This window comes from Labrus mixtus, chromosome 2 (genome assembly GCF_963584025.1).
Source record: "Labrus mixtus chromosome 2, fLabMix1.1, whole genome shotgun sequence".
Lineage (NCBI taxonomy): Eukaryota > Metazoa > Chordata > Actinopteri > Labriformes > Labridae > Labrus > Labrus mixtus.
Window position 1 is genome coordinate 20,801,488 of NC_083613.1, and position 141,444 is coordinate 20,942,931.

General features: G+C 39.6%; 10 protein-coding genes and 2 non-coding genes across 17 annotated transcripts in view; 5 read left to right on the forward strand and 7 right to left on the reverse strand.

Moving 5' to 3' along the window:
- Window positions 1-22,181: 22,181 nt before the first annotated feature.
- gna12a (guanine nucleotide binding protein (G protein) alpha 12a) lies at window positions 22,182-45,529 on the forward strand. Its single transcript, XM_061055551.1, has 6 exons — window positions 22,182-23,001; window positions 29,164-29,382; window positions 38,975-39,025; window positions 39,123-39,323; window positions 39,636-39,842; window positions 42,880-45,529. Exons 1-6 carry the CDS (start codon window positions 22,684-22,686, stop codon window positions 43,039-43,041), a joined length of 1,158 nt encoding a protein of 385 aa, XP_060911534.1. The 5' UTR covers window positions 22,182-22,683; the 3' UTR covers window positions 43,042-45,529.
- A 4,801-nt stretch (window positions 45,530-50,330) lies between these two features.
- Window positions 50,331-63,295, reverse strand: ern2 (endoplasmic reticulum to nucleus signaling 2). Its single transcript, XM_061055563.1, has 24 exons — window positions 62,960-63,295; window positions 62,107-62,224; window positions 61,992-62,025; window positions 61,826-61,898; window positions 61,673-61,745; window positions 60,591-60,713; window positions 60,404-60,505; window positions 58,080-58,139; window positions 57,766-57,982; window positions 56,772-56,850; window positions 56,454-56,604; window positions 56,098-56,249; window positions 55,694-55,882; window positions 55,178-55,319; window positions 54,855-54,959; window positions 54,663-54,753; window positions 54,059-54,248; window positions 53,849-53,945; window positions 53,460-53,659; window positions 53,080-53,227; window positions 52,741-52,868; window positions 52,357-52,480; window positions 51,893-51,960; window positions 50,331-51,789 (listed from the first exon to the last, which is right to left on the reverse strand). The coding sequence occupies exons 1-24, from the start codon at window positions 63,050-63,052 to the stop codon at window positions 51,607-51,609; spliced, it is 2,940 nt and encodes a 979-aa protein (XP_060911546.1). The 5' UTR covers window positions 63,053-63,295; the 3' UTR covers window positions 50,331-51,606.
- A 749-nt stretch (window positions 63,296-64,044) lies between these two features.
- On the reverse strand, window positions 64,045-71,621 carry LOC132988280 (carbohydrate sulfotransferase 12-like). 3 transcript variants are annotated; one of them, XM_061055588.1, is made up of 6 exons: window positions 71,468-71,621; window positions 68,323-68,979; window positions 67,253-67,395; window positions 65,622-65,750; window positions 65,271-65,463; window positions 64,045-64,631 (listed from the first exon to the last, which is right to left on the reverse strand). In XM_061055588.1, the coding sequence occupies exons 2-6, from the start codon at window positions 68,863-68,865 to the stop codon at window positions 64,386-64,388; spliced, it is 1,254 nt and encodes a 417-aa protein (XP_060911571.1). In that variant the 5' UTR covers window positions 68,866-68,979; window positions 71,468-71,621; the 3' UTR covers window positions 64,045-64,385. The 3 variants fall into 3 exon arrangements, with proteins under 3 accessions (XP_060911571.1, XP_060911559.1, XP_060911579.1); XM_061055576.1 differs by having other exon boundaries at window positions 64,045-64,658; window positions 71,468-71,616; XM_061055596.1 differs by lacking the exon at window positions 65,622-65,750 and having other exon boundaries at window positions 64,045-64,658; window positions 71,468-71,619.
- Window positions 71,622-73,405: 1,784 nt separating this feature from the next.
- Window positions 73,406-81,865, reverse strand: eif3ba (eukaryotic translation initiation factor 3, subunit Ba). Its single transcript, XM_061055648.1, has 19 exons — window positions 81,638-81,865; window positions 79,843-80,035; window positions 79,616-79,735; window positions 79,465-79,522; window positions 79,213-79,341; window positions 78,951-79,108; window positions 78,393-78,524; window positions 78,216-78,282; window positions 78,084-78,130; window positions 77,783-77,993; window positions 77,626-77,698; window positions 77,409-77,531; window positions 77,224-77,302; window positions 76,889-77,027; window positions 76,656-76,781; window positions 75,650-75,727; window positions 75,317-75,425; window positions 75,100-75,212; window positions 73,406-73,947 (listed from the first exon to the last, which is right to left on the reverse strand). The coding sequence occupies exons 1-18, from the start codon at window positions 81,735-81,737 to the stop codon at window positions 75,112-75,114; spliced, it is 2,043 nt and encodes a 680-aa protein (XP_060911631.1). The 5' UTR covers window positions 81,738-81,865; the 3' UTR covers window positions 73,406-73,947; window positions 75,100-75,111.
- Window positions 75,783-75,872, reverse strand: LOC132955136 (small nucleolar RNA SNORD60). The gene has a single exon (XR_009665892.1). It is a non-coding gene; the product is annotated as a small nucleolar RNA SNORD60 (small nucleolar RNA).
- On the reverse strand, window positions 77,101-77,182 carry LOC132955146 (small nucleolar RNA SNORD60). The gene has a single exon (XR_009665895.1). It is a non-coding gene; the product is annotated as a small nucleolar RNA SNORD60 (small nucleolar RNA).
- A 130-nt stretch (window positions 81,866-81,995) lies between the features above and the next one.
- brat1 (BRCA1-associated ATM activator 1) lies at window positions 81,996-89,606 on the forward strand. 4 transcript variants are annotated; one of them, XM_061055610.1, is made up of 12 exons: window positions 81,996-82,370; window positions 82,630-82,778; window positions 82,874-83,021; window positions 83,140-83,596; window positions 84,277-84,399; window positions 84,553-84,644; window positions 84,744-84,847; window positions 84,949-85,135; window positions 85,490-85,563; window positions 86,054-86,138; window positions 86,261-86,544; window positions 87,577-89,606. In XM_061055610.1, the coding sequence occupies exons 1-12, from the start codon at window positions 82,247-82,249 to the stop codon at window positions 88,432-88,434; spliced, it is 2,685 nt and encodes an 894-aa protein (XP_060911593.1). In that variant the 5' UTR covers window positions 81,996-82,246; the 3' UTR covers window positions 88,435-89,606. The 4 variants fall into 4 exon arrangements, with proteins under 4 accessions (XP_060911593.1, XP_060911611.1, XP_060911603.1 ...); XM_061055628.1 differs by having other exon boundaries at window positions 84,747-84,847; XM_061055620.1 differs by having other exon boundaries at window positions 84,280-84,399.
- Window positions 89,607-91,144: 1,538 nt separating this feature from the next.
- LOC132954613 (GRB2-related adapter protein-like) lies at window positions 91,145-96,014 on the forward strand. The gene is made up of 5 exons (XM_061027222.1): window positions 91,145-91,389; window positions 91,508-91,605; window positions 92,092-92,211; window positions 94,949-95,249; window positions 95,336-96,014. Exons 1-5 carry the CDS (start codon window positions 91,312-91,314, stop codon window positions 95,513-95,515), a joined length of 777 nt encoding a protein of 258 aa, XP_060883205.1. The 5' UTR covers window positions 91,145-91,311; the 3' UTR covers window positions 95,516-96,014.
- Window positions 96,015-97,358: 1,344 nt separating this feature from the next.
- slc5a10 (solute carrier family 5 member 10) lies at window positions 97,359-120,630 on the reverse strand. The gene is made up of 15 exons (XM_061055886.1): window positions 120,109-120,630; window positions 119,967-120,038; window positions 118,156-118,260; window positions 117,473-117,532; window positions 116,958-117,062; window positions 116,733-116,838; window positions 116,544-116,624; window positions 116,252-116,457; window positions 113,165-113,300; window positions 103,187-103,294; window positions 102,938-103,088; window positions 102,634-102,802; window positions 99,381-99,596; window positions 98,195-98,288; window positions 97,359-97,993 (listed from the first exon to the last, which is right to left on the reverse strand). The coding sequence occupies exons 1-15, from the start codon at window positions 120,214-120,216 to the stop codon at window positions 97,800-97,802; spliced, it is 1,911 nt and encodes a 636-aa protein (XP_060911869.1). The 5' UTR covers window positions 120,217-120,630; the 3' UTR covers window positions 97,359-97,799.
- fam83gb (family with sequence similarity 83 member Gb) lies at window positions 104,173-115,363 on the forward strand. The gene is made up of 5 exons (XM_061055854.1): window positions 104,173-105,456; window positions 107,272-107,439; window positions 108,406-108,530; window positions 111,126-112,521; window positions 114,095-115,363. Exons 1-5 carry the CDS (start codon window positions 104,947-104,949, stop codon window positions 114,464-114,466), a joined length of 2,571 nt encoding a protein of 856 aa, XP_060911837.1. The 5' UTR covers window positions 104,173-104,946; the 3' UTR covers window positions 114,467-115,363.
- A 2,449-nt stretch (window positions 120,631-123,079) lies between the features above and the next one.
- chtf18 (CTF18, chromosome transmission fidelity factor 18 homolog (S. cerevisiae)) lies at window positions 123,080-139,490 on the forward strand. The gene is made up of 22 exons (XM_061055978.1): window positions 123,080-123,313; window positions 123,778-123,855; window positions 123,965-124,109; window positions 124,996-125,185; window positions 125,293-125,385; window positions 126,042-126,094; window positions 126,202-126,346; window positions 126,453-126,677; window positions 126,755-126,852; window positions 126,964-127,087; window positions 127,637-127,773; window positions 127,908-128,001; window positions 128,144-128,242; window positions 128,344-128,474; window positions 129,177-129,291; window positions 129,439-129,663; window positions 129,843-129,992; window positions 131,782-131,912; window positions 134,258-134,402; window positions 134,535-134,630; window positions 136,239-136,308; window positions 139,223-139,490. Exons 1-22 carry the CDS (start codon window positions 123,226-123,228, stop codon window positions 139,342-139,344), a joined length of 2,754 nt encoding a protein of 917 aa, XP_060911961.1. The 5' UTR covers window positions 123,080-123,225; the 3' UTR covers window positions 139,345-139,490.
- The window catches only part of gng13a (guanine nucleotide binding protein (G protein), gamma 13a), a 3,431-nt gene continuing 1,412 nt past the window's right edge, over window positions 139,426-141,444 (reverse strand). The window contains exons 2-3 of the mRNA XM_061055966.1: window positions 140,086-140,193; window positions 139,426-139,939 (exon numbers count right to left, since the gene is read on the reverse strand). Of these exons, the coding sequence (XP_060911949.1) occupies window positions 139,834-139,939; window positions 140,086-140,183 (204 nt within the window). The 5' untranslated portion in view covers window positions 140,184-140,193 and the 3' untranslated portion in view covers window positions 139,426-139,833. The remainder of the gene's footprint in view (window positions 139,940-140,085; window positions 140,194-141,444) is intronic.

Below are 141,444 nucleotides of genomic sequence, written 5' to 3' on the forward strand. Positions count from 1 at the left end.
AAATGAAACAACTTTTATACGCAAGGGGATGAGCCGGCCGTCCCGTCCATGTAAACACGATGTAGATAGGGCTCGGAAAAACATCACAGACAGCGGGACTCAGGTGTCACACTCATTGTAGACAGTCATGACTCACAGAGTTATTTTCAGAGGGTATATTTGATTTCTGAGTTTATTTATTATATTTGATTTGAGTTCATAAAAAAAGTTGAGTGTTTGTACTGTTTCAGCTTTTGGACTTAGAGTGTAACAGGTAGTCAATAGTTTGACCTTTTAGCCATCCAGCAGCTATGCAATCCACTTCAGAGACCTGAACTGGCTGTGTAGTGTGTACAGAGAATTTACAGAAGCAGAGAGCTTCAGAGGAAAGAGAGGGAGAGTTGACGAGAGGAAAAAGGGTGCCTGGCAACCCGTTCTTATCACCAACCCTGTCTCCTCAGACTGTGTCATCTCATTGACTCTCCACTAATAGCAGTGCCTCCATTCACTCTGCACATCAGCTCATTTGACCCTGAGTGGCACTCTGCAGTCACAACACTGCTGCAGTAATGATCTGCAATCACTGAAGAGTAACTTGACAAAACAAAAACAATGGGCAATAATCTATAATTGGAGTGGCTAAATGACATTTGATTAAAAGTTTGCATCTTAGTCTCTCCCACCCAAGATGCAAAGAGAGTAAATGAAGCCAAGGAGAGCTGGATCAAGGAAATATGCTCCTTAGATTTCCCTCCTCTGTCCTCAATCTTCTGTCCCTCAAGCACCTTTAGGGGCTTTGGAACACTCCTTAAAGGTCACATATTAAGGAAAATACACTTTACCTTGGTTTTGCTACACTAATATGTGACCCTACCCTGTCTACATTACCCCCAATTCTATCCTCTTTGTCTTTTACCTGCTCCACTTATCAGAAAATGTGTGCTCAAACAGACCATTTGGAGATTTTCCCTTCATGACATCACAAAGGGCAGTAACCCCTCCCCCAGGTGAATGACACACCCACAGCTAGGTGTTTGTTCTGCCCTGTAAATATGCCCATCGTAAATAATAGGGCATGGTGCAAGAGAGCCCAAGCTACATCCACTTCCAGAGAGGGGTGTGGTCAGACACAGCTCATTGTGAGCATTTAACATTTAAAGCTATATACACTGAAACAGCTGTTATGAGCAGGGCTGAAATAGAGGGGTTATAGGCATGATAAAATACAGGATCAGAGTGTATTTTGAGCAAGAAACTTCAAATACATGTTTTGGGGCGCTCTGAAAGACTTATTTAAAACTGGTTGAAGAGAAGATAACATGTGATCTTTAACATAACGGGTCCCGAACTAGGAGCAAGGAACGAGGAACGAGGAGACAAAAAGCTCAGCTTTTTTTTTTTTTTTCAGACCTCAGCTTCAGTCTCTGAGCTCTACATGTCACCATACATTACATTTCAGCAATGTCTATATATGTGTGTGTGTGTGTGTGTGTGTGTGTGTGTGTGTGTGTGCGCTTGCGTGCGTGAAAGTAATTTTTGCAGCAGAGCAAATATGAAATAAACATTTCACTTGCATTCTAAACTAAAAACATTTACGTGTTAAAGATTCCTCTCTGATTATGTTTGCATTTAACAGAAGACAGCCAACAATTTAAAAGAGATGTCACTCAAAATTACACACAAAATGTAGCATAAGAAATCTATAACAAAGAGACAGCACTTTCCTCTCACTGTAAGATACAGGTGTCCTTCATAGTGTTTCTCCAAAGAGTGTTTTTCCAAACAGGGTTTTTATTGATCAGATCAGATAGACAATTTAGAAAATGCAAATAGAGATACAGGTCACTCGAACACAATTCACCAGAGGAGTTTTTAAAGCATTTGTGATCGTGCAAACAGTCATCACAAATGTATATGTCTTCTGCTATGTAGACTGTCTGCATTTAAAAAAGATAATTAACTCTTCAAACTTGACTGCTTTTAAAAACTACTTTGAGGCTTAATATGAAATCCAAGATCAGAATCCTTAAACCATCTGACAGACTAAACATACTGCCAACTGTTTTGTTGTTGGTTATACACACATCACGCAGGTGCAGGGCATTTCAAAAACAGCAGCAACAAAAATACATGCAGGCACACTTGCTCAATACCAGATAAATTTAAAGATGTGTATACATACACTATAAATTTGCCAATATTTCTTTGAATAGGAAGAAAGCTTTATGATATTTAGCAAAAAAATATCTTAAAGGGTCCAGGATTAAGCATTTCTACAAGAAAGGGAAGTGAGCATTCAACAATGTATAGAAGGGAGGGTTGAGTTTTCTTGGGTTGGATACCCCAAAAACTTTAGCTCACCCTTTCTTGTTTCTCCAAAGTTGCCTTCCCTTGAGTGCCGGAAAATACTCATAAAAAGGTTTAAGCGCCTGTGAGGACTTTTAAACTGGTTATGAAACAGATTCTACACAACACTGATACATCTCCAAAAAAAAGTGAATGAGACAAATGGGAAGAAGATAGAGAATTGTTTTTTTATGCCTTTAACAGCTGCTGCCACCAGTAAGGAGGTGTGGGTGAGCACACCGAAGCACCCTCATTTTCCATTATATACAGCAAATGTTAACAAGGAGTGATACGTTGGACTGTTTAAAAAACGGTATTAGATGATGTATCAGAAAACACATCTTACACATGTTCGGGTTTCACAGCCTGGCTCTTACCCTGCGACTAGGTACTAAGTGAATTAGCAAATCATTTACAAGAAAATGATCAAAACTAACAAATCATGTAGATTGGAAGAATGTGTGAAGTCAGTCGTGTAAGGTGTTGGTGAGCGGACGTATGCTGTTTGGTGTTGTGCTGTAAAGCATAAGGCAAGGAAAACAAAAGCAAAGATGTGTGGTCAAAGGAGATCTCTCTCTCTCTCTCTCTATACTGCTGCCTTTGATTTAAGCGTGAGGCACACCGACCCAGGTGTGTCTCATCCTGCTGATTAGTCTGCAGCCCTGGAGACATCACAAGCGGAGTGTATAAGATGTATTGCTTGGTCCACAGTGAGGGGGAGAAGTTCCCCACAGGGGGGGGAAAAGTTCCACACAGGAGCTTTAATCATACGGATGTAATGTTCCATCAGTGAATATTGAAGATAGATAGATAGATGTTGCTGCAGGAGCTGGGGATCAAACCCCCAATCTTCAGGTTGAAAGTCAACTGACTCATAACCGCCCCAAGAGAAGAACAGAAACAAAGAGTTTTTAGCCTTAGATGTCTGATTTTAAACCACAGCTGCTCTATTACACCACTGTTAAAAGAAAAGATGAAACAGAGAAGTAGTGTCAAATATGGTCCCTGACTGTGCAGGTCTCTGCACTCAACTGTTTCGTACAACGTTATCGACCACTGTCTCTTGTGTTCATGACTGAACTGTAGCCGTGCAGCTCCATCATTCATCCAGTCAACTTTTCTGCTCAGTGTTGCCGTTGACACAGCAGACCTGTCCTGAGAAACTGACACCATTGATCCTGATACCATGTTCACTGGAGCAAAAAAAAGAAGGACCTTAGACCAACGTTAAGAGGACAGAGGGAATCTTTGATGATGGATGAGAGCTGTAAATACAGCAGGGGGAAACATTAACACGCAAATAAGAGCATCTGTCTGCTGGCTACTCACGTGAAAGCAGCACCGACAAACAAATTCCTGCACATACACAAACATGCCACAACAAGCAGAAGTAAACAAGGAAAGACACAAAGACAAATGTGATAATACACACACGCACATGTGCTCAGTAGAGGTAATGAGATGATTTATGAGAGCTCTTAAGCCCTGATCCAAAGCCTCCTTTACTTCCCTCTCCACTGGTCTCTCTGCTCAAGAGTATGTTTGCTTGTTTCTCTGTTTCCATCATTCCTCTTTTCATGTCTCCCTCTCTCCCCTCAGTGGTGTTGTGATTTGAGAGGGGGGGGGGGCTCAAAGCTGGTGTGTTGGTTGCATCTAATGAAAAGAGGAAATAAAGAGGCATAGAAACAGATTGACAGCTCTAGCTTTGTGTGTTTAAAATCAAAGGATAACTTTAGAAAGAGTACTTTATATCTATTTTTATTTTTTCTTTGCCTTGTTTTAGCAGGATATTGAATCTGAAAAACTGATTTAAGGTTTATAGTTCATCGCTTGCAAGAAGAACACATTATTTGATGAAGAGAGTGAGATTCTTTAATGATTAAATGGATAGGGAAGAATATTGTTTTTAAATATCTAATATGAAATTCAGATGAAACAATCCTAGTGGTTTAGAGGAGAGAATCGCTCTTTGTTTGAAGCGCTCTCAAATCATTAGACCTGTGACAAGGGTATCGCAATCAGACACTGCTTCATTTTAAGGGCTACCCAGACAAAAGAGGAGCTGGGAATCGTTCTTTTTTTTTTTTTTTACTACAAGTTGTCTTCAGAGAGAGGTCATTTTATAAGGAGGAGACCAGAAATGTCTCATTCTTGGGTTTTTCTGTGAAAAATGTTTGAGTACTTTCAAGACACATTTCTTGTCCTCCCCTCGCTGCCTCAAGAACTTCTCTGATAGCATATGATGTCCCCATTAATAAAAAAAAAGATTAACATTTGCCTTTCACCATGTTTACCGCAGTAAAGGTTGCAAAAAAAATAAGATAAGATCTTAACAACCCTTTTTTGCATACCTTGCTTTATTCATATCTGTGCTACTTTGTAAAGCACTTTGGTCGACTGTGGTTGTTTTTAAAGAGATAAACAAATAAAGTTGGATTGGATTGGATTGGATTAAAACAAATTCATTTTTAAATAAATATGGTTATATATTTGTATGTTTTAATGTCTCATGTTCAACACTTTGCGTCTTACGTCAGTGAAAATCGTATTTATGTGTTTATATATTTGACTTACTTATTTAATTATCACCACATCATTCTCCTCCACACCGAATTGTTCTGAAAGTAATTAATGACAAATTAGCATCTGAAGGATCTCAGTTTTATTCTCTTTTAAGAGACTCCATTTAAAATCGGAACCGGAGAAATGTATTCATCTTGTATAGAGTTGAACCCTGTCACTTATGTTGGCCTGGCAGTCATTATGGAGCTGTTAACACTGTTTAAGTATTATTTTTGGTCTTTAATATGAAATATTATTTAAACCCATACATACACACATACACGCACTTAAATGTTCAAATAAAAAGAGAGCTGGTAACTTCAAAAAGACAAAATTTGAAGGGATAATAAAAGGAGACAAGACACAGACACAAAGTTAAGGCTTCAATTATTAGACGGTTGATCACAGTAAGTAGATGGAATAATCCTTTCCTTTTTCACTGTTGACATAGTTGTGAACATGAAAGCCATTGCTCTCTCACTCACTCACACACACACACACACGCACACACACACGCGCACACACACACACAGAGGGGGAGAGAGAGAGAGAGAGAATGATGTTTTCTTGTTTTTCTTTTCTCGCCCTCTCATTTTGATGCTGTTTTATTCTGACTCATCAAGTATTCTGTCAGAAGTTGTCTTTGAAGACTTTTGCTCAGCAGCTGCTCTGTTGTCCTTGTTTTGTTGATATTTTTCTTTCTAAATGTTAATGCGATGCTCACGTGTTGTTTGAATGTGCATTAGAATGAGTGTTAGTGATTCCTCGGGGTGATGTTTACAAATGCAGCCTGAAGCTGCCTGACAACAGTCCTCATCATGATGTTCCAGCAGAAATTCAACTCATAGTTAGTAGAGATGTGTAATGGACGGTATAGATGATTTAAACAAATTGGATCTTTACTAAAAAATGTTTAGCCTTTTTATTTTTAGGACTCAAAAGAACATATATACATCTGAAGTCACCAGCTGTTTAAAAAAAAAGTTTTGCAAATTTGTGTGATTGAAAATGTGCTGACTTTAAAATAGTGTAATGAAGGCCTAAATAACCGAGAATTGTCTCAGACGGTAAATTTGGATAAAAGCGTCTGCCAAATACCTAACCATAACCATAACCAGCGGTGGCTGCACAACACTGCCATCTACTGGTTGTTCAGGGGAGGGTGTGTTCGCGTTCTAATTCGGGGGTATTTATTTGTGGATTGCAGTGTGCGGTAAGAATGTCTCAAAATGACGTCAAGCCCAAAAGCGAATCCACACACAAAGTCAAGCATATTTATTTTCAAATCTCGAAAATATATTTACAACTACAAGTTTATTTATACAAATTAGTTTATTTATTTGTATATTTGTATTTGTAAATTCATAAATGTATGCATATTTATACATATCATTTCTATATGTATAAATCTTTTTGAGACAATTCTATCTATAGGGAATTACATTAAAGATAATAAAAAAGCAACAATTCATTAGAGACCTGTATTGGCTATTGGCTAAATTCTTATTTTTAAGCAGAGAATTTGTAATGGTCCTAATTTTCTCAAACAGGGCATTCCAAATTAAATAGGAATTTATAGAACAGTTTAAAGGCCTGGATATAAAGAAGAACCCTGGTATTAGGCTTACTAATCAGGATTTAAACTAGTTAATATTTAGATAGTTATGAGAATCATTTAAATTATGTGTGGACACGTCTGGCTGAAAATATGTCTGAAGAGTCAGGATTATCTTCATCATAATAACAAGAGCGACCCAGTTTCAGGCTGGTATGAAATTATTTCAAAGAGTTAAACTGGGTTCAAGATCCACCTGATGATCCGACCTCAAGTTAATGTCAGACAATTGAGATAGGTGAAAGGAGGTTTTTTTTTTAAGGTTCCTTCCTTCAGTATGCAGTGATTTCAAGTTAGGAGTCAACAAGTGCCAGTTGCATAGTTAAGAAGTTTATTGCACTTTTAATATATAACAAGATGCATTCTGGGTGTTGCTCTCAAACATTATTCTGTCTCTCTCAGGTCTCATATGTTTGAAAGTTGCATCATCTGCGTCTAAGGTGTTCATGTGTGCGTGCAAGTTTGTGTTAGAATTAAGTAAGAAATATCCAGGATGGCGACAGGCACTAATAACAGACATGTGGGTCAGAGACGGGTGTGTTTTAATTGTTGCGGGTTACTTGGACAGCTGCATTGTGTGTGTTCAGTCATGCAGGAAAGCTAAAGCCTTTGCAGAGCAGACAGGGGAAAGAGGTCATACATGTGTTTCTATGTGGCACACGGGTCCACAAAAACATGCACATGAATACCTCAACCATGCACACAAAGGACGCTTTGAAAGTCTTATTTGTGTGAAAAATTAGGCTGTCAGAGCTGTAACTGATTTGTTCAGTTTCAAAATGAAAATGTCAGAGCAGATAATGAAAACAAATACTGTACAATGAATCCATACCAATAACTGCCCCATTACATGCAGTATTTAAAACACACACATTCGTGCGCTCACATACTGAATATCACACATCACAAATTAGTTCTTTGTTGTTTTTTTCTATGGTATCGTGTGTTTGTTGATTACAATACAATCCTATACTTTTAAATCATAACCTAGTCCACACTGGTTGGTGCCATTGGTATAATACAAGGGCGGGCGGATCAGCTGCAGCTTTCTCATGTAAACAAACTAACAGATGTTTATAGATCAGAACACTAATACATATTTTATATGTTGTTAAAATTCCAAAGTTAATTAAAAACCATCCAGAGATCGAGTCCAACATCTTAAGATCCAAAAGTTTAAGAAATCTTTCTGATCAATTATTTATGGTGTAATCATTCAAGGTGTTTGTGATTTGAATGATAAGTTTGATTTCTAATTGGCTACTGCAGCCTTCAATATATCATGTTGTTAATCATTTTGTGTGTTTGATGCCAGTGAAAGGTCTTTAAGTAAAATAGTTTTAACTGATCGGCCATTATTTGTGGGAACTCAACTCTCGAATGCAGGATTAAACCTCAAGACACAAGATTTATTTGACAAACAACTTTTGAAGTTGAAGTAGATGTGTGATCCATACTTACAGATGTTTCCTCAAATGGTTCATAAGATATCTAGGCAAGTATTTTACAAAAGCAATATGTCACAGTTAACATGTCAGAAGTTCTTTATTTTAACCTATCAGACAATTGTGATACGTGCGAAACAGAATCATGATCAGCATATTATTATATGTATATGAGTTTTGCCAAAAATATTTGAAAGTACACACAATGACCTTGATATGGATCAGCACAGTCTAATCAGCTGACCTTAAGTTAAAGTGGGTATAAGATGAAATAACATTTCCTCCTAGGCTTCCTGAGATATTGTGTTTACAAGAACCTGAAAATATGATGCCTCAGACCAAGGTTTGTCGCTGGTTTGCAGGCTGATGATAACTTCCTTAACAAGCAAGGAAATGCACAACATGTTTGTTTAACATCAGAGGTTCGCTGTGGAGTTTTCTTGTAAATAAACACATTTTCCTGTGAAAAAAACGGACTCCTTCCTAGAGGTCTAAAAAAAGAGAATAATGCAGTTTCTTCCTTATAAAAAATGTATGGATGAGAATTATTCATATCCATGATAAGAAGCTTGCAGTCTTCTGATTTCCTCAATAAGCTCAATAGAGAGTATCATGACGTGTAACCACCACATGTTGATGATATTTGTCCTTGAAGAAGGGTGAGTAACGTGGATTCTAAGCAGAGGACACATATTTGTGTGTTCCCCAGAAATCTAACAATGGTAACTAAACATTTTGTTTTCATTGTATATTTCTTAGGAACATATTTGGAGCTGGTCCTTATACCTCAAGACAATATAGGTTGGTCATTAGTACATTCTAAAGGGATCCATGTGACTGAAATGAAACACAACTATTAAGTTATTTTTTATTTATCTTATTGATTTTAAACTCCTATTTATTTTCCAACTGGATTGTAAAGTAGAACTCCCTGGTTACAGTTAGTAGAACAGAACTATGTACCATATTATCCACCCTGAACTCCTTCTAGAAATCAACTTCTACCATCATTTTAGAGCAACACTTGACCCCAATAGGCCACTTGTCAGGAAATATTATCTTAGTTCTGACTTTTTTGATCCATTGATTATGATCTATTTTCACTTTCCGTTTATAATGTTGATGGAGACCCCAACCCTAAAAGACAAACTACTGGGTTAAAACTAATTAGATTTCAACACACTCAACAAGCTCACTTATTCAATATCACACAAACATGCTCACATACAGCGTCTAATGACACAGTCATTTTCCAGGATTTGACAGATGAGGGTCTATACCTCTGCATCTGTGTGTTAGACATGGCCTACTGAGAAGACAAGATGATCACGTCAGCAGGATGGAGAGGGAGAGACTGCTGCAAGAGCCGGACTGTGGAGGAGAGTGAATTGTTTGTGCACATGTTTAAGTCTCTTGTTCTTTGGTGCAAAGCAGCTGTTTGCTCTTCTATTGAGAGGGAGGCTGAGGATTTGGAGTTGAGACATAAACGTGATGGAATTAACACCAAAAAAAAGGGTGGCAGGGAAGTGGGTACAGGGCTCTGTGTGGTGACTGATAGGCCCTGGATGAATGACACAGAGTTGTAATTAATAAACTCAAAGGACAATCAGGAGCCAGCATGTGTATGAACTTGGACATGCAGGCTTTGCTTTCTATACATATACACATAAGTTCACACACACACACGTTCACACAGACACGCGCACAGACACACACAATTTTACATTCCAAGTTGAGTACCAGAAGAAGCCGCGTGGCACGATTGAGGAGCTGAGAACAGGTATAAAGTGAGGGCCTAATGAAGATTTGAAATGGGGAAATCAATGAGAAATCGTTCTTTCTTCTTTAATACTAAGACTCTCTCGTCTCGTCTCCTCCTCTCCTCTGTGTTTGTCATGCACAACAAAAACAATATGTTATTTGAAATGGGATTCTTAGCTCTGTTTTTGCAGCACTTGTAGCGCTTTTCTTAATTTTCTAGGATCTTTTTTTTAATTATTAATCAAACCAGTCCAGGCCAAACTCATAAATACATTCTGCATGTGTATATGCTGTTTTTTTTTATAAACTAATAAACAAGTTGATTGACCATGTGTTTAAAAAAAGATACAACTAAGCTTGAGGTTGGGTTTGATTATAAAATATGATTGTTTTAAAGGTAATTCATGCAAGCCACAGCTGTTTTCAAAAATCCCCTGGTTTGCATATGTGTTTGAATTCATTGTTTGGCTCAAGCTTAGACAAAGGTTGTATGTAATTTACCTGCGGTAATTGGTTTCCCCAAATTTGTTATTACAAAAACACAACACTCACACAGATATACACGTCAATGTGCATAGCATACACAAAAATGATGAAACCATAGTGATATGATTTCAGACTGCTGTGGCAAAAACTCAACAAATGTACCTTACACTTTACATAGAGTTATACAACGCCATAAAGTCCACCGACAGAGGTGTGTATGTGTGTATGTGTAAGTACTTCAATGTCAGTGATGATCTGGGAGTGGAAAAGCTTAGTTAGAGAACTAATCAAACACAAGGACTCCCCCGCTGTGTCTCAAATACATTAATAACACACAAATAAATTTGAATAAATATTAACTGGAGGAGTGAAGGAAGAAAATGTGTGTGTGTGTGTGTGTGTATGTGTGTGTGTGTGTGTGTGTTTGTTTGTCTGAGAAGCCTGCCATTCAATCTCTGAGATGAGAATAAAAAAAGTAATTTGTCCATCTCACCTCATGTCTCCTCCTCCAGTTGTCTCCATGCCTCGCTCCAATGTTATCTTCTGCTGCAGCAACCTGTAGGTTAAAAAAACAACATTCTCAATTTTATGTTTAATCCAGGAAAATCTGATCGGTTTAGGGTTATTGACAGCCAGAGGACACTTTAGCGGATTTTGGTGTTATGGCTAGGTTAAACATTTCTCGGTGAAAGAGTAAAACTATGAAGCTTGGATAGACAACGTGTACATGTAGACAATAATTCAGTCACTTGTGTTGTGATTTCTGTCCAAGCATGGACAACAGAACCAAATAATTTCTCTTTGTAGAGTAGCCTACCGTTCAATATTTGTACATATATACATAATACACATAAATGGTAAAATGATAAATGGACTTGAGCTTGTATATCGCTTTTCTAGTCTTCTGACTAATCAAAGTGATTCTACACGGCAGGTCACACCTACCCTTTCACACACTGATGGCAGATCTATAGTTTTCATCAGTTTAAAAAAATTCCATTCATTCACAATCACAGGCAGCCGACGAAGCAGCAGGAGCATCTTGGGGTTAAGTGTCTTGCCCAAGTACAAATCTGACACGTCTGCAGGAGATGGGGAGTCCACCAACTCTACCACTGACCCACAGCTGCACAGTTTTCTCTTTTCAGGTTAATTTGTAGGTTTGTCGAGTTTAGTTAAAAAATCAGGAGATGTATCTCATGTTGACATTTTAAACCTTAATTTTCCCTGAAACAATGTATTAAACACAAGCATGGATTAACCACTGGGCCAATTGGTTGGTGCTGGGTTTGTTTTAAATGTTAATGTTGCTGTGCCTGTATAATGACAATAACAATGAGTCAGGAATGTGATTTCTATGTCACCTAAACATTTACAGTTGTTACCATTTAAAAGAAAGATGTACAGTATTTTTTTTTAATCACCAGGAAGTGTCTTTTCTCACTAATGTTCCCTCCATCTTCCAGTGTAGGTATTCTAACACTTAAAAATGTGTTTACCTTCAGTCATGTCCAACATGTTACGTGACCTAGTTTATTCCAGGCATAATCAATCAATCACATTTATCAATCACATTTATTTATAAAGCACATTTAAAAACAGCAACAGCTGACCAAAGTGCTGTACATGAAACAAGAGCAATACAGATTAAAAAACTAAAATAAAAATAACAAGGCAAAACTCTCACATAAATTTTTGCCTACACACATGCACACAGAATGCGAACAATATAATTGGACAATAATATTATAAGACATTTGAAAGAAGTATATTTGAAAGAAGTATAAGCAACCTAACTAGGGCTCAACGGCCAACGTGTAGAGGTGTGTTTTGAGGCGGGACTTAAAAGATTCCACAGAGGGGGCAGACCTCACTGAGGGAGGAAGGCTGTTCCACAAGCGAGGGGCCTTGACCCCAAAGGCTCGGTCACCTTGAAGTTTATAGTGTGAGTGAGGTACAGCTAGGAGGCCCATGTTAGAGGATCTGAGGGGCCTGGCCGTTGTGTAGGGGCTGAGGAGATCAGTAATATAATTCTGTAACGAATTGGAAGCCAGTGAAGACAGGCTAAAACAGGGCTGATATGCTCCCTTTTACGTGAGCCAGTAAGCAGCCTGGCTGCAGCATTTTGAACCAGTTGCAGACGTGATAGGGATGACTAGCTGATCCCCGAGTACAGGGAGTTACAGTAATCGAGACGGGACGAGATGAAAGCATGGATTATTATTTCTAAATCATGAAAGGAGAGGATAGGTTTAAGTTTTGAGATGGTTCTTAGCTGAAAGAAACTGGTTTTAACTACTGATTTGATCTGGTATTCAAATGTGAAGGCGGATTCAAATATTACTCCAAGGTTCTTAGCGTGTGGTTTGATGAGGGAGGAAAGATGACCTAAACTGCTTGGAGCCTGTTTTATGGCATCGGAGGGGCCAAAAAGAATCACTTCAGTTTTGTTCTCATCCAGCATTTGATGTCTTCCAGGCACTGTGTAAGAGAATTGAAGTCTGGCGCATGTAAATGGAGAAAAGAATAGGTCCTAGGATGGAGCCTTGAGGGACCCCGCAGGACAGATTGTCTGTAGAGGAAGAGTAATTGCCTATGTTCACTGAGAACGTTCTATTTTTTAAATAGGAGATGAACCAATTCAGGGCGGAGCCTCCAACACCAACCGTATGCTGAAGGCGATCAATTAGAGTGACGTGATCGACGGTATCAAAAGCGACACTCAAGTCCAATAAATCCAGGACAGCACAGTTTCCTGAATCGACTGTGAGGAGGAGATCATTATGGACTTTTAGTAAGGCGGACTCAGTACTGTGAGCTACCCTGAAACCTGACTGAAAGCTATCAAGTATATTATTTTGGTGAAGGTAGGGCAAAAGTTTGTGCAGAACAACCTTTTCTAGTATTTTAGAGAGGAAAGGTAGTTTTGAGATGGGTCGGTAATTACAAAGCAGTAAGGGGTCCAGATTTGGTTTCTTTAACAGAGGCTGCACCACAGCATGTTTAAGACAGGATGGGACTTTGCTGAATGCCAAGGAGCTGTTAACAATTGAGAGGATACTTGGCCCAATGGAGTCAAAGGCCTCCTTAACAAGACGAGTAGGAACTATGTCATGCGGGCAGGTTGTAGATTTCATGTTAAAAACAGTTTCTTTAAGTGAGGCTAGGGAGATGGGCTCAAACCAGTTCAACTGGGCGGAGTGAATAAGAGAGACAGAAACATGCATCGTTGGTACTTGAATGCTGTTTCGAATGCTTTCAACTTTACCAGTGAAGAACTTCAAGAAGTCGTCACGTTTACTTAACAGCACACCTTGGGTGATTCTGGTAGACGGACAGATGAGAGAGTTTATGGTACTAAAGATGACCTTAGGGTTATGGTAGTTCTTTGAAATAATGTCAGAGGAATGTTTTGCTCTAACGAGACCATTAGAATGACAAAGGACATTTCTAAAGTCTCAACAGAAATCAGATGAAACTGATGGAGATTTCAAACAAGAACTGTCTCTATATGTCTAGTCTTACAAAGAGGTCTCATCAATTCCTCAAAGTGGAAACACCTGTGTGATTCTGTGGCTGTGTAGGAGCATTAAAACAGCTCTGACTGAATCTCTGCTTTCAGTCTCTTTGTCGCCTTTCCCTCTCTTTTTAAAGGCAAAATAAGGTTTATCTTCCTTTTCTCAGGTTCCTGTTGTCACGGGCAACCCAGTGCCCTCTAAAGTAATACACACACGTGAGCACTAATGGTAAAACAGACACTCTTGAAGTAACATCAGGCCTGCTGTGAGGCCTGTGAAAATTTTAGCTTAGCATGACTAGCAACTAGTACTTTGTGTGACTGACTTCTGACAAAATGAGAATAATTCATTGACCAATAACTTAAAATTAAGAAGAAAACACACATGGATTTTTTTTTAATTAAAATTTTGTATTCATTGTTACACATAAAATATACATGTATCTTTGTCACCTGTTGCTCCACAGCCTTGCTGTCACTCTTTCTCAATACTGTCAAACGGAGTAGAACCCTGCCTGTGGCTTATATAGGGGTGTGCCAAGTGGAAGGTGCCATGTTTGGTAAAGGTGGAGGGGTGTTTAGGTGGTTGAGATGAAATATGTTATTAAAATGGCTGTTTAAGTATTTACTCAACTGAAATGTATTTTGATATGCGTTTAGCCTTATTGCAGATACTATGTGTTGTTTGTAGACCAGGTAATACTCTCCTGAGACTAAATTGATTTCCAACCCCTTTTGGTAGGTGCCAACTGCTATATAAGAGGAGGCTGGAGGCTCATGCAGGTGGTTGGATGTTGGCGAGTTTGAGGACAGTAATCAAAGCGTGTGCAGCACTACAAGGGCCCAGAGTGGTATTGTTTAAAGCTCAGTCTTTCCTTTTCATTGTCACTTTTTGTAATTGTTTTTTGGAAGTTTTATTTTTTTACCTTTTCCCTCCAGGCTTGTGCTGTACATGTGCTGCACTTGATTTTTCCACTGTAAATAAATTCACTTTGACTGCATTTTTGGATGATTTTCCTCATTTTTGGGTGTAAGCCACTATGCCATCCTTACACCTGTCTTTACAGTAAGCCAGTCAGCTACACCCAGTCTTTTCTTTTGCTTACTCGCTATCATCTTTCAACAAACAAATCCCTGAAGGGACACTTCATTTAACTAAAAGCTATGTTCCTCAGAGGACACTTGAAACCCACAAAACCAAATAACATTTGCTTTGTTCTCCTTTTTTTTTTTTTTGTCTTCCATATGATAAATCATTTGTGTCTTTTGAGGCAGTTCTCCCTTCACTCAGTTGCCGTATTGGCACAAACAAAAAATAGCATTGTAACAGCACAAAGCTCTAAGGGTGGCGGATGTTGAAACATAACGTTCACATGTTTGTGAAGAGTTAGCCAGCGCTTTCGCTCCTCTGTGAGAAAATGAACCTGTCAAAGTCTAGTTCTGATGTTTGGAATGATAGTTATTGTATCAACAAACATTCCATCACCACTGCACTTCCACAGACATGAATCTGCTTCTAACTAAACCATATTCACATCAATACATCTGCAGACGATACTTATTGTCATAGTCCACTTGTCAATTACTTCTCGAAGTCATCGATGATCCCCCACTCTACATTACAAACTACTTTAACCTCCACCCCCAGTTAGACATGACTTTGAAAGTGTTCTTGGGCTGGGTACAATTTTATTCATATGTTTTATAAATTGTGGACTGAATTTCTCCAGTGATAATTTGCTTTGAATGATAATAGGCTTTTTTCCTCTTTAAAAAGCTTTACATTTACTTTATTTTTTCCTATGTCTGTTCAACAATGTCAGTGTGGCAGCTAAAAGAACAAGTTTTAAACTGTCATACACGCCACAAGATTGCATCTTTAGCAACATGTTAATTTAACGGAATAGAAAGACGGAAATATTGTCACATCTCTTGATGCCTTTAGGGTGCAGCAATGATTTCAAGGGTTGTATTTAAATATTCAGTCATTTTTTTTGGCAGCTATTCTTCGGGCATTTAGCTGCTCTATAGCTGTGTTGTTTTTTGTCTAGATTATGTGATATATTTTAGTTTACTCTAATTTTGTAAAATATGCCATTGAGATACAAATAAAGGTGAGCATGTTTCTTATTGGTCATATGCTGCAAACACCCCTTTTATGAGAACCAAATGACGAGTAGATCTGGAAACACTCGTTTGATTTACCCAGATGATAACAATCCCCATATGACAACTTAGCCTGATTACTTTTGTAAGGCTCTAGCGAAGCTGGACACAAAGATGAGAGAGATTTGTTTTTTGAGCTAATTTCCTAGTGCAGGCCTCTGGTAAAATGGCCTTGGTGATGCCAAAAATGTGTCGATTAGTGAATCATAATAGGGAAACTGTGGGTGGAAAAAAAAATGTGCTTAAAAACACTTGAATGGTGGACCACCAGTAGAAGTGGCTCTTTCAAATTGTGTAATTTGGTTCATTGTTAATCCAAATAGTGTTGATGAAAGCAATTTTGAATATTTGTGTACAGTCTACAAATGATGGGGAAATCCACCAAAAAAATTAACCTTGCTGTAATAAACAATCATTTTCCTTTGATGTGAAAAATACCCGTCAAATTCCAACACAAAGAAAAGTTTCACATCCTCCACCGCGACTGCCACTCTGCGCCTCTGCCATTAAAGAGAGGAGAAGAGAAGCATGTAGCTATGACTGGAGTGTGGGCCTGTCAATCACCTCTAACAGTTGCATTTGGCATTTCAGTCAGGTACAAAAGGTGTGTTTGGTGCCAAAGTACTTCAAGTCAGACAGGCATTCAGACAGTGTGCCTGAATAACAATATTTTATCAGAGCAAAGCGGGAAAAAACAGGGACGAGGAAGAGGAGGGTGAACATAGCTACAGGACAAAGCTGCAGACATGTGTTATGAGCTATAAAAGAAACACAAGTACATCTTCAAGGTTCTCCATCTGTAGTGACTCATGCCTTTTTCACACACACACACACACACACACACACACAGAGATATAAAGTGAGGGCCACACACCACTCCACGTGCCCTTCCAGATTCATTAGCATTTAAATAACTGGTACAAACAAAAAACACAGCAATGCAATGATGCCATTACACAGATGCTTTTTGCAGTAGTGTTAAGAGGTGAGTGTAGAATATTAGCGTGTATAATCAGGCTGTGGTAGTGTTTATTTATGCATTGTGTGTGTGTATATACGTGTGTTTTCCAAGCCTGATGAAAAGGCTTTTAGGCTAATTACACAGGAAGAGCGTGTAGCTATCTGGATGTATTTTAATCTTGTTCTTATGTCTCTTTTTTTTTATCAGTCACAAATATTGTGTGCAGAGTGCAGACACACACATGAATGCTTCAATAGACTACACCAGCTGTCAGATCTTTAAAGTAGGGTCTCATTTTAATAAGATAACTTGTTCCACTTGCATGTGTATTTGCCGTCTTCTACAACACTAAACTCGAAGATTGAGTCAATAAAGAATAGGATGTTCTGAGCGTCACAAACACTGCTTCTTCTTGATTGCTTGCTTGCTTACATTGAATTTCATTCAACAGCCCTCATACTCTTTTTTTGTTGTTATTTATACTTATGAGTTACTAGGAGTAAAAAAATGAATAAAACTCTTTTAGGGGAGGCAGTAGCTTGGTTCTGTTTTTAAATCTGATCTAACAGCACCCTCTGTCTAGACAAAGTGAGAACTGCAACAGAACTTGATTGTTACTTTAGACTCTTGGTCTCTGTTTTAATTGGTGCAAAGTCAAATCAGGGTTATACCTTCAGTTTTAAAGGACTTTAAAAACTGTAAACTATGAACCCTGATTTTGAAAACAGGAAAAACAAAACAAAAAAAAAAACAAGAGGAATGAGTCCTCCAAATAAGATAAATAAAAAAGGAAGTGTTAAGAGGGAACAATATTGAACAAAGAAAGATTGAACAACTTGCTGGAGCTCTAATGATGTGAACTGAAAGACAGGAAAAGTGTACTATTAGCTGGATCAAACAACGGCCTTTACACTGTCATAAAGGCATGCACTAACTAATGTGTCAAATCAGGATTACAAAGCACTAAAACAGATATGCGGGTATTATCTCCCATTTTTTCTAAACAAAGTGTTGTTTTTTTAATGGAAAAGAAAATATGTAATGGTTGAAAGTTTGAGTTTTTGTAAACTCTGAATCAAGAACTGTATCATATTTCATTCTTTTGAATAAAGTTTATCTTAACAAAAGACTAGAAACATGCTAAAAGAAAACACCTGATGGAACATTTCACAGTTATTAATATTTGATTAAAAGGATAGTAATGTGATGATTGGGTATAAAAAGAGCATTGTAGTGAGGCAAAGGCTTTCTGATGTAAAAAGATTGGGATGGGGGTTTATAATTCTGTGAACGTCTGCTTGCTAACAGTGCAACAATTTATGAATTATGTGTTTTTTTATGAACAAGGCCAAAAACCAACATGGGTGGCCATGATCTCCACTGATGGCACTGCATTAAAAACAGACAATTCTGTAGTGGACATCACTTCAATGGCTCAGGAAAACATCCAAAAATCATTGTCTGTGAAAACAGTTCATGGCTGCATTGACAGATGCTAGCTAGCTGAATTATTGCACATGGCAAGGATAACCTGCACATTCGTGAAGTCACCAATCATGCTAAACCATATATGCAGGTCTAGCTTATTTTAGCAAAAAATGAAGCCAAACCACATCATGGATGTATTACAACAGCACGGCTCTGTAGTAAAAGTCCAGGTGATAAAGTAGCCTTCCTGCAGACCCAACTCCAAAGGTTGGACAGCCAAAATCCTACAATAAGCAAGAGTGGTAAAACTTCCACCCATCCATTATCTTTACCACTCATCCCATTGCGAGACACAGGAGTCTCCTCACCTCCCAAAAGGCTTACAAAGTGTAGTTAAAATTAAAATGATGCAACAAAATGATAAACTCTCTCAACTATTTTGAAATGTGTTGCTGGCATGAAATTCAAAATGGGCTAATTATTTTCAAAAAACAATGACATTCCTGTGACAGTGTGTAAAAAAAACAAGGAAGTGGACCCAATTGCAGTCTAACAAAAATATATATTCATTAAAAGGATCAAAACGGCAAACGAAGGCTTACTCTGTAAGTGTATAGATATAAAAACAAAAGGTTCAAAAGGGACCACACGAAGAGAAGTTTCTGAGAACCACTTGATGAACTGACACAAGAAGGCCTAAATAGACATGGGGTAATCAAAACCAGGTGTGGCACTGGCAAACAAGACAGGTGAAACTGATGAGGGCAATCAAAGTGGAGGGAAAACACACAAGGGCACGAGGTCAAACTAGTTTACGAAACACTGGAGAAAGAACTACAAAATAAAACAGGAAACACTGAACACCAAAGCAAACTATATAACAGTACAACAAACACAAGGGAAGGAAAAGACAAAACTAAACCAGAAAGTAAACCTGAATGTCTCAATACGGTCAATTCTTTAGATAGGCCTATATTTTTATGCCTTTATTTAAGAGACAGGATAGTGGATAGAGTCAGAAATCAGGGAGAGAGAGAGAGTGGGAAATGACATGCGGTAAAAGGAGCCACAGGCTGGATTTCAACCTGAAAACAGCAAACGAGGAGCACTGTAAAATGTGCTCGACAGCAACAAGACTAGAAAGAAACAAAAAGTCAGCACTCAAAAATGTCCTTTAGGTTTCTTTTAATCCGGGTAAGGCAGCAACAACAACAGCAACAGACACGTTTCGGCGCTTCATCAGCGTGGATTTGAACCTGGACTTCAGGGGCAACAGACTCTGTAAATGGGGCGCGCAAATTAACCACTATGCCGCTGGCGCCCAAATTCAGCAATTTTAATATAGTCCAGTGCAAACACACTAACATTTTGACACAGCAGGTGCCCTCCTCTGAGGAAGAGGAAGGAGTCGTTCTCTGAGGAAGAAACGTCAGTGTGTTTGTTTCATGTTAAAATTGCTGAATTAAACGTATCAGAAGTTTTCCTTCATGCTGTGATTCTATCGTTTACAATGTTCGTCAGCTGATTTGTTGCCTTTGTGCTATTTTCATTAAATAAGGGATTTTTTTTTAATGTTTTGAAAATAACCAATTTCAGGTTGAATTTACATTTTAAACAACATCCCAATTTGTACCATGTATTAATAGTTTAATTACCATCAGATCATCCTACTTCACTGATGGTGGTTGGTTGTGACTTTACAGTCTCTTATAAAGAAGAGAAAAGATTTATGATAAACTAGGTCAGTAAACAATCAAAGGTACAGGGGAGGTTGTATTCAACATATTCAGTCGCATTATTAAACCATTAAATCATAACTTTATTAATTTATAATATCTAATTCCTTAATTTTCAGGGATTGCATTCTCTCCTACATTGATGACATCTGTTTTTTTTCAGGCTTTTGGCCCAGCTGAGTAATATTTTAGATTATTTATTTCTTCACGTCTCTGGAAAAAGAAGGATTTGATATGAAACGACCCAGTAGAGATTATGTTTTGGTAGGAGAAAATGTGTCATATGGACAAGATGACGCCATGCCAATTCAAATGCTCCTAAATAGATTCTGCCTGGTGGACTCTTCTCCCCATCACGCCTCCTCACCTCCATGTCTGGCGCCTCTTCCGCCTCTTCCAGCTGGCTGTCCTCTGTAGGGACCACTTCCTTTGGCTCACAGTTTGTAACAGCAGACAGTTTGGTGGGGGGAAAAAAAGGAGTCTGCTGGAGCACTCAAAGTCTGCAGACCTTGCTGGCACGAGATGTGCAGTTTATTCTTGTACGCTGCAACAGCCTGGATCCAGCTGATGATTCGTTTCTCTGGCAGGGAGGCTGTCAGGCCGAGGGTCTACTGGTGCCTTTGCTTGGTGAGAATCTAAAGAGTTCCAGGGACACGGACTGCTTTTGTACAGACATGGACTTGTCAGGTTGTTTGACAGAGGAATAGAGAATGTGTGGAGACATGATAAAAAGTGATGATGAAAAGAAAACTTCAGGAACCAGCTTGCGGATTCATATAGTTCAAGCCTTTTTGTCACTATGTACTCTTTCTTAACCTTTTAATAATCCTGGTCCTGCTCTCCACTGATTTGATCTCATTCAGACCTGACAAGAACCACCCCAGTCTGAGGAACTATTGATTCCTAATACTCTTGTTGTTATACAATGTATAGATTGTTGATACACAATGATTTGCGTATGTAAAAGTGCAATAGGCCTATTTACATATATATACAGTATATACATATATATATAATTGGAATAAATATTGCATGATAAATGTAATGTATGATTTTTGTACAGGAAGTACTGGGGTATTTTATGCATGTCGCATGCTTCCATTTAACACAGTGATTATTTTTCTGTGGCGTTCAACTACACATTTAACTACACAAATTCTGGAAGATACCAAGTGTTTATTAGTGCAGAAGTGTTCAATGTTGTGAGTTTTGACGAAGTTTGTTATTAGTTGTATGAATAGGTCAGGGTTTACAAAGAGACAGTTTCCATCAAGTTCCTGCTGTTGTCAGAACCACATGCTGACATCTGATCACAGAGGCTGTACTAAGGGTCCATACCGTCTGTTATCGCCTACTATATTTGAGTTTATGGTTAGAATAAACACCTGGTTAGTCTGCACTTCTGCTCACACTCAAGCCTCCTGCATTGATGATCCACAGCATTATCTAGCTAGGTAACCTTATTACTATATTATCTTGAAGGCAATGTCTTAATCTAGGTTTGCCTACCTTGACATTTCAGTGTGTTTGTTATAGTGTAATCCAAAAACACAGTAAATAGGAGGCAGGGTGAATCTCAGGAGAAGTTTTTGACAGTTTTTACTCAACAAATGTGGAAAAAAGTAAAAGCTGAGGATGTTTTTAAGATAAGGGAAAAAAAAGTTCACTTAGTATTATTATGAAAAACAACAGTGAGAAGACATATTGGCTAAATTCTTTCCATATCTAAAAACAGAAAGTTAATGAAAATTAAATTTGACTAAGAAAATCTGTGCTATAGATATCCACATAAATCTGTTCTGTAGAGGTGCAGAGCTCAGAAATATATCAAGGTCCAGAGTATTTTTGAGTTGTGGTCGGATACATTTGTGTTTATTTGCTCAGAAGAACATAACTCTTTTAGTATTAAGTCTTTTATGAACTGTAGGCCACACGGAGACCCTCTATCTATTGAGCTTTTAATCTGTTACATCTCAAAACAGAATAACTTTTACTCAGTATTTTTGATAGGGTGTCTGTGTCTTTGGCAGCTTGGGGTTCACTATTAAAATACAATGTAAATTTTATGTTTGGGTCAGTTTTGCAGTAGTGTCACTTCCAGAGGTCACTTCCTTATGAATATGTCCGCGGGCGCCCCCTGACGATGATCCCCGGAAAAGCACCGGCGCCCTCCCGTCAGACCGTCCCTCCTCCGCCCGGAGAAGCTCCTCTCTCTCTCCGCTGCTCAAGTTCACAAACCCGCTGGCTGTGCATGGAGAGTTCAAATGGGCTGCACCACTGTTCGAGGCTTAATATAGTACCGTCCTTTTTTTTTTTACTTACTTTGGATTGTTAGACTTCTGCTAAAGTTAAAATCTTTCCTTTAAGGTCCGTGCGAAGACTAAAAAACGTTGAACTTTAAAACTTTTTGAACATTTCGCCTTTTGTTTCCTCTTCATCCAGACAGATATTTGTTGACGGCGCGGTCCAACCAAGATGGACTCGGGTTGTCTGCCCTTTTGGAGACTAGATAACGGCGTCCCTCATTAAACTAGATGTAGATTTGATCTAATTATCCGCTGTAAACGTGCTCTTTGTCAACTGGATGCAACTGGACTGGGTCTTTTCCACCCCAGAGGTCGCATCCTATAATGAACATTTTTCCACCGAAGTTTCGGTGAACTTTTTACCCACGACTCGCCATGTCGGGAGTGGTCCGCACCCTGAGCCGCTGCCTGCTCCCGGCTGAGGCCAGCCGTGACCCGGGCAGCAGCAAGGAGGGGAGCCGGGAGAGGGACGCGGCGCAGGAGCGGGAAGCTCGGAGAAGGAGCCGGGAGATAGACGCCATGCTCGCCAGGGAGAGGAGAGCTGTCCGCCGGCGGGTGAAGATCCTCCTGCTCGGGGCCGGAGAGAGCGGAAAGTCCACATTCCTCAAACAGATGCGCATCATTAACGGGCAGGAGTTTGATAAAAAAGCACTTCTGGATTTCCGGGACACCATCTATGAGAATATCCTGAAGGTAAGAACAAGGTTTGATGGAAATAAATAACCTACCATTAGGCATTCCCTTCAGACAAACTTCACAGCCATGCGTCCAAAGTTTACTTCCAGATTTGTAATTTGTGTTGTCCTCTCCTGTTTCCGGCTTTTTAATTAATTAATATAATATTTAAGCGGTTGGAAACTTCTCCTTACTATCTTATTTAAATTATCGTATTAAAAGACGTTTAAGACACTGACATTAAGTGACATGTTGACCTGAGAGAAATTAGTCAATTAATCAATTAGACTAGCCTATAGCCTACTTCTTGAGCTTCAACCAGAATCGATAGACGAAAAGTTAATTAGTAACAGAGAACGACCCCATCACCATTAAAGTTGTTTCTTATCAAATATTGCAAAGATTTACAAGTGTCAGCTTCTGTAGAGTATTGATGGTGCTTTTCTCAACCTTGAGTATTGGAAAACTGATATTTTGGGCTATACTCAGATTTTCAAGTGTTCGAGCCAACAAGACAAATCTGCTAGAACTATGGGAAATGGCAATTAGCATTTGTGACAAACAATTGTTGATTAATGGAGAAAACAACCAGCATACTAATCAAAAATGTGAAATACATTATTTGCTGCCCTTATTCTGACATGTATTAAATAGTTGAGGTGAACTCACTCATACTAACTCAAACACACAAAGAGGTTTGTTGACATAGTACATATTTTTACCCTGAAGTCTGGTGTGTGTGTGTGTGTGTGTGTGCGTCTATAGTGTGTGCGCGCGTCTATAGTGTGTGCGCAGTCCCTTTGTTTGCTGTCATGGCTGGGCCTCCTTCACCAGCTAACAATACCAGACTATTCCTGAGGGATGAGCACATCCGCCCTGAGTGCCACACAGCCCAGACAAGGATGATAAGAACTGCACTTCTGCACAGACAAGGCATTGGTGTACAATAGCCCCCCCCCCCCCATTCCAAAATACAGTGGGGTGCCTGTCTCGGGTCACATCCATCACGAACAGGAGCTCCCCCTTCAATACATGCATTTCATCACTACTTATCCCCCTGAAAAATACACAATGCATCATGTGCAGAAGGAAATAGGAGACGCCAAATTAGCAAGAAATCACACGATATGCTTGTAGTAAGAGATATCAAGAAGTGCACTTATTAGATGGATTTTAAGAAAAGTGTACCACATTCCTGGAAAGCCTTGTTCAACCCTCTTTTTTACACTACATACTGTATTACTAATAGAGTTGCAAGTCACAGTTGCAAAGATTAATTATTTAATTAATTTAATCCAAATATTTTATAGTCTGAAAAAATATTGTGAAAAATAATTTCAGCCTTTTTTGTTAAACTAATGGCCCAACCCTCCAAATAATTCAGTGTATTGTTATATTAAACATCATCACACAATGACGAAGAGATTATTTCTATCTCTTAAATTGATGGCTTTCTGGAAAACTTGATACTCCTTTGGGACATGAAATAGTCCTTTCTGAAAATAGCAATAACATGGCAATCTCTGTTTTCCAGGTCTCAATTTATATCTGGTATTTGTCTGGTTGAATGTTTCAGAATGTGTGAAATGTTAACTGAAAAAAATGAAGGAAAGCTTAGTTCTTGACTAAATGAAACCAGTGACGGACACACAATAAAAACTAAGAAATTGTCTTAACAGTTTAGGATAATTGTTTTGTTGAGTATTAAACCGTAGTCTTAATAAACATTTTCCCATTTTGTCATGTGGCTTAAAGGTTGTTGAAATCATTCTTCTTCACACTGTCTAACAGTGTTTAATATAATGTTACCCCTGACTTTACGTTTTGATGGATTACCCGGGTAATCACATATTTCAATTTATACACCAACAGCATAAAACCAAAAAGACGTTTAATTTTACAGTCACATAAGACAAAGATAAACAGCAAAACCTCACATTTTCAACAAAGAACCAGAGATAATATTTAGTTAATTTACGTGGAAAATGCCTAATCACAATTGTTCTGATGATGAGTTTTTCATCAACCCAGTCTTACAGTCTGTATCAGATATTTTCCACTAGAAGCTGCTGTATATTTTATGACTTTCCCACAGAGTAATATATGTTACAACAAGACTTTAATGTCTTTATGACTGTTCCATCCCATCAGATAAAAATACTTGAATACTTTGTATAACAACACCCGGCATGTTTGGTATCTTTGGAAACATCATATTGATCGAAGTCCACCTTTGCAGCACTAAAGTGACTCTAATGTGAGATTTCTTAAAATATATAGAATAAAAACAAACACAGGTGTGCATAAAGAAAATAGTGATGTGCTTTAATTTTCAAAGAAACACTGCAACGATGATTCAACAAGTCACGAGAGTAAATTGGAGTAAGTTGGATGTAGACTGAACAGCGCTATCTGGGATTTGGGATATTGTTGGAGGATTAAACTCACCCGCCAGGTGAAGGGAAATCCCTCTAACCGTCCTCTTTCATGGGAATTTAATAATTGGGGGAGAGAGCCAAGCAGGAAGGAAGCAGGGATGAATCCTGAAAGAACATACAGAATACAGATTATAAAAGTAAATAACACAGGTTGAGTTCAGGTGTGGTCCTGCTCTCTGAATCTCAGAAATTATACCTCCACTAACAGACACCTCTGCTCTACTCCTTGTGAAAGCTGGATTATTTATTTCTCAGGGTCAAAATTAAACTAATAAACTCATGTCAAGACTTGTACATCAAGTCGAGGTTTGATTGAAAACATTTTTTAATCTCCATTTCTCTGGTTGTCCTCCTTTGTCTCTCATTGAAGCTTTACAAAGTGTATGTGTTCTCAAACTAGGGGATAACCAAAAACACAGTTTGAACAGTTTGTCCTATACAAATAGTGCAATTTGCAGATTTCTTCAGACCCTGTATCCATCTGGTTTTAGTGTTAAGATTAAATAAACCCTCTTATTCCATGCTGTCAGTTTCATATACGCTACATTATCTATAAGCTTATACTGGCAAATTCAGCAGAGTTGGAACCTTTTAAAACAAAGATAAGGGCTTACATTTTCCAATTAAACATTTTCTGATTTCAACTCGTACTGTGGTGATTGAATATTACCCAAGAAACGAAATGCTCGTTGTAACAGAGCCAGGGAACGACCAACTTGTAAAATATTTCATTTGTTGTATTTTGAACGTTTTTTGCTGCATGTTCTGTCAAAAGATTGACAATGTTAATACAGGAATGGAGCTACTTCATTATGAACAATAATGGTTATTGAAACAGAACTGTTTTGTGTCCCTCACCATCTGCAATTGTGAAGACTGTCAGGGTAAAGACATCAGATTCTTATGTGTTTGTCGCCCCACATGGTCAGATACTACAGAGGGTCAGTGACACATGAGACAAATACCAAGAGCCAACATTTTGTCCATGACTCTTTACCATTTGACTAATATATTGTATTGCTTAAAAAGGACAGTAAACTCCTGCAGAAGTTCCCTGATAGGGACACATAGCTGTAGAAAAACCTCTTCTGTCCATGTCTCATCTGATTCTTCTTTAATAATAGTCCAAACTAATATTGTCTCTTTCTTGCGAACAATTTGGTGCACAACCCCATCTCTGAGAAATTAAGTTTGCCCTGTCCCTATAATTATGTCAAAGGGCTAGGGCTGGAGTTTAACACTATGGATATCCTCCTTCAGTGAGTGTCTGAAAATTTGCAACAATATCCCCATATTTAATCATGTACAAAACTGTGAGACAACGCAACATACAAACATGCTTTTTTTAGAAGCCTTAACAGCCAATGGGGCATCTGTCAAATGACAATGAAGCAGCCTACACCTAACTGTTGTTTCAAAGTTTTTTGAAGGACAGAAGAAGTCATCTCTGATTTGTTTATGGTCAAATGTGAGAGAAAATGTCGGCAGAGTGGGGGTATTACAGTTTCTGGGAAACATCCACGATATGCAGTCTGTGACATGTTCCAGTGACATTTCCAAAGGAGGGACTACTAACAACAATTTAAATACCTCAAATCCCACAGCTCGTTTGAAAAAATAGGCCCGAAGAATAACTAAGAGTTGATGGGAAAAAACATCAGTATCGGAATCTGCCCTGATTTTTTACAATCATTGGATCGCTACAGTCAACTAACCTATAAATAGACTAGTCGTTGTAGCTCTAACCAGCCGGGAACAAACAAACATACAAACATGCAGGCCTACGGAGAGAGATGGTTATGCAACAAATAGACAGAGTAGTAAAGAGATGAGGTTCAGGTTTGCTCTCAGACAGGAGAAATGTAGATGATTACATGAGTGCATGTGACTCAGAGCGTGCTCACTGTGACTCTCTGTTAGTTTGATTTGTTACTACACACATCATGCTGCAGTTCTCTCTGCATGTGTGTCTCTTTACGGCGGTTACATGTGTTTCTTTGTGTTCAGCATTAGTTTTGATTTGTCAGTCTTACTCATTCAAACTGCAAAAACAAAGATCAGGCAATTCTGACAAAAAGTCTCAAATGAGGGATCAGACACACTTAGTCATACCTAATCAGACTGAACACACACACACACACACACACACACACACACACACACACACACACACACACACACCAATCTGCCATAGGAGCTGTGTTAGTGAGAAATTATTCCTTCACATTTTGCTTTTATGTTTTTGTAATTGACTTTTCACACCCACACCGCCTGTTGCATCTGTCTTAAAACAGGGGATTCTCTCTTTGAGTTTCCTGTCTGAGATGTCTTCCAGATTTATTCCATGCTTCAGAGGATTTTTTTTTTTCCCGTCTTTGTAGAGACAGGGCTGAGCTCGGGTTGCAGCTGTTCCTGTTGTGGGTCTTTTTAAGCTCTCTGTATGTGATATTATTAAGCTATGCAAATAAACTTGAGTAGACTTGACTGTGACTCACTGAGACACACACACAGATATGCTCACATCCCTTTAACCTATAGTGACCTTTGAAACACTAAGAAGTTCTCTGTGCGTGTTTGCTGCTGAGGCCTCTGTTGTTTGGCTCAATAAATGAAGCAAACATGCTCTGATAATCAAGCAGACTTTGAACTTTAAGATGCTGTTTAACATTATTTACACAGGAGTAAAGTATTAGGCCAATAAGTTCAACAAGTGACAAATAGACTCAAAAATGTAGGTTTAGAATAGTGGCAATATGAAGCCACAAATAACAGAAAGAGCAAGATTTGTATTGTTATTCATATTCATTGTAACTTTTTTTTATCAGTATTGATGTCAGACTTTATTCCACATTTTAACTTTCATATGACATGTGTTTTATTTTGATCTGATGCTATCTTTTATGTATTCTTTATGTTTGAGATGCTCTAAACCAGTTGTCCCTGATGTGATGAATCTAGTTGTGTGACAAACTAAATATGCTGAAAAACAAATCATGGTATGCTGAACACGACAAGAGGGGAAAAAAAGATGCTTTTAAGGCTCCTGTAACCAAATGTGCTTTGGTCTGCATTGAATTTGGCGCCCGCTGTGAACAAAGTTGTACCTGTCTATCTTGTTCTTTACATATGTAAATAGTGTTTTCAGAGAAAAATATCGTATCCTGATTTCTTTGAACAGTCGAACTTATCAGTCACTGTGAATCTTTGCTGGGGAAAATAAAAAAACGCTTACCATGCAGCAGCATTAAAATGAAACGTATCGAAATGATCAGCCTTGTGTTAATGGTCTTGTTTGCCTTTTGTAGGTTGAGTAGAGGCATCAGTGTTATTTTCAGCCTGCTTTATAAGCAGATAAAAGCCCTTTTTAAAAAGTCTAATTAAATCAAAGCGACAGAAAAGGGGACCCAGATTTGAAACATTCAATATCTTTCTCTCCCTCGCTCTGTGTCGGTTAGTTTGATCACTCAGGAGGCGACCTCCTACAGAGATCACTCCACATGCTTCTTCTTAGTAAACCCACCAGCAAACACACATCTCAGAATGTGTTTGTGTACGCTTGCTAGACGCAGTGTTGACATTTTTCCAGGACTTAACACATGCAGTATACATTTCTTTTTTTTTTCTTCCTCTGTGTGGTCGCGGAATATTGCTGATGTTAGAAAGCAGCTGTTTTATCACTGCGCCACTTTCAGCCTTTGTGGGGGTTCTGAGTGTGCTTTTTTTTGTTTTGTTTTTCCTGCAGGGAATGCGTGTGCTAGTGGATGCACGGGACAAACTGGGCATCAGCTGGCAGAGCTGTGAGAACGAGAAGCAGGGCATGCTGGTGATGTCGTGGGAGGGGCGAGTGGGCGGCTCGGGGGTCGAGCCAAGTGAGTTTCAGCTGTACGTGATGGCACTGAACGCACTGTGGGCAGACACGGGCATACAGGAGGCGTACACAAGGCGCTCCGAGTTCCAACTGGTGAGTAAATTTGCCCCTTCACCAATAACTTTCCCAAATTTATGTGCCTTTAAGCAGAAAATATCTCAAGTTATTTTTCCTTCAAGTTTCACATTCAGATTTTTGGTTCATCTGGATTTAATTCTAAAGCTCTGTGTGATGGAAAGCTAGCCAGAACAACACACTTGGATGAGGATAACGTGGGTGGATGAATGACTGGGACATAAGAGGATTTTTTGGATAATCCAGTCTCATATACTCTGAGATGATATATAAGACTTTTTTAAATTTCATTTTAGCAGTAGCAAACCATCTCTAAAAAGTTCTTGAACTAGTCGTGGAGTGGTCTAAGGCAGTGGTTCCCAAAGCAGGGGTCGAGACCTTCTGGGGGGGTCAAGAGCTACCAAGAGGGGCTCACTAGATCAGTGGTTCTCAACTGGTCTAGTTTCAGGACCCACCACCATCTCCTTAATAAGAAATCACGACCAAAGTTTCAGATGTTTCTCAACCAATGAGAGTTGTTTTATGAAAACGTGTGCTGTTTTGTGACCTCAGATGGAACAAAACATATTACAGAACAAAGAAATGAAGCGAAACAAACATGTTTTAAAAGTGATTTTGAGACTATTTGACACTTTTTTTCCCCTCAGGCACACTTTGGCGACCCACTTAAAATGATTCCACGACCCACCAGTTGAGAACCACTGCACTAGATGCCTTCCTTGTGTGTCTGTTTATTAAGTTTTGTATGTCCACTCAGTGCTTAGGTCTACACATGGACATTACTTGTATTCTGCTTCAAGCCTTTCCTTACAATGAATTACTGTATAAAATAGTTGTATGGTTTTTAAGGGAGTTTTATTCTTTTGTGTCGTTCTAATGTGTTAACAGTGTTTGGATAGGCCTATGAGTGCTTGTGTGGGGCTATGCGCTACGTTATATGCCATAGCCACCTCCAGGGACAGTGGGGGTCCGCGATCTATGGCACCCTTAATTTGGGGGTCACATGCTAAAAAGTTTAGGTCTAAGGTATCTAATCACTCAACATTGATTGACACAAAATCCTTATAAAATCGATCTTCTAAGTGAGACTCTTCAGCTAAATCCTCCCAGGACTGTCCGCTTTCAAAGTCAGCCTGCTGTTTATTCACTGACCAGGAGTCATCATCGATCATAGATTACTCACAGGCTTCACAGACGATAGACAAAGAACATCAGAATGAGTGCCATTGTTGGCTAACACATTTTCCCATATCATTTCATACGGGGACAGTGTGTCAGTGTTTAGATAACTGCTTGTATCAATACGAATCAATACATGCAGGTTTAAACAGATACTTTCTGAAGTTACCCAGAAAAATGTCGACATCTAGATACTAAAAGCTCCTCTGAGAAGTTGTTTTAGCTAGTTTTGAAACATGTAAAAAATTAATAGTAATTACTTTTTAATTACCTACAAAAGATGGCAAGGCTCTCAGGGAGAAGACTGATTCTTTCTGTGCAGTTATTTTAAGTTCCTGCAAACCAAAGTCAGTGTAAGAGCACGCTGCTAAGACTGGTTTTCTTTTGCATTTTCCACTGAAAGATTCACACAGAGTGTTATTGTTGACTGTTAAAAGACAGCAGTATATGATTTTTGTTGTAAAACACTTTGAACACATGTACAGGACAAGATAAAAAGAAGTGCTTTGTCCAAAGGGGGGCACCAAAAAATGCCTCACTGGAGCTTTAACCTGCCTTGGCAGGTCTTAGATGTTAGATCATAGCGTCTCTATTCAGACCTGACATGTTAGGTCACTTAAACAGAAAGTGAACAAAAAAAATGTAGCAGCTAAACTATCCAAGTATCTGTTCATCCAGGCACACAAACAGATCCCCTTTTCTTTTCTCGCCAGTTGTCTAAGCAAATCATCCTCTCTACAAAGAGAGCCAAACAAATAGTATTTTTTATAGCAGCACTTTCTTGTGGTTTTATGAACAGCAGAGCAGCTTGAGAACCACTTCACATCACAAGCAACTCTACGAGAGTCTACAAATCTGCTGTGAAAGAGCAGACAGATTGTCAGCGACACTTAATGGTTGAACAGAATGTCATGAATAATCAGCAACCATAATGTCAACATGTTGAATGTCTCACTGCAGCTGGTTTTCTCATCAGGAGGGTTTGTGTTGGCCGAAGTAGTTTATTAGCTCTGTTTTGGATGTGAGAATGCAGATTGACTTTGTCTTCAGGGCTGTACGTTTGACCTCTGACCTCCTTGTTACACATTTATCAGTGACAAAACAATCTGGAGTCAGACAGAAGCCACTTTGGTCCCTCTCTCTCACTTAACATACTGTAAGTGTGTGTATGTTAGACATCAGCCCACAGCTCCAGGTCAGACTGCCTCATCTTATCTGGAGTCCCTATATGATAAAGCTACTATGGTACAGCTGCACAGGCTTTCAGACTTCTTTCAGGCTTAAAGGATTAAGCTGGTGATATTCTCTATTTGCCTTATTGTGAGCAAATTCCATTTTATACCAAAACCTACAATAAGTTAAAGAATGATCAGTGTATTCAGAGCCTGGTGAAGCTTATTTCTCTCTTCTCAAGAGCTCGATTGTTGTATAAAATCTTTTTTTTTTTCAAACACATCACTGAGCCTCCCTGTTCTACTGGCTGAAGTTGACCCAAGTATTTCAAAATGTGGAAGCGTTTGGATTGAATGTCGCACAACATGAGTAAAGCTGTTCCTGTGGTTCTGTTGTCCTTGCTCAATATCGTTTTTCTGGCACACTGAGGAAGACTTTTTCAGCAGATTTATATTCTCAACAATGTTTGTCAATTGACATTTTCGGCAGTATGCCCCAGGCGCCGACATCTAACTGAGTTGCTCTTTCACACGTCTGAGAAATATCTGATGGGAAGCTTAAAACGTACTGATGTTGTACTCCCTGAAACCTACACCTTTAAATATACAGTCCAGAAAGTTTTCTTCAGAAGTTGAAATCTGTGATCTTGTAGATTTTTCAGATAGGATCATTCTGTTCCAGATACCCCAAGATCAGGATTAAAGAATCTAGATTTGCAGTCTTTGAATAGGCCAGCATCTGTCGGTCAAAGTAATACATTTCATTAACACAGTATGTAATGTTACACAAATAGATTTTTTTATAATAACAAATTCTGTTATTTAAGGTCATGTACTTCCTGCTATGTATTATTTGTTTACCTGCCCATGGACAATAGATGCATATTAGCTACTAGCTAACTCTGGTGAATTTAAATTTAATTGCGCACTGCCCCTGTAAAAAATAAACAATAAATAAATAATAAATACATTTCTCATTGGGATAAAAAAAAAAGGTCAAAATACTTTTTTGTCAGCAGATGAGACTGACTTTGCTTCAACAGAGGGAAACAAAGTTTTGTATTCGCAAAGAGAGCCTGAAAGATGCTGGCATTACAGTTTCTGAGGAAGAAATGTAAAATGATTGTTTTTGCATCTAGTTTTTCTAATTCTAGTTATAAATATTTTATGTTTAATTATTTAATTTAGAATGGATATTGTTTTGGTATGGTCTGTGTTGCTTTACTATGCAAGCAGTGAATAGAAGAATGATTAAATATGTGTCATGTGTCCTACATGTCTCTACAGCCACCTTGAATCCACCCTTCCAGTGGGATCAGGATAATCCTGATTTTTTTTTTTAGCACCAAACCAATCCTAATCTCCATTTTAGAGTTTTGAAATACCCAAAATCAACATTTGATCTGGATTCTGGGCAGGATTGGATTACCAAATCCGTATCTCACTTTTGTAGGATCAGGATCTCATCTCTGCTTTTGAAATACCCAATTTTGAGATTTAATCCTATCCAGATCATTCTGATCCAGATTACATTATTTGAAAAACTGGGCCCAGGTCATAGGTAAAACTAAATTAGCTCCATAAGCATAGCACTTTTTCCTCGTCTATCTTCAATTTCTATAGTACACTATTCTCTTACCAAAACGTCTGTCATTAATTACTGCTTCAACAGTTTCATTGTACTAGTACAGTGACAATAAAGATATCTGAAGTGTACATTCTTAATAGACAGAGAGATGTTTAGTTACTTTGAAAACGGCAGCAGAGGCACATTGTTATTGTGTAAGCTAGCATCATTGCTTATTCAGAAGTTACTATCTTTGTTAACTTTTGATTAGATAGGCGCAAATGTAGCATCTTTCAGCACATTGTTTTGGTTGTGAAGCACTTAACTTTGGTTTCGCTTTGACCAGCAGGCTCTGAAGAAAAAACTAACTGTACAAAACACCAAACTGCAGACAGTTAGTGGTTAGAGTCGTGGAGCATATAGGGAATAAAGGCCAGATTTTCCAACATAAGGTGGTGGAGACTAAAAACAGAGCTAAAAGAACTTCAAGTTGTGCACAATCTGTGTATTCTTTTGTTTATGCAAAATGAACCTGCACTTGTGTCTTGATATGCAAGTTTTCTGTATACTGACAATCAAAAGTTCATCTGATATGAGTAAAACTAAGTTTTTAAATACAAGGATCCCTTTGCAGCTCTGTGGGTGGAAAAAGTCCCCAAATATGAACTATTTACTCTTTTGTTGCTCATGAAATTTAAAGTATACAGGCTGGTATGAAGGTTTTCTTGCCGTTAATAAATTCAGTTAGTAGAAACAGGCTTCAGGGAGAAATGGGATAACGTATTAGTGGGTTTTGTTTAACATTAGATTTGTTGACGAGAAAGAAGAAAAATATACAGTAACATCAGCCGTATCCTTTCAAAGGAAGAAAAAACAAAATGTCAACTGTGAAGTGAATGTGAGTTATATCTCCTCCTCCTCCTCCTCCTCCTCCTTCTCTCTCTCACTGCTCTCTGAGAGGTTTTCCGGGGATACCACTGTCAGCTTTTCCCAGGCACGGCTGGATCTGGGCCACAGGCTGACAAGGAGAGCCAGGAAAGATAGAAAGACATAAAAAAAAAAAAAAGAGAGAGAGAGGAGGGAGGGGGAGAGAGAGACAGAAGGAGATAGCTGAGAGAAATATAAACCAAAAGCCGATACATGCAAGAATTTTGTTTACTCGCAGGCTTCTCCGTGTTACCACCACACCCAGATAACACACAGTTTGATGTAGGATATACGCACACCAAAAAGACCTCCTCTGCTTTACGAAAACAGACTGTATGTCCTGCTGTGACAGCAAACTGCTGCTGTTGTCTCCAGCCACACATGCATCCTGATTAAAGGAGGTACAAGTTTACTGTAAAGGGAACTTTGAAGCCCCACAAAGACGTACAGAAGCTATAGATGCTAGACACACACACACACACACACACACACACACACACACACACACACACACACACACACACACACACACACACACACACACACACACACACACACACACACACACACACACACACACACTTCCCACATGTGGTCGACTAGATGAGCTTACCGCCTGGTAGTCTGCTGTATTGGCTATAGTGCATATATACAATATTTAATGTTCAGTGTTGAGTGAGTGGAAAAATCTTTTTCTGTAAATTCCTGTGTCTGGGTTTCGTTTTGTTTCCCTTTTTCACAGTTCTTCTTTGCTAGCTTCCTCTCAGTGTGTGGTACGATATATGTGTGTGAGTGTGTGTGTTATGGAACAAACATTGTTTCCAGAGCAACCAAATAGAAATATCATATGTACTGTATGTATAGAGCAACTTTCCTTTTTTTGTTACAAAGTTTAAAAAGTTGTTCAATAGATGACGGATGTTGTTACAATCATTTCTCGCAGTTTCGACATCACTGTTCCCACGGAAATGGTCGCTGAATTTTAATGCAGTGAATGCCTCATTACACAAAATGAGTGCAAACAGAATGGCTGAAAGATTGAGTCATAGTTTTGTAGTCATCTTTGATTTATTGTGTTTTCTCTTCAAAATACATTCAGTTGTCATTGATTTTCCTTTAATGATGTTAAAGATTTCTGCTGATATCCTGGCAATACAATGTTCATCAACACTGAATGATATGATGACCAAACCTGTGACAACACGCCTTATGTTTGAACCAATCAGAGTTAACCATCTGATGGTCCTGTGATACATTCAGTTTCCACTTTGAACATTTTAGGGGGAAATTTTGGATCATACGGATTTCTTGTCAAATTTAAGAAATAAATTGAGAGATTAGATTTAAATTGAAGTTTATAATCATAGATTACATCTTTGCTCTGAAGTTTAGATTTATTGATAAAAAAAAAAAAGAGGAAAGTTGATGGAAAATTATCGATTGAAGATTTGTTAACTCGTGGTTGATGCACAGTGACATCAGAAAACTTTCCTGAATGTTTTTTTTTTCTTCAATTTAACAACCAAGACTGTATATGCTGTTTTAAATGCATAACAATTTATTGCATCTTTCCTTGTGAATTTACTGTTTGAATGTTGGAATTTGGGATGGATAAAACAAGCACTGTGAATAATATTTCAACCTTTTTTTTTTTCACATTTTAAATACTTTTTATTGAGAACTGCAACAATTGTGGTAAACACAGTACACAAGAGGCAAACAAATACCTGTGGTGTCACACACACACACACACACACACACACACACACACACACACGCATACTCACAGACAAACACACTCACTGCAGAATGTTAGCTTACTCAGGTCTTTGCTGTGATAAAGCCCCTAATCTGCTCATACACGCCATGAATGGAGACATTCCTCCAGCCTTACTCAACCGAACACACACACACACACACACACACACACACAGCTATACTTAACCATTGTACTAGATAAAAATCTGAACAAGGGACTTAAGCTCATCCTTTGTGTAATAAAAAGGAAATGATTCTGATATCTAGTTTGATTTTGAAGCATCTGTTTGTTTGATTTAATGCTGATTTGCAGTTTTAGTGTCTGTGGGAATCATCTGTGTGTGTACATGTGTGAACTAGCATGTGTGTCTCTGTCTGTGTTTGCATATCCCTTCATCTATGGGAATTCCCCCTCTCCCTGCTTTTCCCTCCGTTCAGCCCCTCACCCTGTTCACGTCCAGCTCAGCCAATTAGAGACCTCGGCTTTGTGTTTCCTCCTGCGGCGAAACTGTAGGTCAGTGGTGGGGTCGCAGGGTCAAATCTCACCAGCACAAGGGTCTCGTTTCCTGGTTGTTGTGCGACATGTCAGGACTGAAGGAAATTTCATTTGCAACCACGTGAAAAGGGAGATTTCTCTGATTCTGTCGGATCACTCTGAAACAAACTGGAAATCTGCCAAGTTTGACAGGAGTTTTTTTTCTAGTGGGTTAAAAGGAATACTTCTATATTTTAGTTTAAATGTGTTTATGTTCGTTAATGGGACTCTCAAAATGACTTTGTAACTTTGTTCTGTCCAACTTGCTTATCCCTCCCTCCCCCATGTCTCTATCCTCTGTTTTCACACACACAGCTGTTTCCTGTTGTGTGCGTGTGTGCATGCGTGTTTTTGTGTATGTGTGTTTAAGACAGAGAGAGGAAGGGAGAGATTTACTTTTTTATTTCAAATATGAATAATCAGGAATCATGAGAATAAAGAAGTTAAGATTTTAGTTTTTCCTTTTTTACTTCACGTACACTTTACCCACAGGCAAACGTTCAGTGTAAGTCCTGTTGCTGTGATTTAAAATTGTGAACTCCTTTGCTGCTGGAAACTCCCACTGGTTTCCATTTATTTCTGAACAGTATGCAGTTAAATACCAAATTACAGCTCAACGCTAGCTTAGCATTGTCAAGAATGAAATCAGACTTGATGTTCACTGTGATGGATTACAGGCTTAGAAAGTCTGCTTATTGATATTCACAAATAAACAGAAAGAAAAGGAACTGGACTCAGGCCCTGAAACGAAAAGAGTCCCTGCCTCCTCCCACTGTTTTAGATGAACGTATGTGTAAAATGTATTGTTTACTATCTGTTAGGGGTTGACCGATTATCGGCTTGGCAGATTATCAGAGGCTGATATTCAGAATTTGGCCAATTATCATTTAAGCAGGTTTTTTTTTTTTTTTTACCAATCAACATTAACATTCATTTATTCAAAAGTGTGCTACTTTGGCTTCGCTGCAGGTGTGTATCTCCCTCTGGGTCTGTTTTCACTCACCACTCTGTCTAATGTCCCGCCCACAACACTTTCTGATTGGTGAAATGTCACACGTGTTACAGCCCATAAATAGCCCAAAATTGACGAAAACCAGAAGTTCATGACAAGAGCTTTAACTTTGTGTTGCTACAGATCAGCTCATTAAGTTTTATTAGCTAATGTAAGTTAGCAATAGTAGGATATAATACATTTTCTTTTTATTTGCAGTTAATGACATTTTTGATACATTAAACTGAATGACGGTGCATACATATCATCATCCAGTCAATAATAAAGCCTAAATTTACAGGAAAATACATTACAGAATCTAAACTTCATTGAAACATCAAAACTCTTTGACAAATTAATTCTGAAATGCTTCATTGGAAGCAACAATCAGGACACTTGTTGGGCTGGCCTTAGTTTGTTTTTAGCATCAGAACGGATTAAAACAAGTTACAGAGTGTGGTTCAGTCTAGGTCAGTGCACGCAGACGATCAGCAGATAAAATAATAAGACGTGAATAAGATGTGTAGCTTTTTGTGATTTTAGTAGATTTCCTTCTGATTAAGGTGCTGTCTGTCATTATTGTAAATATTATTGCAAACATATGACTGGAATCAATAATAAAATAAGCATGTCCTTGTTCCTGTCATTAATTGTAAAGCTGCATAAATAGTTTTGGAGTACTTGGCAAACACAGCAGAACAGTGACATATTATTACTTTATGAAGTTGTGATGGCAAACGTGCGAGCAATCAGCCCTAAACATTCAGCAGACACGGGAGAAACAATCAAAGTGGGTTTTCTGCCCACTTAATGAACACACTTGAATATATGCGGTGTTATTTTGGTTTCTCTTTAGTACACTTTAGTGAAGTGCTCCACTTTGTTTACCAACTGGCTGCATATTCTCTCTGCCTGCTAGAGACAGAAAGAAATGCTCAGTCATGGCTCATAACTCTCTGTGTGTTAAGAACTACAAGAGGCTCCTTTCACATAGACGTTTGATGTGTTGTTAAAATCTAAATATTGAAAAGTGCAGCTTAAATGTCTGTTTCCAGGTTCATGCCACTTTCTGTGTTGCTATGCAAAGATGTTGACAAGATGTGATTATGAAACAGGGACCTAGTTTAAAATACTGGACTGTTGATGAAGCCTGTCCGTATGATAGAGATTAAAAGGGGGAATTTATTTTCCAAGAAAACAAATGAGAAGATTAAATGTGTGGTTGGTCGCATGGTTTCTGTTCTTTCTAGCAGGTTTGAGAGAGAGTCCACATTGATGTTTTATTAAATCAATAACTGCAGCATGACAGAAACCATGACAATTGAATTAAGAAGAGATGAAATACAATAAATGAAATTGTTCCAATAATCAAATGAAGGGCTTTAATGTGATTATTTGGGGCTTTTAAGTTGGATTGATGTAAAAAAGAAATGACTCAGTTTCCCATGTGTAATGATTCTTATTCTTCTTTTTCCCTGCAGAGTGAGTCAGTGAAGTACTTCCTGGATAACTTGGATCTTATTGGTCAACCGGTGAGTCACAGTGATGAGTTCAATTTTGAGTCAACTTTATTTTTCTTCACCTCACAGTAAAAAAAAAAAACAATGTATCTCTCCTTCTTTTTTTCAGAACTATATTCCAAGCAAGCAGGACATTCTGTTTGCAAGAAAAGCCACTAAAGGCATCGTCGAGCACGACTTTGTCATCAAGAAGATTCCTTTCAAGATGGTGGACGTCGGAGGTCAGAGATCGCAGAGGCAGAAGTGGTTCCAGTGTTTCGACGGGATCACGTCGATACTCTTCATGGTTTCATCGTCCGAGTACGATCAGGTAAGCGCACCCAACATTTCTCATCATGTAAGGCTGTGATATTTAAAGGTTAGCCACACAGCCTGATCATTAATCACCTGACCTGCAGGGTTAGGAAATGCACCAAAAAGATCAGAGAGGGAGAACATCTGAGATTTACACAAAGCTCTCTTTGTGTTGTGGAAACTTGATTGTTCCCTCTGCCGTGGCTGCAGTTCAAATCGACAGTCATATGATGACGACTGAATCCATAATTGGTGCACAGATTAAAAACCTGGAACAAAAAAAAAAACTCCCCCAGAGACAATAGTTGTTGTTGTGTTTGTGTTCCAGGTCTTGATGGAGAATCGGGCGACAAACCGATTGGTGGAGAGCATGAACATCTTTGAAGCGATTGTCAACAACAGGCTCTTCCTTAACGTCTCCATCATCCTCTTCCTCAACAAAACAGACCTGCTGGTGGAAAAGATCCGCACGGTGGACATCCGCAAGAACTTCCCCGAGTTCAGAGGAGACCCCCGCAGGCTAGAGGACGTACAGGTACACATACACATTGAATGTTAACAACACTATCTGCATGAAGCAGCAGCTGTAAGATGTTTGGTCATAGTGTTTCCTGTCTGCTGTACATGAGCTAACTATGCTTTCTTGCACCAACCATTATCTATACCGCCTATCCCGCTCAGGGTCACAGGGGGCTGGAGCCCACCCCAGCTTTCATTGGGTGAGAGGCGGGTACACCCTGGACAGGTTGCCAGTCAATCACAGTGCTGATGTATAGAGACAATCAAACATTTACACTCACCCTCACATTTACAGGACATCTAGATTTGCTAATAAACCTAAGAAGCATGTCTTTGGACTGAGCACCAAGAGAGACGACATGCATGCACAGGGAGAGCGTTCACAAACTCCACACAGAAAGGCCCCTGTGCTTAAGGGATTCAAACCAGGAACCTGTACCGCAAGAGTGCAGTCCTGTTGCAGGTCAGGTCTGGCGATGAAAGAGCAGAGGGAGAGATCGCAAATCTTGCAGCTTATGTAGACTGCCATTTGGAAGGAGAGTGTTGTCAGGAGATTGTGGATAATGAGGCATGTCGAGTGTGATCAGTGCAGCTCGAGTTGACTGCCTGAACTAGCTCGCATGCGTCGCCTCATTAATTAAGAAATGGCAGCAAGTGTGTGTCGCAGTAGGTTGCTGCATCTGAAAATATAAATTAAAAAAATGAGTACAAAAGTGATCAAAAAAGAGTCATTTCATCCATGTTGATATATTTATTTCACTTTGTTTGTTCTTTTATCTTGTGCTGTTCTACTTTGTCACTTTCCCCTTTGTTGTAGTTTACTTCCCTCCGATGTTTCTTCTCCTGTGTGTGATTGTTTTCATCCGTCTAATCACTTTCACCTTCCCATTAGGTCGATCATTTCTGTCTCCGCCTCTTTATTTGACCAATCCCCTTCAACCCTCGCTCCTTGTGTGGAAGTTTCCTTGTGGCTCCACTTGAGCTTTCACCTGTTTCTCAATTGTTTTTCTTGAGTTTGTTTTGCTTTAGATTTCTTCTTCTTCTCTTCTCCCATACAAACGTAAACCTTTTGGTATTCCCTTCACATTATATTTCATTTAATACTTTTAAAGCATGTCTAAGGATCCTCTCTCTCTCTCTCTCCGATGACAAAACCATCAAAGTAATAATAACTTCATAATTTCTGCCGTAAGCGTCTCTTTGTGTGATAGAAATGTTTCTCATCTTGACATTTGGATATTGATAGAGCAGTAATGTTGTTATTATAGCAACATTCCTGATCTCTACTTTATTATAGCAGCAACAAATATTCTCTAAGGTCTTAAAAACATTAAACTGAAGTCAAAATGATCTTACAAAGGCGCATTATTGCAACATTTCAGAAAAAAAACTCTCCTTGCCCTAAATGCAGATCATATGACCATTAGCACACAGCAATACACTTACAGATTTAAAGAGGAATGATGCTGCTGGTTATTAGAATTGTTGCAAACTAAATGAAATTACAGCTTGCCTCTCACACAGACATGAAGTAGTTTCATCATTAAATGCTGACTTTGACTGTACAACAGCTCCAAACATAGATAACAAAGTCAATAATGTCTGTGTGTCTTTATCGCCGTTAAATAAACAACTGGAACTCAGAGTGACGTAAAAGAGGCAGGAAGAAACATGTCATGACCGATTAAAAGGAAGCAGATGTGGCTGCGTCATTTGAGAAATACTACAAACATGCAAAAACAATAATTCCGGAGTTGTCGTGAAAAAACAGCAGCTACTTTACTTTCAGGGTTACTGGCTGTTAACACTCAGCATTCACTGAGAAAGTCATTATCCAAAAGTGATATTAACTTTAGAGCAATTTAATAAACTGTAGCTCTACAGTCATAAATTGTTTTGATGCTGTGTCATATTTTATTACTAATTAAATCAATGATTATATTAACATCTATTAAACCAAATCAATCAATCTTTGTACAGAGCCGATTCATAACAAATGTTATGCCAGGTAATTTTACAGAGAACTCTTTGTTAAACTATTTATTTACAAACTAAAGCAGGTCATTTCAATACTTGGGATTCAAAGTTTAATCTAAAAGGTAAATAGATCTGCTGATATTTCTCAAAACATTTCACCTCTCATCCCTACACTGATGACTGAGATGCTGCAAAGACATTTCTTACAGGCTCTTTGTGAAGTGATTCCAAACGAAGCTTCCTGTTTGAAACCATTAAAGTTACAACATTTTAATGAGGGGAGAAAAGACCCTGCTGTGACAGCCTTTCCTTTCAATTCAAATGTGTCTAAACTTTTACAAAACATACATGTTTACATGCATAAAAAGGCTTACTATGCGACTTTCAGATGGAAAATAAAAGTTCTTTTTTAAGCTCCCCCTCCCCTCCTGTCTCCACACGACCCTCCTGTCCTGTTCTTTCTTAGGATGGAAAGTCTTTTAGTTCTCTTTCAGATGTCATCTTGTGAAGACACTCCATTATGATACTAATAGTCGCAGCTTCCCGTAGTGGGCAGGGATGTCTCACTTCCCCCATGGGGCGGCAGAGCTAATGGTTGGACAGGGAGGGGTTTACTCAACAAAAACAACAACAGTTAAATTAAGTTCTAAAACATAAACAAGCTAAAGGAATCGCCGTCCCATCCACCATGAGTACAGATCCGAGAGCAACAAATCCAGAGGGAGTGAATACACTTCCTTTTCAGGAAGTCAATTGCTAAATCAATATTCAGAATGTCACATGTCTTAAAGATGGAAATGTCTGTATATGAATTTTGAATTTGTATCTCTACTGTCAAGTCTATCACCCAACATCTGTGAGGTCATGCACATGTAAACAATCCGATTATGAACCTGGTCACCAGAGGTGGACTTTTTACCAGAAACAAACTGTCTAAGCGAACCAGGATTTGTCTAGTCACCCTCCCTGATAACAGCTGCTGGGTTCCTCCTGTTCAGGATGACTTCTAAGAAATCAGATAACTTTTCAAAAGCAGACTGTAACTCTCTGTGTCTCCGCTCTGCTCCACCATCCAGGCGTTCTTGGTGCAGTCGTTCAGCAGTAAGAGGAGAAACCGGGGGAAGCCACTGTTCCACCACTTCACCACCGCCATAGACACAGAAAATATCCGTTTTGTCTTCCATGCCGTCAAGGACACCATCCTGCAGGAAAACCTCAAAGATATCATGCTGCAGTGACCTTCACTCTGCAAACATCATTGAAACTGTGAAAAGATGCCATGGATGCAGGCCCGGAGGACTACAGATCAGGCCTGCTTTCATCTGACACTACAGCCCATGAGAGCATGTTAACACTGACCTGTGGATTTAACACGACTCTGATTCTGTGGAAACTGTGAGGGTCACTGTGGACGAGACCCTCCATCTAACCTGTATAAATGTGTGTGTGTGCTGAAAAGACAGTTACCTTTCTTCTTTTAGCTCTCAAGTATGTTTTCCTTCATACACAAGTTAGAAAATGCTTTTTTTTTTAAAAAGGAGAGAAAAGCACCGACAACACACAACCTTAGCACTGAAAGTGTGTTTTTTCTCAAATGTATATAGTTTTTTTTTTTTTAAATGACAACCGTGTCACTAAACGAAGTCAGACTGCTGCCGGTTAAAGCTCAAACTGCGTAAAGAGAAACAGGGAAGACAGAAAAAGGCAAAAAGAAAAAGGGCAGTTTAGAGCGAGTAGAAGAAGAATGCCTTATCTTGATGTACACGTGATGGAGGAGAGGGCTGAGGGTTTGGGCTCAGACTGGTCATATGCTGTGTTATGTGATAAGGTTGCACAAGTGTTCCTGTCAGTGAACTTCAACAGAGGAAAGAGATGACTCCCTCTTTTGGTTCACTGCATTCCTTCTTCTATCTTTACCTCTCCTCCTCTGCCGTCATACAAGAGATGAGCAGCTGCAGATAACAAGTCTTTATCCTACTTCTGTACTCTTCTGTCGGGCACAATAGACAGATTATTGGTCTCCTCCTTCTAAAGCAGAAACAGTCGACTCTATATTAAGAGACTCTAGTTGAAACACACACAGCTCCTGTTGTCCATCCACATGTCTTCTTCTGTTTCCCACCAGTCAAAGTACAAGAACAGCAATTACTTAACCTGAGACGTATAATAAATACCCCCTATACACAAAGAGTTCTGGGAACGCTACTTGTTTCTGTCCTTTTTGTGCACTAAATGTGAAGAGAACAGGACAGTACAGACAGGGTTGAACTGTAAACATCACTTTGTAAGATACAGCCAGCAGACATCTTGAACTTCTGTGGAAGTCAGGTTAGCACTGTGCTTAGAAGATTAGTGATTAAAAAAAAAAAATTATATACAAATGATACGCTTTTTATCTGCATTTCCTTAACAAATGTCTTTAACAGAGCCAGTTTACACTTGCATAGGGGGGTGTAGCAGCTAAAGTGTCTGATAATAGCCCCAGGAGTTGGTTGAGATCATTAGTTGATTGGTGTTAAAAGGCCATTATGGGTAAAAAGAAAAAAAAGGACAGAAACGCAAAATCGGAGCTGAAAAAATGAAAAAAAAACAATAAGCACTATTCTTCATTCATTATGTTTTTTTTCCCCCATACACCCCACCCTCCCTATTTATTGTTTTATTTCTGTACCAATAATGGCACTACCATGCTGTAATACAGACACATTGACCTCTAATTAGGAGCTGTTCACTTTCTCTTTCTCTTATGAGCTTATCTAATGGCAGAAACGTAATGCATTAAACGAGCAGACGTGGTAAAGATTGTGGATTTGTTGTTTCCAGCTAACATCAGAGGTAATCACTAGGCGTATGTTAGGATTGTGTTCACAGTTTGTTGCTCCACGGTGGCCAAAGTCACTTGAATAAGGTTTTAATTTGATCAATAGATTATTCATAACTGATGGTCCTTTGTAAAAAAAAAAAAAAAAAAATAACCACTAGTTGCAGCTATATTATTTCCTGGCACTGATTTATGATGGTGGTTAAATTGTTGACTAGATCTTTATTTTTCTGAGATGACCGGTTTAGTCCATATCCTCCCCCTTTTCCTCAATTCACCTCTTTCAGATGTTTTAAACGCAAATGTTGATTTCTTATTCCCAACATTTCACGATGTACATTCTGGTACGCAGCACAGGACACAGCTGGGCCACTCCCCCCCCCCCCCCCCACCACCACCCTGAAGATCCCCTTGAGGCTAATCATAAGCACTTCCACACTCCTTTTTATTCTTACTGTATAAACTGTGTCATTTGTAAGTATTTGTGTGTGTTTTACATTGTAACTAAAGTCCTTTCTGTTCATGTTTATACATATTGTACATAGAATACTGTAAGTATGTGACTGTCACTGTGTGTAATGTGGTAACCTTACAATACAAAACCACTCTGTCTAACAGTACCACTGTAACTGTAAAATTGCTGTAAAATTTGTCGTAAAACTAACCTACCTTTCCCACTCACACAAGTTGTTTTGTAAGTTCATTGCACTGGAGAGAAGACAACCAGAATAGGAAAAAATCTGGAGAACAAAGTTAAAGAAACCAACAGGCAGCAGGCTTTAATGGTCGCGCAGAATGGAGTCAGAAGATGAAAAGAGGGAGGTCTTCTGCTGTATTTTTTTTTTTGTTTGTTTCCCAGTGCCTTGGCTCTGTGCTCTGTGGTGAAATACACTGCCGTTTGCTGACATGCTGTTTCTTTATTTTCTCAGTGTGGGCGTCTGTGTGTGTTTGAGTGTATATACTGCAAAGTAAGGGGTCAAGATCTCCTGAGCTGCAAAGATTAGCAGCGAGGGGGAAGTCAAGAGAGACAGAATTTAAAAAATGAAGTTAGAGACATGGGGGGGGGGGGGAGAAACCCAAACATGTTTTTCTTATATCCGGGGGCAGTTTTATGAACACGAGAAGCCTTCTTACAAAACCAGCAAGCAGAGCTTCTTTGCTCCTGTATACTTATGTTAGACTGATGTGCAGCCTGAAGGCTAACCGTGGGCTTTAGTTACACATAATGTAATATGAGGCTCATCAGCTAGATGTATCAGACCACTGGGTATGAGAGCAGAGCTAAAGTCAGTCGATATCTCAGTTACCCAGCGGAGTCTGACCTTTGCTTTGGCTTTTAATCACAGCAGCTCAGATACATAGCAGACTGAGAGTCTCGGGAGAGAGGGAGGGATCCCAGAAACAACCAGAGCAGAGCTTTAACGTTGTTTTAGGAATCACTAGCTAACGTGGATTTATTTTCACAAGATGGATGCAGAATATCATTTATAGAGACACACTCTGCACAGATGCATGTGACAGACTGAAAAAAAAAAAAAAAGACAGAAATGACCCTGTGAATGTGTGGGCACAGGCAGGGGGAGGGACAGACAAAGGGAGGAAGAGGGAATACAAGAAAAAGTAAGAGGAGAGAGGGGGAGGAGGTCATGTTTCCTCTGTTGAGCCCACTTCCTGTCCTGATCCCAAAATGGAGAGACTGTAAGAACGACATCCCTCCCCCCCCCCCCCCCCCACACACACACACACACACACACACACACACACACACATCAGAGAAACCCAAACCCGCCTCCTGCGGTATGATACAAAGGAGATGAGAGGGAAAAGCAGGGAGCAGAAAAATATATCCCCAGTGGTCTCTGAAACATAAGGAAGCCTTGGTTTATAGAGGCAGAGAGGCGCAGGACATTTTGTCCTCAAGTTGTGTGTGTAGTGTTTGCCCTGCATGTGTGTGTGTGTGTGTCTTATCTTTATTTGAGGATCATTACCAAAACACCAGAGCTCAAAAGTTCATTTTAAACTCAGAGTACTAGCCTGATTTTTTTTTTTTTATCCTGAACTTGTGTAGTTAATATTTTACAAGTTAAATTATACGGACACTCAGCTTGAATTGAACTTAAAGACACATGAGCAGAACAACGTGTGATAGTCTATGCTAGTCTTTCTTGACGTGTTGTAAAAACTTCTCTTCATTGCAAAAATGTTTTATGAATTCAAAGATATGAAATCCCTTAGACTTAAATGCACACATAATACTTGTATAACACAAAATGCATATCAAATAGCTCTTTGTTTAACTCAAAATGTATACATCAAGTATAAAGATGTAAAACTTTTCATTTATGTCCAATAAAGCAGGACGGCTGACAGCATATATCAACAATATATGAATATGGGCACCACCTTACAAAAACTAAAAGACACTCCTTGTACAACACTGCTAGAAAATGTCAGCTGCTCTAGAACATCTTAGTGACCACAAAGAAGCAGTCATAGAAACTAACAAGTATTACCTCAGAAACAGAGAGTATTTACCAAATAGCCACCTTACATACATTGCATTACATACATTGCAAAACTACCAAAAACTCCATGGATAACTATACCGTACCTTAAAACTTGAAGCAACCCACCTGTACTTGAAAAATACCAGAAACACCTTTGCAGGCACATGGCACCTGTCTTACATTCAGCCTGCACGGAACAAGAAAGTATGCTATGTACCATTACAAAACACAACAACATGAAGATAAAATATCAAGTACTAAAGAGTGCATACAGATTCTGTCTGTCTGTTGCATTAACTGTGTTTGAAACATGCCCCTCCTAATGCAAATCACATCCAAACATCAGGGGGTTTTCACCTCTAAATTGTCACTAATAAATCTGAAGGAAGCCGATAGCTTGCTATAGCTTCATCTGACTGCATCAAAATGATGTGAAAGCATGGTCATTATATCCAGGCCTCCATCCAGTGGGTAAAATGTATGCACGCTCAGTGAGAAAGCACTGCTTGTTTACATTAGACCAGTAAGTTTGTCTTATTATTGCAACGAATTCCGACTTAGTGATGTGTTAATTGCGAGTACTCATGCTGTGATAATGATGAAATTGTGATTTACTGTGCAGACCTACCCCATAACACCCTTTGAAAACACCTAAGAATCTTAATTGGAATACCAAAGAAGCAGACACTATTTAAAGTCTAAAATGTTTTACCAAATAAGAAATCTGCTCAAAGATTTTAGGCCAGCCCCTCCAGAGTCTATATGAATCAGTTTACAATAAAAGCATGCTCAAGCTGGCAAACAACAGTGCCACTGAACATCTAACATACAGGGTTCCTCGCTTTAACATAGTCAGGCTGAAGCACTCTTTTGTTAACTAATGGATCCTAAAATAAAACGAGGAGCGCCATGCCAGATCAAATGTTTGTTGGAGGGAATTGAAATCCTGTGTTTGGTGTTTAAACTGTTCCGTGTGTTAGGCCGATATCTTTGTATCTTTGTCTTTCATCTTTCATGAACCACCTAAACAATCGTATCATATCACAGAATTACCCCCGGGGACACTCAGTGAAAACCACTATAATCTATATTTTAGTAGTCCTGTCGGTTATGCCTGCACTCCAGAACATCAGATAACCACCTAGCAGACACTTTGGAGCAACCAAAATGTGAAATCTCATGCAACACCTTTGCAGTCAACTGCCTAGCCGTACATTACCAACCAACAACATTTATATAGTACCTACTGCAGTATAAAGCAACCCCTTATTGTAACTAAATAGATTGGTTATGTATTATTAAAACGACATCATAGAAATAAAGGATTTTAGAAATATTGTAGGGGTAAGAAAACTTCTGTGGACATCAACTCAAGTATACATTGAGTTGTTTGTGAATGAGTGTGTGTGGGAGTTTGTATACAGCTGCATGTTAATGAGTAAATTTTGTCTCATGACTTTGGTTATGCTGACGTTTCCCTCAGGCTGTTTTGATTGGACCTACAACTGAACTCTGATATTTAATAATGAGACAAGTACTCCCTTGGTTTCTGACTTTACCCTCACACACCCACACACCCACACACATACACACACACACACACACCACACACAGACATTTGACTCATGCAGTGAGCTATAAACAACTATGGGTTCATTAGCAGATGATTTGGCCATGACACATCGCTGGACCCCAGGCCCTTCATGTCATTAAACCACTTCTGCTTTGGTTCACACATCTTATCTGCTCTGCAGGAAGTGTTTTATCTGTCAGAGCAGAGCCTTGTAAACAGATTTGTTTGTTTACCCGGGGAGATGAGCAAAACAGATAAACTCTTGCACATGGAATAGATGTGATGACTACAGGTTGATACAATCACAAATATTATTATAACAATTAAACTGCACATATTTAATTAATTAGCTTTATAAAGCTCTAAGCTAACTGGTACAATGCATCAAATGACTCAATATATTTTTAATACTGTAGATGGTCCCTTACGAATTAAATTAACTAATTACCTGTTTGTTCGTCTTTACTCTTATCCTTTATAAGAAAGCTAGTGTGGGGAAAGGGTGACAGCGAGATTAACTTGGCGAATGTCTCCCTGTGGTGGTACAAAATGAGTACTGCAACATTTTAATCTACTGTGAAGTTTAAGGCTGTCTAGCAGTTTAGGCACTCAGTTTGTTTATAATAAAAATAAACAGTATTTGACGGATAATCGGTTGTCTGTTGGACATTTCTCAAGCTCATGCAAGAATGGATCAACAACATTATCCTTTAACTCAACAGCTTTAAAACCAAATAGAAGCTGATGTCTGCAGAATTTGTTATATTATTATTTTCTATTGACACTTACCTTTGCATTCCTTTATATTTTTTCTGAAGAAATAAAATCCTTATGTCGATTATTAACTTATAGCAGCTTTTGTGAATCAATGAAATAAACAAAAGGCAAGGCATCAGTTAGTTGTGTTTAGTTTGTTCTCTTTGTTCCAGTCAGTGAATGAGAAAATTAAACTCTTTAAACATTGCATTAAGGGGGATAAAGGAGTTCTCTTTTAACATATACATATTTTAAAATGGCAGTATTAAATCTGCTGTTTTAATGTCAGGTATCATGTGGTGTTATTGTCTCAGAGGGCATCATTACTAATGCATCATTTACTCAGTAAATCAGAGGCAGAACACTGCTGTTATTCTTCCAGTTGTCGATTAGCACTAACAGCATGTTGTTTTCTTCTCCACTTGGTTTAAGAATCAAAACAACCAGCAGCAATTACTCACACTGCAGGAAGAGGGGAGACAACCAAACTACCAATCTCTAGAATTAAGACTTTTTTCAAATGTTATTATTAAAATAGAAAACACATATCAGAACTAAAACTTCAACATGTTTCTTGTTGCCATTAAGTGTGTGTTCAAATATACACTATGTGTGAAATGAAGACATTCTGTTCAAAAGAAAAGTGAGTTCATGCACAATGGGATCAGTCACATTGGACAGAAAAATAGTAGACTATTTTGAGGTAAGATTAGCCTTATAATTCTACACTCTTAATTTGCCTTAAAGTGGTCTAACAGTAAAATCATTTAAATATCGGTTTTCTTCAACATCAACCCGTGTTCTTATCTCAACTGGGAAATTAACATTTCCTTTTCTCAGTTGTGTTCATAAACTGACAACAAGACTTAATTAACTTCATTCTTTGGCACAACCAAAGCATCAATTTAATTTATTCATTCAAAAAAGTACAAAAGTTAAATTCTTCATCATTCATTCTACTGCAATCTATAAACAACCCTTCATCCAGTAGTTACAGGGATACATTTCAAATGGCTCTGAGCATTTAGTGGTATTTTGGGATGCCAAATAAAATCAAGCAATGCCAAAACGTAGGAGTTCTGAAATATATTTCGACCGTGTTATAAACAGGTCTTTAAAAAATGTATTCATTTAAACGTTACGGACCAAACCCTTTTCCCCATTGTTGCATTTGTGGAAAGCAAGTGTCAGTACAATCGTCAGTCAGTGTAGCTACATTACATAATGCAGTATCAGACACACACACAAACATTAAACTCATCAAAACAAAAAGCAAAGTACATTTTGTGGAGTCTTTGGCATTTTCCAGGAGTGGAGAAAAATACAGCAGTGACGAGGACATGGAAGAAATCAATTCTTACTAACCTGTAATTGTAACATTGTAACCTGTTAAACTTCTTTTTTTGATGTGCAGCCTTGCCAGCTGCATGTGTAACGGAAACACAAGATCTTCTTTAGATAAAACCTGCAGTAGTAACTTAACTTTGTGCTCCTCACACATGGGCTGTGATGCTTTTTATTTGCCCACTGTTTTACATTCGTTCCAAATGTTTATAACTTTATAAAATCAGTGTTACATTAAAGTAATTAAGGCTATTTCTTTTTAAGACCATAATGATTCATGTTACACCTCACTCTACTTATTTCCTGTCCATCTCTTACCTGATTTTATCATTTAATGAACTGGGTCAAAGAACAGGGAAAATGTGTCCAGTTTATCCCATTAAACTACTGCAACCAAGATTTAAAAAAATACTTTTAGTTGGTTTCTCTTCCTTTGAGGCAAAAGAAAAAAACTAAAACAGTACATTATAGGATTAGTATGAAGGATCATGGTGTGTATTTTGTTGGAGTAACATAAAAAGACATAATTTAAAAAAAGATTTTTTTTGTAAGTATGAAAAAAGTACAAATTGCCTTTCTGGAGCTTTGCACTTATTGTGCTTTGAATAAAACATATCCATAATAAAAGCTAAGGCGTTTAAAAACTTTTTCACAGCACTGTATTCCCCCCCCCCCCCCCCCCCCTGAAAACAGTTTGGGCTTTACAAAAGCAATCACAGGGCACTGTCAGGAAACACTTTAGCTCAGAAAAACAGTATATGAATGTACAGTGTATGTGTAGGAGTGCGGGGTCAAGCTAATGCTATTTGGAGTTGGGGGGCAGATAGTAGGGGTGAAACAGTCTCTCCTGGGCGCAAATGTGCAGGGCAGCATGTGTGTGCATCAGTAACCGTGGAAACCGAGAGGTGAAGTAGCTGATGAAGCCTTCAGGCAGCTCGCCGAGAGTCTCCTGCACCTCTGGGGGCAACTCATGGTAGTGGTGTTTCTGTAAAGGGCAATGTGAACACAGAAAAAGGTCAAAACATAATGATATTCCAAAGTGTGTCTACTTGAGCATCACATTTCAGTGTATAAGTATGCAAACTGACCTTATTCCTCATGGCTCTCAGCAGATCTCTGACTGAGTTTCCCTTATACGTCCTGAACCGCCTCAAGTCTTGAATGTACACAGACAAAAATGGATGAAAAAACATTGGTGGCCCAGTAGTTGCAATCAGTGTAGTTTTGTGATAGTGTAGCTGAGTTTCTACAAAATAACCCACTTTTAGTCCCCAGGGCTACTTTTTAAGGAAATCAAATTTTTTGTAAGCCAACTTTTTCCATTTCCACCAAGGTCTAATTACTGAGGCTGTTTAGGCAAATTAAATAGCTAATGTGTGAGGAATTCCTCTGAAACCACTCAGATATGTTCAGTGATGCATTTCATTTCAAAAAGTCCCCGTATGTTGTGGAACTACTACCCCATAGCAGAGACTCTAAAAATGGGTAAAACAAAGTCCTCATGTACCAAGTAGAGCCCCTGCAGAGGAACAATGGCTCTTTATGTTTGTACCTGTCTGAAGCGGCACAGAGATATGCATTCTCCAGTTAGTTCGAACCACTGATCTTCCAGCTGTCTCCAGTCTGATCACAATTGGACTATCTGCTGGTTCTTTCTCTATGCGGTCACTCACATCCTGCAAACACAGAGAAACGTAGATGATGATTGTTTCTGGTGCTTATCTAAACAGACTGTATTCAGAAAACCACACTACCCAATTATATGCTCAAAACATTTGAACACATTTCCTGCTCAATGAAGACACTCGAAAAGGGGAAAAGAACATTTCATTTGCATCTCTAACCAAGTTATAACTTTCTCAAATAGCAGTGACAAGAAGTATCCTAACAGAGGCAGTCTTACTGTATGTATTCTTGATTAAATGATATAACACACCTGGAAAAAGAGTAGCTGCTTCTCAGGGCTCCAGAAGAACGGATGTTTAAGCACACAGGCGGTGGAGGGGCGGGACTCGGCCTCAGGATGGATCATTTGCTCAATCAGATCCTGCGCTATGACGTCATCTGTATAGAGAAAGTAACAGCTTTGAGAATGAATTATACAGTTTAAGTTGTAGGCACATTTACACCATTATTAACGTCATTAATGTGATTTGCTTTGACTGAGCTCATGCTGGTCATGGCTAGGTCATTCAATGCAGGAAAGGGATGTAATGTTAAATTTACAAGCAACATCTTTCTATCTTTCAAACCCAAACAGATCTATTATTCTCACCATGTATATCCTCCATAAAATGTGAGAGTGAATATTCTCCTGACAGGATGTTGACCTGTCTTCTCAATGAATCACCAAAAGGGTGCTGCCCCCTGCTGACCACGAAGTAGAACACACAGCCTGCTGAGAAAACATCCACTGCTGCCGTCTGGACAGAGAAAACATACATCTTTACTTACGAGGTTTGAAACTAGTAGGTATTCTTCATAGTCCATGTGGCACAGCCTTGACAACTCAGGAGTGGGATTTAAAAAACATATGAACTCGCTTTAACATCTTTATATAGACTTTATTTATTGTAAAGAGTGGCAGTTTTAGCTTAATAAGTTACGAACATTGACAGAAAGACATTACTGTTATATTATATAAGTGCATCCTACCGGTTTGTTGCCAGGAGTATCCCGCAATACTTCAGGAGCTATCCACCCTTCTGTTCCTGGTATTCCTGAGCGCAAAGAGAAGCTGCAGCGACCATCTGGTATCTTCTTACAGAGTCCAAAATCAGAAATGAGAGCTCGGACCCGACCCAGCGCACTGGGACCAGAGAGGAGGATGTTTCTGGGCTTCAGGTCACGATGAACTAAATGAGGAGATGATTGAGAGAGAAAAGGGAACGAGGAGAAGGAGAAAAAATACCATTTTGTTTTGTTAGCTAATCTGATTTCAAGCAGTCAACTATTTCTTGGCAGTAAGTATTGAGAAACATTACATTTTTGTATGCACTTGTATGTGTACATGTTTATATTTGTATAAGCGTCTTATTTCATACCTATGTTAAGCGAGTGGAGATGTGAGAGGCCACACATGGTCTGTTCCAGCAGAGTTATAGGACTCAGCTCTCCAAAACGAGACGGATCCTCCACATACTGCAGAGGAAGACACATCAAATCATATCAGTTGTGTTGCAAAGGCATGACTTTTAAAACAACTTTCCAATATAGAAATACTAAGACGACTGAAAGGGCATTTCAGCACAGACCTGTTGCAGGGTTGCAGCACACAGTTCGATGGCAATGTAAGAGAAGAGGCGGTCTCTCTCCGTGCAGAAATATCGAATGACATTGGGGTGTGTGTCAGACTCTCTGAGGAGCTGCACCTCACGCTCCGCTACCTCAAAACACTCTGGCAGTATTCTCTTAACCGCGACATGACGTCCATCAAAGTTACCCCTGCAGGAACAAACACAGCGTCATCACATGCTACAACTGGAGGTTATTGATGAGAACATACAAGTAAAGCCATAGCTTTGGTCATTTACACCGTTATGCAGGTTCTGAACTAATCTCAAAGCTGTGTATGCCTTATATTGGTGTAATTGTATTTATAGTGCATGTTTTTCAATGCAATAAATATATATAAATATTTGATTCATTTAAAGTCACAGCTGAGTGAGTTTATTTTAACTCCAACACAGCAAATAAAATTGAGGCAGTAATAAACATACATCTCCCTCCACAGTTAGAAGTTGATTTTAAGATTTGCATAAAATGCTTGACACAAAAGTAAAGCTGTTTGTTTTGTTTTTTTTAAACTTAATGGCACAAAAAACACAAATCCACTAACCACAAAACCACATACAGTACCTGAAGACAAAAGTTCCTGCTGAGCCGTGTCCAAGCACTTCAGATGGAGTGAAGGAGATTTTACCCACATGCACCTCCTCACTGTTTCCTTCTGAGATACATAGACAAGAAGACATCAAGCAAGACATTCATTTATTTAAATAAATAGCAACATAAAAGAATAAAGTACAGAAAAATCATTTAGTTTCTTACCTTCTGTTGGTTTAAGCCCAGCTGTGCTATTTTTATTGACATCTGAAGTGCAGCTGCCGTGAGAGGGAGGACTCGGTGGAGGCTCAGCAGGAGCGGGCAGGGAGTCTGATTATAAAGATATACAGTTTCATGTGTCTTTTGCAAGCATTCCATAAAACTAAGGAAGGAATAATATTTGTTTGATTTTAGACATGTGAATAGTCTTGCGTTTCTCAAAAGCAGTGCATAGCTGCAATAATTGATGGTAATCCCTAAGGGGAACCCAGAGCCATTAAATACACACAATAGTTCACAGTAGAGAGCTTGTTTTGCCAGTTACTTACTGTTGGAAAGGTTTGTGTCGGTAGAAAGGGTTGTGTCTGAAGAAACCGAGGTCACTGTCTGAGTGTTTGTCTGCGTTTGCCTCAGACGAGACTCCAAGGCCTCCTCCAGCTGCCTTTGAGCTTTAAGCTGCTGTGCTGCTCGCTGGAGAAACAGAGACAGATCACACTTATGATGTAAGAAGACCCAGTTTGAGGGATCAGTATTGGGAATATTGATGAATAAAATAAAGTTCTCATTTAAGACAGATTTGGATTTTTTTTTTTTTTTTTTTAAATCCTCTTCTAAACTCTTTTATAGACATTGCTGCCAAGAATGTTCTATCTCTTCCTCTACTTCTAAATGCCAATATTCAGTAATATTTTTACCCCCATAACAACCCCATATGTCCTCTGTAGGCTCAAGCCGGGGGATGTCAACAGTATTGGAACTACAACAAAACATTATGCACAGACTACAAAAGAACACACACACACACACACACACACACACACACACACACACACACACACACTCACAACAGGGTAAGTGAGTGCAAAAGCCAGCCATCCTCCCAGCAGAAGCGTCAGAACAGCCAAAGTGAGACGATCCTGAGTTATAAAGACAGGCAGCACAGCTGCCGGTCTCTGCGCCTGCCGTGGTTTCTTCCCATCAACTCCTTCTCTGTTAGTATCAGTGTCATCATGGCCACCAGCATCAGTCTGGAACTGAAGGACACAATAACAATAACAGGATTAGTAACAATGGAAATGCAGTGATTATTCCATTAGTGATATTTTACAATTAAAGTTTAAATTGCTAGCAATATATGACATCAGTGCCTCAGGTTATCACTATGTTATCATAGCCTGATTAGTCGGGGTTGTAATATGACATTAATCCTGTGATTTACAGACTAGACACACACGTATCTGAGACTCACATAGCGCTCGTGGTAGTACGTGGCAGAGGAGATGGGAGAGGAAGGGGAGGCGGGTTGTCGAGGGGGGATGACTGCCTCACTAGAGCGCTGCAGGCCAGCTGGGAAATCCCTCAGCATGGTAGTGTGAGCCACCGGAGGGAGCTCGTGATGACCTAAACCACACAAAATACAGAAATATATCTAAAGATGTAAAAGTGTTTGTGTTTAAGTCAAAGATATACCAGTTCTGAGGATACTTGTATCGTATGCCATTTTACCAACCACTCAGCTTTTAGATAAGTTTAAGTTTTCATTCATGACATCCATTAAGGGCGGTATGGGAACTGTGTGTGTAGGCAGTATGAATAAGTGTGTACCTATGAACAGCCAGTGGTTTTTCCGGCTGTATGTGCTTCCTGGTGGATATCGCACATCGGTGGATGGTGTGATCTCACACTCCCCTCGCTCTCTGACAGTTACTCCAGAAGTGACAGGACCCTCAATTCCAGCCAGGGTTAGTCCCCGAGGCTGCAGCGGCAACACATATGGGTCACATAACAGCTATACTGTAATCCCCTGCATTCTTATCATTTTACTGTTTGATGCACTGCATTAACTATCACTGTGGAGTTAAACAGGAGATAGGATCAACACAGATGCAGGACATTTTCAGTACATTATGTATTTAAACTTACCACCAATGAGACCCCTTGGTGGACAAGGGAAGTGGAGGCATAGAGGTGAGAGTCCAATTTACCCACATAGAGGGTTGGTCTAAAAGATGAAAAAAAGATTTTTCGTTAAGTAATTAAGTGACAAGAACTAGCTGATTAGATTTTGGGACTTTCACATTAATATAGTGAAAGCAACTGTATAGCAATGAAATAAGGTTTAAATCCAATCAACATTTATCAAAACAGGAGTAAGACTAATTGAGATTTAAAATGTGTTGTCGGTGTAACTGTGCTGTCCAAGAAAGGCATCAGCGCCATCATACAAAATCACAGAAACAAATAAAAAAAAAAACATTCATAGCATTTAAAACATCCAGCCAGATGTGTATGCAGCCTATCATTTAGAATCATTTTAAATGTATGCAATGAAATCAAGTGAAAGTACAGTTAACTGTTAATACAAATACATTCTAAGTTTGTATAATGCTATTTTGTGCAGAATGTCTCTGATTGGTTCGAAGGTTCACGCTTGTTTTAACCTCAAGAACGTCCTGCCAACAGTCTATTAACTTCTTATTAAACTGCAGTACTACTTATAAGATGGTTTCTATACGGATTAGTACGGATACTCTGAAGAACTGCCGTCAATGTTGTGCTTTGCCTCTGTGCAATGCCTGTCAGCACCTGTGTGTCCAATCGGACTCAAAGCTGATCGTTTGCTCTTACTGATATTTTTCCCTTTTTTCTAAACCTTGCTTGTACGTCGCTTTGGATAAAAGCGTCTGCTAAGTGAATTGTAGAATTGTAGAATTGTAGTACTACTTCTTCATATTGTTGTATCAGTTAACTCTCAGTGGTAAAATGGACTTAACCACGTAACATACACATTTTTTTTTTTTAGCACAAATCACTTTTTGGTTTTCAGTGAGTGGATAAAAATGTTGTTAATGTAACCTGAGGTACCGTGGTGAAGAAAAAAAACAACAGACAAAGCAGCTACTTCAATTTCTCTTACATGAGCTGTGCCTGTGCACTGGCCTGCTCCTTCACAAACTGATAGCTCCACTTCAGTGTAGAGTGGGCGTCCTCCTGGTCGTTGGTAGAGGAGAAGGTGAGGAAGCGAAGAGTCTCCATGGCGAGGGACAGGTGGGGGGCATGTCTTAGTGAATCGCCGGAGTACAGGTAAACACCCACGACAGGTGAGCCATAGTTCTGACTCCACAAGACATCACCTGGAAATAATTGAGGTGAAAATATTATAATGAAGAGCTCAACATATAAAACACATAAAACACTCACACACAAAAAAAAACACACACCTCTCCCTACCTGACTCTCTGTCAACTGTCACAACCAAACCATCACCGCTCGACACAAGATGGGCCATCTCTGAAAGTGCAACAGGTAAGACAAGTCAGACGGTGTCATTTTCTTCATTTCTTGTAAGAGATTTTAGTAGACACAAAGTTCTTTCACATATTTCCCACTGTGAGTGAAGTTCATTTCATTACACTGCTCATTATAAACCAATTCATCTGGTTATGATGTAAAGTATCAAGCTAGAATGTACATCATGTTCCTACACAAATGTTGCTAAATCCTCTCTTTTTTTAAAGACCTATTTTGCACTTTAGGCGCCTTAATTGGTTAGAAGGGACAGTGGATAGAGTAAAAAGAGCACAAACTAACCACTCGGCAAGTAGAACCCCAGAAATCCTCTAATTTGAGTTTTAATATTTATACAATATATTTAAAAAAAATAAGTATCACATTAGATAATAAACTAAAATGAGTCTATCTAATATTAATCCTGAGAAATCCCTTAAAATCAGAATCAGGATCAGATCAAGTACATTAATACATACAGATAATTTGTCTCTGTATTTTAGTGCAAAAAAAGTAAACACAGAAGTGGAATAACTTACTCCACTGCTATACAGTCTTTACACGCTCACTCTCAGTACCATCATGCACAAACACAATATCTTCTTCCTATGCCGATGATACACAGCTAATATGTTTCACTTTCCACAGATAACCGTAGTCCCAAAAATGAAATGGTCAAATGCATTGGAGAAATTAGCTGTTGGATGTAACAACATTTTCTACAACTTAACATAAATAAAACTGTAATTCTTATTGTCGGCCGATATATACAAAGGCAAGAGCTCATATCCATTTCATCATCTTTTCCCCTTCAGCACAGTGAGCATGTCAAAAACCTGGCTGTCATCATTGATTCAGATCTTAACTTGACCAGAACTAGATAACAGCTATTACAAAGACAGCCTTCTATCATCTCAAGAACATTTCCAAACTCAGGTGCTTCATGACCCAATCGGACTCTGAGAAACTGGTCCATGCATTCATATCCAGCAGATTAGATTGATGTAATGCCCTCTATGCTGGACTTCCTAAAAATAATAATAATCAATAAACAAACTCCAACTCATCCAAAATGCAACAGCCAGAGTGCTAATGGGGACAAAGAAAATAGAACACATTACACCAATTCTGAAAAATCTTCATTGGCTTCCAGTTCAGTACAGAATCAAATTCAAAATATTACTTCTGGTCTACAAAGCATTTTATCTAATGGCACCTCATTATCTTTCTGACCTGCTCCCTGACTACAGCCCAATCAGATCCCTCAGATCAGCAGATATGGGTCTCGGCGATAGTGAATGTCCATTCCTGACATTTTAATTAAATCTTACAATGACTTTGTGTATTAATTGTGTATAAACTTGAAGGTAAAGATATTTTTTTAACTTTCTAAATTGTATACAAATTCTCCTCAAATGCACCTGAATACGTTGCAGTTATAATAACATGTTATTTGCTCCTTTTTTAAATGCTCTAAGATTTAAAAAAAAACAGGTTCTGCAAGGCTTTCATCGGTTCATGTTGTAATGCTGATTGCTAACCTGCCCTGCCAGTGTGTGTCTCTGTCAGTCTGTGTACACTGCCCTACAAAGGCAAAAGGCAGTAACTTAGTAAACTATTACTATAACTATTAGTAAAATAGTAGGTTGTATTTGCCTTAACTTCCAAAAGCCCTCGAGAAACCAAGGCAGAGTCCAGTAACTTCACTCATAAGGGTCTTTGCCTTTGTATTACAGCTGAAAGAATGCTCAAACTGAGTTAAGGTCTTCTGCCTTTGTTTTGCTGCCGATCAAAGTGAAGTTACTGTTTTACTGCAGTGGAGTTAAGGTGTTATGCCTTTGTTTTAATATCTGTCATCAAGCACTTAATTGTGCCATGATCACTAGATTTCATGTATATGTTATCATTATTATCATATACTGATTTAATATAGTGATCAGCAACCAAGGGAGCTAACAAATGGAAGTTACTGCCTTTTGCCCTGGCATGACCCCTTATTATTGTACAGGCAATGCAACGGCAGAGTACATTGACTTCCAAATAAGGGTCAAAGGTCATGTTTAAGATCAAGATTTTTATGCACATTAATAACCTGATTAAAAAGACAAAGAATTGCCACATTTCCAATATTCTGCCTGCAACTCATTTGGCTGGACAACAAAAAGACTTTAAAGTCATTTTTCTCAGTTCTACACTCTGGCGACTTAAGGTCTTTTGCCTTTGTAGGGCAGTACAGTGGTGTGTGTGTGTGTGTGAGAGAGACGTACTGTAATCTTGTTTCTCGTCATAAGGTGGAGCAGAGTAATCGTTGTACGTAGCATTCCATCGCAGCTCCTGTGTCTTAGTGTCAAACATGGTGATCATGTATTCTGAAAACAAGCAGATGCATGGGTTACAAGCAGCATGGGTTACAATATTTATGCGTGTGTGTGTGTGTGTGTTTAAGTGACATACCTGTGCGTCCAATGTAGAGCAGAGGAGTGTTGGGGCAGATGGATTCAGAGGCAGATGTGGTTAAACTGGTTTGCTTCTCACCTGTCTCAGGATCCACCACAAACCATACATCCTGCTTTTTACCTTGTGCACACAACACACACACACACACACACACACACACACACACACACACACACACACACACACACACACACACACACACACACACACACACACACACACACACACACACACACACACACACACACACACACACACACACACACACACACACACACACACACACACACACACACACACACACACACACACACACACACACACACACACACACACACACACACACACACACACACACACACACACACACACACACACACACACACACGCAATTACTATCCAATAGCAATAAGGTAATTTAAATATTGATGTCTTACGTTTCATTGCCCATCTCTCTTAATTCAATCTTAATGTTGGCTATCCACAGGTTTGCAAGAGTCAATGTGGTGACAAAAAGGACAACTATCAAAAAAGGTCAATGATGAAGTTCTTGTTGTAATAAGGAACAGCACCTCAGCTGATTGAAATTATTCTGTGTTCATAAGAGACAAGGTGTAACAAACACGTGCACTTTTTAAAAACATGCATACTAGCAGAGAGAAATAGGAACTTGTAGGTATAGCGAATTGTCCACACTACAATATTGATTTATCCCATGTAATAGTTTCAACACAATAATGAATCATCTTAATGCATATTGAACATTTTTGAAATACTATTCTGCAGGACTAAAAAAGGCATAGTTCCTATTTAAAAAAAAAAATTTAGTATGACAGAAGAGATTGAAAACCAAATACATACGTGTCAAAATGTAATTTCCAACAAAAAATTCTGTATTCACTAGGGACAGTGACAGATGGGTAACCGGGTTGGAGCTCAAGCCAGAATTACATGACAAAGTTATATCTTCTAATTGTATGCATACTGCATTTAAGCTACATACTCTGTAAACCAGCGGCAGTCATTCATATTGGTACAAGAAAAGGTAAGTTATTTGGATAACAGGGTCAGGGTCTCACCTGTATATAGTATACCGTCAGAGCTCCTGCAGGGTGCTGACTGGACAAGCTCTGGGATTGTGAAGGGCAGTTTCTACAGATGCATCCAAAAGCGGGGTCATTAAATGAAACAGACGTAAAAAGAGAGACACACAAATGCACCGTTCTTCTTACCATCAGGCCTTCCTTGTGCTTGCCGCCCAGGACATACAAGCTGCCATCGTTTGGGTCTGGAAGGAAACCTGGCCTAAAACATGTCAAATTGGCACTTTTTAGATTTCAATCGGTAACTATCTGATCCATGACACACTCTGTATGTGTATGCATGTTCATTACTTACTCTGTGAGGTAGACTGGTAACTGAATAATGGGGTCTGCAATAAATCAAAGGGCAATTTCGTGAGGAAAAAGTGAACATAGAATAAGGCACAATGTCGGCATTAATGTGTATGAACCTTCTCTTAGGGTCCACTTGATGTCTCCTGACTGTTTGGAGACCGCATGAAGATTACCATCCAGCGTGGAGACGAACAGGAGGGATTCTGGAAGAGTGACTGACCTTACCCCTTCAACCTGAAGGGTCACAAGAAAATGAGTTAGTGAACCTTTAGACCAGCTGTCTGACAGGGGACTTCACTCACAGTGTCATGTATCCTTGTACTTGACATAGTCTGACAACAGCATGTGGTTATGTGTGTGTGTGTGTGTGTGTGTGTGTGTGTGTGTGTGTGTGTGTGTGTGTGTGTGTGTGTGTGTGTGTGTGTGTGTGTGTGTGTGTGTGTGTGTGTGTGTGTGTGTGTGTGTGTGTGTCAGGTCTACCAGTTAAGTTTCTGCTCTGACTTCTATCGTCTTTCTCATGTAGCAGGATATCCTGACACCCCACCTCCTACCAACACCCACAGTGAGCTTGTCTATGTTTACTTGAGTTTGTTCACCGCTCCCATATTTACCCACTAACGGATGGCAACTGGAGGCACAGGACTTAACTGTGGTACAGGACAAGTACAGGACAGGTACAGGACAGGTACACCATGGCAAATATTGAGTCAAGACGTGCAGAGTGGATCGCGCACTCGCAAAGGCGTTTCAACATACGCGCGCACGGGCAGTATTAACTTTCTTCGGGCATTTTAGACTAAACGACCTATCATATCATGGTCACTTTGCTCGAGCCTGAAATAGACACAGAAGCGCAGTGAGATGCCAGGTGTGGACTCCCCCGCGCAATAAACAGCCAGAAACAAACAGCGTTAACAACAACAACAACAACAAGCAGACACATAAATTTACTTTACAAACTGAAGTTACCTGAAATAGTTTGCCACCCCAGGACAGCAGAAGAAGAAGACAAAGCAGCAGTCGCCTCTGGGGCCCCATGACCCTCAAAACTCTTTCTTTCATGGCTGTGAACAAACGCGAGGACTAAAGCTATTGAACTAACAACAGAGGGTGAACCCTCTCTCCATTTCCAGCAGCGGAAGTGTCCATTTGTCGGAGAGTTAGCGCCGGTCCTTTAACATCGTCCCAAATAACACTGAGCCGAGTTGACGCGTTATGGACCCATAATCACAGAAACACAACCTCTCTTCTCACTTGTCCATATTTCCGTGTTGGGACGGAACCGATGACGTCAGGTGCGATCTGTAAAGCAAATGGATGGGCGGGGCATCACCCTGACTGACAGGCAGGTGAGCCAATGAGGCGGTGAGTTTTGTCACATAAAGGGGAGGAGCTGTAGAAAAAGCTGGAACACGTGGAAAGAGACAGCAGGGCAGTTGTGAACACAACAAGAGCGACTTTTTTTGTGCGATGGAAAGTAGTGGATGGCGTCATTGTTTGTTCTCCACTGTCGCACACACGGTCACTTCATTGGTGGAAAGTACCCACACATCGCAGACTGCTCCTAGGTACCATATCTTGTTATAATTCTTTAACAGCTGTATGTAGGCTACAAGACAGTGAGAAATATTTGACTTGTATTCCACTTTTTTGTAACATTGCAATTTAAGATTTCAATAATTTTAATCTTTGTATTTATAATACATTTGGTCTACTTTACTATGTTGTACTAAGACACCTCTATTTAGTTTGCGTCAGATCTATTTTACCCCTTTAATATGATGTATACCTTAAAGTAGGTTTCTTTTATTTGTTTATTTTACTTATGATATAGTTGAAAGTATTTTTTACTTTAGATACTTGATACTTTTGATAAAGACTTTAGTACAAATGAATGAAAATGGAGGAAACACAAAGAACATACTATAAATAGAATGATAAGAATGAGATATAATTGGCCAACTTTTGATTGTGGTATTCCAAATACTTAAAAGTATAGATCCAAATACCTCTTCCCTTTACAAACCATCATATTAAAAAAAATAATTCTCTAGTCTTCCAAAAACTCTTTATTTTTCTGCAACATATTTCCCTTCAGAAATGTCAGCCAACTGTTGGCCTCTGTCTTTTCCCTATGACTTAAAAATATTTTTCAAAGTGCTTTTACATGGGGAAAACTCACTGGGGTCATGTAAGCAGGTGTGCTTTAGATATGTACTGACGAGAAAAATAAAAGAATACTGGCAGGCACTTCAGTCATTTGAGGTACGCACAAAACAAATAAAACAAACAGCATTATAGACCAGTCTTTAAAGGCATACACAGGCTGTGCACAGGTCGGTGAGGTGCGGGCTCTTCACACGGTGCAGTGCCCGGGCCTTTGGCTTGGTGGGGTCTACCGGTGGATCACACTGTCAGGTTTAGGATATCCAAACAGCTCAAAGTCTGGTTCATACAGTTTGTAGAGTTCTCTTTTCACTAAAGTGGGGATCTGCTTGAACCAGTCTCTCTCCCAGCTGGTTGCAGTACGGTTTCGGGCTCCTGAAGGGAAGTGTAACAGATGATCTACCTCTAAAAGCTTCAGTAGGTGCTCTGCGTCTGGTTCCAGGGTTTCCAGTCTTCCAATGAAATCATACTTCACCTGGCAAGGATGGCACAGACGGTACACCTGAATAACACAGACAGCAAGTATAGGAAGTTTTACAATTGTAAACTACATCAGTCTGTGCTCTATTCCTTCTTTGTTCTTCCACAAAATGTTAATGTTAAATGCTTTTCTCCAAAATATCTGTGTACAAATTAAGGAACAGACCAGTAGAAATATAATTGAATTGCATTTTTGTAAAAAAACAACTCCTGTAGTATATAGTATATGTCTTTTATGGGACATGTCACATTCACCTACACTATTAACCAAATACTAATATTTACTCATCCAGTCTATATGCATGCACACAAACACACTGGCTATGCCACTTGCAAGCAATTTTTGGTTCAGTCTCTTGGCCAAGGACACTTTGGCATGTTGACTGCAGGTATAATTGGATTATACCACCAACCTTCCAGTTCAGAGATGACTGACTCTATAACTGAACCACTGCTACCCCCAACAAGAAGAACATATAATGCTGGTAGAGTCTTTTAAAATAGAAAGGGAAGTGGCATATGACTTAAGTGAAAGTATGCCAACAGGGATCTCTTTAAATCCAATCATCTCCAACGTAAGGTCAACATGTTTTTAGTGTACATTTGAGTTCATGCAGCTGCGTGAGTCACATACCTGCCGCCAGTGTTCGTTAAAGATACCCTCTTTCTCTGTCTCTGGATCCAGTAGGTATGTGATGAACTGCTGAAATGTCGGTTTGATTCCCGCTGCAAATGCCTCAGCTGCTGTCTCTGGCAGACTACCAGACAAATTACCATAACGACGCAGCATGACCGAGCCAAACTGCCTGTAGAAGTCCTCGTTTGGCCTAAAACACACACACAGAAACACATGCCTTATTTATTCAAGAATGATAAGACTGCTTTTTTTCACAAACAGTAAAGCACATTCCCCAGCTCTTTATACAGGGAACACACTTAAACACTCACACACCAACTCTGTGTATTCATGCACTAAGACACACACCTTCCAAACTTGTTCCTAAAGGCTGAGATGAGTCGTACAAAGGGGTCTCGTACAAAAAGAAACTTGGTGTAGTGCTGGAGCTTGAGTGCCATCAGGTGGCGGGACAGAGAACCATAATGGCGCCAAAACCTGTAAAATACAAACAGCACCACGAAAGCAGGTCTTCTGTTATATTTTTTCAAAGTTTGCTGAAATCCAGCTGCTGTGTCTTTTTTTTCTGACGAGATACTGAACATGTGAAATAGAGCTGGATTGGTCCTTAAGAAGGAAAAAAATGGTCAGTGCTGATAGAAAAACATACACACAAACACAGACTGCTCCCGAGGGGTAGAGAAAGGTCTATCTGTGCTGCAGCACCAAAGCCCCGCCTGTCGTTTCCACTCTCCTCTTCCAAGAGTCAACACAGTAAAGAACTCCTTAACCACAGGGATAGTTCCTGCAGTTTCTAATGAATATTAAACTGGTATAAAAAAAACCTAAAAAAAATAAACTTGTAACTTAATATGATCATTTTTTTTTAACCATTTTAAACGTGGCAGAGACAAAAACAAAAGCTAGTTACAGGACTCAGACTTTTGACTGTGTTTAGAATAAAATCATTCTGGGATTGTTTTTTGTTTATCCTAAAATTCTTTCACCACAAGTTTTAGAAATAGAATATTAGGGAAAGAAGAAGACACTCCTGCTTTCATTACAAAGCAAAGTTGTCTTTTACTTCTGGCTGAACCCCCTGCTTTAATGGATGTTTTTTCTTTGTGGTCATTGTGGTAAAGAGGTTGGTTTGTTTGGACTTGATGGGATGCATTCTTCACTCTCTCTGGTTTCCATGCTCCGTGAGATGTTAAAAGTTTTTAAAGTGGGTGTTAGTTCCTCTGTGTAAGACATTGGTTTGTGATTTGGACTTTGGTAGCTGTTTTCTTTTTAAAAAAAAATGTTGAAAGCTAAACTTGAAGACTTAATTTATTGTTTTGCTCTAAAACACTCTTCAACAACTTCATATGGAGAAATTGTAAGTGAAATGTAGCCCAAATCTAGTATAATCAAATAATCTTATTAAACAGAAAAGAAGTATGGTAGACTGAATGGTTTTGAAGATGTAACACATGATACCTCTAAACAAGTCATAGAACTGAACAGTTGGATCTGTCATCTCCTATATCTTTAAAAACAGTGCAGAGCCATAATTGTTCTGTAGCCTTCAAGGTTGTGTTTTTTTTCTCTTGAAAGGATACCTAACCACACTACTATATGTTTTTTTATGAAACTCTGTTAGTTATGAAATTATCAAGACACCTTTACTTGATCAAATTACAGTATACCAACTTGTTTTAAATGCTTTTATATCATTACTTCTTGTGTCAGTAACGCACCAGTTGTTTCTAATTTCCTCCTTTGGTTGTTGACAATATTTAGCTCAGATCAATTTCCAGAGATGATTAAAGTCTCTTAAACTTTCTAAATAAGTAAAACAATGTTCTTTTAATTTATTATTTATTTGAATAAATGAGCTAATGTTAAACATACCGGTAAGTGTAATGAATATCTTAAAAATACAATCAATTTGTCTCTGAATGTGTCAATTAATATATATTTGGGTTTGGTGTGTTAGTGTGTTTTTTTGTGTGTCATACTTAGCAAAAGTGAGGTGGAGAGAGGAGTTGTGTACGAGGTCAGGAGGTACAGCCTCTGGGTCAGTGTAAGGTTTTCCTGAGGAGGGGGAGATCACAGACTGAGAGAGAACCACCATCACTCGCTTCCAGTTGGTGCACGCCACCTGAACCGAGAACAAAAATGAAAGTAGAGAAAAAAGGTGAGACGACAAGAGCGACTATAAACCTGTGGAGTTGCATATAGGCTAATTTCCAAATGCTGCAGTAAACTCTGATGTTCTTGTGTTCTATTTTCCCCATATAGAATAAAGTGACTCAGCACCACTGACTGTACAAAAAGAAGGGATGTAGTAACCATTAAATAATCCATTGGTTTGCGAACCCTACTTATAGCTGCCTTTTAATAATTTTGTTAAATAAATAATTTAATACATTCTACTTATAAACCACATACATTAGAATACTGCACTGTGACTTCTTCTCACATTTATCACTGTCTTATTATATTTTAGCTTCTGTTTTGTGTTTTTTGTTCTACTTTTACTTTTCATTTGATCTTCTTTTGGGGTTTTTATTGGTTCCTTTAAAAACGATTTCAATGCTCTATCATTGTGACTTGCCTTAAAGAATTGCCTTGTTGCTGAAATCTGCTGTATACATAAACCTTGCCTTACTTTGAAGCCTTGAAGCCACATTTTGGTCCTCACATCTTGTGTTTTTGGAGGCCATATTTGTCAAAAGGTTGGAAATGCCTTGACAGGCTGCTGTGGTTTCGTCCTGTCAATCACAGGTAGCTATACCCTTTAAGTATACCCGTTTTTTCTAACCCAGATTATACTCTTAAAGAGACAGTTATTTACAAAATGAATCACATACAGCACCAAAAGGACTTGAAAATAAAAGTACGCTCATTTTTCTCAGTGTCTTCTATACATCAGACTTTTTTCTAAAACAGGTGGAGTGGCCCCCTGTTGGCCATTGAAATGAGTGCAAGTTTAATGTGCTTCTGTATTGGCTTTTTTTAAATAAATAATATTACCACCCACAAGTTCACACAAATACAAACACACACACACACATGACAGCTGTACCTTGGGAACATAGCAGTAGATAATTTGGTGAGTGTCATCAACTATCAGGTGATCCAGCTCTCTGTTTGGGATCTGCTCAAATGCCCGAGTCCTACCAGGGAATTCCACTGCATCCTTTCCTGAGCACACGTCCATGATCCTCTGCTTCCTCGCCTCTTGTTCCCTTTCCTCCTCAGTAGCACTACTCGTTTCCTTCTCCTCATCCTCTCTTATTTCCTCCTTCACCCGTTCTTGTGTATTCTTCTCTTCATCATTTGCTTGTTCCTCAGCTTCTCCTCCTTTCTCCTCAGGGACCAGTGTTGTACTGGGAGCAGTAGTGTGGCTATTAAAGGCAGAACTGGTGTTTTCTCTGCTTGTAAACAAAGATCGTGGCTGGCCTGTAGTCGCCTGAGGGTCAGAGTCAGAGTGCAGGGACTCGTGTTTGGGGTCATGAAGCGGGTAGAGGTTGAAGCCCCCGACGTCATCCCAGTACACGATGATCAGCAGGATCATAAACAAAGACCCAAGGATGAACGCCACTCGAAGACCACGCCATGTTCCCATGGTTAGACTAAATCATGAGCCTTGACTGGTGAAGATAAGAGGAGGAGGAGGTTATCTCCGCTCCATGGTGGCTGTCTTTGGAGGGAGGAGACGCTTCCTGCTCGCCAGATGAAGCTGAAAGAAACAGGAAATGTGACTAAGACCCCTGTTCCCCTTTCAAAGCATTTCTAGAATATGATGATCAAGCAACTACAAAAAACGGTTACAAAATACAAGAACCGAATACCATAGAATGTAAAAATAAAGAAGCAGTGCAAAACCAGATGTAGAACATGAGGTCTTCTTCAATGACTTAGCGTCTAGACTACTGTAAGACTTTCTAAAAAGGCATAGAGGATTACAATCAGCGACTTACAGCTTTGTTATCCGGCATTTAAACATTATATGTGCTTCATAAATCAGTTATAAGCCACCATAAGAACACATTTGGAGAATAAAGTTTGTGAAAAATCCAATTGGGCTGGTCTATTCTTTCTGTGTTGTAATAATGTCGTCTTAAATGACATAAAAATAAATACTTTTGGGCCAGCGGGTAGGAACAGCAAAAGCCATCAAGTCTGCAGCAAACAAACGTTCATTCATTATTTATACGTTTCAGTCCATAACTGATGGTCTTACGGACAAAGCAAGGGTTATGCTGAAGAATGGTATGAAGGGTTTTTCTTCTTCATCAACATATCATTTCACAACTTATAAACCTTGAGAAAAGCCAAATAAATCGATCGCAATGAAAGTAACGGTTATGAGGTGTTTATAAAAAAATGTAGTACCAACATTTATACTTTCTCTGTCGATTGTGTTCTTTATTTACCCTCAGAGAGCTATAATAATATGTTACATTCTTTGAGCTGCGGAGTAACAACAGCAAGTTATGACTCTTAAATGTCTAGTATTTATTTGTCTGATATTCAATAAATATTCAACAATCAAACCAAAACTCTCTTAAGTGTCTGACTACCTCAAAGATATATTCTACTTCTATTATAAACAACTATTCAAACATTTGATCATGTGTGGCTTGTTATCTTTAACAGGCACTATGCTAATAAGAATAGTCCGGCTGTAATAACAGCTTCAACCCACACAAAAAATACTACCCCAATAAGGCTTATATACTGGCTGCTATTTAATGAGTTGTCATGTTACTAACAGAGACAACTCATTAAAATACATTAATATTTAATATTAACAACAGAGTTAATGTGGCAGGTGCTCTTTTCACTGAAAATGGGAATGCAAAATTAATCGGTGAGGGAAGGGGGGTGTTTATAAATGCCAGCACAGTGAATAAATCCATAAAGTATGAGGGAACACACTGGCAAGTGTGAGCTGGTATTCTGCTCAGAACTGAGCATCAATATTTCACTGGAGTAATTTGAACCCATTGTTTCCATAACTAATTCACGTTAAAATGTACAGCACTTTCACTTTTGCATTTATATTAACATGGTATTGCTACTTTTTACTCAAGATCTCAATACTTCCCCCTGAGATATGTCCAAGAGTGAAGGACATTCCGCTGATCTTGTTTTGGAAATGAGCAACCCGTTTTTGGCTTTATAAATATGAGCACATACTTTTAAAAGCGTGTCTTGAAAATGGTGTTTTCCAGTGTGAGTTGTCCCGGGGCGTGGGAACCTCAGGCTCGGGCCCGGGGCGCTCAGCTGTCACGGGGATGTGAACAAATGGGTCTGTGGGGGTGGGAGTTGTTTCAGACCCCAGTCTGTTAAGAGGGTGTACTCCACTTATTGTCTGTCCCATAAAACATCTGCTGTCGGGGGATATAGTGGGGGAAAAAATGACGGTTCTTCTAATAAAACAAAAAACACAGACAGAGGGAGCAAAGCCTGAAGCAGAAAAAAAGAAGCAACACTTCTATTGAGGGAGTAAATTACTGTTTTGACTGCGGTGTTTATTTCCACTAGGTTTTAAATCGTAACTCCACGTTGACTGGAGGGGCCTATTTTGAGGAACCTACACCCACTAACTCGCTCGTGTCTTGGCACGCGCAGTACACACACACACACACACACACACGTACACACAACCACTAGCAACATGGAAATACACGTAAAAATACTTTTTATACATTTGAATATATTTGGGGGTGACAGTAGGCTAACAAGTTGTAGTAATTCATTTGATAAAGGCATTGTGTTTATTAGTTATGGGAGACATAGACTGTTTTCGTTCGGTTAATAATCCTTTTTTTTTTTTTTTGCAGCTCTCTACTTCCCAATCTTCAGTAGGAAACTAAACTCCCCTACCTTAATTTATACAGTACACAGGTAGGTTACAATGTTTCCTTTCACCGGACAGTACCCCTCTCTCATGCAGACGGACACTACTCTCACTCCTCAACCATAGCACAGGACATAAACACAACTTATTTTCCTCCACTGTCTCCACTGCCCTTGTTCTCCACAACCCCTCATGCTTCTGTGAGCACTGTGGGGAAAAAAAACCAAAAAAAAAAAACCCGGTTCTGTTCCCTCGATGCCCTTCACACCGGGAGCATCACGGCGATGTTTAAGCCTGTCTGAACATGAATCTGTCTGACGAAAATGAAACAAAATGGCCCGAGTTTCATGTTTTATCTTACCCTGCAGATGAGCTCCATGGTGCCGGGCGGTCAGCCCTTTGTCGCCAACACGGTGACCCCGACTCTGTCTGTCCGTGAGACCAGTGATGATGGGACCGGGTGGGCACAACAGAAAATGTAGTGGTCTGCGCTCACGCTGAAGCCAAATCACGCGAGACCTGGGAAACCAGCCACAGACTCCTCCACACCTTCGGTTTTTTTTTTACAAACTCACAGACTTGGCCCGAATTGAAGCGATGAAAAAGACCCGCCTTTGTCATTGGTTCCCAAAATAAAGTCCTGGGATTCTGGCCGGCCCAGGAAGGAGCTGCCCCCTAATAAACACGACACTTTGCACATTTACATTTAATCTTTCATATTTAATTTATAACCATCTATGACTCTGTTTTTGCACATTTACATTCAATCTTCCTATTTAAGACTAGTAATGCTTAGTTAAATCCTGGTTGTATATATTCACATTCTTATTTTTGATATCTTTTAGTACTTATTTACTTTTTATATTATATTGTGTTTAGATTGCTAACATTGTGTTTTTTACTCATATTGTGTGTTGGATAACCTGCTGCTGTAACGCCACAATTTCCCAGTTTGGGATCAATAAAGTAATTCTATTCTATTCTATATTCTATTTACCATTAAACAAAAAAAATAAAAAAATTCAGGGACATCTGAGGACCCATTCCCATTCATAAGGAAAGAAGACATGTAGGCTTCAAATGAAATACTCGAGGTAGGTTGTACAATGTCAAAATTAAGAGAAACTACACTAGAAAACAAGATATGCTGAATTAAGCTAATGATAGCATATATTAAAGCATAAATTAGATCCATTGATTATTTTCAATATACCCAAATTTTTAAATTTTATAGGTCTATACATTTTATTTTTCATGGCAGAACCATGCAGAACTTGCTTTCCACATAGCACTGCCATTTCCCCAAGTTTTCCCACTGACACCCATAGTAGTGGTCACAGATTCAGTTTAGCTATGTATTTGACAACTTCAGGATACAATAATATAAATTACAAGTTTTCCCTGATCAAGTGTAACTGAACAGTTGACTAAATAATGAACAACATTCAAAGTATAAAAACAAAAATATAAACAACTAATAGTGGTGCTAGTAGGTTGTCAGAAACGCTGACATTTACCGGAGGGCTCAGGAGCTTTCTCTTAATAACATCTTTAAACCAATGGGAAAATGACAGGCTGACTGTCCTCTTTCTCCACATCAAAAGGTCTCAGCAGCTCACCAGAAGTAGCTAAAAGTAAGGACCACACTGATCGTGCAACCAAAAATAGTCAGAAATGTCAGTGACGGGTTTCTGGCCAGAAAATGTAATATCCTGAGCTGTAGGAGAAAGCTCATTTTATTTACTTGAGAGGTAACAAAATAATTATTTTAGAAGTCAGAATAACAAAAAGTTTGTTTTTTCTTAATTTAAGAACAGATGCAAAGTCCTCAGGTGTCTGTGCAAAGTCAACAAACTAATTACAATACCATTTATGTTTCTATAAAGTCAAGACTATAGCTGAATGTCTCATACTGTACCCAAATGAAAGTGTATTATACTTAATACAGGTTTGCTTTCTTAAGGTGCTTGAATGAGATCCTCTGTTGGGGGGATTTTGAGATACTAATATCTCATTAATCAAATAGAAAAGAGCAGCTTTTGCTTTAATTTCCATAAAGACTTTTCATGCAATTCTGAGATTTAATTATCTAATTTATTCAGAAAAACTGAGCTTTTTTATTTATTTATTAGTTTATACATTTTCTATTTAACACCAATATTTCTTTCGGCACCAATGAACACTGAACACTGAGTCTAGAGCAGTCATTATGTACTTGAGGTTGATTTCTCTGCAAGGGTTAAACAAAGACACATGAATCCCAATATATTAAAGAACCAGGACACAAACAGGTAGTATCGTGTTTGATGGTTTATTTAAAGTTATTCCCGCTGCATGCCCTCTCCCTGTGTGAAAGCGGAGTCGGAAAGGAGGAGGATACAGGCCACTATAGCGCCACATCAGCACAATTTTTAAGATGGTTACTTGTTTGGTTAGAAAACCTCCAACCCAGACTGGTATGGCACTCTGTGCTGCCCTAACTACCATGGTGACGTTTAAAACAACTCCCCGTAATAAGAAGGTCCAATAAGAGATTAGAGAGTGAGTATCTCCAATTCATGAATAGAAAAAGAAGGCAGTATTGTCATATGTTAACTTCCAGAGAGAAATAACAAAATGGGGCAGGTGATGGTGAAGAGACAAGTAGAGAATATTCAACACAAAGTATTATCTCTCGTTTCTTGATGTGGCTGCTGATCAGTAAGGCGGGCTTTGATGATGTCACTTAAGTTAAATGTTGAGGCTTTTGATTTTGAACCTCAAGATTCACAGGGTGGTCGTCGTCCTTCTCCTATCAATGAAGCACTTCTTCTCTCCTCCTTCCACACAAAATCGGATGGACTGTGTGATAGAAAAGTAGATTGAGGTCAGTGTCTAGACAGCGAATAATACACAAGCAGTAGTTGTCGATCTCAAAGGCTCAATTCATGATACAAGGATGATGCAGTAATGAAACATGATATCTCTCCCGTGAAGCCCAAAGATTTTGTTGGAGCACACAGAAGAATGCCTTCATTCATCAAAGTCTGCAGCTGCAAAAGGGATGAATTAATTGGTACCCAACAGTTGCAGCCAGTGTCCATTGAGTCAATATTCAATTAAAATGTTGACCTCATGTTCATGGTGTTATCTGAGGCGATGGGAACATTTCTACTGAAAGACATATCTGTATTGAAATCTGCTACAGCTCAGGGCACTGAGCAGCACATCCTAAAAAAAACACTCATCTCCCCTGTGGGACAGGAGGCTGCCATCATATGGGAACCATGTCAAAACAGTGGCACTTAAAACTAACTATCAGAGTGGTCAGATGCACATCGGAGTAAATATGTGAAAATGTTTGTGTTGGCTGGTGGAGATCATTTATCAGGATCAAACCACTGAATACAAACTACTCAGAGTTTAGAAATACATCGACTGTTATAAAGTCTTGGCCCTTGTTTAAACCTCAGTCAGCTTTCAGATCGACTGTTATATTTAGCATACAGATGTTATGAGATGGACTCTATGTTGGAAAAGAGAACCAGATATGGAATTTGTTTAGAAGTCTGTTACAGATAGCCTGGAAAGGCAACACTACAAAGCCTGATCGTGTGAAAGGTGTTATTATTCTATTTTATAAACAAATATGTTTTTAATTTTACTACCACAACCGGAATAAAAAATAACAAGAAATAGCTGTGTACCGCACTGACACGTATTAGTGTGTATTTCCATCAACTGGTTGCTGCTGCCTTTTTGTTGATATTAGGATTCATTTGCTTCAATTAACAAATCCTTCCACCAAAAACAGTAGTCCTTTTTTTGGTTGTTAAAAATACACTGCCAGACACCCTGACTCTAACACACAGTGGCACTAATCTCAACTGAACCAGCTCTCAGCACCAGCAATGTTTGGTTTCTTCAAGCTTGTCCAATCTAGTTACAGTAACACAGGCAGCTCTTGGATAGGGTCAGGGTGAAACTGTCAGCTTGTCTGTGCCTAAGTGTTACCTGCGTAGGGGACTACAGATCGCCAAGGGGAATGATTTCTTCGTTGATAAAAAACTCAATGGTCTCCTCCTCCCAGTCTTCCACATTGCTATCCAGTTCATCAGTGTCCACTCCTAGATGACACAAAGGAATGTCAGCATTTTATTTTTTTGAATCGGAGACAACAGCCATTAAGAGAGGAGAGCAATTGTTAAAGCATAGAGGAGAAAGTTCCCACCTGCTCTGAGCTCGAGGCGGAGGTCCTTCTGTTCCAGATAGGTCTGCTGCGCTGTCTCCCTGTAGCGACGGTAGTCTTCCATCATGGATCTGCGCTTATCCACCAGCTCCTACTCAAACAAACATTAAACATTTAGCTTCCAGTCACTAATTGATGGGACTGCCAATATGCAACCATGTGTAATGTATTTTACTAAAACATTTAAAGGGGCTCAAAAAGGGATCAGTTCAAAACTGTCTCTATTATTAAATTATAGTCAAACTCTACATATTAAAAAGGTGAGACGGGAATGTAAACAGCCTGGGTCAGTTTAAAACAACAAAACAAACAAACCTTGGAAGCCTTGGACTGGCTCAGACGATCCTTCTGCTCAAAGATCTTTGAGTACTTCTTCAGATCCTTCTTGATCAGCTGCAAGACACAGAGGGACATGAATGATGAATGTACACTCCACAGCATGAAGTATGAGCCTCAGATCAGATTTAGAATCAAGGGCTGCAGTGCAGCTCTCATACAAGGTGTCAGAAAAGTTATTTAGTTTTTGTCGCCATTGGCTCCAGGTACACAAAAACCTCTTTTCCACTGCATGGCACAGCTTAGAACCGTAGTTTAACTCCATTTACCTAAATGGACTTGAGCTTATATAGCGCTTTTCTAGTCTTCCGACTACTCAAAGCGCTTTTACACCCCATGTCACACCCACCTCATACCCTTTCACACACTGATGTAGTATCATCCATCAGAAGTAACTAATCCCATTCATACACTGCCACCAAAGCAGTGAGAGCAATTCAGGGTTAAGTGTCTTGCCCACTCTACCAACTGAGCCACAGCCTCTTAGAAAGATGTCTACTGTTTTTTTTTGTCCTCGTTTGTCATGGATCTTTTCTTCAAGGAAGAGTCCAGGATGGGTGCAATACGATCATAGCATAGTGTAGGACTAGAATCAAAGCTGGAGGGGGAAGTCACATTACACAGACCCCTCACATTTTGTATAGCCAAGCTAACACCAATTAAAAAGTTTTTTTTATTTTGTAATTCACTCGACTTAGAATTTTTAAGTTGTAAAACCTGCAAAACCACATTGCTGTAAATTGAGGAGTGCAGACATGTCTCTGTTTCTGAAGACAATATCACAGTACTCTGATGTTGTGGTGCTGTGATGATCAGCTTAAATGAAAGATAAAAGCTGCCCTTATTGAGGAGGTTTATGTGCATTAGAACAAAGTCACTAAAATAACTTTGTACTAGAAGTGTGTTGGGTTGAACTGAACTGTACCACACAGTGGAAACAAGACTATACACTACTGTATAGAGACATAGATTAAAAAAATGGAACCTTGATTGCGTCTGAGCTGAGCAGGGTGGGAGGTCTGGGTCTCCAGAGCAACTGACAGAACCGGTCCTTGTTGTTCTTCTGAAGAAGACGGCCCTGGAATGTCCACAGCCAGTACGCATTGTCCACCTAGACACAAACATGAAAAGGTGAAAAAATTCAGTATGTATTCTCACCAATCCACAAAGATTTCATTTTTGCAAATAAGAAAACATAGGGTATGAATCAGCACTTACCTTGTGGCTCCACCAGGAGACAGAGGTGACGACGTAGCGACCGGTCGGGTCCCACTCCACGTCAGACGCCATGTAGTGCTCGGCTATGTTCATCATGGTGCAGTCTGACGTGTCCACAAATGCAAGAGCTCCATTCATGCTGTGCACACACAACAAAACAGAGGTTGAACACACAAAGACTGAAACACAAATGCATACTAAAAGAACACTGTGAGCCTCAGAACTGAGTTAGAATCAGGAGCTTAGCTCTCATACGAGGTGTCAGAAAAGTTATTTGGTTCGTCATCAGGGGCTTCTTGCGTACACAAACACACACAAACACAGATTTAACTGACCTCCTGAGTCCAGCAAGCACCAAAAACTGTCCCTGTGGGCTCCAGAAGATGCTGTTGGCCTGCTGCTTGTCAAACATTTCTGGAGAAAAAGGAAAAGGGTCACATTCAGTTAGTCTTTATGGAGTGTCTTAAATGTTAGACACATGGCCAATAGGACAATTAATGCATCTGCTCAATCCACTCACTTATGAGCTCGATCTTGCCGTTGTTTTTGACATGATAGAAGGAGACACTGATTCTGGGAGGTTCTCCGTGCAGAACAGCAAACTTGCTGCCATTTGGTTCCCATGCAAATGCAATTATGCCCTCTGGAAAATAGAAAATCAAAAAGATTAAATCAATGTTTACCTATTAACATTAAGAAACCAATGAGTAACATCGTGTTGTTTATTATATTCTTACCCTTCATCTCCACCACATCAACAGGAACCTGCTTCTCTCTCATGCGGAAGATTTCAAAGTTGGTGACCACACCCTGGAAACAGAAAGAAAAGTTTACCATTTGTTTTACATCAGAGAGGTCTAAGCTTTTAACCCTCCATTTGTTCTGCTTGTGTACCTGTGTTCCTTTAGGAGTCCTGTCCACCTTCACACATAGGTAATCTCCGTTTCTCTGCCAGTGCAGTTTGCAGTCGACCACGTTGAAGAGGTTGCGGACACGGATCTCCTGACGGGAAGGCATCTGCATCAGAGTCACTCTGGCTGGGATGTCTTTGTCTTCAGGCACCCAGAATGCTATGATGTTGTCCCCAGGAGACCAGGAGAAGTCCCTGCACATAACCACACAGGCTGTTGTTAATATCTCCATAAAGAACTGTTTACATTGAAAGCATTTCATTCAAACAATCAAGGACACTTACTTGATCCCGGTAATCTTGAGACTCTTTTTGTCTAGCAGGCCCATGGACTGAGAAGAGGAGAAACATGGCTTTAGTGTCACTTCCACAATCTACATAAATACAGCCAATGTGTTTTCTTGCAAGTCAACTCACTGGGGTCTCATAGATGCTCAGAGTGTCTGTGGTCATCCTGGCAAAGAATTTCCCATCATGACTCCACCTGAGAACAAAAATAGCTCATTATTATATATCCAATCTCTGCAGGAGTACGCTTGTGAAGATTTGAAGAATAGAGGAAAAAAACCAAGGACAAAAGCAAAGAGTACTGACTTGAAAATGGGCCAGTGTGCAGAGCTCTCGCAATGGAAACCTCTCTTCTTCTGCCCAGTCAGAATGTCCCAGATGATGATGGCCTGAGGGTCCTCTTTGGTGTCCATCAGAGGACTGAAGGTCACCACGTACCTGGAGGGATCATTGGCACAGGAGGAGCGTCAGAGAGCTCAGATACTGTGTAATCTCACATGCTTAATGTAAGAAAGAGTCAAGTCAAATAATGTGTCTTGTCTTTTGTTTCTACAGATGTTGTAAAATTGATTACATAAATGTATCACATGGGGCTCGTATTGACAGAAAAATCATTGTTAAAAGCTTCAGAAGGGATCCACAAATTAATCTCCTAGACAGATATAATCACAACAACTAATATATTCTTTAGTTATATTACATTGATTGTCTTTCTTGTTTTAAATAAATACACACAAATACAAGTGAATGCTGAGCCCAGTTAAAACCACTGGTACAAGTTTCTGTTCATTAGGAAATCATGTGCTACGTTTCAAAAGTGCAACAATTTATATCACTCAGTAAAATCACTCAAGTGATGATTACCTTTCACATGGTGAGAAGTCAATGAGGGAAACCCCCTGATGACTGAACCTCTGAATCTGCTTGAACTTCTCGCCGCCCCACAATGCAATGCCCCGTTGATGGAAGGTGGCCAGGTAAGTGCCTTTAGGAGACCAGCGCACATATGTCTCTGTCCAGCGCTACATCCAAGAAACAGAATTTGTTCGTTTACAAGCTGACTGCAACCAAATAATTACATTAAATGCAACATCAAAAGTGCTTTTCAAAGTGGTCCACTACTTACTGCTCTCTCTTCACTTATGACTGGGTCCTTTGCATCGTTATTGAAAATGGCAGTCCTTTCTCCGGCTTCGTAAATCACACTGTATTGGTCGCGACAATCTTGGTCCTCAATCCAGTGACGCATGTTACCCTGAACAGACAAAAAATTCAGGGTAAGAGGGGTTGGCGGTACATAGAGGGTAACCCCAACTTACAAACCTTCTAAAGTGTAAACACTTTGATTTATTATTAACAACAACAAAAGCACACTCACAAAGTCTTTGAAAGGCTGCTTCTCTGGAGTTTCCCACTCATCACTGATGTTCATGTACCTTGGGAAGTTAGCACAAAAAATTAATCTACTTGATTCACAGTATTTTTTTTGTTACCTTTTCTGCATTTATTAATAAAAGCTACACACTTACTTGTCAAAGTCAGTGAAGAGATTGACCCTGAACGTATGCTGTTTGTCCAGTTTGTATCCATCTGCGTTCTTTACTGCCTCAAGGGCCTGAGTAGGTCCACCATACTCCAAGAAGATATACCTGTGTGAGAAATGAGTCACAGATGAGTCTTTTTCAACATTCAATTCCAAGTTAACTCCATATGCTGGCATTACAAAGAAAGACAGTAAAATAAGAAAAACACAAACCCTTTGGTCAAGCCATCAGCCTCTGGATAGAACTCAGTGGTGATTTTGCCAAATTTGGAGAAAATCTTGTGTATGACGTTCTTGAGTTTCTCCAAACGCTCCGGGCCGACCTGAGGGACGTTGTCAACCACAACCACAGAGTCGATGCCATCAGCTTCCTGAGGCTTGTCTTTCAGGATGTCACCAAGGAGCTCTGAAGAGAGAGGAGAGAGATGGAAATACAGCATTAATCAGTAATTCAAAGAGGACCACTGGCCTTCTTGTGATCGTTGTTGAAAGTACCAGCAGAATATTATGTAAGATTTTTTTTAAAGGGTTTAAAGGACTGGTAGAATAAGACAGACATGAAACATGGGGACAGAAAGAAAAGGCTTCATGCAACAAAGGTCCTCAGCTACACCTAATCAGGGGTGTTGCAAGATTATTGTACGAGATTAAACTAATTCAACAGGAAGTCTAACCAAAGTAAATCATCATTTATCTAAAGCCTGTGATAAAATGTGCATTACTAAGAATACAGTAAAGACTTTTTTAAACATCTGACGAATGCACACACATCTGTGCCAGTGTGTTAAAACTTGTACAAGATAATGGTCTAGATTAGTGTTGATCCAATGAATTATGTGTCTGTAGTAACATTGATTCAAGTTGGCGGTCTAATGTACAAGTATTACCTATTTCCGTCATTCATTTACATGAATCCCTGCATTCTGTTTCCCACGGCAGTCCTATAAAAACGACTTAACATTATTAGATAAAGGGGGATTTTCTTTGTATGGTTAAAAAAGATCATGTTTATTGAGAGTCTTGATCAGCAATCTTCATCTCCTCTTATGTTTTAAAATGGTAATTTATTATCTTACTTAGACTATTTATGTTTCAAATTTACTTTTTATTAATATTATAGTTTTGGGTTTTTTGATCCTTTAACCACTTGTTTCTATTTCTTTTGTTTCTATTTCTGCTCTTACCTTCTTATTGCTGTTATCTTTTTAATTTATTTTTTTCCAGCTCTTTTAGTTTCTTACATCTTTTTAAATCTTTGGTTCCTCTTGGTCTCAGCTCGTGTTGTTGGGTTCTTGTGTTGCCTGGGTTCTTATCATGGTTCTTGTGATGGTCGGGTTATATATGTCTGTTGGGTATCGTGCACTTTCGGTTCTTTTCTGTTGAATTGTATTTAATTATTTTGCATATGTTATATTCTTGCTGTTGTTAATGTTCTTCTGTGTTTGGTTTAGTTTGCTTTGTTCTTGTTTGTCAAAGCACTTTGTAAACCTGTGTTTTTAAAAAGGTGCTCTATAAATAAAGTTATTATTATTATTGAGGGGAATCATGGAACATACTCCCCTTAACCCTGTGCCAATACACTTACCACTTAAATAAAAGCCTATTTTACCAGCTGATTCATGAAAACCTGACACTGCAAATGTGATAGTATTAGTCTTGTTTCCTGTTTTCTCTCAACACAGGTACAACTAGAAGAGGCTTTAGTCCGTTTTAGACATATTACAATGTCTTAAATGGCAGAGACAAGGCCTCAGGAAATGATTGTCTGGGGTCTGGATGGGGCTCAAATGGGCGTTAAATCGGTAAGAACATGTTATATCATTGATATGTCAGTAAAATATTTGAGGAAATGACGATTTAACTCTTCAATTCATCTCAATTGGAGTGCCTTGCATTAAGACATTAACCTAGCTTTGTCGTAGCACCGCCATTGAGACAAATTAGTGCAGCTCTGAGCTAAGTGTTAGCATCAGGCCAGAAAGCCGGGGGTTTTCCTGCTGCCCCTCACCCTCATCGTCGACGTCATCCTCATAGTCCTCAGGGTCGCTGAAGGAAGGCTCTTCCTCTTCATACTCTGGGTCGTCCACCATATCCACCGTGTCTTGCATCTATCGGGGGGTTACGAGACGGATTTCTCGCCACAAAATAAGCAGAATCAGAAATACGAAGAGGCTGGCGGTCCTCGGGCCGGTGCGGCACCATGTGCGATTACGTGAAAATGGACGATGAGACGGAAACGTAACTCCGGAAACAGTTCGCCAGGCTTTGGCACGTGCTGCGCGGGAAACGTAGAGTTGTAAAGCACATGGATCGGCTGCGTCTGTGACCTGGAACTATATGATTAGCCATATCAACATGTGTGTATATTAGTTTGCGGCGCGGGTGTCAAAGTTATAAGTCACAAATGTAAACTTAAAATAAAAAAAGGGGGAAGCCAAACACCGGTAGATCTGAAACCACTTCCCGCGAAATGGTTTAGTTAGCAAAACTATAAGGAAACATGAGTTGTTATATCGGCTAGGTGATCACTTTGACTTTTACACTTTGTTAAAAGTACAAAGGGAGGTCAATACTTCTATACATGCCCAGGTCTCTTTGAAAAACACAAACTTGTACCATGGACAGTGAGTGTGTATCGCTGCTGCCCAGGGTGTGTAAGGTGCTGGCGGACTCAGGGTCTCTGCCGGATGACACAAGCCTGGAGAAGCTTTTGGACTGGTTCACGATGCTTATCAAGACCGGTTAGTAGGCTACTGTACTTTCTTGTAGTTTTAGTTTTGTGGCTAATCCTAGACACATGTTAGGTGCATTTAAAACAGCTCGATCTTGTCCCCACTAAACACCAATGTAACTGCATGCTACAAGGCTAAATTAAATGTACAATTTGATTATTTGATAACTTTTGATAGTGACACAACCATGATGAACCATCAATGCATTGATAGGTGGAAATTAGATCTGCAACACTGTCTCAACATTCAACTTTTTCTCCAAAAAAAGGGGAATCTCTGCTGGAGTCCTGCCCATGTGTGATTGAATTCATCTCCACTGTGGTTTGCAACACAGCTTCAGAGCCTAGTGTCCTTTCCTTTGCGCTCAAACTCACCGGCTTAATTGCAGCCACCGAGGATGGCTTTTTAACACTTCAGGTAGAGTCATAGTCATTTGTACATTTACACATTTTTTAGACCTTTGAACACTGACTAAAATTGTTGCATAAAAATTCTGATTTTTTTTTTTGCAGGAGTGCTCTGCTCTGGACCAGGCCTTCAGTTTACAGCACTGGCAAGGAGCGGGTCTCTGGGAGGATCCCTGTTTAAGGATTGGTTGGATCCAGGGATTAAAAAACTCTCTGCAGCACCCAAAGGCTCTCAGTTTCTTTGTACAATCAGGTGACACTTCATATGACCACCTCTTCTCATATCTTGTACGTCATACGGTAAAATTAAGGAATGAATACTTCAAATTGCACCGCTTTGTAACTGCAATCTGTTTTCCCCAACTTCCCAGATTTTATACAACCACTCATACAACTCCAGACTGACACAAGCTTATTTGTTGCTGCGGCTGCCAATCAAATGCTCGCCGACATCCTGCTCTTATTCCAGCCGGTCTCGTCTTCAGGATGTAACAGCATGGATGAGAAAGAGGAAAAAGTTAATGGGAGCACACTACATGCCTCAAACATAGACTTACCAGCTGTCACAATGGAAACCAGTGCAGAGTACACTGCTGTTGTCAAGGTGGTATCACAGTACCTCAAGGAGTCAATTGTGCCGAAAGAAAACACACAGCTCCAGAAGACTAAGCAGACCCTTAAGCTGCTTGCCCTGCTGCTGGCCCAGGCCAGGCCTCCTCTCCGGGATGAGCTGCTCCAGACTGTGTCGGGGTCTCTGGAGGAGGTGATGACAGCAGGCTACAGTCAGCTCACGCTGCCTCTGTTGGAGGTTATTCTGGCTGCATACAGGTAAGACTACAGACAGCTGTCAAATAAGAAGATATAAGAAGAATAGCAGGATCAAATAGAATGACAATTCATGTTATTAAACTGACATTTTAGTTACTGCTGCAATCACAACTCACCAACCCCATTTTTAAATGTATTTTAAAAAAGCAAATACATGCTGGATTTAATTATCAAACACATCCTGTCAGTGACACGGTTAAGGAGTAAAAATCCTGACCTTGATGGAGTAAAGCATGTTGAGGGTTCAACACAATTATCTGGGCTTTACTGTATGTGTGTCTCAGATTTGATTCAAGCCATAAATACGATTCAGATAAGACTTCTGTGACTTTAAGGCAAGATTTTCCCCTGTAGGAAAGAGAATCTGTTGTACACAGACCTTTCTCTTTCGCCCAATGTGACCATAAACAATATATGTAAGACTGCAGTTGTGCTAATATGAACACTATGAGTTTAATTGTTTTGAATGATTAATTCCAACATGAATACTGCCAAGTAAGGACTGTAACAAACCAAAGAAAATGTTAATGAATTTATAGGAAAAGTTGAGGTAGGCTGCACTGGTTTAATCCAGACGTACACTAGCAGAGTTCCTGTTGCATAATTGTGAAATGTGATAATGATGTAATGTAACATATCGAGTGTTTGTAATATAAAACAGTGTCCGTGTTTGTCTTCAGCAGCTCCAGAACTGAAAGTGTGTTAGTCCAGCGTGTCGGCTCTCTGCTATCATCCATGTTGAATATTAACAGACCTGCAGAAGTCATTCAAGCTGCAGCTGCTTTTCTTCGCAGTGGTCATCAGTGAGTATCTGCACAATGCAGAACTTCACACCCTCATGCAGAATTCACCATCAGCACACACTATTAGTACGTTTTGGTTATGTTTCAATGAGGTGCATCCTGTAGTTATTAACCACGGGTTATTTTTCTTCTTTTTTAAATTTTTCTTTGCAGCGATACTACCCACACACCGCAAGCTGTAAGAATACTACTGCTTCCCCTCGACATCATAACTGGTCACACTCTACTGGGCACAGACATATCTGGTAAAATACACGGAGTAGGAAAATAAAGAAAACAGTCTGTTGTGTAGCATCTTACAGCTAATTAGTATTATTATTGTTTTTGTTTTTTTGTTCCTGCAGCAGATGATCAGCAGTTTACCAGGGCAGACCATCTGACGAATAAAACCTCCTGCATCTCTTTGATCTGTACTTGTCTGACAAACACATCAAACATCACACTCGTGGTGAGACTAACTGAAAGCATAGCTGAGGGGAAAAAAAAAGGCTGTGCATGCTATGTGAAGCGGCGTTACATCACAGTCCCTCTCTCTGTTTTTCCCCACAGCCCTCTGGCCTCCTCCCTTGTCCTCCCGCTTTAATTATCACTGCAGTTCTGTCGTTGATGAGGATCTGCAGAGGCGTCTCCACCTCATCGTCCCCTGGCTGTAGTGACGTTTGCAGGAATGTGATCGGCAGTGGTAAAGTTCAGAAATGTGCTCTGGAGGCTCTGACATTTCTGAGCAGCAGCGCAGGTGAAACTGTGTTTCTGTGTGAATCGATCCAAAAAAAAAAAAAAAAAAAGGAAACATGTTTTTCTTTCCTAAATGCTTTACCTCAGCTTAATGGAAACGTTTATTGAAAAGACAACTGAACAGAATTGAACTTAACCAGGCATTTTAAAAGTGAAACAGCAGGAGGAAGTGGAATAAATATAAAAGTTATGACCAAAAAAAAGTCAAAAGAATTTGTCTTAACAATTTTATCAAGAAGAAAACGAGATTAAACATTGTCATATACTGACACATAAACAAATGCAACAACATTATAAACAGTGTGTTTGATGTAATGAAACATGATGCTTGAATCCTTCATCTTGTGTGTTTCAGGAGCCAAGGAGAAGATCAGTGAAGTGTTCACAGTTCTGATCAAATATCTGGAGAATCCTGATTCTGAGCCAACAGTGAGTACATAATGTTTTTATTCGGTCACTGACCTGCTATTAAAAGCAAACTAAAGTGGAGAAAAAAACACTCATTCCTCATGTTTTTTCCCCCGCCAAGATTCAAGCTGACGTATTTTTGGGTGAAATCCTGAAGTTGTTCAAGAGTTTTGTGTGGAAATTCTATGAGTAATGATGAGAAACGATACGATACACTTTATTGTCCTCTTTGGGGAAATTTGTTCTGCACACATTTAGCTGCTTCCATCAAACAGCAGCACACGGGCCTGTGTCACAGAAGGGCAGCATCAACGGAAGGGCTTAAATTGAAGGTATCAGGAAAGGAGGGGTAGACGGTCTTGTATGTGTCTTTTTAACTGTTATCCAATTTTCTTGTAGTTTTAGTCTTAGTTTGAGATTCCTTAGCAGGATTACTAAATGTATCTAACCAGGTCTCTCAATGACTGTCTCGTTTTTTTTTCTCATTGTTATGACTGTCTTTGTTTGTTAGGTTCTCCACAAGACCTACCAAGCCATAATAAAGTGGATCAGTGTGTGCACAGACTTCTCCTTTATAACAGACCAGCTCAGACAAGGTAAAATGCATGGAAGATCAATAATTCACTCCTCTGTGATAAATCAACACACGAAGCCTACTTGCATTACATTTGGCTACATATTGTGTTTCTGAAATTAAATGCATGTTTATCACGATCAGATCTGGTGGAGGTTGTGAAGAAGCGCGTGTGTGACATGCGCTGGGAAGTGAGAGACTCGACCGTCGAGTTTCTGGGACATCTGGCAGGTGTCACCGTCTCACTGAAATCCGCAGAGGAGGTGTGTTCTGCGTCGGAAGCTCTGCTGGGAGGCTGCTCTACCACTCCTCTCCTTAGGGAGGCGCTTCAGGACACGGAGAGCTATGTGAGAGCCAGCGCTGTCTCTTCACTGGCAAAGACTCTGACACACAGCTGGCAGCAGGGGGCAGCACATACTCAGGAGGAGGTAAGCAGACTGTTTAAACATTTGACTTATTATACACCAGATTGCACAAGACTCATTAATCAACGTAAAGGCTCACATGAAAGTATTTAGTATATTTTGGCATCTAACTTTCTAGATGCACTCGGTTTTTGTATTTTCATGGCTTTACAAAAACATCTAATTCATGACTCATTCAGACTCCAAATTATTTTTAATTTCGCAAATGTTATTTTTGTTTAAAACTTGATAAAACTTGGAGGCTTTTTCTCTCTCTCTCTCTCTCTCTCTCTCTCTCTCTCTCTCTCTCTCTCTCTCTCCCTCTTTAAGGCAGACGACCCAGGAGGCTGTGCGATAAATATGAGCAGTCAAAAATTGAAATGATCAAATTAGCATGAATAAAGATAAAGGTTGTGAGACACAAATGATAAAGCAACAATATGTAAGTTTCCACTTAAAAAAAAAAGTAGTTTCAAAGGTCACTTTAATAGCACAATAACTTTTAACAGGGAGAATGGCGTCTCTCCCATCATGCAGGTTACCTGTTTACGGCACTACATGTGACTTTGGCAATGTGCCGAGGTCATCTCGCGAGGAGTGTGGACAGCTTTACTGCACTCGTTCACAGAGAAGCCTTCAGTTATAAAAAGAAGCCAGTTAGCCTAGTCTCTATATCTCACTCAAAATTCGGCACTTTAACTAACTGTACAGTACCTTGTAAGTCATCATGGTTGTTTAGCTTATCACAATGTATTTCCCAGCTCGCATCCTCTGCTTGTAAACAAATGCACGCTGTCTAAGAGTCATAGGCATTGCAGCACTATTTGTGTCTGTATTTGTTGCACTGAGAGACCATCGGACTCAGGACACAAATATTTATGGACTACTATTAATATTTTTATATTGTGTTTTGTATGCAATACTTATCCTAATAATTGAATGCCTTTAAATGTCTTTAGCCTTAATACGATATACAGTAAATGCTTTCTTGTAGCATTGTACCTGTCCCTTCCTCATGCGTGTATGAGAATGTTTAGAACTTCTTTGTTCTTCCAGACTGAAATAGTGAGCCGGCTGCTTGAAATCCTCTCCGAAGACACAGAGGGATTCGCCAGGAGGGCTGTGGTACAATACTTCATCGCCTGGTTCTCCACGTCCTCCTCCAGCTCTCACCGGACGCAGAGTGTTCGCTCCGTCGTCTCACAGGGCAGCGCAGATCTGGACTGGGAAGTCAAATTTCACACGCTGGAGTTGGCTGAACTGCTCATGGATGAAATATTTTCAGGTCGGCAGGGTTACGGGAAGAACTTGGACGCACATCATGACGCACAGCACCCTTATGGTGTAGTTAGTGAGCAGGCCTACACCCTCCACGCTCACAAGGAGGGGGTGGCGTCAGACTTGAGCAGAGTGTTGAAGAATCTGGTCGAGCAGGGAGTTGTCTCAGTGCTGCTGAGCAGTGTGATTGACTGTGATCGGCCCGTGGCGCTGAAGGCCTGTCAACTGCTGATAACACTCAGACAGACGGTCTGTCCTCTGTTGCTAGGCAACCAAGATGCTTCCACAGAAACAATTGATAGAGTGTCTTGTGAACTTCCTGGCTGGGGCTGGGGGCTGGAGATCAGAAAGATGCTGGGGATAAAAAAGAGCAATGACGCCCAAGAGATGGACATGATGGCTAAGGTCGAGACGGGAGAGGAGTGTGCGGTTGAGGGAGGGGACAGTGTGACTGTTGGTTTGTGTGAGGTGTTGGGCTCTCTGGGTTTAGACAACATGCTGGACGTCTTGACACAAAGCAGCGACCACATCCACAACTCTCCCCTCTCTCTGCTGCAGGACATTCTGACCGCACGGGCAGCGAACACTAGTTCAGACACACAACCGGGACAGGAGGTCATTGTGGACTGCTACTGATACATGAACACAGACACACACACAGACACACACACACACACACACACACACACACACACACACACACACACACACACACTTGCTTCCTTAATTTCTGATTTATACATCAACACTGCTTCTATTTTTATAACAGGAAGATCAATAGATAAACCAATAGATGAAAACTTTCAGTGTTTTGTGGGTTTATTTGAAGCTGCACTTGTCTTCGCTTCCTGTAGAGGTCAATCACAACTTACTAATGGACTAATGCACCGGTCTAAAACAGACTTATTTTGAGTCATTTTAATCAGATAAAGCCATAAATAAATTAGAAAAATAAAGGTGACGCATGGTCGAGTCTGCGTCTGCACATCGGAGAACAACACAGAGAACATGACAGCTACTTTGTGGCTTATTTTGAGTCATGTTAGTCAGATACAGCCAGAACACTCTGGATTTCCTCATAATGAAGGCTGCCAACGTCGTGTATCTGCGTTCTTGTGCTCGTGCATGAACTGTACCGTGCCAAAGCACACCTCTCTCCGAAGCGTGCAAGAGCCAAGGAAGTGTACCGTGCTTGAGGTACGATCACACTGGTCAAACGAACTGGACTTTAGGGGTGAAGTGTGCTTAGGCACGGTACAGATTGATAGTGTGATCACGCCCTTATACTTGTTCAAAAGAAGTCAAATGTATCTGAAAAGTCAAACAAAGGCAGAAGTATTTTAAATCAGCTCTGGTTGAAAGTCAGCGTATACAGAAGCAAGGTTGTCATGGTACCAGAATTTTGAACTTTGAACCAATACTAGTAGACTTTTACGATCTCAATAACTGCTTTAATACCAGCTACAAAATTTGAAGTCCTAGGCACCCGATTATTTCTTATTTTTAATTACCAGAAATTGCAGGCAATCTCCTGCACACTGTCTAAGTGACATAAATACTGTTGTAACATTTCATTACTGATATGAATTTGTGAAATTGAGAGATTACACCTCCTCTGCCTGTTTGTTAAAGACTTTAATGTAACCTTTAAAATGTTATGCCAAAAGGGCCTGAAAACATCAGCGTTTGTAGATGTGGGAGTTGGAAGGAACACAGCTGCTCATTCATTTGCAGCAGTTTATGGTTAAAAATATGACTAAAGATCTGTATGTTTTTTTTAAACTTCATTAAAACTGATTATTAACGAATATTAAATTGTTTTTGAACATGTGGTGTTGAAAAATGTCGAAGGATCAACATTTTTTGACAACCTGTGTATGAAGTGTTTGAGGAAATGAACATAAATGTCATTTTATTTATCGCCTCAGAAACATTTTCCTGAGAATTTGTTATCTATCACTAGTTTCGAGTCTTCTTTCATAAAGCATGCAGTCCAGTCTGTATAATATGGTCCCATTCGGAGTGCTTGGCAAAATTCAGCAAAGAAGTTTAGCATGGGCATTCAACTTTTTGTAAAATTAATTTTGTTTCTACTGACCCCCAAAAGAACGAGATAAGGAAAAGTAAAAGGCCAAATTGTGACTTCAAAATAGTAGTCTCGAAACCAAAGAGTGACATCACAGTGACTATATCCACTTCTTACAGTGTATGATCCTGACAACACAACCTCCTGCTTTTACAACCCAACATCACTGAACCTGACACTTACTGCCAACTAAGTCTAATTTTGAAATAACAGAACAGCATTATTGACACCTTGCAGAACTCCACAGACTCATATTATTATTATTCCATAGATGTCCTACAAGTCAATTGATTCACAATTAAAACATTGCATGTTTCTACTGACATCTGTTATCTGGTCAAAAAAAAGATATATTATTAGATCTGAGTCTAAAACTTAATTATATTGATCATCAATATGTAAACAACATTTTACTGCTGAAGTTGCCCTGGGTGGTATTAGTTTAGATTTTTTTGGGGGGCAGCAGTAGCTCAGCCTGTTGAGACTTGGGTTGGGAACCGGAGGGTCGCTGGCTCAGGTCCCAGTGTGGACCATAATATGGAAGTTCATCCGTTAGCTCGAGAGGTGCCAGATCACGTCCCAAGTACTGCTGAGGTACCTTTGAGCAAGGCACCGAAGACCCAACGGCTGTGGCCCGCTCCCTGCGTAGCAGTGTGTAGCAGCTCCACTCTGACATCTTTCTACTAATGCACGTCCGTATGTGTGTATTTTGAGCGAGAAGCATGTCTGTCAATAACGACGTGTAAACCAGAATTTCCCTCAGGGATTAATAAAGTATGTCAAATAAAAGAAATCTTCTAGAACAGTAAACTAGATTGTTCTTCTGTTTCCAACGTTCCTCCAAACTGTACATCAGTACCTTAAAAAAAAGCACAGTACTTCTGTAGTACTTGTAAGGGAAGTTTACTGTTGCAGTTATTTAAAATCATTTAAAACTTGTTATAAATGAAAATGGTGAGCAAAAGAAAAAGCTGTAAGAACTGTATTATACTCTATTGTTATGGAGATAAACACCTCAGGTCATCACACTCTATGCTGGATTATTTTTATCCCTTCCCTCTTTTCTTTCACTGTCTCTGATTTCCCTCGAGGAAATGCTTTGTTAAAGCCCCGGAGTTTAAAGTGTGTGTAGACTTAAGTGATGGAGAGTTACCACCTCCACGTGTTCACACGCTCTCTGAGCAAGTCACATGGAGGAACAGAGGGACACGCGTCGAGCAAAACTCTCATTAACTAATGAGCAGAATGTCAGCCGCTCAAACACACACGCACGCACACACAGACACACACTGATTATCACACAGTGATTATCTCATCCTGTAATAGAGTGTCATCATCCTGGTCTGCTGCACTCACACAGCTGTATTGTGTCACTTCATTCATGAAGTGAAACTATTTTTGAAGCTGACTCTTCTCATTTGTTCAGCATGGAGGCGGTGGCTCTTTTCTCCTTCACAGCTTCAGAGGCAGACGAGATCAGTTTCCAGAAGGGCGACATCATCAAGGTAACTGTGTGTCTTAGTTTCTGTGTGTGTGTGTCAATGTTTGTTTAATCTTAAGTGGCCAAAGATAAGAAAAAGATTGCATGTCTACAATAGGAATAATTGTGCATGTGTGTTTTAGGTGACAGAAATGGAGGATGATTCTTGCTGGTTCACAGCAGAGGTCCAGGGGAAGCGAGGCTACGTGCCAGAGAACTACATTTCCCTCCTTCCTTACCCGTAAAAAAAAATCAATATATTTTTTATAATTCTAAAAAAGGTATCCAGTTTAGGATGAGGAACTGCTCTTTTGTTACAGCCAACCAGATAATTACACATGTGGATTGATTAACTAACACCTTTGACATCAGTGGTTCCCAAACCCTTGGCTTGTGGCCCCTTAATGAAAAGAAAAGAAGCAGTGTGCTTGTGAAACTTTCCCTGATTGGATGTGTCTTTAGTGGACATTTTTGGGCCTGAACAGGTTAAAGGATTACCTGTTTCACAAAACAGACAACAGAAATTTGACAACAATTTTTGGGGGTCCCAACCCGAGTTTTGTCACCACTGATTCATAAAATGTAATTGTTTTTCTCCAAAAGCTTCTCATGCTTGATGCATATTCCAGTTAAAAGAGAACTATGATGCCCCTCCAATTCTTAAAGTGTATTCTAGCTCATGACAAGAAAGCCAATGACCTGTTTTTGTGTGCGGTTCTTTTTTTAGGTGGTTTGCGGGACGGGTGTCACGACTCGATGCTGAGAAGCGTCTTCGCTGGCAAGACACCGGAGTGTTCCTGGTGAGGGAAAGTGAATCAGCTCCCGGGGAGTTTTCTGTCTCCGTGAGGTCAGTAAACGCACCACACAAACAAACACACGAACACACAGAGATGAAGTCTGACAAAATCTCATGCTGCAGACTGATGTAACCCTCCTCTGTTGTCTGTTGACACGTTATGATCTCAATAAATGATGAATTGCTTCTTTGTGCAGCCGTTATATTTGTGAAATCTGCTGCACTGCTTCCTCCACAGCTGTGTGTCTTCATGACCAGAGATAGAAACATCTGCTCCTTGCTCTACACTTAACAACTCAGTTTAACACCTTAAAGGTAGAATAAATTGTACAACCAGGTTTATGCAAGAAGATGCATTCTAAATGTTATATTATGTGTTGCACTTAGATTTTTGTTTTACATCACATAGAGCACATTATCAAGTCAGAGCATCCACGTGTTTCTGAGTGTGTGTCAGGCTAAGTCAGACTATTTAAATATGCTCTACAGGAACCCAATGCACTAAAAATATAACAGCGGCGCAGTCAGTAAGAGTTTGTGTGTGTGTGTGTGTGTGAGTGTATATGAGAGAGAGAAAGAGAGAGAGGAGGTGTAATTGGGTCACCAAAGTGACGTGGGACACATTTAATCATTGAGGGTACACTCAATAATCAGGGCATTACATAACATCACTCAGTCTTTAATTAAAAAAACAGGTACATTATCAATTGACACATAGCACATTTAGGATAACATATTTATGACATACTGCTTGTATATATATATATATATATGTATACATGTTTAAAGGGTCAACATCTGTCTGCCTTCAAGGGCTGAGAGCCAAGAATGGTCTCTTCTTGAGCCCATGAACACACTCAGACAGCGAACACAGCACCAAGTGTAATACTGAGAAATGTCAATAGAGGGGGGCAATGTTTTAGAAGAGTTCGTTGGCGGTCACGAGATTGTGTATTTTATGGTTTAAAGCCGCAGGGACTCATTAAAGGAGATTCTTTTAGTTCTCAGCACGTCTTCAGTTCCTTTAGATAACACCATCGAGAACACAGCTATGCTTTTTATGAGATCCATCCTCAGTTCTTTTTTTTCTGCCTGTGTCCAAATTACTTTTCTCCACACTTATTCTAAGAATGCATCAAAACAAGAAAGTTAAAAGGTCACAAACTCTCTGTGTGCATACTAAGATTGATTTTTGGTGGACACTGATGTCCCTCTGTGTAAACCCACATGGGAAAATCGTTTGTCATCATTAAACATCTACAGGAACACTACAAAAAGTACTTTTTTTGAGAATGTTTTGCTGTTTTTGCTACTTTTCTCTGGGTTAGGGTGACATTTGAATTGATCTTTGGAATTAGGACATAGTAAGACAATAAATTATTCTGTTAAACACTCAAATTAGAGCTTCTCATTTACCTAGTTGGGAGTCTTTGCATTTGGAAGAAACTACAGAAACAGGAAGTTCAAAACAAAAATGTACTGAAAGAAGACGTAATCAAACCTAGTACCCTTTTGTTGCGAGGAAACTTCTGCTCGGCCTCATTTCAACAAACAAGCCTTCATGAGAGAACTGAGAGTGGTGTCGCCCTCCTTTCAGAGTTATTAAACAATTATTTTCAGGCGTGTGGTGAAGCTGGGACACAAGAGTCCATTGTGCCCATTTGTTTTGAAATTTAAATGCATTTAAATCTTTAGATAATTATGCAAAAAACAATGCAAGAGCAGATACTCCCTAGAAAATAGCACCATAGTAAACAACACCACACAAGTAACCATTATATAAAGGGTTGGTTGAAGCTCATCACACATCCTCTTCTTACAAAACATGAGCTGTGTTTTCTTGGAAGAAATGCAAACAAGGGATCATATATGAAAAACCATAAATGTCTATAAAGGTGTTATAAATCATCCTAAAAAAATCAACACGTTTATTGACAGGATATTTATCCAAATTTCTCTGATAATTGTTTAATGATGAATGTAATTTTTTGCAGCAAAATAATGACATTTATCATTAAACAAGAACCAGTTACTCTAAGATGTCAATGTGGACACTGGAATACTTTTTAATATCTTTACGCAGCTTATGACCAAATTATTAGATGTCTTCTTCACAAAGATGGAGCATCTCATGGCCTGGCCTGACCAACAAACCTAAAACCCAAAGATATTAGGCCGGTACTCTCTTGGCCATGTATGCTTACACACACAATGAATCTGGCTTCGGTGAACTGTGCTATCATTCGAAAAAAGTAAAACATTAAATACAGCATAAAATAATCAAAGACTAATACATGCAAGGCTTAATAAGAATTTCAAAGCACAGTTAAGCAACAGATTATTGTATTTGAGACACTACATTTTGCTTCAGCTTGAAAATAACTAAAAGTCATAAATTATTAGTCATTATTAATGACGATTATTTAGGTTTGTCCATTTATGAAAGAATCATCTATTCATTTAGCTCTTCTGTGTTCCTAATTCTGCAATCAGTGTTTAAGTGTTAACTCCGTCACGTTCACAGTATCAGTATAAGACAAACAACTTACAAACCGCTGTACTGCGAGCTTTTGAAAACCGCTCAGACCAGATTAAAGAGTGTTTATTCACGTGTGTGTTGACATTTGAGTTTCAGGGCATGTGAATTTGCCGCCTGTGATGATTTAAGAGAAACACCTGCACACTCAGGTGATTGTGGTACTTTTCCTCACAATGACAGAGGTGTGCACAGTCAGAGGAATGAAAACAACATTACCTGTTTAACGTCCCCATTTGTCTCATTCTACAGCTATGGTGACAGAGTGGAGCATTTCCGGGTGCTGGAGGGGGGCGGTCAGTACTGCATCTGGGATGAGTCCTTCTCCTCTCTGAACCGTTTGGTGGATTTCTACAGAACTCACAGTATTGCTGTGGAGAAAGTGGTCCTCCTCAGAGACCCTCCCGTGTCCCCTCGCCTGCTGTCCCAACCTGGACGTAACCCCTACCCCAACCCTTACAAAAGCAGCTCTCAAGAGTCCATCCCCTCGGCCCGCCTCTTCTCTCACCCCGCTCACCCAGAGAGAGAGCGTGTGCTTGAACCAGTTATGGCGGTACGACGAATCACTGTTCCCCTTTTAAAATAACACGCCATGTTTGTGTGACCTCGCAGCCTAATTTTCTGTCTTTGTGTGTGCAGAAGCCTCGACTAGCCCATGCCCTCTGTGACTACACCCCTCCTCACACTGCCCACCTCCACTTCCTGCGCGGTGACATCGTTGACCTTCTGGACTGCTCAAGCCATCTGTCCTGGAGGGGCCGCTGCAGAGGGCGAGTAGGAATTTTCCCACCGGAATATGTCCAGCCGCTGTACCACTGACATCATATCAGACTTCTATACCATGGCTGTATCGTGACTATTATCTGTCCGACTGTAGTGAACTTCCTTATTTCTCCAGTGAATGAGATAGTGATGAAACAATTAGTCCTTTAATGAACTAAAGAGTGACCAGAAAACTTTAAAAGACGCCGATTTCGATTGTTGATTGAAAGAGCTGAAAATAACTTATTTTGGGCCCAACTCCAAAGTTTGTACAGTTTTAAGTGGGCAGGGATTACATTGGTAGGAATGTAGCATAATAAGACAAACAAATGTTCAACCAAACTGTTACAATGAAGTTGTTTTGTCGATAATGCAGGTTGTTGTCAGGTTCTAACAGGGATAGAAGACGTTTCTACTGCTTTATTCTGGTAATTGATGCAGGACTGGTAGATTGAAGCCAAGCTTTTAGGGGTTTAACTTTAATGTCAATCCAAGCATCAAGCAAAACATGCAAGATGCTACCTTGATCCTTTCCTTTTTTCCTTCTCCTATTATTATTAATGAATACTTTTAGAAATTAGACACATTACACACATCAGGCATTTAAGATATGTCACCTTGCGTTTTGTGGGTTTCATGTTGTTCAAAGTTTTACATTTCAGACCAGTAATTTAATTTAAAAACAGAAACTGAGAATTTTCAAATAAGAAGGAATAGAATGACGGAGTCTCAAAGCTATAGAGTGAACCTCTACGATCATTTTAGCCATAACATCCTCTTTTCATTTACAGCTCATATTGATATTATTTAAAAAAAATTACCATTTTTTGTGTTCTTCTTGGTAAATGCAGGTAAACTGAACAGAAGATAAATTAAGATTTACCTGGTCATAAATCCTCTTCCATGGATTCATTTTTGGACACTTGAGGTTCTGATGCAAATATTATAGATTTATTTGAGCATACACAAGGCCATATAGATCACCATTTACTGTTTATTGAATTACGCACACAGACTCATAAAGACACATATTTACACAAGTCACATAAAACCAAAACAACACAGATTTATTCCCATTATAGAGTATCATCTTACTTTATGTTTTGTAAGCTTGTGATGCCCTTTCATTCAGAAGTCATTTTTATCCAACATTTACTGCATATTTTTGCTTCACTGTCATTTCTACTATACATCTCCAAAAGTTTTAGACTCATCCACAAAACATGGGAATGGAGGTTTCATAAGCAAACCAAAAGCCTATAGTACATAAGAGAAAAGAGAACAAACACAAGAAAAAAAACATGACTGTAGAAATACTATATTGGTGTTTCTACACATGCACAGAACTCCTGAAAATGTCCAGAAATGTTTAGGTCTAACTGTGTGTTTGAATGCAAATGGCCACATTTTTCACATCATTTCACACAGTTTCACATTGAGTTTTTCGACCAGCTCCTTGGTAAAGTTTCAATGGGAAGTTGTGTGAGCTAATACGAGAACATAGCAGAAAATATTCAGGAAAACTCCCTGCAACGAGGGGGCAGGAGTGTTGACATTTATATCACACGACTGGTAGTCAACTGGTGCAATTTGACACACTTTATATACGCTTTTCTACTAAGCAATATGTTCTATTCCACTTGTTAGTTTTAACTGTGAATACACGTACCATTGTTATAAAGGCATAAACTGTGAACATAGCGTCAGACTTGTGTGATTCGTCGACTATTTCCGCACCGCGTTTTATCTTCATGCCCCACACCCCATCCCCAGGAAAAGTCTCCTGCTGTGATGTGTGATCACAGGCAAGTCAGGAGGATTTTGGGACAACCTGCTTAAAAATTTAGAAAAAAAGATTCAGGAGTGCATAATGTGTAAAAGGCTTGTGTCTAGTAAAGTTGTTTTTTTCCCCAACACAACCATGCAATTAACAACAATGTTAGAAATTTCACATTTTGACTCTTGACTTTGTGATTATTATCCATCATTATGTTTAATTTGATGGAAATGTGGAGCAGATTAAAGAAAAATCAAACCAAATAAGACATTAAGAGGTGTGTGCAGCCCTTAGCAGAGAGGTATGTGCTGTCAGACTTTTTTGTTTGAAATGTTCTACATCTGCATGTACACCTGTATGATTCACTTTAAATACAGTACATTGCCTTGATTTTTGAAAGATATGCATACAATGTATAAAAATCACAGCTTGCTTCTACGCCGTAGAGTACCTGGAGAAATTAGAGGCTGTTTGGCAGGCAGGCAGAGTTTCTGGGTTCATGTTTCAGAGTTTGGCAGAGGTTCAGCGGGAGGGCGAGGCAGGATGTTAAATCGGATCCTTGACTCAGGCAAAGTATGCATACAGAAAAATGTTAATGCTGACCAAGAGGAGAGCGTTCACACAGCAGAACCTGGACCAGAACACACTCTCTCTGACACTAAGCACTCTGGGAGCTGGAGTCTCTTCTGATCGCCGAGCTGCTGAGATACACAATCCCGCACCATGACCACATGTCACACTCCGAGTTGGCTCAGAGCCTGAAAGACACACACACACACACACACACACACACACACACACACACACACACACACACACACACACACACACACACACACACACACACACACACACACACAGCAGACACAGGAAGTTACTCAAGCAAAATCTACAGAGATGACTGTAAATCACATGATGGCTGGTTTTATTCCATGTGGCCTGACTATTCAGAATCTTACTCTGGGAGCTACGGTGGCTGACAGAGGACACTTTCTGTAGAGGTATTTCTCTTTGTGGTTGTTCAGTTATAGTCCACCATGTCAGGTTACATAACTAAGAGAGAAGAAAAAAGACATGTAACCAAATTGAATGAATTAAAAGCAAATCAATTATTTTCAAAATCTACAATTGTAAAAAAAACAACAGCTTTGTTGACAAAATCCTGATGTGTTTCATATTATAGGATGTATGATTCTTTCTTAAAAAGAGTTAGAAGTAATGATAGATCCCATGAAGCTGGAGCTAATAGCTTTTTAGCTTATAGCTTTACTTAGCCAAGCATAAAGACTACAGAAACTGGATATGGCTAACTTGTTAAGATATGCTAGATATAGTCATTTTATCGGCAATCTTAAGTGGTCCTTGTTGGTAGTTTTTTTTCCATTTTGACAGAACCAGGCCAGCTAGCTGTTGGCTATAGCTTCGTGTTTAACAGATGCAAACCCCATGTACACAGGCAGAATTCCTCAAAGCAGGCATCCCGGGTTCAAATCGTGGCCTCTTTCCCGCATGTCCTTCCCCGCTGTATTTCCTGCTGATTTACAACTTTATCCACTGTCTTGTCTCTCAGGGAAGGCATGAAAAGCCCCCCAAAAATAAATCTTTAAAATGTCAAACTTTTCTATTGATGATACTGTATTTATTCATTTTAAGTACAAATAATAATTGGTGGTCATTTCACCAGCTAAGCTTCATAGTCTTTTTACTCATTAAGGTAAATCCTGGTTTCATTTCTATGTATAGTCTAATTTTTGGTTTTTGCGAATACTGTGGGAAAGGATGTCTGAACATTTACACAGAACACAGATACAAGGAGTGGAAAAAATCTCTCTTTTTCAAGTTTGGGCTAATCCTCTTGAAATGTGAATTGTGACAGAGCATTTAATCAGAACGGCTGCTGTTTGCACTGCAAGTTCACACAAAGGCCTGAGGAATGTCAGACAAAACAATCGGGTTAACGGCTTTAGAAATACTTGAAATATGTAGCATGTAGACAATCCTTTAGATGATGCCTCTTCCTTTACCTCAGATGTATCCATTTTCTAACGTTAAGCAGATAAAAGTACAGGTATGTCAACAGGAAAATACTTACAGTCATAACTTCCCTATTAGATCTGGTGTTTTCTGTGTCTGAAGTTTACACACCTGCTCGTGGCTGGGTGGAGGTGTGAGCAGTGATACTATAGTTACAACAATAGCAGTTAGCCCACACAGCAAGATGGCAAAATGGAGGTAGTGGACATCACGCAGCACCGCAGGAGCTGAGTCCACAACGCCACATCTGGGAGGGGGGAAGGCAAACTCCAGCACCATTCTACACACACCCACCACCAGACCCACCATCAGGCCCCAGAATGCCCCCTGAATACACACAAAGAAACACACTCAGGTTATATTGCATATCTGGATTTATTTGTTAAACCTTCAGCTTCTAAATGTGTCAGTGTAACTCCTGCAACAGGCCTGGGTCACACTTGGGTGTGTTCGCCTCGCAGCGCTCTCACTTTCCCACAACGATAATCTGTCATTGTCGTGTCACTTCTCACTTAAGTACGCACACGTGTGACACAAATGCAGTGACACAAATAACTCTCTGTCTCCTTTTCTATTCAACCTTCAGCAAAGAATGTGATCCGTGCACTTTGACTAAACGCTAGTAAAAATAATGAGATTTTCAAAACACAGAGTAAAGAGCTGTAGCCTACTTTTGTTCTATATTTTCTATCTTCTTTCAGAAAAAAAAACATTTTTGTTGTTACATTGCCAACTGTTGTGTGAGTTCTGCTTTTCTGGTTTCAGTTTCAATCTCAAAATGTAAAAAAGAAAAACAGCACTTTTCATTGCAAAACCCTTGAAGGAAATTCCTAGGATTAATACAAAGACGGCTCAAGAAAAAAACCATCATATGCACAACATGAGCTTGAAATAACAATACTAATAGCAGGGTTAATAAGTGTTTTATAGGTTAGATTTGCAGCTGTGCCTCAAAGACACGTCATGTTCTAATTAAATAGTTCTTTGTTGTTTGCTCACTGCTGAGTCAGACTAGTCAGCATGTGACACATCCTGTGCACTAACGAGTGTCCTTTGTCCACATGAGACACCAACATTAAGTTTCTTACAGCCATATGCTCACTGTGTTTATATGAACCAAAAAGAAAAAAACTCACAGCATTTATGTACCACAGCTATTGACCCTTCTCAATAACTTTTAATGGGTTTAAAGTGAAATGTTAACAGATGGCTGTGACATTTAACAACTCCTCTTGTCCAGTTCCGTCTTGGGTCTCCTGCTGGCTTAAAGACGTTGGAGCATACAGATTTAAATTGACTAAATGTGGTATACATGTTAAAGCTTTAAGACATTTCAGTTAACTATTTTGTGGCAACTGTATTTCATCGCTTCTTCTTAATATGAAATTAGCGTTGCTGTTTAAACAAGGCTAAACAAGCTAGTCATGCTAGCTAGCAGCAGCATGTGACACTTACTGTAAGAGTTATGGGGATTTGAGGTATATGCTGATACTAGCATGCTTAAACATGCTCACAATGACAATGGTAATCTGGTTTTTGGACAGTATAATATTTCTCATCCTCATTATCACCATTTTATTTGTTTAAGCATGCTGACACGTGTTCACAATGAAGATATCCTGGTGGTATCACTGTCACATTTTTTTTGTGTTAGCACACGAACCAAGCTTTGACCTCTGGCGTTGAAAAATTAAACCGATGCTGAAGAGTAAAAAACTGGAGTTCCTCGATTGTTCACTTGAGGCTGTCTGCAAAAGCCAAGGAATCCCAAGGACACATATTAAATTGCTAATTTTACAGCAGATATAAACATAAAAAACAAACAATCACTGTAACTGTGACTTCCTGCAAATCAGAGTGTTTGCTCCTCCAGTCCAGTCCCAACTTGGGTCTTCCGCTGGTTTAAAGACATTGGCGCTAAATTTGGTATAAATGTGCAAGTTTAACGCATCTCTGTAAACTATTTCGTTTTAACTGTATTTCCTCGCTTCTTTTAAATATAAAATCCTGTTTAAACAAGGTTAGAAAAACTAGTCATGCTAGCTGCAAATCAGAGTGATTGCATGGGCTCCTGCCAACCTCTGACGTAATGCATTAGACAGTAACCTTACATAGACTCTTTTAAGCTTCATTCAGAGTTAGAAAAGGAAAACATTTACATTACAGTAAAAAGGAAGAACCTTTTCACTGTGAAAAACTTAGAAAACCATCTGCAACCATTTAATATCTTAACAGCATGTCCACAAGGTGCAGACACACCCAGAACTTGCTCTATTAAAACTGAATTGTTGACTATCCAGCAGACTGGTCTTCACTTGTAGAAAGAAAGATGTTTCAACATGTGTGTTATTAGCTCTGGGCTCATACACATTCTTACCACATAAGTTTTATCTGTTATATCGCTCTCTGTTAACCTTTGTCTTCCAATATATTCACACATGCCCTTACTTGCACTTTGTTATCTTCCAGTATCAATATCAACAACTCTCACTTCACATGTGAAGGAGCCGAACAATCATGTCCGTGACTATACAGAGGAAATAATAAACAATACACTTAATAAAATGGGTGGTGCTATCACACACATAGATATGCATGTACATTAGCACACACACACACGCACACACACGCACACACACGCACACACACGCACGCACACACACGCACACACACGCACACACACGCACACACACACACACACACACACACACACACACACACACACACACACACACACACACTCCAGTACTCCACACTGAGCAGTGAGGGTTTTTGGCAGCTGGAACCCATGTGAGGATAATAAAACTGTGCACCAGTACAGTGTGGGAGAATGGACAAACAGAGCACTCAGGAAAGACTCAAAACACCAAGACATTTCTGATTGTTTTCCAGCATTGACTATATTTTGAATAGAGTTTTGATATTTCTGTTCTAATGTTTATTGCTCCTTGCTGAAATGAAAGCAGCAGAAGCTGTTTTGTAGCAGTCTCTAAAATGTTAATGAAATGAGTTGGGTTTATTTTTATCACGTTTGTAATGTAATTAGTGCTCTAAGAATTAGTTGAATATTGAACAAATAATTTTGTTAAAGTGATTTATCCAGACAAAATATCATTATTTGCCGGTTCCTTTTTCTTTTAAGATTTGCTGCATTTCTATTTTTTATATCAGTGGGATTTTTTAATATTCAAGGTTTAGTGTGTTGATCTTAAACAATAAGCAGTTTTAAGTCATTCTATTTGGGAATGTTTATCTTAATTCTAAATAAAACTAATGATGAATTCATCCAAAATGGGGGGGGGGGGGGGGGGGGGGGGGGGGGAAGATAGTTTCAGCCCTTAGTGTAGGCCTATATATGAGTTACCTGCTCGTTGGTCCTCTTCCAAAAGACAGCCAGAGTGAAGACAGCAGTGACAGGTGGAGCGAGGTAGCTTGTCACTGATTGGATGTAAACATACAGCTGACCACTGTTAGCCGACTGCAAGATGGGGATCCACACCACACTCACCACCACCAAGATCACAGTCACGATCCTGGAGCAAACAGAACATGCCTTTAAATGTATTTCAAACGTCCTTTTTCTTTATTGATCCAGTTGCTAAAAGTGAACTTTTCATTTTCATATTGCACATTTGATGTTTTGGTCAGGGAGGCTTAAGAAGTGTTACCTGCCGACCAGAAGCAGCTCTCGTTCTGAGGCACGTGGGCGATGTTTCTTCCAGATGTCCATAGTGAAGAGTGTGGAGCTGCTGTTGAAGATGGAGGTGAGCGAGGACATCAGAGCAGCCATCATCACTGCTATCATAAGTCCTCTCAAGCCTGTAATACACACATGCAAATGAACAGATTCAAAAATAGACACATTAAGAAACATGTCTATTTTTTTTAACTTTGTTTATTGAGAGCAATGTTCTCACCACTTGGCATGAGTTCAATGACCAGTTTGGGAAAGGCGATGTTTGAGCATCCCACCTCAGCTCCACACACGCGCACACACTCCTCTGGATCCACACATCCCACAGAGTCTGAAATATGAAGACACTGTCACAAGAGTGGAAGTGGTAACAAAATATTCTACTATTCTCTATGCAAAATTCATGCTCCTTTGCTCTATTTTCTACTCATGCTGAGGCAAAATATTCCTTTAAGTTGGACAACATAAGTATCTCTGTCTTTATCCTAAATGACCTATACGAGATTGATGTTTTCAGTGCTCTTGTTCCGTTGTCCTTCCTGCTGGAATTATAAAAATTGGCACCAGAAATGTTCTTCCATGAAAAACGACTGAAACAATTATCAAAACATTTGGGAAAGAAAATAAAGACTGTTTTGGCATCATGCTGTTAATCACCTTTTCTGACACCTGGCAGCAGGTGTGACATGCATATAAGATTACGGTTTAGCAAGAATCAACATAGTTGCTCATTTGTATTGTTTGTGTAGATGCATCACTCAGGCTATTGATTTGAGGCCATTTCATTACCAGCTAAATACTCTAAATATGACCATTAATCACCAAATGCATCCAGTAAATCCAATATTTCTACTTGAATGCAGTGCAAGTAAGTTGAAAAAAAAAATGGGTGGGGGTGGAATCAGAATGAGAGAAGGCTTTTAGATGTAGGCTACTAAAGAGCATCTCACCACTGCCTAGTAAACTTAAAACATTTATTTTTAAATTTTTTAAATACTCCTAAGTATCGATAATTAAAAAAAATCATGCGTGCCTATGGATGAGTTACCCTATATGACAACATTTTAAACAATGAAGTCCCATGGTGTTAACTTGTCACAATTGGTGAGTTCATAAACTGTGAGCTACAGGATTCCTCTCCGTCTGTCTATGCAGGAGGGTGGAGTTTGAAGCCTGTCTACTCTCTACACTCCCGGGACACTCCGCCTTTCTGTCCCGGTATCAGAACTTCCGTTTGCGAATTCCAGGGTCAGACACCCACCGTCTGCTCCACACTGGACTTATCTGAACTTAAAGGCGAGGGGGGACGTTTATGAGAAAGACACACCGACGTGATTTCAACGCAAGGAAAGGTTGGACTCAGGCGCCACGTCAGTGATATGAACTTTTCTGTGTTTCGGGGGAACTCATCAGAAGTTGCCATTTTTTTGTGTGCCCGCAACAGCTGCAGCGTTCAAACTCAAGAAACGAAGAAGAAAAGTGACTCGTCAGCGACAGAGCTGAATCATGCTCTGTTTCAACACATTTAAAGGAGGATTAATGACTTGTGTCTTCATCTCAAGTGTGCTTTCCGCTGTAGCCTGACTCACTGGCAGACACGCACAACCACTCGGCTGCCTGTGTCTCCGTTTTCCGCCGGGCCCCGCGGCTACAGCAGCTGAACCGGGTCGCCGCCGCTGGAGTCGCCCGGCCCCTGTCAGGTGAGAGGCGTGGCTTTGGGCTTGAAGGCTTTGTTCTCAAACACCTGAGTGTGTGTGGGAGTAACAAGAGAGCTGGAGCTGGAGTATGTTCAGGAGGTTTATCTCATTCACACGTGAATATTTTCGCAGGTTGTGTTTAATATTTCCCTCACAGGCCTGTGGGCCGTGATGAGAAGTCATACTTTTTCGAAGTCTGACCTTTTGGAGCGACGAATGGAAAGTGGGTCAGAGTGTTTCCAGTAGGCTACTTAACTATTTACAAACCGGTGGGTACACTTGGGCCATGGCGTTGTCTCAGATTCAGTGTCTGGACGACCACCACATAAACTGGCGCGTGAGCGAGAGCAAACCGGAGTTTTTCTACAGTGAGGACCAAAGGCTGGCGCTGGAGGCTCTCATCACCAAGGGCCGTGATGCGTTCATGGACTACACCCTCGAAAATAACATCCGGCAATTCCTCTCGGAACCGGAGCTGGAGCGAATTGCACAGATAGCGGAGGCCTACCGACCTGGGCACGAGCATCACCAGAAGCCAGACACGCCCGGCCCAGGGAGCACTACTCCAGGGCTGGGGAATATCACCCCAGGGTCCGCGGAAGACGCTGACGGTCCGGTGTCCCTCCAGTACTGGCCGGACCGATCTGAAGCCTCAGTGGCGGAGTTGGACCTCGGTTGGCCCGAGGCCAATTCCTACAGAGGGGTCACGCGCGTGACCGTGTACACCCAACCTCCCACTGACGGACACACGCACATCAAAGAAGTGGTGCGTAAGACCATTGCATCAGCCCAAAAGGTAAGCATGCAGGAAGATGAAGGGGATGTTATTGTTCATAATGCAGTGTTTAGATTAAGTAAAGGTCAATGATGTCAAACAAATCATGCGAAATAACAGAAACATCCGAATTAGAAGTGAAAGTGGAGTCCTGTAGGCCTGTTAAAAGTTTGTTTTATGTGCAACCAAGACTATAACTAAGTGTTTGCACTGTGTCAAAGAATGTTTTAAGATAAAACTTGAGTTGTTGTAGGATTTCCTTATATTTTACTAGGTTTTTATTTGGCTTCTCCATGTATCCTATATGCAACTCTTGTGAACAAAGCACATTGTAACATTAAACAATCAAATAAAAAAACACCATCACTACAGAAGATAGTGTGTAGCCTTGACAAAAACTTCACTAAGGTTTGAAGTTGTTCCAGTGCAACCAACCCATCACATCAAAGAGGAAAACACAATCCACTTTCACTGATCTAAACATAAAAATAGGCCTAAGTAGAAACCCTTGAAAGAAAACCTTCACACGACTGACAAAGTTATCAATGGGCACTGTGTTGAGGTCTAACGGATTAGTACTTGGTTTATTGGAAAAAATAATCAGCTGCTCTTTTGAGCTCTTTGACTTTTTGATGAAAAACACAAAACATTCTCTTGTTCTAGAGCCATTCCAGCTGTTGCAGTTTTCATCTGTTAAAAACAACAGAAACTTCCTGTCTGTTTTTTTTTTACTTGGCACACAAAGCAAGATAAAGTTGTCCTGATGTTCTGAGTTATCTAAATATGAATATGTCCCTGTTGAAATAAAAAATGTTTTCTCCATTCACATTGCTGAGAGCTATGCAGTTGCACATGACAAGGTATATACTGTATCTTACAAAATGTATCTCCTATAGCTGAAGTTGGACTGTATTTAACCGTGTCTCTCATATACACTAAGTCTAGAGTTTATAGTCACTTTTTCATGTCAAATATGTAAATTGTCTAAAGACCTACTTCTCGTCGCCCTTTTCTCACACACACACACACACACACACACACCGATGCAAACAGCAAAGTTTAATACAACAAGCCTAATCTTGACACGGCAGTGGGAAAAAATGCTGACGTCTTTACTCATACCAACCCCCTGTACAAAATCTCTTACATGCATTAATGGCCTAGTACTTAAAAGTTCCAAGGCAGACTACTTTTTTTATGATTTGGAAGGCATTTAAGGCAGCGACCCGGGCAATAACTTTTTCCTCAACGCAGCTTTATAGCTCAGCTTACCTGAGCTTAAGCTATTCTTGTTTTTATAGGCATGCACATAGCCTCTTTCACCTTCTACTGTTTCTAACTCTATTTAGATTGGATCAACAATGTGTCACCACACACAAGTACACTAGGAATAATATGGATTTGAAATCTGAGGTAAAGCCTCAACTAGACCTTTTCCAGAGCAATTTTCATGTTCAGCTAATTTCTAAAGTTGCCAGTCTTTGGCGCATCAATTGTTCAGTTCTCAAAATTCAAACTGGGTCAAGTGAGGAGTGAATAGACAGCGCTGTGTGAGGAGGTGCCATGCTGTCACTGTGTTTGCCCTGTTGAACTCGCATTGTCAGCCGCTTCACACTCTATAGCCACAGTCTCCTTATGGGACACTCATGTTCAGACAAGTACTTTCACTTTGAGGGTTTAATTTACTTTAACATCTAGTTCTCACATATGCAATGCTTCCTAGAGGATTTGTGAGATGAATATTGTTTATAGGAGCAGCTCAAATCTAAATCAACCTCACAGACCAGGAAAAACTAACCCCATTTCTGGTTTCCTCTCTTTGGTATTTTTTTTTAGGTGATAGCCGTGGTGATGGATGTGTTTACAGATGTGGATATCTTTCGAGACCTGCTGGATGCAGGCTACAGGCGCAAAGTTCCTGTTTACATTATCATCGACCAGGCTGCAGTCCCCTCTTTTCTTTCCATGTGTGGCAGAGCTGATATGCACCGTGGACACCTGAAGGTTTGTAGAAACACACACACATACATACACAGATGGTGTTTTGATGTGTGTGTGTGTGTGGGGGGGGGGGGGGTTAGAGCTAGTTGGATAGATGGCTACTTCGATAAGTATGTAATAATAGAGAAGGGTTTAGTTTAAAAAGCCCCTGTGTCAACATTTGAAATTAATTTTTTTTTTCATTAAACACACACTTCTGCAATAACAAGTGTAACACTATAAAAGGGAATTCAATGAAAGTAGGGCAGATGAGGTGTGACATGTTTTAGCCTGCAGGTCTTGGCAAAGTGCATGCACCAGCTAGTTTTTCACCATGGGCTGAGTTTCTTTATTCTCTGAGTTGAACTGGTCCAGGCACTAACAGAAAATGCTTCATGTGTAATGGGGGGCTTTTCCAGATATTTTATACCAGAGGCCAAAAAAAGATACCAAGCTCATTCCGCTCTGTGCTGCAGGCAATTAGCCAAACCATGCACACAATTTGCTCTCTGTGACATGATAATACTCCACTTCTCCTTCTCCCTTCCTCATAGCATTAACCGCCAGACATCCCCCCTCTTTAAACTGCTTTTTTTTTATCTGCCATCTTTCCTGTCATTATGAGCATTTAGGACTTCTGTGCCTAGTGTCTACTGTGAGATTTCACACAGAATGTTTGCTTTACGAGGTAACGCTAAGCCTGGCACCACACCCTTATCACAGGGCCAAAGACAAACACGGCAGGGTGTGTCAAACAAGCTTGTACATACATCATTACAATGTACAGTGTTCAAACCTATAAAGTCATAAGGTTATGGTGGTATTATAAGAAAAGGAGCTCTTAGAAACTTGTGCTTTTCTGCTGCCTCTTTTTCTTGATGCCTTTATTTCCTTTTGTTCACTCAAATCCTACCTACCATTAACAATACAGCCTTAAGAGCCTCCCTTTGCATAACATTAACTCTGTATGTACATTTATGTTTTGTGTAGAATCTGCGTGTACGGTGCTGTGGAGGGGTGGAGTTCTTCACACGATCAGCACAGAAGGTGCGTGGTTCAATGAGCCAGAAGTTCCTCCTGGCTGATGGAGACAGAGCCATCTCAGGCTCATACAGGTGAGCAGTGTGCTTTACACTTAGTTTTGAATGTTCATGAAAACAGTGACACGTTTTTTTAGAAAGCAAGGACCAAAGGAAACCCAGATTCATTTTTTCATTTTCATCTGAATAGAGTTGTCCTGATTCCAGATTTTGTAACTTTGATGCTATTCTAGTGAAAATCAAACCAAGTCTTGGCACCCAATAAATTGGGTAATGTCTCAATTTGAATTACCAAAGAATACTGGCAAACGTCTGCACACTGTCTAAGTTGCAGAATGTTTTTTAGATCTTCTGGGCTTTTAGATATTTTGTTTGGATCATTAAAAATAACAGAAATTGTACCGTTTAAAAACAAGTCATATGAAAAAGTATAAAACATATTATGAAACCTAGATCGTTGATGTTGTTACCCTAGATAATAGCAACTCCAAGTCACGAAACAGTAAAAATGTCTTCCTATTGAGCACACTTACTTGTGCCAATTGTTTTTTGATAACAAGCGACCATGTTCATGATACAATTTCAGCATCAGACGTTTCTATTTACGGTATGTTATAAAGCTAGTGCGTGGTTACATAATATATGCAGAGCCGAGATGTTTTTGCTTCAGCTTGGATCAAGAAAATATCTAATAGTAGCAGCAAATGCAGATTTCTGTATCAAAGAAGTATGAAGTATTGACAAGGTAAACAGTCCCTGAGTTTCCTTTTTATTTGTGTACTAGATTTATGTTTTTCTTTCAAATAACTTTGACTTTTGGAATCGTTCCCTTTTCAAGACAAACCCAACCTATCACCACACTCTACAGTTTCCCTTTACTCCACTGAGCATTTTGGTATCTTTCAGTTCATTGTTTTGCTGTTCTGTACAGCTACTCCACTGTTGAGCTTCAGCTTTCATTGCCCAGTCTCATCCAGTATGGGTGACAGCTGTTTGGGGGCAAACATGCACCTTTAAGCTACTTAACTTGATAACAAAAGATGATATGTCAATATTTAGTTAACAGCGTCAGCGCTGCTCCCAACAGGCCAGAAATATGAAACCATACTTGTTGCATCATGCTGACCTTTATCTGCCAGTTTAAATTTCTCATTAGATTGATCTTTCACTATCATGTAAAAATAACCTTAACGCATGCACAACCCCTTCTTGTTGTCTTAGTTACCTACAGTAATTACTAACACCTCTGTATGGCTCACAGACATTATCCAAGGAAGTTGAGGAATCCCAACTTGAAATAAAGATGTGATCTAAGATAATCATGATCATTATATGATGCATGACTTCAAGGTACACATGTCTGGTGGAGTAATGATTAACCTATAAAGGGTTATTTCCTCAGTAGGAGGCTTGACATAGTAGAACAAGTTTAGATGGAGCAAACCTGCAAAGGGAGCGATTTAGCTGAAGCGTATGAAAACTAAAAATCTGATGTTAAACAATAGCTCAGTGTTTGTTTCTACCATTTTTAGATGTACTGTCCCCTTTTAGCTGCATTACTTTCCTTTAAGTACACTAAACTTGACCAGAAAAAACCTTGTATCTGCACTTATACTTGTCATATATTTTTTATGACCACAGTATTTTAACAGGGAGGACCATTGAGCTCAAGCTTGTTTATAAATATGTCTTGACCCTGATAACAGATAATCAAATGGCAAACAGGCTAATGCAATTACATTACATAGTTCAAAGAAAATGCATGCAATTACACTACTCTTTGTCAATAAAAAAAATAATTACATTTATTTTACAGGGACTCATTTGTCTAATTTTTCAGGCTTCTGCAGATTGTTTTAGGAGCCAGTTTACTATTCTCAGTATTGAATAGGTCATTAAAGAGGACCAAATAGTGCAGGTTGAAATCTAATCTTTGTTAGAAGGCTTGTGAGATACAATGGATGTTTGTCTAAAGTGCTTTGTTACTAAATAAATACTGCAAGTATTTTCTCTCTCTAATGGCCACAACTGCCACTGATATTTCTAAAAATAATAAACAACAAAATGTTCTAAAGCCATTCTGAGTCAAACAAGTTTGGAGGGATCAAAAGATTTTGTCAAGAGCTTCACCATGTTTTTGTGTGGAGGTCTGGTATAAGAAGTTGAAAATGTTACCAATTTCAGGGTTAGATTCCTCTGTGCCTGATAGGGCCTCGCTTTGCTTCATGTGCTCAGTCGTACACAAATATCAAGTCAGTTGTAAACATAGTAAAAAGGACTTTGCTTAAAGAAGAGCAGGTTATGCCACTACAAAATGCTGTGCCATTGAACACAGAAGAAATTCAGTATCCAATTCAGACATTTTTTTTCAAATTAAATAACTAACACAGGAGGCGCAGGATGGCTTAGCAGTTAGGTTGCATCCTACTGATTTCCTACGATATCCACTGTCCTCTCAAAGAAAGGCATAAAAGCCCCAAAAAAAAGGTTGAACATGGGTGAACAATACCAATACCAACAGCTGAATATTTGCTTTCTATAGTTCAGGGCATTACATGACTTATTTCTATTAATAAATGTCATTTTTGTATTTGGCAAAACGAATTCTAATTGTGATTCATAGGAGAGTCACCACTGTGAATGACTATTTCCATGTCTGTGTTATTCCAGCTTCACCTGGTCCTCGTCTCGCTTGGACCGTAACCTCAACACTGTGATCACAGGACAGGCAGTGGAGACCTTTGACTTTCAGTTTCGGGACCTTTTCCTCCTGTCCAGAGGTGTGTCTCTCCAAAAGGTTCCCATGGTAGATGAACCAATCCCTGACCCTCTACCTCAGGCTGCCCCTGCTCCGATTTCAGCTGCTATTGCTCGGAAACTTATTAATCCCAAATATGCCCTGGTTTCCACAGGAACCCACACAAGTCAAACTTCTTCGGAACAAAATTCAAGCAAACAGATTCCCCCTGGGCTAAAGATTGTTAAGGGACGTTTAAAGAATGTTATTGAAGAGCCACCCATACATCCTGGATTGGCTAATCTGGAGAAAGTATACCTGATTCCATATCTGCCCACCTGGCCAGAGCCAGATCCACCAAGCGATGTGATTGGATTTATCAACATCAGAGATGAAAAGCGAGCCAATCAGGTTCACTTACAGAGGTCTGAGAGGTTTGAGGTCAGCCAGGCTATACGCTTCACCTCACCGCTGACAGTACCTGCACCAGCTGAGGAGCCTGCTTCAAACCAGGATGTGAACAAAGCTGGAATAGCAGAAAATCCTTCTGGGAATAAATGTAAAGACACCTCTACTCCTGTGAGTCCAACCAAGAAACAGTATAAAAAGCAAACGCAAACAGCTGTGTGTAAAGACGAAACTGATGTAACAGATTCAAGAGGACCTCCTCAGCAGCAAAACACACCTGTAGGTCAAGAAACACACAAACCAAATAAACACACTCCTACATCACAACCCACTGTTACCGCTGATTCACAACCAACAGACAATGCTAAACAAACTCCAGAGGACACACAAACTGTAGCCCCTCCTGTTCCTAAACCACGCACATTGCAGATAGTCGTTGACCCTGTCATCTCAGATCAGCCTGGCCAACCACAAGTGACTCTGATGAAAATGAACCAATCAGATGAGGAGGAGGAGGAGGAGGAGGAGGAGGAGGAGGAGCTGAAACCAAGACACAGCAATTTACTATTAAAGGACGACGGGCGGGACTCAGGCAGCAACGGTGATGGTAGCCAAGATAGCACAAAGGTTATATGTGACCTAGCCGCCAATGATGATCCTTCAAGCACCTCCACAGCATCAGAAGAGGAGTTTTATGACTGTGACCAGCCAGAAACAAGAGACCAGATGATCCATAGGGTGACGACAGGGTCTGGTCGTGGGCAGCGCCTTGGAGATGGTCTCAACATGATGGCTCGCTTCTCCCAGAGCATGCTAGACCTACGGGAGCCCAGCAAAACGGAGGATAGCACTGACCTGATACGCCAATCACAGCAGCTCCGCAGACAAGGTCACCCCTCACCACACAGGCACATAGGACAGGTGAGCACCCTGCAGATAGTTGTTTTTTTTTTACACACGCACTTCTTAAAATTTCTAGAAAATGTAGGCCAGCCTCTGAAAAGCCCCCTTGTCAGACAAAAGGGGGTGGTGCCATGATGTAAACATCATCACCGCTACATGCTGGCAGTTAATTTTCCTGAATATACAAAATGGTCTCACCCACCCTCAACACGGAAACTTTACCCGTGGGATGTCCCTTGTTATGTTTTGTTTATCTCCACCTTGGATATCTTGTTTTACTATTTTCAATATTGACTCCTGCACGATCACTGTAAAGGAGTGCACAGGATTAACATTTGTTTAGAATGAACAGGAACACAGAAAGGAAACACATTGATACAATCCTACTGAAAAAGGGTGTGTTGCACCAGTCGTGTCAAAGCAGGTTACTACATGCTTACAATGAAAACGTGTGTGTGTGTGTGTGTGTGTGTGTGTGTGTGTGTGTGTGTGTGTGTGTGTGTGTGTGTGTGTGTGTGTGTGTGTGTGTGTGTGTGTGTGTGTGTGTGTGTGTGTGTGTGTGTGTGTGTGTGTGTGTGTGTGTGTGTGTGTGTGTGTGTGTGTGTGTGTGTGTGTGTGTGTGTGTGTGTGTGTGTGTGTTCCCACATCTGTGTGCATGCACCTGGATAGAGAGCTCTGCTGATCATGCCAGGAAGGATTATGAAGATGAACGGCAGCATCTTCAGATAGGCAGCCAGGATTGATGCTCCTTTCACATGACTCATGTTTTTAGCAGACAGGGACCTCTGTACAATCACCTACACATACAGAAACAAAAATAAGGAGAATAATAGTGATCAAAAAATGTTTGAACGTAAGTGTAAATATGACTGAATGAAGGGTGGAATACTTCCGTAATCACTTATCTGAGGTAACGGAAGTAAGGTTGGGTTTAACGTCTGTGAAGGAGGACAGGACATTTTCGCAAGCCTTTTCACACATGCACTTCTGTAAATGTCAAGAACATGTCAGGATAGGTTGCCCCTGAAATCCTCCTGACTTGCCTACCTACATACTGTATGTACTTCACAGCAGGAGACTTTGACTTGTCAGGTGGGAGGAGTGTGGGGTTTTAGAAGGGCAGGACATGATGAAAAAGTCTATTAGGATGAAAGTTTCTGACGTTATATCACTGCTACGTTCAATTTGATGTATTCCAAGCCTGCTCGCTTATTGTGAATTTACCTGGATATCACCTGCTGCGTTTGCACATCAGCTCACCCTGACTTCATGCAGAAATGTTGTTTGGGGGTTAATAGGAAAAAATCTGGGTAAATGGAGTGAAAGTTTTTTTTTTTTCATGAACCTTTTAGTATTTATGTGTATTTGTGACAACACCATTAGTCTCTCTAGTTTCCCAGGAACATTGTTACCAAATGGAAAGTAAATCTAGGAATCGACTACATTAAAATGGAAAGTGAAATGATAGTTTTGGAGTACTTGCTATTTACAAGTACAAAATTATGAGAAACCAAGGATTGATCCCTGAGGTACTACTTATGTGACCCCATAATAACGTACTCGTCTCTCTCTTCATCCTCTTTCTGTGTAGTTGTATCAGACCTCAAAATCTCCAGGTCGTGATGGACGACTGAGAGCAAATAAAGTAGTCATTGCTAAACCAGGAAGTTTCCACCGCCCTACCCGAGCAACTGGCCCTGTGATTGGAGGACACCGTTACTGGCAGGGTCAAACGCTGCAGCCTGATTCATCTGGGCTGCATGGCGAGACACGTTCCGGCCGATCGCCAAGACGCCACAGCCCTGGTTACAGGAAGACAGACCATGCATTGCCACAGCCACCAGCCAATCCCTCTGGCTTACTAGGATTATCTTTCTCAAAACTGAACAGTTTAAAACATTTAAGGGCAAAAGGTGGGGCACCGCAGAAAAAAACGACTCAAAATAACAGGCCCACCAGGTAGAACTGTGAGCAAGTACCTGAAAAATGGTGATTTGATTTTAAGAAATTGATAACTCTTCAGTGTGTTAATCTCTATTTCTTGGATGCAAAGTCATTTCCTGTTTTTAAACCTTAAGGCTCAACATTTAGGACCTCTGTAACTAGGACAGTTTGACTAGGTCAACAAGGGTTTGCAATTTCATTGGAGGAATTGTTTGATGAGGTTTTGTCTTTAAATGAATTACATATCCTTCAATTTCTGTTTTTATTAGAAAAAAGGCTTATGATTGGATTTTCCAGACTTAATGATAACGAATTTTAGTAACTGATACTAATATCTGGAATAAAAATGAACACAGATACATATTTAGCAATTGATATGTATGTTTACAAACATGCATAAACACTCTCTCTCACACACACACACACACACACATTTTTAGCATACTTTGCTCAAATGTATTCATTCAAGAGTTGTTCTAATGGTTTAACATAAGCAGGGTATATATTTGTAGGTGATAACAAGTCATGAGAGATACTGGGACAGTGTGATAGTATTTCTTTTAGAATTGTAAATAATGTTTTGAAAAAATATTTCTTCATTACCTCAACTGCTGGTATTTTTCATTTTTGTACTGTAACCAACATAGATGTGTTGTAACTGTGTTTTAACTATGACATGTAACATTTGCAAATCATGTCACCCCACTGATACAGGAGTCATGCTCTAATGGTGATACCACTGTGATTGGTTACTGATTTTGCCAGGGTAGGCTGCTGTTTTGATTGCTTTGACATATTGTCAGATGTGAGGAATTACCTATGCAGATGTTGAGAAGTGGTATGTATGTAATTTAATCGTTGATGTGGGACCAAAAGGGAACGTTGTAAATAAAAAGACAGATTGTTGCTGACCAAACGCTGTTATTGTCTCAACCAGATCAAGGGTATCAACAAGGGGTTGTCTGTCAGAAAATGTATCTGGAAAACATCAATGACGGTAAGATGATTGCTGACAGGGCGGCTGTGGCTCAGTTGTTTGAGATGGTTGTCTCAATCGGAAGGCCCAGGGTTGATCCTCAGCCACATGTGTCCTGCGGCAAGACACTCAACAAAAATTGCTCCTGGCATATGAATGTGTATGAATGGGATTTGTTACTTCTGATGGTCACTGTACATAGCAACCTCTGCCAACAGTGTGTGAATGGGTGGGTGTGACCTGCGATGTAAAAGTGCTTTGAGTAGTCAAAAGACTAGAGAAGCGCTATACAAGCTCAAGTCCATTTCCCCCAAAGATGTGGGTTTTTTTTTTGGATTTTTGCCTGCACAGTCAGATGCAAATGTTTGTGTCAGTGTATAAAAAAAACAAAAAGTCAGCAAGCACACGCACATCACTCATATTAAGGTGCTGAGTCACCACTAGATAATGTGCAGAAAGAGTCGCAAGAACACGTTTCATGAAGAGCCCGGTTGGGCTCGAAATGTTGTGTTCTGTAATGCATATAGCAAATAAATAAGTATATCTTTGGAAGTCATAGTGTTGTGTGTCAGTGTATACACACTACTTAACACGTGTCACTGCCGTAATTGGTTGCAGTGTCCAATATTCCAATATATATTGTAGTGTCCAGTATTCTAACTATTACATTTATTTTACTCACTTATCTAAAGTGGAGTGAAAGATTCGGCAGCGAGCCTCTAGTGGCCATCAGTGGAACCGCATTTTACAGCACAAGTTCAAAAATGTGTTATCTGCACTTTTTGCCTACACATTCACACGCATGTTTATGTACGTGTATAAATGTACCTGGTCAGAGCACCAGTACCAGGTGGCCAGTATGGTGAGCCCCAGAGTCATGCCCGGCCAGGGTAAGTCTCCGGTGACGGCGTTTCTGAACAGGTGCATGGCGTCCTCACGGGGCAGGTGGCAGGTGCTGTTTGGAATGATCTTACTGGGCACCGCCATGCTGTACACCCGCTCCAGGTTGCCATAGCCGCCAATCTTATTGAATGCTGTGAACCAGGAACAAAAATCTCTGATACAATCCTTCAAATAACCATTATGAGTTGTTTTTTTGTATATTATAAATAGTAAAAACCTGTGATTGTTAGGATGATTGCACCGATAATCATTACAAATGTCTGCAGAGTGTCGGTGTAGATAACAGCAGCCAGACCACCTGAAAGGAAAGTTTTGCATCTTCAATCAAACGTTATTAATCCAGTGATTCTAAAAAAAGCACAATATTAGTGAAACTAACTATGTAACTGTGTGGATGTTTGTGTACCTGCAATAGTGTAGAGAGCAGTGACCACCAGCATGAGGACAGTAGACAGGTAGAGGTTCCATCCGAGGCAAACCTGAACAAACAAGGCTCCAGAGTACAGGTCAGTCTAGTGATAGAAACAGACACATCTGTCAACAATGCAGGCAAATGATTCAGGTTTATAGACAACAAGATGCAAAGTGATAAAAAAAAAGTTTTTATTTTCAGTGTGTGACATTATCGTACTGATATCTTTGTGAAGATAGACAACAGCAATGAGAGGACAGCCATGTAGGTTCTGATCCTCTCTCCTCCAAAACGACGGCCAAGGTACTCCGGCATTGTCACAATCTGAACAAACACATTTCAACTGCTTTATATAAGAGTTACACAGAAAGGGCAAACTGAAGAAGCTCCAGGCAGTTTTAGGAGCCCAGTATGATCTGTTACTTAGCAGCTATTTTGAAAGTTTCATTTGATCACACTCCCTGTTTTTAATATAGTTGTTATGTACGGATAAAGTAATTTATGTTTCCTAGAAGACAGTTGTATGTGTGTATTATTGTAACACCCTGTTGGGGAATTTTAAAGGCGGGGAACTGTGATGAGAATATCTCTTGGCACCTAAATGTACCTGCTGAACCAGCCTGAACAAGCATCTCTCAACCCTTATGGGCTTATCAGAGAGAGAGAGAGAGAGTGAGTGAGTGAGTGAATAAGTGCGTGTGTGTGTGTGTGTGTGTGTGTGTGTGCAAACTAACCCCTGAGGAAATGTAGACAGGTACAAAAACCCAGGCCAGGGCTAGCAGCACATATGTGGCCTAAGAGAAAGAGGGGGAGGAGTCAAAAAAGAACATGTAAAGAAGTTTGAAGTTAGACCACAAATTTCCTAAATAACTCCCTACAGAGAACTATTTTCCCGCAGTCCCAATGTGCAAGCTTTTCTACTTTTGTGCCCCTTCTAGTGTGCCTGGATTAGCTTTAAAAATGTTCTGCTGCTGCCCCCTGCAGTAGGTAACCTGCTACAGCTGTCGAAGGAAGAAAATCAAAATGCACCTGCAAAATTACATTTAAGTCTTTGGTCTACAAAGCGTCATTCAAAGCAGTAATGTGATCACATTCATTTTACAATAGTCAGAAATATGTCACCTGTAACTGTATGTTGTTTTACTTGCACAGCTTATGTTTATCTAGCCATCCCTATAAATACTGCACACAACAAATGAAACCATGCAGAAGGATAAGCAGACGAGCTCAGCTCCATTCCAGACTATGCTGCTTTTATTGAATATTAATAAGACCATTAAATAGTCCTCTCATAATGTTTTGTTTAAGCTTTGATGTTGATGGATGTGTGTGTGTGTGTGTGTGTGTGTGTGTGTGTGTGTGTGTGTGTGTGTGTGTGTGTGTGTGTGTGTGTGTGTGTGTGTGTGTGTGTACTCACATTCCATTCAAAACCAGCGACAGCGATGCCTCCAGCAGCTCCGGTCCCAGCCAGACCAATAAACAACCCGGAGCCTTCTGAACTGGCAAAGAGAGACGCTCCGATCTGTGCACACCAGTGATGGAATAAGTATAAAGTACCAATACAGCAATTTAAAGACATAATGTTGCATTTCAGTACAGTATGCAAACTCTTAATTAAGAGAAAGTATTAGCAGAAAACAGCTTTCAAAGTAGAACTTACGTTATCGTGTATTTCTAACTGTTGTTCATGCTGATACATCAGTGTTTAATTTCATTGTTGCTACTGTTTGAGGTGGAGCTTGTTTTCAATACTTAATTTAGTGTTGGATAGTTTAGTTCAGCTGTTCCCCAAACATAGGGTCCGTTCAGCCCCACGTCAAAGTCTTTTTGAATTATTCATCCGAAAGGGAATAAATAACACATCACATAACTTTGATCGTAAATAGTAGTGGGTGGCAGTAGCTCAGTCTGTAGGGACTTGGGTTGGGAACCGGAGGGTCGGTGCGGATCAAATACGGGAGTTGGTCTGGTAGCTGGAGAGGCGCCAGATCACCTCCTGAGCACTGCCGAGGCACCATTGAGCAAGACACCAAACCCCCAACCCAGCTCAGCAGCACCCGCCGTGGGCAGCTCTGTCACTCTGACATCTCTCCATTAGTGCATGTCCATAGGATCCTGTATGTGCATGTGTGTGTATATTTCATGTATGTGTTGCATGACATAGAGTGTAAAAACTGAAATTTCCCCTTGCAGGGATCAATAAAAGTAAATCTCTTAATCTCTTAAATGTTGTATTGAATAGTTGGACTTTTCCTTTGCGTCTGACAATCTCAAGCAGTGATTTAAATTAACCCATCTGATCTGCTCTTTGGTGGAAGATCTTATGACCTGCAACGTCTTAACTGATAGCAGGGCATTTGCTTTACTTGAATCTACTCTCTTGGAACAGGTTATATCACTTTGATTTGTTTTCCTCTGCCGATTTACCTGCTCAGTATAGGTTGGGTTCTTAGCTTAATGTCATTGCAATGCGATGTGAAACAGCCTTGTGTTGCCCATGTTAGTGTCCTCAAGACGCCACAAAAAACAAGCAGGAACTTAACATTGAAAAATCATAGCAACTCAACCAAACATAGCATGCAAGGTTTTGTAGAATGATGACTTGACACTTCTGACTAACCAATCAGTTCTCTCAATTCTTTTAACTTCACCGTTTAGTGTCGACAAATCAGCAGAGGAAGTTTGAAAAAAAGTATGGGCTCACAGGCAATGTACACAGCTTGTTCCAATTGGAAACCAAAAGCAACAGTTCCAAGCAAATCAAGATTAAAAAGGAGGAGAGAGACATCACAAGGGGCCCTGAACAGTGCCTGGTTGGGGTCTTTTGTAAAGGGTCCCTAAAGGTTGGAAACAGCTAATCTATTTCACGGGGTAATACCAAACTAGCTGTCAGATTGATTTTAAGGAGTAAAAGTAGAACATTTCACTTTGAATCATATTGCAATTGAAGTATAAAGAAACATAAAAATAAATCCATGCAGTAACCAGAGTTCATGTATGTTTTAGATACATTTGCCAAGCAAATCCCACCAGCAGTGTATCTGTGAATATACCACAAAAATGAAGTCTCAAAACTTTACAATCAAATTCAACTGAAATGATGTTTGCGAATAAGTGTAGCTGCTTGGTGGGTTTATTAGAAAAAAAATGACATCTAGTGCAAAAGAATTACAGACTTCCCCCTATATTTTATCTACAAAAACACCAGTAGGCTCGTGTCAGACTCACCGGCCACCAGGCCATGTCTCGTCCAGCCAGGAAGTATCCGCTCAGAGTGTTCCTGCTCACCCTGCATGATGACTGACAGAGAAAACTGTTACTCATACACATCAACCCAACAGCCACACACATTTACACCTCCGACTCTCACCCAGATGCCGACAGCGAGGTTGAGAAGAAAGTAGGTTGCTATGACAATAATGTCAGAGATGCTGAAGGACTGAGGCAGGGCATAGAAGTTGATGGTGGAGTTAGACATCCTCAGTGTTCACAACAGCACAAACACGCACTCGAAACAAACTAAAACAGCCTGAATCACCCACGTAGACACATACAAACTTAATGTATGTAGTTCTTACACCTGCACTGTCAATCTTATTAACCTTTTCACATTATCTGACATAGAAGACCGACTTTTCAAAGAAGAACACATTCCACTGAATGAAAACTCAGAAACCACTCGATTTTGAACTTTTCTACACTATAAAACAAAAGTCTTTCTAATATGAACACACACACAGCCAAACACACTCCAGTCCTTGCTAAAAGTCCCTTCTCGACTGGTCTAAACGCAGTTACTAGCCTGAGACGGAGTGTTTGTTGTATGCGTAAAGAGGGCCGTCCCCTGCCTGAATTGATGATTAAACACATCACCTTAATGTGGCACCTGCAGCGCTGACACACATGCTGTGCTAGGGGATAATGGAGTGTGTGGTGTGCAGTACAGCAGATGCTCATGTGGACCGGAGTCCATGCTGTTCACACACACACACACACACACACACACACACACACACACACACACACACATGGATGGTCAATCATTGGCTGTGACAAGTTTATAATCATTAGTGTCTAAACACACAAACATCTGCTGGTAAGTGCTAAGTACAGGTGAAAGTGTGTAAGACAGAAACCCCAACAGGTTTATTTGGTTTTCATTATTTCATTCAAATAATTGAAAGGGATTTTTTTTATTTAATGTCTCATGAGCAGAACAGCTCAAATCTATAATCAATTAGAACTTGTGTTAAAAATGAGAGCAAATACAACATTTTATTCAACTTACAGTTTTAGACATTTCTTAAAGTTATTTAATCCTAAATTAGATAGATCTGTTAGTTGTTTTGAATTATTGACATCAACAGACTTAAATACATTCCAGTTGTAGACGAGATCCTACCTGTACTTTCACCTGATTTTTCATCTTTATATTTGTACAAGTTTTAAAATATCTATTTCAAAGCTAATCTTTTTTGATGAAAGATTCACTATAAAGTAGAATTTATTTCCTTTTTTACACTCTGATCATATTAAACAACCCTATTAAAAGATATGTGTGAGAATCTAGTTTTTGAAACACTTTGAAATAATGTATTACCTACTTGGGTAAATTGAGGAATTTGTATGAATTATTTTTGGGAAATCTTAGGCCTTTAGACTTTTGAAATCATTCATGAGTTTTAATATTCTACAGTTTTATGGTCCAATAGATTAATACTTTTAATATTTTGTATATTTTGTCATATTTGCAGTCTTATCTACTTTGTGGGAGCAGGAGAGATAGCCTCGATACGATGGAGAACCCCATAAACACTAGGTTTACAAAACAAGATAACTATTTATTTAAAACACATTTCACATTTTGTCTGCTTTCATGTAGTACTCAAGGAGTTTTTTCATTATATTAATACACTTATACACAAGAAAAACAGTAATAGCAACAACGCACACAGATAAAGCATCCAAAATAACTTTCAAAACTACTTTTCTATTTTCTTTTGAAAAAAGGTTAACTTTCAGTGGCTTCATTAGAGGAAATGTCTGCAGACACAACCTGATAAAGGTTAAGTTGCTGAAAATTGATGTGCCACTTCTTTGATTGCATTTTTTTTTCCTACTGAAACTGGTCTGATCACTTTTCACAAGAGGCAATGTTTAAGGATGAGAAGTCCAAGAAGAAGACATGAAGATCATAGGATGAATTTGCTTGTGTGCTCTCTGATGTGAAATGAAATTAGTGTTGCACACAAACTGCTGTTCAGTGTTTGTCTGCTGTAAGGAGCAGATGGTGGCGAAAGAGGCACCCTGACGTCACACACATCATCATCAATCTCTCAAACTAACATACTGCGAACAAACTGTCAATGCCAAAGATTATCCCATTAGCTCTCCGGGCAATGAAACATGTTTGAAGAAGATTGAGAATGTAAAGAAATGTAAATGAGATTTAGTCATGATATATTCGTTTGTAATTCTGGACATTGCTTACTCCAGCACATAGCAAATGTAAGACAGGTTAGACTGCTAAGTTAATAGGCAAATTACATTCATTGTAATTAAAAAAGTCACTGTCACTGCATGTATACGTGTCTGCATTCATTTATTAAAATATTTCAACTGTTGTGTATATATGAGAGTCCCTAAATAAAATGCAGTCAAGAATTGAGACAACTCATAAATAAAACAGACTGAAGCAACTGTAAACATATTTTAAGTTAGTTTATTGTTGAAGTTTATAGTAATAGCTCTGTGGTATAGATTAGTCGTATAGTTCAAGTTAAATGTAGTTTCCCTTCACATTTTTGAGATGTTAGGATGTTATATGATATTAAACTTTTTAAGGCAAAATCCCCTCAATAAATATCAGCCTATTTAATATCCATAGGTCTATTGTACTGTATTTTAGCCATCTGAGTGATCAAGAAAATTGAGTAATTAATTAAGTATTAGTGGTCCAACATGAAAGCAAGTATGTTAGTTTAGGGCAATTTATAAATAGTCTGCTTCAGACAGAAAATTGTTTGTCCAATTATTTAAATTAATATAAAGCAAGGCTATAGAATTACAACACTTAGTGCTTGGTCCTATACTTTCTGAAAGCATTAGCTACATTGGAGGCTTGAAATAAGGAAAAGGGAGGAAAACTAAATTATTTTCGTCATTAAATGACGTGTCTTGAAAAGTTTGATAAAGGTGTTTACTTTAAATCAAGCAAAGTCATCAGTACATTTTTCTTTCTTTCTATTTCTATTTTTTTAAATCCTCAGCGCATGCTGGAAGATCGACGAGAAAACGTTCAACAACCAATCAGAGAACGGTAGACTTTGGTAACCCGGAAGTAATACATCACAACAAAGATTTGCCGGGAAATCTGCTTCGTCTTAGCGGCTGCCGAAGTTACGCACATTCATGAAAGAATCAGCCAGAGTGTGTTTTTCTAATTAAACATAGTCTCTGGTTGTATTCTGTGTTTGTTCAAGTCAACATGGACGAATATGACGAACTTTTCGAGATACAGGACGACTTTGAGGACCAGCACGCCGATGAGCTGGAAGCGTTGGCCGACATGGAGAGTGAGTATCTCTAAAAGTGGGATAACTTTTGTAAGACTTTTTTAAAGTAGCTGGTATGACTAGCCATGTTCAAAGATGACCTCAAACTAACCCTTGGATCTCTTGTAACATCCTCTGATCCCCTGAAGCTTCATGTTGTGTTAATGGGGATGGATTTTACTAAACCACTACAAAATGTGTCATGCTTGTATTGGGGATTGAATCAGTGAAAGTGCAGTTTTGCTATTTATTTAATATTCATTTAATCCAAGGACTCAAGGTGAGATCAGAAAATGACTGTCCTTAATAAAGGTGTTTCCTCTTATTGTGTAATGGCTGTGCAGTGTTGAAATGTTATTAAAAGCAGAACATCCATGCACGAGAAGCTGTGAATTTGTGCCACATTTTCTTAGCAGAGAAGAAATTTGATTATTAAAAAGTCATTGCATTTATAATATGTGTGTGTCTCTGCTTGAATGGATAAGTGGATACCTCCAAGCCAGGGAAACGCCAGCAGCAGGACATCTCTGAAATAGAGCATCTTCTGGATGATCAGCCCATCAGTGAGTTAACTATCAGAAGGTGTTGTTCTGTTTGTTTGTTTGTTTGTTTGTTTGTTTGTTTGTGTGTTTGATGTTTTCTATCTGTAATGTGACTTTGTCCTCCTCACAGCCCCAAAGGCAAAGCGTCAGAAGCAGGAGGTTGGAGTGGTCAAACGACTTTTCAACTCAACCAAAGAGATCAAAGACTTACCACAGAAAGATGACATCACCCCACCGTCCTCACCTGAGCAGTATGAACCCTCTGTCCCCGTCAGGTAATGGAGATGCATGATGAGCAGATGTTCATCACAGTGTCAGAAGATGGCACAGTGTGATATTAAGCTATATCCTCATGCTACATTTAAACTTCAACCACCTCGACCCCCCACCTTCAAAACTGTTTTACGTCGATTTCAAACATGCTTTGCAGCAACCTGTTTTATTTTTCCTCAGATATTCTGGACAAAAAAAGCGCTGTTTAATATCTTATGAATTATGGGCAATTCAGAATGTTTTGTTTCATTATGATAATAGCTACTTATAATAAAAAATAAAAGTAAAATCCAACTATAGGCATTACAGAAGGAGTTTCTAGATGTAAACAATAAGGAAACCATTTCAGTGCAAGTAAATAAAAATGTGTTCACAGTCAAATCAACATCACAAATAACAACCACCATGAAGAATAAAAATGGAAATTATTATTTTTTTAGACTAAAAGGCACAAGTCTAAATCTCTGCATGCCAAAAAGGCTACAGCTGGTGACTCTAAACTGTATCATGAGAATTCAATGCTTGTCTTTTAACTTTTTTTTGTATTCTTATTGTCTAAATATTTGGCAGTCTAGTTGTTTTTAAGCTTGTCTTGTTTTATGGTTTTCATTCTATTTGATCAAAATAAAATTCTAGCCAAATTCTTGTAATGTGCTCAACAATTGAAAAAGTATGCTAAACAGAAATACCAATAATTTTACATCATTATTTCTGGGACAAAAGGCAGGAGTCAAATTAATAAGATTGGCTTATTGTAATGTGATGGAATTGATCATTTTCTTTTATTTATGGATTAAATAAAATATCTTTTAAAAAGAATGTATTGCATTTTTTTTGAAACTCGGTACAACAGTATTCTTAACATGTCTGTCTCGACGTGTGTTTTAGGACTACCTCAGCCCTTTTGGATATCAGCGGCTTTGGTACGATCCCAGACACTCCCGCGCGACCTCCCACAGTGGCTCCAGCATCACTGCATGCTCTGAGACGGCCTCCTTTAGAGGGAGAGTTCATCACTGTGACGGACTCATCAGGGAGTCGTGTCTACCTCAGACAGAAAGAAAAAACAGGGACAGAGGTGAAACTCCCACACTCTGATTTATCTGTGATATGACACACACACACACACACACACACACACACACAAAGATGTTATAACTCTGTATTGTCTCTGCATTAATCTAGGGGGTGGAATCCAGGATGGTACCAAACTCCCTGGGTTCACTGGGGCTGCTGGCAGTGCCTATAGGTGTGTTGAGAGAACAAGAAGCTGACAGGGTGAGTGACCAGGCTGCTGCTGTTTTGATTTAATCCTCAAAGTGTCCTCAAATAACCAAACACAGTAATCACATGACAGCTCAATCAGCTAAAGCACCTCCCTACATCCAACCATTTGATTATAATAATCCAAATACAGAGAATAGTACGAGCATTTCCAAACAAAGAGCTGAGCGTAACCGCAGCACTGTCGCATTATTAGTAAAACAGGATTCCTCTGATGAATAAAATGTAACACTTGGCTGAGCAATCTCACCTTGTACTGAGCTAGTGTTTCATATATTTACATGGTAGAAGCCTATAACTCTCAATTATCTGTAGGCATTTATTTTGTTAAAAAAGTGGTGATTAGATTAAAAACTTCCCCACAAAAGAGAACATATTATTTTTTAGGCTTAACACCGAACTGTACACATGGAGAAATTCAAATTGTTACTTTCCATCCAGTCCAACATGAAACATCTTATCCGACTTATAGGAGTAAATGAGTGATGATAGTCCAATAACTAGGCAATAACTAAGAAATAAAAATGACAAAGAGGAATGTATTAAAAGATTCACATGTTAAGTAAACTGTTTTTGCACCGGGGAACTTTGAGGGCGGTTAAAAATGCAAATGAGGTTTAATTTCTTCTCTTTTTTTTTTTTGTTTGTAGCGTCACCAGCAGGTTGTTGAAGAATCTCAGCGTCTTACAGAGCTGCTGACAAAGTAAGTAACCAGCTGTCTCTCTCTCTCTCTCTCTCTCTCACATTCACACTGGCCAATCAAAAATGTCAAATTTTTAACTTTGTTTTCTAAATTCTGACACACACCAGTAGTGTGAATGACGTATTGGTTGAGCCTGAGAGCAGAGGAGATGAAGACAACGACGATCCTGAAGAAGACACAGAGGGCCGAACCTCTAGACTGTGGGTGGACAGATACTCTCCTGGACACTACACGGAGCTGCTCAGTGACGATGTGAGTTTTCTGTGTGTAATTGTATATGCCCTGTGAATACATAAATACACACTCTTGAGTAGAAGTCCCCCGCGCTGATGTCAGCTGTGCGTCTGCTCTGTTGTAGTTTACCAACCGCTGTCTGCTCAAGTGGTTGAAACTCTGGGACACTGTTGTGTTCGGGAGAGAGAGGAAGTCCCGCCCTGTCCGATCTGACAGACAGGCTCCCAACCAGAACTCGTTCAATCCTAATCAACCTAATCAGAATCCAAAGCGCTTCAAGACCAAGATCGAGATGACTGAGGAGCTGCTGGAGGCTGAGCTGGACCAGTACCAACGACCCAGGTTCAAGGTACACAAAGGGAAATGTCACTCACATGACATTTATTTTGTTTTCACGAGATATAACTGACTTTGCTCTTTCTGTAGGTGGCGTTGTTGTCGGGTCCTCCAGGCTTGGGGAAGACTACCCTGGCTCATATCATAGCAAAGCATGCTGGGTACAATGTGGTGGAAATCAATGCCAGGTTAGAATGACCAAATTAAAACTGATCAAACTATAGTAATAAGTCATTGTTTGTTAAGCTGATGAAAGTCCTCCTGATGGGAACACAGTGGTGCTGTTAATGTCTTCACAGTGATGATCGCAGTGCAGAGATTTTCCAGAAACGCATCGACACAGCGACACAGATGAAGTCAGTTCTGGGAGCAAATGAGAAGCCGAACTGCCTGATTATTGATGAGATCGATGGAGCACCAGCGGTATGTCCCGGGTGCTGAACACATCTGTGCCTTCTATCTGCTGCAACTCTACATTTTCAAGATCTGCTGCAAGTTTCCATCTTACTGCTTAAAGTTAGATTTCTCTGATATTGAGTTTGTTCGTTTATGGGACTACAGTTTTTTTCATCATCACATTTTTACCTTTTATAATGATGAACTCTGTGATAAGATAAGGGTGGTTTCAAGGACAACAATCAAATATTTTGTGTCTATGAAGTCACAACAAGTGAAATGTCAAATATGTACTCATTTGCTGTTGAATGAAAATTCTAAATATGGAAGAGATTTGAATAAGCATCCTTGAATTTTTTTCCTCATTCAGAAATCCTGTCTTTGACTTCTGGCCGAAGTATTTTTTTTTTCATATGATCTGAAACTTTAAAAGTTGTCCAAAGTGTTCAAGACTCTACAATAATCTGAACATGTGTGGCGATTATCTTCACTCCCCTAAACAAGTTTGCGGCGTTAAAATGCTGCTTAAATCCTGCTTAACATGTTATCCTTTCCTTCCTCTTTGGCGTTCGACAGGCTGCGATCAACATTCTTTTAGCAACTCTGAACAAGAAAGACGGACACGGCGGGGAGGCCGGAACTGATCCAACAAAGAAGAAAAAAAAGAAAGAGTCCATGCTGCTTCGACCGATCATCTGCATCTGCAACGACCTGTAAGAGAGACTCTGGTGTTTTAACAGACGCTTAAAAGTGGAAAATTGTAGATTTTCTCTCTGGATGTTGAGTCAGTTAAGTAGCTGAATATTTTATCTTCTTATTATGTCTGAATACACGTCTTTTTGTTTAGTTATGTTCCAGCTCTCAGACCGCTCAGGCAGCAGGCTTTCCTTCTGACTTTCCCCCAGACCCAACCTTCCCGCCTCGCACAGAGACTGGCAGAGGTCAGTTCACACCCACAAAATCACACACACACACACAAACACACACACACAGACACACACACAACAAAACGTACACGCAGGAGTACACAAACATTTGCGTAAACACCACAAATCCAGGTTTTTATTGAGTGTTTGTGTGCAGATCTCCCTCCGGCAGGGGATGAAGGCAGACACGGGCACTCTGATTGCTCTGTGTGAAAAGACAGACAACGACATCAGGTCGTGCATTAACACACTACAGGTGAGTGGCCACACTGAGGGGAAGGTCTGTCTATTGAGTGACCAGGTAAGCTATAATCATGGTGTTTATGTATGATAATATACATGTTGTTGTGTCTGCAGTTCCTTCATGGTCGGGGGCTTAAGAAGGTGGACACCAGGACCATCCAGTGTGTCTCTGTGGGTCAGAAGGACCAAAACAAAGGCTTGTTTCATCTGTGGCAGGAGATCTTCCAGTTGCAGCGTGTTAAACGGTACTTTGTCTCCTGCTACAGTTTGCCATAAATGTTCTACTGTATTTGAAAAAACCGTTTCCTAAAAGCAATGTTTACTGTTAGGAGACAAACTCAAGTGTAGTCAAACATTTTGTAATGAAGCAAACATTCTGCAAAGTCATTTTCCATGTAGTTGTGCTCCTGCTACGACACAATAGTCTCTGCTTTGTTCAATGGTAATCATAACGATTTATATGTTTGCATTTACTTAAATTTTTTTAACTTTGGCAAAACTGACCTGCAAACTTTCCAGAATACTATTTTGTTGCTCTAGACCGCCGACCTTGTTTGTGATGATTATTTTGTAATCTTTAAATCTTTTTCTCGTAAGAAATTATTCTAACATTCTGCAGAGAAAATGTGACAAAAGTGTGAAACAAAACATAAAGGGAATGCACTTACTAAGTAATTCATTTCATAATCTATCAGTTGATTTCCTATAAATTCACACGTGGTTTAAAAGACATCTTTAAAGTCTTAAATTCAACTGTGTTTATGTGTTATGTTATCTGGACAATCAAGAAAACAGTAAAGGCTGGAAACAGTCTTTTTTCTGTTTTTCTGTTCTTTTCTGTTGTCTATAAGGGAGATTTCATTTATAGTTTTTTTTTTTAGTACAACTTAAAAAGAGCAAGATTGCAGTAGAAATATGCTGACTTGATTGTCAACTTGTTCTCACAGGAAACGTATCGGTGAGGGCTTTGAGGAGGCCCCGGGCTCAGGAGGTGGAGCTCAGAGGTTTCAGCACATTTTACATTTGGCTTCATCAAGTGGAGAGTTTGAAAAGGTTTCTCAGGTAATGAAAACATCCTCCTGATGTAAACATTATTAGAGATGAGTTATTCTAAAATGTCCCGTAACAACAGGCATAGCTACTGTGCATTAACGGTATATAAAACACTGTTATACTTTATGACATCCAGCTGAACATGTGTGTCCTCAGGGTCTGTATGACAATTATCTGTCCATGCGTGTGAGGGATCCAAACCTGGAGAGTGTGTGTGACGCTCTGGATTGGCTGTCGTTCTCAGACAGGCTGAATTACGTGATTCTGCACGGGCAGAACTTCTCCCTCATGAGATACCTTCCCTTCCTGTCTGTGACATTCCACTTTCTTTTTGCCCACACGCACATTCCCCGAATCAGCTACCCTCACAGCCAGCACGAGGTACAAATCAACTGCTTTCACAAATATTGTACAAAAAAAGGTTCATTTTATGATTTAAAAAAAAAAAAACAACATACTACTTGAAGAAAAAAATAAAGGATAAGAAGTAACAAAAGAAACATGAGATGTTTCATAACTACTGATCTATAATCTTTGAGTAATCATTCTGTTCTTTCCAGGCCGCCTCCCGGCTCCTCAGCAGCAGGAACGCTTTGTCGACCATGTTGGCTGACATCCCAGCATGCATCAGAACGAGGATCAGCCAACTGAGCCTGACCCTCGATATTCTCACGCTGCTCCTCGACATCATCTGCCCCAAACTAAGGCCTGTACGTAAAAACATGCACACTGAACTGCATATATATATATGTTTGTTCATTTAGATTCATCAGCACTGTGTCTTGTTATTAACACATACATTGTTGTTGTTAACTATAGACCTGCGAGAAAACGCATAACAAGAAATGTTTAGAAAGGAGACTTTCATGGGCTGTAACTGCTAAATGTGTGTTCACCAATCCTCTTTATGTGACTAGAGCTAGGTCCTAAGTATATATCCAAACTGGAGAACTGTATGTGACCACAGATTAGGACTTGTCCCTGTTGTCTTTATAGTAAACATCAGAGTTCTTTTTCACATTTTATATATCTTCAGAAGATTATCACACTATAAGGGTATTTTGAGGACCGGTAAGTAAGGATAAAAGTAACTTTTTTTTTTTAGACCTGTTTCTATCTCAGTTAAATATTTTCATGACACTAATGTCATAAACTGATGTTTCTCTCCTGTCTTGGTGACAAACTGTTAGTGAGTCAAACTGATAAACATGAACAGAAAAAGTCTGAGGATCATAATCAGAATAACTTTATTGTCATTGCACACTGCACAACAAATTAGCTTAGCTTCTCTTAAACAAACACAAAACAATAAGATTCATCCAATAACCACATGCATTCATCCACATACACACACACCCCTCCATAGTAGTTATAATAATATGATGAAAGTAAAAAAGAAAAGATCTTAATAACCAAAAAAGACTAATTGAAGTGTTGTTTGGCTTCTGGAAATGATTTCAATTTACAAGGATATTATTCCAAATGAAATGTTACTGCACAGTGAGTCTTATTGCAGATTCAATTGTATGACCTCTAAATAACCTGACCTGGATGTAATTCTATGTATTATAGTCTAAACAATGCGTTACTTTGCTTAAAATACATTTTTGTGATGAACTGTTATGGGGATAAAAGAAAACCCTTTGTAGGAGACGTGTTTCTTGGAAGTGTTTATCAATTCTTATTATTGATGTATCTTGTTGTTTGTCTGCGATTCTTATAGAGAGTCTTTGGTTATAGATTTTTTTTTTTTTTTGCACTTTTCCTTAATTTGACAGGATATTCGAAGGCTGTAGACAGACAGGAAATGTGGGGGGAGAGAATGGGGGTTGTCATGTCATGCACCATGCAGCTTAAGGACCAGGAATTAAACCTGTGTGACGGGTGCAAAGAGGACGATAGTCTCTGTATACGGGGAGTTTGCTCTACCTACGGAGCCAAACCAGTGCCTCAGGTTGTAGAATTTAATGTCACATCAAATGAAGTTAAGTCCATTATTTATATAAAGACGATTCTATTATAGCTGTGAGAGTTTTATGTTTCTGTGTGGATGCTTTTCATCCTGGTTGGCTCAGTTATAGACAATGCTGTCTCCAGTTTTGATCGGATGTACATTTTATCCACTGTACAAGGCAAACCTTTAAAACCTGATGAAACCCAATACTACAGCCCTTATATATATATATAACCTGTATTCACAAGCAGATCCTACTGTCATGTTTTGATTAACACTCAGAATTTTCTTTGCAAAATGAAGCATTTATTTCTTCTTCAGCTGGGTCCTAACTGTTTGGGTTCAGGTCCGTCAATTCAGACAGATAGGACAGTTGAAAATGTTCGGTGGATAAATCATCAGGCAATGGTGAAAAAAAAAAAAGTGCATCAAAGCTCCCACTGATCTCTGCTTCTTTTTGTGTGATCTGTAGATTTACTTTACAGTCACATTATAAAGTGGTTAAAACTTCTACTATGATCTAAAGTCTTGTATCTGTCATTCAGGTGAATCCGCAGCTCTTCAGCAGCAGAGAGAAGGAGCAGATGCGAGAGCTTATAGACACCATGCTGTCTTACAACCTTTCATACAGGCAGGACCGCACGCCTGAGGGACAGTACATATACATGCTGGAGCCGTAAGTATACACACCTGCAGTCAGCTAGGGCACACGCAGTGCAGATGTGTGTTTCTGGGGTGTTGAAGGTCACTGCTCCTGTCCGGACTGTGGTTCACTGCATGAAGGCTTAGAGAGTAATCCCTTTACTCCTGGTGTGTGTGTGTGTGTGCGCGCTTTTGATTGTGAAAGAGCAAACTGAGCAGCAAGCCTCAAAGCCTGTCAGGTGGGGTACAGGTGGATTAACAAGAGACAAAGGGTTGGAAAAAAGAGGTTTAAATGAGTAGAGGAGTGAAATAAGGAGAGAGATCGTAGAAGTATATCAATGCTTTTGACAAAACAAGACCGAAACTCATCTAAGCAAGTGATCCTGGAGACTTGGGAGACATTTGGTTGTACCTGGAATTTCCTTTTCTGATTTTGTGGTCACTGAGGACATTTGAGACTGTGGTGTTGGTAAAATGGGATAACAAGCTGTACGTCTATTGCTATGCCGTCCAGGGCCGATCAGCAGCCATTATCACATGGTGGCTCCTTTCTGCAGGCTCGCTGTGACGAGGTGCTGGTCACAAACGACTGGTGTCTTCCTCTAGTGTTAGCTTTACTGCTTCTTCTCCTGCTCTACACCTTCCTGTACCTGCCCTCTCTGGCTCACCACAACACCACCCTCTGACAAGTCACTGGCAGAGACTTGGAGTAGCATCGTTGGGATGCCGACCTTCAACATTTCAGGCAGTGGACACGCCAAGCTCCAACTGGATGACTTGTTTGGACTCCTCCCTTTTTTTGGGGGGCAATTTTGTTAATTGGTCAGACCATGGCAGAGGTAGAGTTGAAAGGTTGAGGGAGAGACAAGTGTAACAAAAGTTTCCCCTCAGCAATAAATCCGTTCTGGGTGACACACATTTAAAACGGTGTAAGCAAACTGAACCTTTGACTGCGCGGCGTTGAGTAATCTTCTAAGTGCTCTGAGAGTTTGTGTTGGTTTTTGTGTAGTCCAATCTCGGGTAGTGCGCATTAATTTGAAAAGCTAAATGTTGCAACTTCTTTCAATACTGTTATTCTTTTGAAAAGCAGTTTGTAGGATGAGTAGGGATTAGGTCCAGTGTGTATTTGTTGTACTTTAGGATTCATTGCTGTAGTTCAAGTTTAGCTGTTTTGGCACGTGGACAAAACAATTCCCACATTTTTTGGGGACAGATTTTTTTTTTTGCCAGCTCTGAGCTGTGATTGAACGCAGCAGGAACATTCACCTCCAGAAACAGGCAGGTACCGGGGCAGATGACCTTAATATCACATTACTGGTGCGACCATTGTGCTTAAAGACGCTTTATACTCTTTTATTCTGGCCAGTACATGAACTATACACTATACATTCACTAGTAGTTCCTGATGAATTTCATATATATAATTATTATGACATACCTGTGCAGGAGCAGTGAGCAAAGTCGGGACTGATTTTGAATTATTTTGAAATTCTCTCATCCTGATTTATCACCAAAGGTTATTGTAGTTGGGAAAAATTGACAAAATAATACAAACGATATCCTCAAAAAATGAGGTTTTACAAAAAAAAGTTCACCAATTGAAACTGTACTGTTTGTTTACACAACTCATTTAAAAGAAGATAATATAAAGAAAAAATAGTATTTCATTTTAGCATCTTAGTCAATTTATTTCATACAAATATGCCACGTTACATATAGTTTGTCTTTTAGTGGGGGGTTGTGGTTGTTAATCTTTTGTATTTAAATACTTTTTTTAAAGGTTTGATATTGGGGGAGCTCCAAGAAAAAAGGTTTGGAACCACTCTCAAGATGCTGCATTAGTCTTTGCTTTCAGCTTTTACTAATAAACAGAGAGTGTAAATGTGCCAGAAGATGCACTTCTTTATGTCAGCTGCACCTTGTATAATCTGTGATGTAAAAATGGGGCTCTGACTCTTCAAAGCTGTTCATTATCAGAGTTTTCCAAGCTCAGATGGAAAGACGTCTGATTGTCTCTGGTGACAGTCACACAGACTGTTATTATCTTATCTATCATATATTTAGGCCCTCAGGCATTGAGTGACAGTCTACTGGTACATTCTGTGCAATTGTCTGTGTCTCTTTGTGTGTGTATGTGTGTGTGTGTGTGTTGGAGAAAGATGGAGATCAGCTATAAGAGGATTAAGGTTTTAGAGAGTGACAGGGTTTGATTCTGCAAAACGTAAACCACGGCATCAAAACTACGACCTTTTTGTCCTTTTATTCTTTCATCAGAAAAAGTCTCCCTGTGTGTCAGCCTCATGCTGTTCAGACTGTTTGTGTTAAAGTTGTAAGTTTTGTTTCTTGCAGCTATATTCTTGTGTATGGGTGTGTTTGCAGGCGTGTGGAGGAGGTGGTGAGGTTTCAAGGCCTGCCTACTCGCCGTCAGCTGACATATCAGGCCAAGCAAACGATCAGCAGAGAGATGGAGCAGGAGAAGATGAGGAGAGCCGAGCAAATGATGCTGCTGAGAAACCCTGCTGGGGTGAGACCCCAAACACAGCTAACACATTGTGGAGTTATTATGTACAGTACGGCCTGTTGATAATCAGGTCAGCGTGTGTGTGTGTGTTAATAATCTAATATCTTTTTATAATCCACTGTGTCTGTGTGGCAGAGGCAGGGAGAGAAGAAGAGCGCTGTTGCTAAGCCGACAAGGAACCACGAGCTGAGGCTGGAGAACATCGTCAAACAGACCACAGTGGAGAGCAGGGTGAGAGACACACACACACACACACACACACACACACACACACACACACACACACACACACACACACACACACACACACACACACACACACACACAACTAGAGAAGTGAAAAGACTGCATGAAGAGAGTTTCATAGTAGATGGGTTATGAGTGTGATTCCCGTCGTCTGGGCCTTGACTCAGGATGTCAGTTAAGTTGTGAGCCCCGTGCACAGAGGCTTCTTCGGCACCTTAACCACATGATTCCTGATACGATATGATGCACTCGTATTGTATCGTACTCTCTCTCTCTCTCTCTCTCTCTCTCCCTGATTTCCTATTCTAGCCACTGTCCTGTCCCCTGAAACCAAGGCATGAAAAGGCAAAAAAATAAACAACCATAAAAGACAGCACGTAGTAAACAAACAAATGAACCTGATTGTTCTTTATATTCTAACTTCATATCCATGTTTGAGATTCACTCTGCTGAATGACTCATGCGCATGAGTTTGTTTCTGCTGAAAGGGGAAAAGATTCCTCCTGCATATATAGAAATGATTTGCATCATGAATGTGATATAATATGTTCATCATAAGACAATATTAAACTCAGAGGAGTGCTGTTTGTATTTAAGGTGTTGTGTTGTTAAATAAATAAATCCCTCAAATAGATGGAGATATGAATGTGTTCAGATTGTTCAGAATAAAAGACACCATGGATCTCTTTTGGCAGGGAGGGGCTCATAAACACCTTTATTAACCCCTCTAGGGATCATTGTTTGGAGCAGCTTGTACTTAAAAGACATTTTTTTTTAAAAACAGCAGCAATAGACAACAACAAAAAATGTCAAATCAGATCTGAAAGGAATAATGATGAAAGCAGATTACTAACCTGGGGATCATTTAGTCGTTTCATTGCGGTGGGGTTTAAAAAAGGTCTAACACTCCTAAACCTGCGAGGAGGTCTGATTTGCTGCTGAAGAATTCTTCATAACGGTCAGTGTGTAAAATGTAAAGACATAATGGCAGCAATTATTTTTCATTAAGTAACAGTAAGATGAGTTCTGGATTAATGTGTCAGGTTTTTATTGAATATTTGAGCACTTGATACATACACCATTATACATATTTGTCATCGATTTTGTTGTTTCACTTCACATTTTCTTACAGTGAAGCTCTTTGTACTCTTAGTATAAGCATTGTATGAGTTAAGTTTTCATTAGATCTCTGGGTTGATTTGCGAAGTAGAATTAAGCGTCCCGCAGCTTTGTTAGTTTGTGCCTTTAGGTGGCGCCAGAGAGGACCACAAAACACTTCACATTGAGCATATGAGAGCACTGTGTGGCTGAGCTGCGGAGTTAGAATAGATCAGTAATGAGTGACAGAGAGCGAGGGAACCTCTAGAGGGCAGAAACGAGGATAATGAGAAGCTACTGGGTTAAAGCCCCTGATGGTGAAACTGTGAAATGAGGCTAATGAGAGGTTTTGTGTGTGTGTGTGTGTGTGTGTGTGTGTGTGTGTGTGTGTGTCTGTGTCTTTTCATTGTCACTGACCTCTTTATTGAGGACAGAAACTTTATGATTAACCTGAACCTGAACCTCTCTGTATCTTTGTATGTTTATGTTGTGCAGCCGGAGGTGGATTTCTTTGGACGAGCTCTTGCCCCCAAACTCCCGAAACCTCAGCTTTCCTCAGACTCAGGTACAGTTTGACATTTCCAAGCCTCAGTCATCCAAACCTTCACAGGCTGTTTAGTGGAAAAATGCCTTGAGGTACATCTGGTCGAAAACACACAGCAGAGGTGATTACTGATGTGTGTTATGTAACACTGCTAATTTAGATCTCCTGTGGCTCACTGCAGGCAGGAGATCTGGTCTGTCAACAGCCCTGCTGTCTGCATAATGTAGAAAATATCATATTTCTGTTAGCAACTAAAAGACTTGACATTCCTTATCTACAGTTTTACTCTCATATTGGATGCCTAACAATCTCTATGCTTTCTTAAATATAAATAAAGAGCAAAACAGCAACCTAAATTACTTAAATGATGTATTTCAAAAGGCCTAAAGTCATTAGAGCTCTAACATCCTAATAAGAGTTGTTAGATTAGTGGCTGCTGTCTGGCCTTCCAGTAGCTTTGTGCCACTGGAAACAAACATGACTGCTGTGTTCAAATGCATCACAGCTCCAGGCTAAAAATAGCACATTTGCATAAACAATAGAGCTCTTCAGCAGAATCATGTCGCTCCTTCTCTCACTCCTCCATCACGGCTAGCTGAGGTAAAAAAAATATTTCAAATAGTGATTTCAATCTGGAAAAGCATATCACTGCTCCAATGTTACTTAAATATGTACAGAAATAAACGTCCCGCTAACGCATTTGTTTGTATACAGCGTTTCTTCAAAACAGCATGAAGCTAATATGTATCCACCAAAGTGACTCGTTCTTCTCAACAAGCAGGTTTGAACAAATATAACAATTAAAGGCCTCTAGTACTCATTGATCGTTTTTTTAAGATTCTGGCAAAAAGAACACAGATTTAAAGCCTGAACACAATAATTAGTGGTACAGAACCACAATATACACTGAACAGGTAATAGCTACAAGTTTGCCTGTTTCATTTTAAATCTCTGAGTCAGGTCTGAGCAAGCTATGTTGTTTTATTCATTATTCATTCTAATTTGAATCCATGCTCTCTGCAAATACTGTAAATACAAAAAAAAGCCCCAAACTCTTGTAGATAAAGGTCCCCAATTTTAATCTTGATCTATAGGCCTATATATTCAGTCTCATGTTTCAGTGCTTGTGTTATTCCCTTTGTCTATTCACGTGTCCTCCACAGTATTCCTTCTATGTGCACTCACATCTGGCCAATACAGCTGATTCAGAATTTTCACCAAATCACAGCAGGGCATGTATGTGAAAACTTTGCCCAGTTTTGAATCCATTCACGATGACCTTTACATTTTTTTTATGCAGTTGAGTGGCATGGGCCCAGATTAAGGGCTCAGCGGGTGTTTTAAAATAAAATGGATACGTTGAAATCACTAACCCTGCTGAAAGCCCTGCATTACTGAGATTGATCGACAGGGTAAACATGGTGCACATGCAGATCCACAGCTGTTTGCAGATCAAAGCAAGAGCCGACTGTTGTCGGAACAGTCACAGCTTTTAAATCATGCGTTCTTTGTCGATAACTCAGGGCTCCTGCAACAAAAGATTATTAAATGGTTTTTCAGAAGAATACCATTCAACCGCATCTGCCGTTGTCAAGCTCTGTTCTTTTCTGTGGATCACGTCTGATCGATGCAACCGCTGGAACACATTTTTTTGTAACGCTTTGGTTTTTGGAGATGATCATTCCTCTTTTAACTGTTTAATTTGAATTCAATCCGTACATGAAACTGTCTCTGAATATGTTAGCATTTTCATATATACAGTACAACACAAGAGTAGCAAAAAGTGCATCGAATATCAGAGAAATACATGAGACAAAATGCATTATAAGTATGAAGTGGACAAGGGTTCAAATCATAGAAACGTATAGTCGTATAATGAAGTAAGAACAGAGTAAGATGAGTACGAGAGTAATGGCATCATAGACAGCAGTATTGGCAGTTCAGAAAGACACCCACGGTCCATATATTCAAACTCCAGGTGACTGATACTACACTGATAATAAAAAGTTATAATGTTCTGTTGACCTAACCATGTTTGATGTAAAGCTCATATTTCTCCGGTCTGCGACGGACTTTTCATGTCCATGCCTTAGACACATTCCCCGTCTTCGGTACAGGTCACATTTTGGTGGATTGGCGTTGACCTCATTCTGTGTCACGTTCACTCCCTGTATTTATTTGCATTACCTTCCTGTAAATATCCTGCCTACTCCTGTGCTGTGGAGAAGAATGCAAAGTGTCTTTCAAATGATGAGAAAGCGCTCCCCTGCACTCCTTTCCGCTAGCGACTGGATGCGCAGGGCGGAGTAAAAACAGCTACGCCGCCTACTTGACAGTCAAAACTACATCTGCAAGAGAGCAAGCACCTGTATGGAAATCTGGGAGCAGCTCTGAAGCTTCAAAACTTAAACTCACTGTTACAGCTTCGTGACTATCTTTAGTTATAAGTAGGGCTTCAGATAATGATTACTTTCATTATAGAGAATTCAATATATCTATATCTATAGATGTTGTTCAGTATCATAACTTCTCGAAGACAACTCTGACGTCTCTCGTTTGCTTATTTTGTCAGAATGACAGAGACAATAACTCAAAGATTTTCTAATCTGATGTGAGGATTAGCAGCTTAATCCTATTTATGCCTTTATTTTAGAGACAGGACAGTCGATAGAGTTAGAAACTGGAGAGAGAGAGAGAGTAGGGAATGACATGCGGTATGTTTGATTTGATGTGTAAACAACAGGTTAGCCATCTGATTCTGTATTAACAGTAAATTATGTTATTAAGAAAGGAATTATAGGTTTTTCTTCTCTCTGCGCCGATTTGTTCATGGACAGTGTAGAAGTATTTTGACTTATTGTGTAGGAATCATACACTGAAATTAGCAAATACATCAATCATGAAATATAAAAATGCCCTTGTCCTCTCTTCGCAGGCGAGAGGTGTCCGGTTCAGTGTATGGGAACGGCTGTGGGTAACAGTGACGTCTGGTTCCGCTTCAACGAGGGGATGTCCAACGCCGTCAGACGAAATGTTTACATCCGAGAACTGCTGTAACGCCCCCCAAAATACACACACGCAAACTTTGAACTATTTTTCTTTGCCTTGTCTAAAGAAAAAAAAAAAAAAATCCAGCTGTTAAATTCAAAACAGTCTTTATTTTGATTGACAGTGTAAAGAGCCAATAAAAACATGTTGTTGAACATTTCTCAGCAGTCCTTCAAAACAAACCTCGAGAAAGCTACTCAGTGCTGAACGCTCACACACATACACACACACATGCACCCACTCATGCATACACACATACAGTAGTCGAAACATAATTTAAAAGCATTTAGGAGTCTTCCAATAAATAAACATAACAATAGCAACATTGTGTGTGTGTGTGTGTGTGTGTGTGTGAAGAAGAGAGTTAGTGCAGCGTGAATGTGTTTGTGGGAGTGCACGATTCTTTCGTTTATATGCATCTGTGATTGTGTGTGCGTGGGCGTGTGTGTGTGTGTATGTGTGTGTGTATGTGTGTGTGTGTGTGTGTGTGTGTGACCATTAGAGGATCACACACTTGCCCTTCTCCACCCAGGGGTTGGCTCTCATCAGCTCCGGGTTCAGAAATGGATCCTCACACACACAACCCTCGATCCACTTCACCAGCCTACGGAGAAAAAAAAAACAACCACACACACACACACACACACACACACACACACCATCAGCATGAAGCTTGTACTTTGGAGAGCTTTTATGAGTGTGCTTTTTTGCGTGTCTGAAGGTGTGTGTGCGTGGACAGTACACACTCACTCAGTAACGGTGATGGAGGATTTCTCTCTGTTGATTGCCAGCTGGTACTGAAGGCTCTCCACCTCTCTCCTCATCTGTGGAACGTCTAACTCCTCCATGATGCTACTGCTGGTATCACACACAGAAACAGACAACCGATTCCCTTTCAGACTCTTTCATTACATTTTTCTCCTAACATAAAACATAACTTCGCTAAAAGACAAAATATTACAAAAACTAAACAAACACCAGACAACAGATTAAATCACTAGAGGATTAAGAGTGACGACACACAACTAACACGTCAAACCTTTTTAGGGATTATAAATAATTCAAATTAAGGGCTGTCCCCTAAATGTCATTTAATCCAACAAACAGTCAAGAAAACTCCAAGTAAACTTTAATTTTAGAAGTCACATCTTTGCACTTTTTTAGCTGTGTCATGCTCACAAAACAGAGAAATGACAGCATCGCAGGTTGTACATGTTTACAAATCAAGTCTTCTTCATTAGTCAGCGTTCATTTTTCACAATGTAACATTTTAAGGAGTTTGATTTGGGGATTCAAACCAGGGAAAAAAACATTAACGCAGAATTTAATGACACAATCTCGTCCTTCCTTTTCTCCTAGGTGGATCTTTTGGGACTGCTGCTAGATTTCGCTCTGTTTTTTTCTTAATAATATATAACATAACATGATAATTTAAGATTCAGCTGTATGATCTCTAATGTCCTCTATCAGGTAAAAGATGTGGTTAAAAATAACAGTGACCTGATGTCAATCAGAATCAGAATGTTTTTTTTTTTTTGTGAAGTACTACAAGTAATTTGTCTTTTTAAGTGGGAAAAAAAGTTGCATTTTAAATAAATTAGTGTAAAAAAAAAAGCAATTTAGAGAATACTCTGGTTGGTCAGAGTGTTATGGATTACTGATATAAAAATCAAAGAAGTGTTATATAGTTATAGTTTACTTTAATAAAGGTTCATTAACTCCACAGTTTGAGCTAACCTAAATCAATAAATAACACATTTTCCTCTTATTTGGGGATTATTTTCTCCGGCGGATTAATAAATGTCTAGTGCTCAGTTAGATATTAACATTCACACTGTGGTGGAAGTTGGAGGGACTCCAAATGAACTCAAGTTCATCAGTCATTCAGTGCAACAGTACGGCTCATTGATGCGTTTTTAATCGTTTTTTAAACAATAATTGAGCTCTGTGACGCCAAGGAGTGAACTATATAAAGGCTGTAGCTACACAGACAATAAAAACATTGTTGACTGTGGTCATTCACTGGATTTGTTGAAAGAAAGGAAAAAGACAAACAAGCAGTATCCTTTGAATCAATCCAACCAAGAACATGAAATATTACCAGGGTAA

What these genes read in the sequence shown, in the direction of transcription:
- chtf18 (XM_061055978.1), top strand. Translation starts at nt 123,226, where the DNA reads ATGGACGAATATGACGAACTTTTCGAGATACAGGACGACTTTGAGGAC. An exon ending in GAACCCTCTGTCCCCGTCAG is followed by an intron (nt 124,110 to 124,995) that starts GTAATGGAGATG and finishes CGTGTGTTTTAG; the next exon opens with GACTACCTCAGCCCTTTTGG. An exon ending in AGATCGATGGAGCACCAGCG is followed by an intron (nt 127,088 to 127,636) that starts GTATGTCCCGGG and finishes GGCGTTCGACAG; the next exon opens with GCTGCGATCAACATTCTTTT.
- slc5a10 (XM_061055886.1), bottom strand. Translation starts at nt 120,216, where the DNA reads ATGTCTAACTCCACCATCAACTTCTATGCCCTGCCTCAGTCCTTCAGC. An exon ending in GAGACATGGCCTGGTGGCCG is followed by an intron (nt 118,261 to 119,966) that starts GTGAGTCTGACA and finishes TGGTGTGCACAG; the next exon opens with ATCGGAGCGTCTCTCTTTGC. An exon ending in GAGCTGCTTCTGGTCGGCAG is followed by an intron (nt 102,803 to 102,937) that starts GTAACACTTCTT and finishes TGTTTGCTCCAG; the next exon opens with GATCGTGACTGTGATCTTGG.
- fam83gb (XM_061055854.1), top strand. Translation starts at nt 104,947, where the DNA reads ATGGCGTTGTCTCAGATTCAGTGTCTGGACGACCACCACATAAACTGG. An exon ending in CCATTGCATCAGCCCAAAAG is followed by an intron (nt 105,457 to 107,271) that starts GTAAGCATGCAG and finishes ATTTTTTTTTAG; the next exon opens with GTGATAGCCGTGGTGATGGA. An exon ending in GCCATCTCAGGCTCATACAG is followed by an intron (nt 108,531 to 111,125) that starts GTGAGCAGTGTG and finishes GTGTTATTCCAG; the next exon opens with CTTCACCTGGTCCTCGTCTC.
- LOC132954613 (XM_061027222.1), top strand. Translation starts at nt 91,312, where the DNA reads ATGGAGGCGGTGGCTCTTTTCTCCTTCACAGCTTCAGAGGCAGACGAG. An exon ending in AGAAGGGCGACATCATCAAG is followed by an intron (nt 91,390 to 91,507) that starts GTAACTGTGTGT and finishes TGTGTGTTTTAG; the next exon opens with GTGACAGAAATGGAGGATGA. An exon ending in GAGTTTTCTGTCTCCGTGAG is followed by an intron (nt 92,212 to 94,948) that starts GTCAGTAAACGC and finishes CTCATTCTACAG; the next exon opens with CTATGGTGACAGAGTGGAGC.
- ern2 (XM_061055563.1), bottom strand. Translation starts at nt 63,052, where the DNA reads ATGAAAGAAAGAGTTTTGAGGGTCATGGGGCCCCAGAGGCGACTGCTG. An exon ending in AGCACAAGGAAGGCCTGATG is followed by an intron (nt 61,746 to 61,825) that starts GTAAGAAGAACG and finishes ATGCATCTGTAG; the next exon opens with AAACTGCCCTTCACAATCCC. An exon ending in ACCAAGGGGTCTCATTGGTG is followed by an intron (nt 56,605 to 56,771) that starts GTAAGTTTAAAT and finishes TTGCCGCTGCAG; the next exon opens with CCTCGGGGACTAACCCTGGC.
- brat1 (XM_061055610.1), top strand. Translation starts at nt 82,247, where the DNA reads ATGGACAGTGAGTGTGTATCGCTGCTGCCCAGGGTGTGTAAGGTGCTG. An exon ending in CAGTTTCTTTGTACAATCAG is followed by an intron (nt 83,022 to 83,139) that starts GTGACACTTCAT and finishes CCAACTTCCCAG; the next exon opens with ATTTTATACAACCACTCATA. An exon ending in CATCAAACATCACACTCGTG is followed by an intron (nt 84,848 to 84,948) that starts GTGAGACTAACT and finishes TTTTCCCCACAG; the next exon opens with CCCTCTGGCCTCCTCCCTTG.
- eif3ba (XM_061055648.1), bottom strand. Translation starts at nt 81,737, where the DNA reads ATGCAAGACACGGTGGATATGGTGGACGACCCAGAGTATGAAGAGGAA. An exon ending in CTCAAGATTACCGGGATCAA is followed by an intron (nt 77,994 to 78,083) that starts GTAAGTGTCCTT and finishes GGTTATGTGCAG; the next exon opens with GGACTTCTCCTGGTCTCCTG. An exon ending in CCGCCTCGAGCTCAGAGCAG is followed by an intron (nt 75,213 to 75,316) that starts GTGGGAACTTTC and finishes TGTGTCATCTAG; the next exon opens with GAGTGGACACTGATGAACTG.
- LOC132988280 (XM_061055576.1), bottom strand. Translation starts at nt 68,865, where the DNA reads ATGGGAACATGGCGTGGTCTTCGAGTGGCGTTCATCCTTGGGTCTTTG. An exon ending in TCTACTGCTATGTTCCCAAG is followed by an intron (nt 67,396 to 68,322) that starts GTACAGCTGTCA and finishes TTCTCGGTTCAG; the next exon opens with GTGGCGTGCACCAACTGGAA. An exon ending in TTAACGAACACTGGCGGCAG is followed by an intron (nt 64,659 to 65,270) that starts GTATGTGACTCA and finishes TGTGTTATTCAG; the next exon opens with GTGTACCGTCTGTGCCATCC.
- gna12a (XM_061055551.1), top strand. Translation starts at nt 22,684, where the DNA reads ATGTCGGGAGTGGTCCGCACCCTGAGCCGCTGCCTGCTCCCGGCTGAG. An exon ending in TCTATGAGAATATCCTGAAG is followed by an intron (nt 23,002 to 29,163) that starts GTAAGAACAAGG and finishes TTTTTCCTGCAG; the next exon opens with GGAATGCGTGTGCTAGTGGA. An exon ending in GCAGGCTAGAGGACGTACAG is followed by an intron (nt 39,843 to 42,879) that starts GTACACATACAC and finishes TCCACCATCCAG; the next exon opens with GCGTTCTTGGTGCAGTCGTT.